General features: G+C 35.2%; 5 protein-coding genes and 2 pseudogenes across 5 annotated transcripts; 6 read left to right on the top strand and 1 right to left on the bottom strand.

The window, feature by feature from the left end:
- Positions 1-19,575: 19,575 nt before the first annotated feature.
- Positions 19,576-26,971, top strand: LOC132180761 (G-type lectin S-receptor-like serine/threonine-protein kinase At4g03230). Its single transcript, XM_059593695.2, has 8 exons — positions 19,576-20,902; positions 21,148-21,630; positions 24,452-24,568; positions 24,831-25,030; positions 25,117-25,327; positions 25,433-25,670; positions 25,796-25,946; positions 26,505-26,971. Exons 1-8 carry the CDS (start codon positions 19,678-19,680, stop codon positions 26,805-26,807), a joined length of 2,928 nt encoding a protein of 975 aa, XP_059449678.2. The 5' UTR covers positions 19,576-19,677; the 3' UTR covers positions 26,808-26,971.
- Positions 26,972-31,742: 4,771 nt separating this feature from the next.
- Positions 31,743-53,378, top strand: LOC148585274 (G-type lectin S-receptor-like serine/threonine-protein kinase At4g03230; annotated as a pseudogene).
- A 9,574-nt stretch (positions 53,379-62,952) lies between these two features.
- On the top strand, positions 62,953-70,594 carry LOC148585273 (G-type lectin S-receptor-like serine/threonine-protein kinase At4g03230; annotated as a pseudogene).
- A 5,384-nt stretch (positions 70,595-75,978) lies between these two features.
- LOC132181041 (G-type lectin S-receptor-like serine/threonine-protein kinase At4g03230) lies at positions 75,979-81,177 on the top strand. Its single transcript, XM_059594087.2, has 8 exons — positions 75,979-77,409; positions 77,836-78,336; positions 78,745-78,903; positions 78,987-79,186; positions 79,273-79,483; positions 79,589-79,826; positions 79,952-80,102; positions 80,716-81,177. The coding sequence occupies exons 1-8, from the start codon at positions 76,131-76,133 to the stop codon at positions 81,013-81,015; spliced, it is 3,039 nt and encodes a 1,012-aa protein (XP_059450070.2). The 5' UTR covers positions 75,979-76,130; the 3' UTR covers positions 81,016-81,177.
- Positions 81,178-82,337: 1,160 nt separating this feature from the next.
- On the bottom strand, positions 82,338-82,925 carry LOC148585272 (reticulon-like protein B21). Its single transcript, XM_088516692.1, has 3 exons — positions 82,834-82,925; positions 82,672-82,746; positions 82,338-82,581 (listed from the first exon to the last, which is right to left on the bottom strand). The coding sequence occupies exons 1-3, from the start codon at positions 82,923-82,925 to the stop codon at positions 82,338-82,340; spliced, it is 411 nt and encodes a 136-aa protein (XP_088372818.1).
- Positions 82,926-90,228: 7,303 nt separating this feature from the next.
- On the top strand, positions 90,229-94,344 carry LOC132181691 (G-type lectin S-receptor-like serine/threonine-protein kinase At4g03230). Its single transcript, XM_088516538.1, has 8 exons — positions 90,229-91,551; positions 91,672-92,158; positions 92,403-92,560; positions 92,683-92,894; positions 92,984-93,194; positions 93,320-93,557; positions 93,664-93,814; positions 93,903-94,344. The coding sequence occupies exons 1-8, from the start codon at positions 90,261-90,263 to the stop codon at positions 94,200-94,202; spliced, it is 3,048 nt and encodes a 1,015-aa protein (XP_088372664.1). The 5' UTR covers positions 90,229-90,260; the 3' UTR covers positions 94,203-94,344.
- A 19,426-nt stretch (positions 94,345-113,770) lies between these two features.
- On the top strand, positions 113,771-118,193 carry LOC132180758 (G-type lectin S-receptor-like serine/threonine-protein kinase At4g03230). The gene is given in 9 exon segments (XM_088516635.1): positions 113,771-114,642; positions 114,644-115,125; positions 115,243-115,728; positions 116,157-116,306; positions 116,483-116,682; positions 116,768-116,978; positions 117,108-117,345; positions 117,450-117,600; positions 117,684-118,193. Coding segments are annotated over 9 exon segments (3,078 nt in total). The 3' UTR covers positions 117,972-118,193.
- Positions 118,194-134,158: the final 15,965 nt, after the last annotated feature.

Below are 134,158 nucleotides of genomic sequence, written 5' to 3'. Positions count from 1 at the left end.
AATAACCTCATTATCAAAATAATCTATTTAAATAGCTTTGAAAATTCTGGGACACTACAATCTTCCCTCCTTATTAGAATTTCGTCCTCGAAATTAAAACCTATAATATTATCGTCCAATCTTCAAGTTGAGGGATTCAGATAATATTCCTTTCAATCCTTCATCAAAGCTTACTCTCTTTTATTATATTGAAATTCCATCTCCTTCTTCTATGAGTAAATCTTATTCACAGTCTAAAGTCTCAATTTCTGCAATCATTCATCAATTCACACTAAAATCTTACCTCAAAATCTTTTCCATTGTTTCTTTCCAACCTCAATAACAACAATCGAGTTATTCATCAACAGTCTACAATCAAGGTTTAAACATCAAATTAATAAATCATGTGATCAATAGTTCATACCTCCAATCATCATAGTCCTCATTTCAAGCCTGCAATAATTCTCTCGATCTAATTTAATCAATCTTATCAAAAAGGTGTAAAAATCATCCCCGCCTATATTCTCTTTAGTATCTCAGTATTCCAAATCATGCACACGAAATTTTAATATGATGCTCTAATAATTATTAACTTCTCACCATCATAAACCTGTAAAAGTAAATAGCACCAACATTCAAACATCATTACATGAATATACCTCAGAAGTGACATCATAATTCGATTCATTCTAAATACACAACCGTTTCTATTTTCTCATCCCAACTTTTGTGTTGATGCTACAATATCAGCGAAAATCTTTCAGTACTACATCTTTACTTGATAAATCATAACTCAACAATAGAAACTCGTAATTATGATTTCAACTCAAACGAAATACACGATTACATCAAATGTAAGATTCTCATCCATTCTTGACTAATACATATTGTGCTTGCTGCGTTCTAGAGATGAAATTGATAAGCAAGCAAAGTAGGATATGGGTAAGTTTCCAGGCTGGAAGTTCCAAAGTACACATGCTATAATTTCTCTCCCTTGGGTCTTGCAAGGTCAAGAAGAGAAAGAGAGAAAGATAGTCCTGTTGCTTTCTAGAAATGAAGATTTGAAAAGCATTTCAGGACATGGCATGTATGTGAGACTTTCAAAATACCCACATCGGATGCTCTCTCTCTTCTGTCATTTATGGAGACTGAGAAGAAAAGAGAGATATTTAGCCTGAGAAGCATGATCAAGGATAATCTTGCTTCCTCAGGACATGATCAACGATAATCTTGCTTCAATGGTTTACTACTGAGAGTATAAGGAGTTGGGTTTGTGAATCAAGTCGTGAGGCTGCATTTTTCTCTCTCTTGAGGATATGCTCAACTGGGAGAAAAGTCGAGCTTTCATTGTATGGAAGGCTATTAACAGAAGATTTCAGGCGAAGGGGTATGATCAGAAGGCATGTGTTGCAATGGAGAAAGAGGTGTGAATTTATAGGAAGGGTTTCTGGATAATGAACGAGCGCGTGGTGCGCGTTGGCATGACAATTCATTCAGTTGCCCACGCATGGTATTTGAAGTCGTTGATTGAACAGTGGGTTTGAAAAATGAGCTCAGTCGAATTTATGACAGGAGACAAGATCCTACTTCCACGGGATCTTTTGACAAAATTTCTATCGTGGCCCGAGGTCGCCTAACGCTTTGTTGTTTACTGTTTATTTCACCTGAAGTGAAAAATTCCTTTAAAGCCACTCGTCTGCTACTTCCAGAAACTTCAAAAAAATCTCTTCAGTTCCTAACGCTTAGTCTCTTCTCAGTACTTCATCTCTCCCAATTTCTTCGTATTCTCAACTATTTTTCCTTACTCTCCTAAATATGGGAGCATCATCATCATCCGTTAACGACTTCGATTTGAATGTTGCTCCTGCAGCACAACCCATTGTTATGCCTGACGTGCAACCGGATGTGCCTGTTGTTCCCCCTGAAGTGTCTGCTATTCATCCCGTCATACCTGTTACACACCCTAATGAACCTGCTGCATATCCTAACGTATGGCAGCCAACTTTTGTCTTTGACAATCGTCCTATCACTATTCACGATTCTGTCATGCTCCATGATTCTACTGCTGTAGCAGTGGCCAAAGGTTTCATAATTCCACGGGATCAAACGTTCTTAGCTGATAGGTCGGATACTGATGCTATTAATAACTCATTGGCATTCAGTATCCAAGGTGCTGCTTCAGTTTCTGACATGGCACAACGTTTGAGTGCCAGAAATGTTGAGCTGAAAGTCTCAAGAAACCAAATCGGGGTCTTACAGCGAATGCTCAAATACTACAAACGAAAACACGTGGATTTGAAGCAGGAGAATACTCAGCTGAAAAAGATGGTGTTATCTTACGCAGAATACTTGGGACCAAAGATGCTAGAAATGGAGAAGAATACCGAACGTCTCCAGCGACAGCACGAAAAACTCCGGGTCGATGTTCAGGGGTGTTGCAAGTCTCTCCGCACACGCTCTAGTCAGGTACCTCATTAGAAATAAATATTCTCTTTGATAATTTAATTATATAAATATATACGATTCTGCTCATACTAGGTTTTCTCTGTGAAGAAATAATCTTCCTGGAGCAGCTCTGAGGAATCATCTGCTCATCATTACCACGTATCTCTTTATGCAACAAATTCCCTTCTCTTTTTTTTTTTTTTTTTTTTTTTTTTTTTTTTTTATGGACACTGGTATGTAATATTATAAGGAGCTTGTTCTCCAAACATTTCTTTTCGTAATCATTCAGTGCTCATTCAATATTCATTATGAAATCATTCTGTCATTGTAATAACTTCCTTTAAACAAACAATCTGTTTAAAAAGTTAATCACTCAATAAAACATCTAAGTATGCACCATCACATGTTATCAACCTCTAAAATACTTTAATATCATTGAACATATATCTTATAAGAGAAATTTAGATCATGTCACTATATTATATCACTGTATCATATTGTCTTTCAACTCTTACCTTTATGCTTCAATTTACCTCAAGAATAATAATCCATTATCTTTACTTAGTAAAAGAAAATTATATCAAAAGCTTTGGCATGTAACTAAAATTTCTCATAATTTCATATCCACTAATGCCTCAAAATTTAAATATTATCCACAACCTAGGAGCACTAATTCATCCTCAAAACTTTAAGCATCACTTCAATATAATTTACCTCAATTACAGAAAACCTAGCACCTCAAATTCTAAGAATCACCTCAAAGATTTCATGAATTGTACCTTAAAGTCATCACAATCATTTGAAAATATCAAAATCCTTAAACCACAACTTTATATATCAAAATATCTTATAGATTCTAGGGTATACCTTATTTGCATTTATCCCTGCAATACTTAGGCATTCACTTCATGCCACTACGTAATTCTTATTCATCAATCCATATATTATAACATCAATCATAGTATCATTATTGTCATCGACCAAACCTTAGCCATTACCAAAAACTCATATAAACTCTTATATCATTAGTTCCGTTCAAGAATCATTTCACAATCGACATCCATAAGACCATTCGTTACTAAGTCACTTACACCATTTGTCTCACAACCTAAATCAATAAAACCATTTTGTCACCAAATTAATTTCACAAATTAGCTCGCAACCCAAATCTATAAAATCATCATACGATTTTTAAATCATGATCAATAATCTTTTCTAAATCCTCGAGACACCTTAAAATATACCCTTATCAATCGATACTCTAGAAAACTGCCGCAAATCCAAATAGGCAGATACTATAGATCACAACCTATCTATAAATAAAAATTCATCTTCTTCATTAACATGATCACAATAATAAAATCCTCCAAATTAATCACACTAAGATGATTTTTTTTTTTTTTTTTTTTTTTTAACAAAAAAATTAACCATTAGAAAAATGCTCATGCATCATTTATTAGAGACCACACAACAATGCACACTCTACTTGGCCGGAATGAGGCTTCTCATTAACTCCCCAATTTTTTTTTTTTTTTTTTTTTTTTGAAAAGTCTGCCAGAACCTTATAACCTTTGCTCTGATACCAAAATTGTAACATCCCCAGCCCGTTAAGGCTGAGTTTGCCACTTTTCTTCTTTTACAACAAAAGTTCTTGCAAAGATCTATAAGGTCTATCAGAATACTTGATTTTAAAGGATACGAAAAATGTATAAAACATTATTCAAGAGATATTATTTCAAGCGAAATTAGAAAACATTAAACTTTAGTTGCGGAATATCATATCATTACAATAACTTATATGAAAAGACTTTGAAAATTAATAATTATTCCCACCCCATTCCGGCCTCCTATTCCAGCATCCTTTCTACCTGAAAACAAGAAATAAAACTGAATGAGCCCAAAGGGGGCCCAGCAAGTAAAATTCACAACCATAAATAGTTTTACTCCTTGTTCTCAGTTTTGAAAATCGTTTTCGCAAATAAATATAATTCTAGCCATAATAATATCTGTATGTACGGTTGCATCTCCCGTAACATATACATACTATTACATCTAGTAATAGATCATCGTTGTAAATCATCTTTATAAATCATCATCATAATGCATCATTATAAATAATCTTTGTAAATCATCATAGCATATCATCGTTGAAAATATAGTATCATTTTCTCATATAGGGCCCATGTACACTATTACCCCTGTGCACGAGGGTTGCGGGTCCTTGTGACCATGGCACTGAACTGTGGCCACAGCCATACCCGACCGTCAATTAACTCTTTCTTGGTGCACTCAACGGTCTAGTTGATGGAATACCACCTTCTGGCATAGCCTCCTTCAGTGGTTTCGCCTCCATCCGAGTATCGGTACCGAACTCTCATCTTATCTTATCTTGGGGCCAAAAATACTCTCCTCCATACATGTGCCCTCATTTCATAAACATTTATCTCATCTCTTGTACTTTTCTTTGTACTTCTTTTGATGCATCTTAGGGCAACATGTAGGAGGGTTTATCATCTTTTTTTCTTTCTTATAATCATCATCATTTCTCAACTTTCTTTTCTTAAAATGGAAACTTTTCCAAATATAAACTTGTTGTGCTTAAAAAGCATTTAAAGAAATAAAACTTTCTAAATAATTCTTTTAGAAATCCTTCATGCATGCAACATATCTCCATGACAGGTAAATAAAATAATCATTTACAGTTTGATACAAGAATATATAAATAGCATGACATGAAGTAATTTTAGAAGGGGTAGTGAATTTACTTACCTCTAGACTGAAGCTAAAAGTGGTATGAAGGAATCCAGTTGCTCCAATATGACTAACACCACTAGTATATCTTTTGAAACTAATTTCTAAAGTCCGCTATCTCTTGTGTTCTTTCTTTCTTGTAGCGCTTGGTCTCGCCCTTTCTCTCTCTGTTCTGAGTAAACACTCTTAGAAAGAAGAAAGACCGAGTAAAAAGCGGAAGAAGGAAGAATATATGCAAGAGATGGGAGAGGAGATGAGTGGTGAAAATTCTGAAGGAGAAGAGCTCTATTTATAGGAGAAAATCAAACACTATTCTACCGTCAATTTACAATTATACCCTCATTTTACTATTTCACCAACCCTATACTATTTCACCAATCCTATACTATTCTACCTTCAATTTACAATTATACCCTCATTCTATCTTCAATTTACAATTATACCCTCATTTTACTATTTCACCAACCCTATACTATTTCACCAACCCTATACTATTCTACCTTCAATTTACAATTATACCCTCATTCTATCTTCAATTTATAATTATACCCTCATTTTACTATTTCACCAACCCTATACTATTTCACCAATTACCATTCTCTAATTACCACTCTCATAAATTTCCCAAGAATTAAAATCCTTAGCTACAATGGATATTAAAATAACCTCATTATCAAAATAATCTATTTAAATAGCTTTAAAAATTCTGGGACACTACACAAGCGCCCTTAATTCGGGACACCTGCTATCTAGGCGTCCTTAATTAGGGGCGCCTACCAGCTAGGCGCCCTTAATTAAGTGCGTTTGGCGGCAAGCGCCCCTAATTAAGGGCGCCTAGCTGGCAAGCGCCCTTAATTCGGGACGCCTGCTATCTAGGTGGTCTTAAGTGCCCCTAATTAAGGGCGCTTGGCTAGCAAGCGCCCTTAATTAAGGGTGCGCTTGCCAGCCAGGCACCGTTAATTAAAGGCGCCTAGATGGCAGGCGCCCCTAATTAAGGGTGCTTGCCATCCAGGCGCCCTTAATTAAGGGCACATGGATGGCAGACGCCCCTAATTAGGCCCTTAATTAAGGGCGCCTGGATGGCAAGCACCCTTAATTAGAGGCGCCTGCCAGTTAGGCACCCTTAAATAAGGGCGCCTGGGTAGCAGGCGCATCGAAATTATTTTTTGTTACATAGGGGAACTAGTTGTTCAAACATTAAGTTATATAAAAATAACTTAAACACAATAAAGGATAAAAGATAAAGGAAGAACAACATCAAATTTGAAATTCTAATGTTGGCTTATCTTTTACCCTTTAATGTTGGCTTATATAACTTAAACACAATAAAAATTATTTTATGTTGTTCTTCCTTTATCTTTTATCATTTTATAAGGGAACTAGCAGCTCAAACACAATTCATTACTGTTGACTTACGAACATATATATGATTGCATAAGATACATTTGCATTTATTTATATATAGGTGAGAATGGATTAACAAATGAAGATGAGCATGCAGCTGATGCAAAAGGCGGCCATCGTGGATCATCAAAAAGTATGTGTAGATCTTCATATCTTAGTCACTTGTATATAATCTAATTATACATAGGTTTGCACTTTCAAAATAGTTAGATATAAGTTTGTAATTTAATATTTTTTTTTGGTTTTATCATTTGCAGGTAATCTTTAAGTGACGTACGTATACTTGACCTGTTAGGTTAGGTACATATTTGACGCCAAATGCTAAGCGAACCCGTTGATATATTTTATTTCATATGCAATATACAATTTTTGTAAACTCATTTAAGAGGTGGTACACTTTGTGTTTATGATATCGTTTTGGATATTTTATTTCATATGTATGGTACAATTTTTGTTAACTCTTTAAGATGTGGCACACTTTATGTTTATGATATAATCATTTTGGATTTAGATGTCTTATGAGATATGAGATTGTATATATGGATTATGTATTGTGAGATATGTATAAGATTGTATGAGATTGATGAATGGAGAAAATATTTATGGATTAATCCAATATTTATGGAGAAAATAAAAAATATATATAGATTGCATGGGGAAAACATTTTCTCCATATATTAATTATTGGAGGCGCTTCGCAGTGTGAAAGCGCTCCCATATATTAATTATGGAGGCGCTTTACACGTAAGCGCCCCCTTTTATGAAAGGGGGTGCTTGCCCACCTGAGCGCCCCTCTTTTAGAATGAGGGCGCTTCCAAGGCAAGCGCCCCCTTTTAAAAAGGGGACGCTTGCCTAGAAAGTGCCCTCATTCTAAAAAGAGGCAATTGCCTTGGAAGCGACTCATTTTTTACAAGGGGGCATTTTTCACCACTAAGGGCCCCTTTTTTAAAAGGAAGTGCTTTGTTCCAAACGTCCCATTTTCGAGGTGCTTTTTAGTAAAAAACGTCTTAAACTTAAATTCTAGTCGCCATAAAAACCGACGTGTCTCAAGTGTACCTAATCAAGCGTTGCCGAAATCAATAGAGACATTTTTTTGGCTAAAAATGCCCCAAATAACCATGTCATTAAACCTTATTTTTTTTTTTTTGGTGAGAAAACCAAATCCAAGTGAAAAACCCAAAAGCAAAAAGTAAAGTAGAAGTACAGTGAGGCTACAAAGTAAAGTAGCATCACGTTTTCCATGCAAGGTTCTGCTTTATATCAATTATTCAAAAGGAATCTCACTTTACAAAGTTCTTCGAGTATGTTCAGTGGAATGCTGAGTAAGACCCGTTCCTATTATAGTGTTGAATGAATTTTGAACTGTATGATATTTCCTTTTCAGAATTTTAGTGCAACTTACGTTAAATATCACTAATTAGTAATTAGTGCGGTAATTAAGTTGAATTGACGCAAGTATAAAAGGTTTTAAGATTGGTTCATTTGATTTTGTTTTAAACACGAGCGAATCTTTAGTTTGTCTCTGAGATTGATTATATGTTAAGTTTGGTTCTTTTTTCTTTGAAACAAGCTATAGCTTCTGTAGGAACTGCTTGATTAATTTTTTTTTTCTTATATAAAGTAAATATCATCTTAAAAAAGGATCTTAAAAATTTATCTGTAAACGATCCGTACTAATTAGTAGTCAATTATCATTTGAGTTAATTAAGTTATACAACATTTTCTATTTATGAATTTATAAAAATTAAGTTCACCAACCTCGTATTTATAACAAGTCATATATATATACAACACTATAAAATTAATAAAAATGAAGTTTTACAAATTTATAAAAGCTTATATGTATAAATCAAATCTAGTTATACTATATATACTATTCTTTTCTTTTAATTTAAAAGAACATTGACACAACTTCATCCTTACCCCAGTTCACAAAAAAAGAAAAAAAAAAAAAATTACAAAAAAAGAATGAAAAAAGAAGAAAGCGTGCTTGAGCCTCTCACAAAAATTTAAAGTAAAAGAAAAAGTGTAGGGGCATAAATCAATTTGCTCAAAACTTTCATTAGAAATTAAATTTTTTATACCCAAAAAAATAAAAAAATTTAAACAGCTTGTAGGGACCACACCCCCTACAGGCCAACATGTGGCTGTGGAATCATTTGTTATATTTCTTCTTAGAAAAAGATAGAATTAAAGAGGGAGACTACCTTGACGTTTACTTGCCAATTTGTCATTTCAATTAAAACTATATATTTATTGGAAAACTTCAAGTACTCTTCTCAAACTATCATTTAAATAAACGTATTCCTAAAGCAGCAAAAAGAAAAAAAAAAAAAAATCGCAGATTTAAAAACGTCATGTTTATCTATTCACTCGAATGTAGAGTGTAGGTAGATGTACATCTCATGTGGGTCTAGCAATTACGGTTGGCATGCAAATTTTGGAAGAGGCCATCTTTTAGTCTTCAAAGACCATTAACTCTTTTAAGTCGTTGGGATGGAAAATAAGATTATTGGAAGAGGCCACGGAATCATAATAACATGTTCCTTCTTGGAAGGAGATGATGATGAGGACAAGAATTAAAGTTGAAAGACCTTGACCATTGTCTATTCCGCCAGCCACATACTCCCTCACCAAGTGGATACAAATTAATTGCTGCGCTTTGGAGGTGCTGGATCCAAGAGTCCCAGAAAGATTCGATGCATTAACAAGCTTAGAAATATGTCAACCCATGCATTGTAAATTGCATCAAATTCGATCATAAAAATTAGTCAGAACAAAACAGAGGTCACTTTACAAAATTCCACATAATCTTATTTATATGTTCTAAGAAGTACTAGAGGGGATGGAAGTCTAGCTGGTTATCCCTTGGACCATTTAAAAAGGTGCAGTGGACAATCTTGGATGACTTCACAAGCATTCAGCTTACTCTAAGAAATTGGTTTTTTTTTTAAGCAAGAAATTACCAAAAAGTGCTTAATCTTCTAGAATTACATGCCAGCTAGAAATTAAAAAGAGAAGTGCTATACATCATCATCTCATTCTTCTACCGTCTTTTAACTTTTTAAAATTATCATTGGATATGTGGGATCCATGTATAAGACCCATATAACAAATTCAATGGTAATGTTCAAAAGTGGGAGAATGAGAAAAAAATCAGAAGATAAAATAAAGTATTTTTCAAATTGAGAAGTTTACTGTGTTAATCCCAAGGTAAATTATTACTATAGCAAAATATGTATTTTGCATATGTAGAAGATGAACACTTAGATGTGATGTTTATCTCATATTAGTTAAATTTACAGAATTTGGGGGTTGTGGAGCATTTAATGGAGATGCTCTTAGATTAAAGTTAGTTTCAACCTTAGCACTCTGGTTCCAATCTTTAAAATTTAGTCAAATTTTAGCTAGAAAATTTATTTATTCTATTTTAACTAGAAAATTATTATTATTATTATTATTATTATTATTATTATTATTATTATTTTAACAAAACCACTTCAAATCCATTTGAGAGGAGAGAATGGAGAACCAAAAAAATAAAAAATAAAAAAATTTGTTTAGTATTACATAACTCAACATAAAGTTTCTCCAAATTAAAAGCAGGACGTAGTATTCTCTTTTATGAGTTTTCACTACAATGGTAACTAAATTAGTCAATTTGGCTAGCCAAACGTGAATGTTGTATAAGCTGTGACGAAAAAAATTCACATGGTCAGACATTGCCTAACCTTCACCTTGTTCTCAGAGGCGAAACCACCTTATGCTTTGGGGGGGCCCAAGACATAAGGTGGTCATCCAAAAAATAAATTTTTTAAAAATATATATGTATTTGTTATAAAATAAATCTTCAAAATTTGAATTTTACCCCCCAGAATTTTTTTTTGTAAATTTCACACCCTCAAATTAAAAGTTATAATTCCGCCCATGCAGTTATTCTAGTATATAAATTATTCAAATGGGATCTCACTTTACCAAGTTCTTCAAGAATATATATATTGAGTTGAATGCTGATTAAGACTGGTTCCTATTACAATATTGAGTTGAATCAACTTTCAACTTTATTTTGATTTTATAGCTTATATCTTTCAGGATTTAGAGTAGCTGTAAGGAGGCTGGAGGCCTTAAAAGTAAAATACATCAATCTTTCTAGTTCTAGGGATTTTGATTAAGTTGGAAAATCTTCATCAGCTGCGACTTAATGAACCAACTTAACCCACACTCAACAAGGAAATACAATCAACGTAACACCAACGGCTCCTTTGCAATACCTGATTGGACCGTTCTTATATCTTTCTCAAAAGAGAGGCAAAGGACAACCCACATTTCAAATCCTGGTGGAAAGCAAAGCCATCGGGGGCCATTGGAAAAGAAAAAAATGGACCTCCCTTTGTTTTTTCTCTGGCTAAGAAGATAAATTCGAAGACCTTGACCTGGTCACAAATTTACCTTAAAATGGCAGAGTTTTATATATATATATATATCACTGTCCTTTTAACTATGAGGAAAATATTTGATATTATACAAGAGGTTTTACTATATTTCTTTACAAATTAGTAATAGTTCACATATTATGAAAGAGTAATTTTAATGTTAGAAATTATATTTTATCTTGCAACAATCACATCAATATTATTGATATAGTTGTTAAAAAATAAATAAAAAAAGTAAAGATTAGTTGAAACTATCACATCAATATTATTATGAAAAACTAAGTTATATAATATTATATTTGAGTTGATTAAGTTATATAATATTTTCTATTTATGAATTTATAAAAATTATGTTCACCAATTTCGTATTTATAACAAATCATATATACAACACTATAAAATTAATAAAAATGAAGTTTTACAAATTTATAAAAGCTTAGATGTATAAATCAAATCTAGTTATATATATAAATCTCCATCTCTTTTTAGCACTAACTTAGTAAACACGGTAAGCATTTATTCTTTCATACAATGACGTTTGTATTAATTTTATTGTTAAAAAGCTTTCTTACTTAGTGAGCAGTTTTAGGTCAAACCGTCAGAGAAGAACGGCGCAGAGGTCGTTTTTGAAAAAAGATTGCCGTGTATTCCTTCTTAGAAAGAGAGAGAATTAAAGAGGGGGAGACGACCTTGACTTTTACTTGCCAGCTTGTCATTTTAATTAAAATTATATATTTATTGGAAAACTTCACATATTATGCTCAAACTATTATTTAAATTACTAAAAAATTGTCAATATCCTTCCAAAGTCAGCAAAAAATATCGCAATTTTTTTTACGTTTGATTAATAGATTTCTTTTTGTTGTCTCTGCTTGTAGACATACTTCACATAGAATAAATTATTTAGCGTTAATTATTTAATGATATATTGCAAACACATGCAGATTTAGAAACGTCATATTTATTCATTCAGTCGAATGTAGAGTGTAGGTAGATGTACATCTCATGTGGGGCTAGCAAGTACGGTTGGCATGCAGATTTTGAAAGAGGCCATCTTTAGCCTTCGAAGGCCAATAACTTAAGTATGTGGCGATTGAGATTTTTTAGATTTTATTTTTATTTTTTTAATTTGAGATTCTCAAATTTATAAATCTCAATCATTTATTTTATTTAAGCACGCGTCTAAAATAAGTCATGTTTCAGCATTTAATGAGGGTAGCTTCCTCATTAAATTTACTTCTTGAATGCTGAAATATGGCTTATTTTAGATCCTTAAATGAGATGAACAGCTGAGATTTATGATTTTGAGAATTTCAAATCTAAAGAGAATTCTAAGAAATCTCAATCCGAAAAACAAAATGCAATTGCCGCTCTTCATGTGGATTTTGGAAAGCCACGGAATCACAATAATATGTTCCTTCTTGGAAGGAGATGAGGACAAGTATTAAAGTTGAAAGACATTGACCATTCCCTATATCTAGGGGTGTCAAAAATTACCGGAAAACCGAAACCGAGAATCGGGGACCCAGTTTCGGTTTGGAAAAACCAAAAACTGGGTACCCTAGTTCAATTCTGGTATTCGGTTTTTGAGACCCGATTTTTATTGGGTTACCGGAACCGTAAGTATATATATATATATATAGGGGTGTCAAAAATTACCGGGAAACTGGAACCGAGAATTGGGGACCCAGTTTTGGTTTGGAAAAACCAAAAACTGGGTACCCCGGTTCCGGTATCCTGTTTTTGAGACCCGATTTTTATTGGGTTACCGGAACCGAGTGCATATATTTAATATTTTTATATATATGAAAGTAATATATATAGAGGTGTCAAAAATTACCGGGAAACCGTAACTGAGAATCGGGACCCAGTTTCGGTTTGGAAAAACCAAAAACTGGGTACCCCGGTTCCGGTATCCGGTTTTTGAGACCTGGTTTTTACTGGGTTATCGGAACCGAGTGCATATATTTAATATATATATATATGATTTGGTCAAAAACCGAGAAATTGGACTGGGTTGACACCCCTACTTATACCGCCAGCCACATACTCCCTCACAATTGGACACAAATTTCCTTTAAATTGGTTTGAAGGAAATTTCCTTCAACATACTCTAATAAGTAACAAGTGTCATTCAACATTTTTGAATTTCTAAAAAATTAATGTTTTGGTTCCTGGATTAGTGGAATGACAATAAATGACTATTAAAATATTAAAGAAAACATGTAAAAGATAACACTTGTCACTTATTAAAGTATGTTGAAGAAAATTTTCGTCCCTCACAATTAGGGGTGTTAAACGAGCAAACCGTTCGTGAGCGAGCTTAGGATCGGCTTGTATAAGCTCGGCATGTGCATGACTCGATTATTAAATGAGGCGTTTCATGAACATAAATACTAGCTCGAATATTAAACGAAGCAAGTTCGGCTCGACTCAGGTAGGCTCGTGACCAGCTCGTATAAGGCTCGAATTGGTAGTTGTTCACCTAGTTGCTCATTTTAATATTAAAAATTGATAATTTTTTTTTTCCTAATAGCATCCTTTTATTATAAAATGATGCATATCCTCTCTCTTCGAAACCAAGTATCTTGCTGTCTTGACTCAGGCTTCATACTCGGCTAACTAGCCTAAGCAAATACTCATGTGCACGCTGGCTTCTTGAGCCGTTTAAGAGTACTTGAAGCTTAAATTTATAACAAAAAAAATAAATTAAATATAAGAGCTAGCTCGCGAGCTGGCTCGGCTCGACTTATTATGAACTCGAGCTCTAGCTTGATTTTTTTAAAATTTTTTCATTTTTAGCTTATCCTTAAGGTCGGCTCGAGCTCGAGTAAAATTTAAACGAGCCAAGGCCAAACAAGGGAACCTTGCTCAAGCTTGACTCGTTTACATCCCTACTCACAATTTAGTCGAACCAGCTAGTTAAGCCTCAAAATGCAAGGACAATTCCATTAAAATATATAGGAAAAAGTATAGATATTTTCACAAATTACTACTCAATTTATAATGTTCCTCTCAAACTATAAACAAATTGTCAATATCTCTCCAAGTCCATAAAAAGACAAAAATGACCATAAATATTTGTCCATAAGACAAAAATATGCCGAGAATTTTTTTTTTTTTTTTTGAAAAAACAAGAAATTTAGTTTTTTTCTTTTAAAAAAAATTTCACTCACTCAATTTTTTCAATTTTAATTTTTTTTTTTTGTTTGTTTAAATATATATATTTTTAAGGGTATTTTGATAGATAATTTTTGGTAATTTGGGATGACATTGTCAATTGGGTGGTAGTTTGAGGGGAGTAGGTTGACTTTCTCCAAATTCGCAATCCAAAAAAAAAAAAAGTTGAGTTGAATAAAAAAAAAATCCCACTCTCAAACGAATCCTAAATGATTTGTATGAACACTAAATGATTTGTTTTACGAGGTATTTTGGTTGCACACTCATTTTATTCATCCGTAGTCGATTTATACAAGATGCTTGGTAGTTTACAAGGGAAATAAAATACATAATTAATTTTGATTTCCTTATCAAATACTAGCCACTGGTGTTGATTGCATTTCCCTGTTTAGTGTGTTTGTTCATTCGCCCCTACAAGCGAGACATGAGGCATATAGAAACTGATAATGCAATAAGCCGGAGGTAAAAGAAATAGAATAAACATAGAGGTTGAGGTGGTTCGGTATATAACCCATGTCCATACATACACCATTTCAAAAACTAAAAAAAGATAAAAATAAAAATAAAAATTTGACAACTTTAGTATCGTGTCAAAGTTTACACGTTACCAAAGACTTTGGTAACGTGTATTTGGTGACGTCTGAAAAAATCTTGCATTGTAGACACGTCACTAATAACGTTTTTTTTTTTTTTTGTAGTGTAGAGTCTGTTTAGAATTGCATTAAGAAAGGTAAAAAATACTTTTAATACCTAAAAAACTGTGTCAAACAAAAATCTAGGACATATTTGGTAAAAGATTTAAAAAGGTACTTCTTTGACATTTTTACTCTAAAAAATAGTCAAAACCACTTTTAGAAAAAACTTAAAATTAAATTTCTTTTTTTAAAAAGCTTTTTTGACTTTAAAAACTCTATTTCTCAACGCAATCTCAAACATGTTCTAAGTCCTTGATAGCAAAGTCAATTGTAAGTGAATGCAGGAAAGTGGTAAGTAGTCCCTTATCAACTATTAGGATAGTATCATAGTAGTAGAGTAAAAAATCCAAATGGTGGATTTACAATGCTACGTTACCAGGGAAGGATGAGAAAATGACAAGGTCATACGAAATAACATTTCTCATGATGTAATTATAAGTTTTGAGGGTTTCTGAACCTTATTAGGATAGTAATAGTACTAGTAGTAGAATAAAAAGGCCCTCTAAGTGGGAGATTGAGTAAAAGTTTAATCCAATAAAGTACTCTCATGTTGAGAGTCAATATATACCAGTCTAGTAGTAGTATCTGGCTATGACACTTATCTACTTGAGCAGAGCTTTTTGGTAATATTTAAACCCATGCTTGGTGAATAAAAGGGAAGCAAAAAATGGTATTCAAACTTGTTTTGTCGAAAGGTCTAAGTTTCCTCTATGAATCCAAAAGTTTAGGTTCTTTTTACAAATTTAAAAATCTAAGAGCTTGTTTGAAATTATGTTAGCACTACAAAAAATTAATTTATTTTGACGGCCCGTTAGTGACATGTCAGTAGCAACGTGTGTGGGGGGTCAACAAATTGAAAGTCACTAATAGGACTTTAGTAATATGTCAATTTCTGACACGTCACCAAAGTGTGCGTTACTAAAGCTTAAACAATTATTAAAAAAATAATAATTTTTTTTTTAAAGTTTTTTTTTGAATTTTTTTTTTCCAAATAATATCATGGAATCTGATATTCAAAAATCCAAACCCAGAAGCAAATCAAAATTTAATTGAAAAAAAAAAAATTAATTGAACTTGGAGTAGATTAATAGATTCAAACCTAGTAGAAAAAATTAATTTAAGGAAAATTTTTCAAAAAATTCAATAGATCAATCAAAAGTTTTGAACTTGGAATCTAATTTTATTACTCACTCATTGTGTGGAGTTGGAGAGTACCCAAAATAAAAAACCTACAACACCAAAGAACCAAAAAAATCAATACGTTTAAAAGCTAAGACAAATGACAGAAAATTCAACCAGAAAAATCAGAAAAATTTATCCATTAGAGTATACGATGTCCGTTCCCCAAGTAGATTCAACCTGAAAAATCAAACCAAACCAACCAGAAAAATCAGACCCAGAAAAATTTCAAATACCCAAACCCAGCAGCAAAAAAAATTTCAAAATCCCAAACCCAGCAGAAAAAAAACAAAAAAAAAAATCAGATATTCTCTACTCTTTTTCATTTTCTTCTTATCTTATCTTCTCCTTGTCTTTTTCTTCTTCCCATATGAGAAAGGAGGGAGCTGGCATGGGGGGTATACATACTGGGTGTGAGAGCGCAGAGAGAAAAAGAGAAGAAGAAAGAAGAAGGTAGCATGCGGCTGGGAGGAAGAAAAAAGACGGAAGAAGAAAGAAAAAGAGAAAAAGAGGGAAGCAGCTGGCGCATGTTCCCAATGCCCATTGGTGACGTGTGTCCAGTTGGCACGTCACCAATGGGGTGACGTGGCCACGCCACTAGTATCTTAATTTCCGGAAAAAATAAAAAAAATAACACTTTGGCAACTTTAGTAATGTGTCAAAGTCCAAATGGTGACGTGCCAACTTTGACGCGTTACCAATTCGAAAATTGAAAAAAAAATAATAATAAAAATTTGACAACTTTACCAAATGGTGATGTGTAAACTTTTTACACGTTACCAATTCGAAAACTGAAAAAATAAATAAATAAAAATTTAACAACTTTAGTAACGTGTCAAAGTTTACACCTCACCAAATGGTGATGTGCCAAATTTGACACGTTACCAAATCAAAAACTGAATAAATAAATAAATAAATAAAAATTTGACAATTTTAGTAATGTGTCAAAGTTAACACGTTACTAAATGGTAAAGTGTCAAATTTGACTCGTCACCAAATGGTGACGTGTGAAAAAATCTTGCACTATAGACACGTCACTAAAAACACCTTTTTTTTTTTGGTAGTTTAGTGAGCTTAAAAAGTATTTTTAGTATCTAAATAGCTATGCTAAATAAAAGGTTGGCCAGTTTAGTAAAAAACTCAAACAATATTTATTTGACCTTTTTTTTTTTTTTTTTTTTTTTTTTTAAGGTTTAAAAATGAAATTATTTTTAAAAAGCTATTTTTGACTTTAAAAGATATATTTCTTAACGCAATTCCAAACACTCTCTCAATGTTCTCTACTAACTTACTCAATTTATCTTTATGTGTGTGAGCAAATTAAGGATATGATGATCCAAATCGCGTAAGAGTTTGTTTGAAATTGTGTTAGGAGGCTTAAAAAATTCTTTGAATATCTAAAAAAATTGTGCCAAACAAAAAGTTGGTATGTTTGGTAAAAACTCCAAAAGTATTTCAATTCTTTGGTTTTTATTTTTTTTTTAATTTTTTTTAAAGTAATTTTTAAGTAACTAAAATAATTTTAAAACATAAAGGAAAAAAAAAAAAATTAAAAAATACAAATAATAGAAAAGCCTATATACCGTGAAAAAAAGAATATAAAATAGATTAACAAGGCTGGAAGTTTGCTACTTTTAGTTATGGAAAATGTTAAAAGGCACAACACAAACCCAACTTAGGACCAACTTCTCTCCTACGTGGCATTATTTTTTTAAAAAATAAAAGTTTGAATTTAAACCATAGAGAGAGGATTTTTGGATCTGAAAGGGGAAAAGACGATCTGAATGGTTTAAAATTCAAATTTTTATTTTTTATTTTTAAAAAATTGCCACGTAAGAGAGAAGCTGATTTTGAGTTAGGTTTGTGTTGTGCCTTTATCAAACCTCTTTAGTTATTGATCGTATTTAAGACTTTGGATACCGTATCCAAAGTGTTAAATACGTTGCAAACGTCCAACATATTCGGATCACATTGTTTGCTCTATCGTAACTTACGGTACTATTTGGAGGCTGATAGTACTATTCTATATCTTTTTTTTTTTTTTTTTTTTTTTGTCAAATCTAAAAGAACATTGACACAACTTCTTCTTTTTGTTTTTTTTTTTTTTTGTTTTTTTGACAAAAACATAACATTTCATTCAATAATACCACGAGCATAAAGCTCTTATATCACAGAGTAAAGCTCTGAAACAACCATAGCATAAAGCTACAAGATTACCAAGTTTAGTACAAGATTCGAGATCAATCCACTAACCCATGACTAAAATCAGATTTAATACTAGATTTATGACAAACAGTCTCAACCAAATGCATGGATAGCAATTATTCCTCGACCCTGAGAGCGGAAAGACTTTCATGCCGAAATTCTTCCTCCTCGACCCGAAGGTCAGGATAATGATCACATCCACAATCCAAAGGTCTGGACCAAAACTAATTAACATTGACACAACTTCATCCTTACCCCTGTTTAAAAAAAATAAAAAAAATTCAAAAAAAGAATGAAAAAGAAGAGTGCTTGTGCCTCTAACAAAAATTAAAAGCGAAAGAAAAAGTGTAGGAGCGTAAACCAATTTGCTCAAAACTTTCATTGGAAATTAAATTTTTTTATACCCAAAAAAAATAAATAAAATAAAATCTAAACAGCTTAATTGTAGGGGTCACACCCCGTACATGCCTACATGTGGCTCCGCCACCCCGTCAAAGAAGAAGGGCGCGGAGGTCTTTTTTTAAAAAGATGGCCATGGAATCATTTGTTATATTCCTTCTTAGAAAAAGATAGAATTAAAGATGGAGACCACCTTGAGGTTTACTTGCCAACTTGTCATTTCAATTAAAATTATATATTTATTGGAAAACTTCATGTGCTTTTCTCAAACTATCATTCAAATAAACGTACTCCTCAGGCCACCCAAAAAAAAAGAAAAAAAAAAAATGCACATTTAGAAACGTCATGTTTATCCATTCACTCGAATGTAGAGTGTTGGTAGATGTACATCTCATGTGGGTCTAGCAATTACGGTTGGCATGCACATTTTGGAAGTGGCCATCTTTTAGTCTTCGAAGACCATTAACTCTGTGGGGTGGAAAAACAGAGTGCAGTTTTCGCTCTTCACGTGGATTTTGGAAAGCCACGGAATCATAAAAATATGTTCCTTCTTGGAAGGAGGTGATGATGAGGACAAGAATTAAAGTTGAAAGACCTTGACCATTGCCTATTCCGCCAACCACATACTCCCTCACCAAGTGGACACAAATTAATTGCTGTGCTGTAGAGAATTAGAGGTGCTGGATCCAAGAGTCCCAGAAAGATTCGATGCATTAACAATTAAGCTTAGAAACTAGCTTTTTTTTTTCTTTTTTTCTTTGCAAGAAATTACCAAAAAGTGCTTAGTCTTCTAGAATTGCATGCCAAATTTATCTAGGTCGAGATACGATGCTTCTTTCGTAACTATAAGAGTTGCATTCACTTCATTGACTGTAGGATGCTTTTGAAGTTTTTTTTTTTTTTTGGTTCGAGCAAAGAGACCCTTCCATTCGAGCCTCTGTGTGATAAGCATCTTCAGTGTGCTTGAATTGAAATGATAGAAAATTTCAATTAAATTAGTTACCTGCATGCATGCTTTATTCGAAATGGATTGCTATGCAAGTTGGTTGCTGTCTTCCATCTTCTTCTTGTTGTGTTCCTGTGGTGTGGATTATTGCTATGCCAGAGATACTTTGAAGCAGGGCGAGTGGATTACTGACAATGGAACAACCCTTGTCTCCGGTGGAGGAACGTTTGAACTGGGATTCTTTACTCCTTTCAACAGCTCTACCCACAAAAGGTTCGTTGGGATTTGGTACAAACAGGATCAACAAACAGTTGTATGGGTTGCCAACAGAGACTACCCAGTACTTAACGGTTCCACTGGAACTTTTGGAATTGCAGATGATGGAAACCTCCAGGTATCGAATACGATTGAAGGTGGATATTATTGGTCTACGTATCTTGATTTCTCGTCTACAAATCGGACTGTGAAGCTCTTGGATTCTGGAAACTTGGTCTTAAGCGATGATGATCCGTTGGTGATGGTTCAGTGGGAGAGCTTTAAAGATCCGACTGATACATTTCTTCGAGGTATGAACATAGATCAAATCCGGTTGATTTCATGGAAACCCGATGATGACCCGGAATGGGAGAGTTTCTGGTTTAGGGAAGATCAAGATGATTACAACTACGTTATCAAAAAAGAGCGAAGACAAGATTATTGGAGAAGTAGTTGGATAAGAAAGAGCTCAGATGAAATGCCCTATGACATATTATACTTGTTATCAAATACGAGCAATAGCGGGACTTTTAGTTACGAAAGGTTAGTGATGAATAATACGGGGGAATTACAATACTATCAGAGCTCGGGTGTGGACGTGGGAAATTGGTCTTTGATTTGGAGAAAGCCGGAAGACAAATATTGTAGCATTTACAATTTTTGTGGGAATTTCGGCAGCTGCAATATTAACAATAAGGTGGTGTGCAAATGTTTGCCCGGATTCCAGCCTAATTTCCCGATGGAATGGAAATCTGGACATTTTTCGAAGGGGTGCAGAAGAAGTTGGAATTCATCTGACGAGAGAGACACGTTCTTGAGCTTAAAGATGATGAAAGTGAGCATCCAAGACAATTTTTTAGTGGTTGACAACGATACAACATGCAGAAGGGAGTGCCTTAAAAACAACCAGTGCCAGGCTTATTCAAGACCGTACGGATTATGCAGAATTTGGACTTCGGATCTAAGTGATCTTCAAGAGGAGTACACAAACGGTGTTGACCTCTTTGTCCGCGTTGGGAAATCTGAAATAGGTACTCCTTTTACACATTGGAATACTTTTACATTAATTTAGTAAAAGTATTTTTCTGGTAATTAAAAAAAAAATCATCATTCGTGTTAAAAACAAAGTGAGAAACCACCTCTGCTGGTATGGACTTTAAAATCACCTTCACCCAGCTTGGGCTGTAAGGGTTCAACTAGAGTAGTATTTTGCATGTCAAGCAGCTTGCTACAATGTTATAATGCTAGACAGGTTCATAACATTATATCTTTGCAGGATCAACTTCAAGGAATTGTGAGCCTTGCGGCACAAACTTGATCCCCTATCCGCTCAGTACTAAAACAAATTGTGGTGATCCCAAGTACTTCAATTTCTACTGCAACAACACTGGCCAGGTTATCTTCAAGACACCCAATGCCACCTACCGAGTCACAAGTATCGATCCAGGTACACGAAAATTTGTCATCCAAATCAAACATGCTGGAAATGATAGAAATTCAATAGGAATTCTGCAGCTCAAAAAGTCGTTAGGCTCATTACCGTTTAATGCGACTATTGATTCTGGCAACCATAGTTCTAAAGTTAAAGATGAAATAGAGATTAGTTGGAAGCCCCCGCTGGAGCCAAGCTGTAATTCATCCAACGACTGTAAGGATTGGCCAAATTCAATTTGCAAAGTAGCAAGAGATCATGGAGAGAAGAGATGTCATTGCACTCGAAACTTCCAATGGGATGGCTTAAATTTAAATTGTACTAAAGGTCAGAATGCTATATATTTCTTGTGCCTCCACAGAATTAGACCACTATTTTATATATATGTTAGAATGCTTTGATAGCGTGTTGGAATAATGGAGAGATATAGAAGAGTGTGCTTATGTTGGAATAATGGAGAGATATAGAAGAGCGGAAGCACATAATTGACTATATCGTATTGATATTCTATATTATGATAATGAATATAGAAGCCTCTATTTATAGAGAGGCAAGTAATCCAATAGACTTAAGGTTTGGGAAAAAGAAAGGGATTTTTTTTTTTTTTTTTTGAGGTCCGCCGGAAAACTCATCGGAGGTGGCCGGAGTTGGGAGGCCGGAGGCGGTGCATGGCGGCTAGCAGCGTCAGCTTGTGGCTGATGGTGGCTGCTGGATGGGCTAAAGCCTTGGATCCAATCCAAAATTTGGGCTTAAAGCCTTGAAAAAATTGGGCCGGTTAAATGGGCCAATATTTTGGCAAGAAAACCCATAAACCACTAAAATGGTTTACCCGAAAATTATGTGAACCGGGTCTAACCCGATGGATCGGGTTGACAAATTTGGACCGGTTTGGAGAGCTTGACTTGGCAAAACCTAGTTTAGGAACTGGTATTAGACTGGGTTGGGGAGATCCGATTTGAGCCCGATGACCCGGTTGGAACCGGTTTTGGGTCGGGTCGAAAATGGTTGGATCTGGACCATATTGATTTTTTTTTTTTCTCGAAGCTAACAGATGGCAGAGGAATAGGGGCTGACGTGGTGGCACCTCTGGAGGACACGTGGTTGCTGAGGAGAAGTGCTGGCGTGTGTGATGCACGCCCTAGGGCTAGTGGTTGTGTGAGGCGTGTACCGCACGCACCAGAAGGGTTGCTAGCGTGTGCTGCACGTAGACGTGTGAAGCCCACGCGCAGATCCTTTGGATGGAGCATGGCAGCGCGTTGGAGCTCTAATGGTGGTGATCTGGACGAATTTGAGACCATTGGCGACGGATCTACCGAACGGAGCAAAAACCACGATGATCCGACAAAGGTTGCAGCGTGTGGAGGAAAGGCAGCCGCAAGTGGAAGCGCGTTTGAGAGATGGCAGTTTTTGAGGGCGGAGCATGGAGGCGCATGCAATGCCGAAATAGGCTGAGATTGCACAGATCCACAGTTTTGGGGCTCAGACACCACTTTTGGTGGTTATTTGGCCGAGAGGAGTCACGGTGGCGACGCGATTGGCTCGGGCAGAAACTGCCGGAGGAGCTTGGAGGGCCGATGGCGGCGGATCTTCCACAGATCTATAGATCTAAAGGAGTGGAAGCGATTTTGAGCGAAAAAAAAACCCGCTTGGCGGCATGCCGATGATTGGATTTGGGAGGTCGCTGGAAGAAGCGTCGGATTGTTAGCGGAAAACTGCTTGGCGGCGCACCGATGACTGAAATTAGGAGGTTGCTGGAGGGAGCGTCGGAAAACGTCAAAGACATTCATTGAAGGCCACAGAAGGTGGCTTTGATACCATGTTAGAATGCTTTGATAGCATGTTGGAATAATGGAGAGATATAAAAGAGCGAAAGAATAATAGGAAGAGCGGAAGCACACAATAGACTACATTGTATTGATATTCTATATTATGATAATGAATACAGAGGCCTCTATTTATAGAGAGGCAAATAACCTAATAGACTAAGGAAAGGTAAACCTAGTAGACTAATAATACCTAAGGAAATAAATAACAAGTAAATAACCCTATAAGTTACTCTTAACAATATATATAAGTTTGATAATCAAACCTAGGCCTCTTTCTCCACTGCATTTCATAAGCATTCTAAAAGTTTTCTTTTTCCGTTATGTATAAATTATAATCACTTCCAACAGTACGTTAGAAATTGGGAGGTTTTTGGTAGAACTTTAAAATCCGCTTTAGCAATATCAAGCTTACCTTGCAGTAATAGTATGTTGAGTATATGTGTGAGTGAAAAAAAAATAATAGAATTCCACATTGGAAATATATAAGAAGTGTGAATAGTTAATATAGCATTGTTGGGGCCAAACCCATGAACTTAAGCTTTTGGGTTGTGTGGTGTCTCAACATGCTATATTGTGGGCTTACAAAATAACTATCCAAAGGTATTAATCTCCCAACAATTGGCATCAAAGCTAGGTTTAGTTTCTGGGATGGCTCTCACAACTTATGTAAAAAGACTCATAAGCGAGGTAGATAATGGACTCACACATAAGGAGGAGATTCTTGAGTATAAGTGTGAGTGAAAAAATTATAGCATCCCATATTGGAAATATATAAGAAATGTGAGTAGTTAATATAGCATTATTGGGCCCAAACCCATGAGCTTTAGCTTTTGGGTTGTGTGGTGTTCTCAACATGCTATATTATGGGCTTACAAAAGGACTCCCCAAAGATATTAATCTCCGAACACAGTAGACCTTATAATTGCAACAATTAATGAATCTAAACAGTATAATTGTGGAATTTGAGTTATCATTTTGAATCTAAGTAGAGATTGTTCACAGTCGAAAAAAATACGATGGAGAGTCCTTTCATATTTTAAATATTAATGTGAGAGTAGCCCTCTTTGTATAATCACTAGCTACTAAAAGTACGTTAGAAATTGGGAGGTTTTTGGTAGAACTTTCAAATCCTCTTTAGTAATATCATGTTTACCTTATACTAATAATAGAAATTATAATTACGACAATTAATCAAAACAATATATCTGCTGAATTTGACTTTATTATCATTTTGATTTTTCTATATGCCAAAAAAATTATGATGGGAGTCGTTTTTATATTTCAAATGTTTATGTAAGAGTAATTCTCTTTCTTTCTTGTAGAAGGTGCTCGAAAGATGTCATTGACTCTGATTGTCATGATACCTTTGATAGTTGTGTTTATCACAAGTGCAATTGTTTGTACATATATGCGGAGAAGAAAGATGGCCAATAGACAAGGTAAATGCTTTGCCAAAATGCACTATACCTTACACAATCTGTTGTATTTCCATTTTAATCAAAATAAAAGCCCCTTTTTAACTATTTAATGTAATTAATTATCATGTAAGTATAATTGATTTTATGTGTAACTTGTTTTGTATTCTATCCAAAAACAAGATGAGTGGCCAATAGACAAGGTTACTAGCAGGCACAACAATTTGTACATATTGTCAAAACAAGAATGTATTTTTGGTGATTTTGATTTCTCTTTTGAAATCAGATAACAGAGGAAGTATCGCATTGCATTTGTACGACACTGAGAAACGTGTCAAAGATTTGATAGATTCAGCAGAGTTCAAAGAAGATAATAAGAAAGGCATAGATGTACCATTTTTTGATTTGGCAAGCATACTGGTTGCTACTGATAACTTCTCAGAGGCAAATAAGCTTGGACAAGGGGGGTTTGGGCCTGTTTACAAGGTAAAAAACTCTTTCCTTAATAATCATGAAATTCATATTAAACAACTTTTATGGTTAAACAAGGATGATCTTGATGGATCTCTCAGGGTAAGTTTCTAGGAGGACAACTGATTGCTATAAAGAGGTTGTCAAGAGGTTCAGGACAAGGCTTAGAAGAATTTAAGAATGAAGTTTTGTTGATTGCCAAACTTCAGCATAGGAATCTTGTTAGACTTTTGGGCTATTGCATTGATAGAGATGAAAAGATGTTACTCTATGAATATATGCCCAACAAAAGCTTAGACTCTTTCTTATTTGGTTAGCCTCAAAACTTTAATCTTTTAAATTTTTCATTGCATAAATATATGAACCAAAGATGGTCACTAACTTTTTCCTGCTCTGAAATTGAAAATGATATATAAGATCGAACACAATGTGTGTTATTGAACTGGGAGATACGCTTTAACATCATTTTGGGAATTGCTCGAGGGCTGCTTTATCTTCACCAAGATTCTAGGCTGAGAATCATTCATAGAGATCTGAAAACAAGTAACGTTCTGCTGGATGAGGAGATGAATCCTAAGATTTCTGACTTCGGGTTGGCAAGGATCTTTGGAGGCAAACAAACTGAGGGAACCACTACCAGGGTAGTTGGGACTTAGTAAGTTTCAATGTGGATGGTTAATCTCTAAAGCAAGCTAATTGTTTAGACATTGGATGACATTTTTCACTTTCCCACCTTCATTCACTAATCCACTAACTATTTGAAAAATTGTGGTCATGCAGCGGCTACATGTCTCCAGAATATGCATTGGATGGGTTTTTCTCATTTAAGTCTGATGTCTTTAGCTTTGGTGTTGTTGTACTTGAGGTTATCAGTGGAAAAAGAAACACAGGATTTTTCCAGTCAGAAAAGACTTTGAGTCTTCTAGGCTATGTAAGTGCATTGAATTGTTTTATATGTTAAAGAGTTTTCAAAATCAATATATATATATGGTTTGGGAATGTTCTAAGTAGAAGGTATTAAGTAGTCTTGGAAAAAGAGTCTTATAATACCTAATTCACACCAAGTTATTGCTTTAAAGCAAGCAATGCTTGGGTGTATGCACTTGCATCTATACTTTATTACAGTGCAAACCACCAGAAGCATGTCTCTGCGTGCCAGTGGCTGTAAGGCGCTAGTAGCACACTCAGCAGTTAGCACAGTTAACATACATAATACCTCTCTTCTTTTGTCTCTCTTAAGATTCAAGTTTCTTTCTCTTGTTAGAATAGAAATACTTGGGGTGTATCCTTGACAAGTATTTGTTGTAACCCAGTGCATACCAATTCAATTAGAATGCATGGGGTCAATAATTTCTTAAGGAAAGCGCCTCAGTAATGCAGCATAGAAGCCATTTAATTTCCTGTTTCCTATTTCTGTTCTTACGTTATAGATAGTTATTCTTCCATCATTCTTTGCTTCATACCAATTTCGATTTTGAAACTGCCCCAGGCATGGAAATTGTGGAAGGAAAACAGAGCATTGGATTTAATGGACCAGACATTACGTGAAAGTTGCAACACAAGTGAATTTTTGAGGTGTATTAATGCTGGGCTCTTATGTGTACAAGAAGACCCCAATGATCGTCCCACTATGTCGAATGTTGTTTTCATGCTTGGGAGTGAAACTGCGACTCTCCCAACTCCTAAACAACCAGCCTTTGTTGTAAGGAGATCTCTTTCTAGCACAGCTTCTTCTTCTAGCAAAGCAGAAAGAATTAATGAATTAACAGCTACCATTGAAGAAGCTCGATGATGATTGAGATTCTCATCACGAGTCTTGTTTTCTCTTTACCAGTTTCTACTACTTCATATTGTGGTTCCCATGAACAAGGAAGCCCATTTTTTTTGGGTCTATTTCAGTGTAACTTATTTTGCTAATGGCAATCAATGCAATGTAATTTTAATTCCTTCCCATCAGTTTGAACCTCCGAATAGTTTTTCTCAGAAGTTTTCTGATTGTCTGTGAATCCGGCCGCATTGTGTCTGTTATTTAATCCTTTCATTAGTATATGCATTAACTGCAGTTCTGCATCAAGAGGAGGAAAATTAGCCATAGACTTTAGCTTAATTCCAAACATTAAAAGGATCCAAGCTAGATTCCCAGAAAGATTCGATGCATTAACAAGCTTAGAAATATGTCAACCCATGCATTGTAAATTGCATCAAATTCGATCATAAAAACTAGTCAGAACAAAACAGAGGTCACTTTACAAAATTCCACATAATCTTTTTTATATGTTCTAAGAAGTACTAGAAGGGATGGAAGTCTAGCTGGTTATCCCTTGGACCATTTAAAAAGGTGCAGTGGACAATCTTGGATGACCTTCACAAGCATTCAGCTTAATCTAAGAAATTGGTTTTTTTTTTAAGCAAGAAATTACCAAAAAGTGCTTAATCTTCTAGAATTACATGCCAACTAGAAATTTAAAAGAGAAGTGCTACACATCATTGTCTCATTCTTCTCCCATATTTCAACGTTTTAAAATTATCATTGGATATGTGGAATCCATGTGTAAGATCCATATAACAAATTCATTGGTGATGTTCAAAAGTGGGAGAATGAGAAAAAAATCAGAAGATAAAATAAAGTATTTTTCAAGTTGAGAAGTTTACTGTGTTAATCCCAAGGTAAATTATTACTATAGCAAAATATGTATTTCGGATACGTAGAAGATGAACAGTTAGATGTGATGTTTATCTCATATTAGTTAAATTTACAGAATTTGGAGGCTGTGGAGCATTTAATGGAGATGCCCTTAGATTAGAGTTAGTTTCAACCTTAGCATTCTGGTCCCAATCTCTAAAATTTAGTCAAATTTTAGCTAGAAAATTTATTTATTCCATTTTAACTAGAAAATTTACCTTTTGAAAACACCCCTTTATCTAAATCTCTCTCTCTCTACTTCATTTCATTTCATTATTATTATTATTATTATTATTTTAACAAAACCACTTCAAATCCATTTGAGAGGAGAGAATGGAGAAACAACAAAAAAAAAAAATTGTTGAGTATTACAGAACTCAACATAAAGTTTCTCCAAATTAAAAGTCGGATGTAATGTTCTCTTTTATGAGTTTTCACTACAATGGTAGCTAAATTAGTTAATTTAGCTAGCCAAACGTGAATGTTGCATAAGCTGTGACGAAAAGTATTCACACAGTCAGACATTGCCTAACCTTCACCTTGTTCTCAGGAGTGAAACCACCTTATGCTTTGGGGGGAGGGCTAGGGCCCCCTAAGGCAGAAGGTGGTCGCCCAAAAAATAAATTTTTTAAAACATATATGTATTTGTTATAAAATAAACCTTCCAAATTTGTTATAAATCTTTCAGGATTTTGACAGCTGTAAGGAGGCTGGAGGCCTTAAAAGTTAAATACATCAATCTTTCTAGTTCTAGGGATTTTGATTAAGTTGGAAAATCTTCATCAGCTGCGACTTAATGAACCAACTTAACCCGCACTCAACAAGAAAATACAATCAACGTAACACCAACGGCTCCTTTGCAATACCTGATTGGACCGTTCTTACATTAGTGTAGAAAAGGGTGCGAAGTCGTTTCAACGAAACCCGTCTTATTTTGTTTTTTTGCTTCTTTTTTTTTTTTTTTTTTCCTGGGAATAAATGGAAACCCTTCTATCTTACGTGATTATCTTTCTCAAAAGAGAGGCAAAGGTCAACCCACATTTCAAATCCTGGTGGAAAGCAAAGCCATTGGAAAAGAAAAAAATGGACATATATGTTTTCTATCCCCCACCCGCCTTTGTTTTTTCTCTGGCTAAGAAGATAAATCCGAAGACCTTGACCTGGTCACAAATTTACCTTAAAATGGCAGAGTTTTATACATATATCACTGTCCTTTTAACTATGAGGAAAATATTTGATATTATACAAGAGGTTTTACTATAATTTTTTACAAATTAGTAATAGTTCACATATTATGAAAGAGTAATGTTAGAAATTATATTTTATCTCACAACTATCTCACAATACTGATATAATTGTTAAAAATAATAATAATAAAAAAAAATCTAAGGGATAGTTGAAAAAATCACATCAATGTTATTGTGCGGAGGATAATTATGGAATAAAAATATAATAAATAACATTACTTTTTAGGAAAATGATTGAGTATCATGTAAACTGCTATGTAACAATCTATATTTTAATAGTTGATATAGTAAGTGACATGCGGATTGTCACGTTAGTTTGTAGGAAAATGTTTGGATACACCAATTTATAAAAACATTTATAGTAAAAGTTGTAGTACAAAAGTTTGACATCACTGAACTAATTCACACAATCCAAGAGAGAGAGAAAAGTAGGAATGTCTCAAGTGGTGAGATTGGAGGCAGTAAACTCCCTTTTAATAGGTAACGCTCAATATGTATAATATATAACTGAAATTGGAGGTGAATAATGAAGTCGAAGTTCGAATTTAAGACTTCGAATTCTGATATTATGTTAACTCACTACCTATTTTAAAAGGTTAAACTAATAGAAATAAGTAAATTTAATCATTTAATAAATAATTCAACAATTTTATCTAGCTGGAGATCCGATGCTTCTTTCATAAACTATAAGAGTTGCTTTCACTTCGTTCACTGTAGGTCGCTTTTGAAGGTTTTTTGTTTTTTTTGTTTGTTGGGCCTTTCCATTCGAGCAAAGAGGCTCTGCCACCGGGTCAAAGAAGAAAGGCGCGGAGGTCTTTTTCTAAAAAGATGGCCATGGAATCATTTGTTATATTCCTTCTTAGAAAAAAGTAGACCACCTTACTTGCCAACTTGCCATTTCAATTAAAATTATATATTTATTAGAAAACTTCAAGTACTCTTCTCAAACTTCCATTCAAATAAACGTATTCCTAAAGCCAGAAAAAGGAAAAAAAAAAACAAATAAAATCGTAGATTTAAAAACGTCATGTTTATTCATTCACTCGAATGTAGAGTGTAGGTGGATGTACATCTCATGTGAGTCTAGCAATTACGGTTGGCATGCAAATTTTGGAAGTGGCCATCTTTTAGTCTTCGAGGACCATTAACTGGTGGAAAAACAGAGTGCAGTTGTCGGTCGCTCTTCACGTGGATTTTTGGAAAGCCACGGAATCATATAATAATATGTTCCTTCTTGGAAGGAGATGATGATGAGGACAAGAATTAAAGTTGAAAGACCTTGACCATTGCCTATTCCGCCAGCCACATACTCCCTCACCAAGTGGACACAAATTAATTGCTGTGCTTTAGAGGTGCTGGATCCAAGAGTCCCAGAAAGATTCGATGCATTAACAAGCTCAATTACAGTTTAATTGCATCAAATTCGATGATCCTAAAAGTTAGTCAGTTTACCAAACAAAAATGAGCAGAACAAAACAGAGGTCACTTTACAAAATTCCACATAATCTTGTTTTATGTTCTAAGAAGTACTAGAGGGATGGAAGTCTTAAGACTGGTTATCCCTTGGACCATTTAAAAAGGTGAAGCGGTGCTTAATCTTCTAGAATTGCATGCCAACTAGAAATTTAAAAGAGAATTGCTACACATCATCGTCTCATTTTTTTTCTTGTATAGCCCCATAAATTCAATAGTAATGTTGAAAAGATCAGAAGAGAAAATAAAACATTTTCAAATTGAGAAGTTTACTGTGATAATCCCAAAGTAAATTATTACTATAGCAAAATATGTACTTTGGATACGCAGGAGATGAACACTTGGATGTGAATTATCCAAAGATCTTGACCTGGTCACAAATTTACCTTAAATAGATCTGCATTACACACAACCACTATGGCAGAGTTTTATATCACTGTCCTTTTAACTATGAGGAAAATATTTGGTATCAATCAGGTTTTACTATAATTATTTTACAAATCAGTGATAATTCACATTTTGTGAAAGAGTAATGTTAGAAACTATATATATTTTATCTCGCAACTATCTTACAATGCTGATATAGTTGTTAAAAAAGAAAATCTAAGGGTTGGTTGAGACGATCACATCAACATTATTATGAGATAATTGTAGAATAAAAATGTAATAAATAACATTACTCTTTATGAAAATTATCGAGTATCATGTAATCTACCATGTAACAATCTATATTTTAATAGCTAATATGGTAGGTGACATACAAATTGCCACGTTAGTTTGTAGGAAAATGTTTGGATACACCAATTTATAAAGAAATTTATAGTAAAAATGGTAACACAAAAGTTTGACATCACTTAGCAAACCCACAATCTAAGAGAGAGAAAAAGGAAGTAGGAATGTCTCAAGTGGTGAGATTGGCCGGAGGCGGCAAACTCTCTTTTAATAGATGATGCCCAACACGTATAATATATAATTGAAATGGGAAGTAAATGATAAAGTCAAAGTTCGAATTCAAAATCTCTGGTTCTGATACCATGTTAAATCACCACTTATTCCCAAAGTTTCAACTAATAAAAATAAGTAAATTTAATCATTTAATAAACAATTCAACAATTTTATCTAGGTCGTGATCCGATGCTTCTTTCATAACTATAAGAGTTGCTTTCACTTCATTGACTGTAGGATGCTTTTGAAGGTTTTTTTTGGTTGGAGCAAAGAGGACCTTTCCATTCGAGCCTCTGTGTGATAAGCATCTTCAGTGTGCTTGAAATGATAGAAAATTGCAATTAAATTAGCAATTACCTGCATGCATGCTTTATTCGAAATGGATTGCTATGCAAGTTGGTTGCTGTCTTCCATCTTCTTCTTGTTGTGTTCCTGTGGTGTGGATTATTGCTATGCCAGAGATACTTTGAAGAAGGGCGAGTGGATTACTGACAATGGAACAACCCTTGTCTCCAGTGGAGGAATGTTTGAACTGGGATTCTTTACCCCTATCAGAAGCTCTAGCCATGAAAGGTTTGTTGGGATATGGTACAAACAGGATCAACAAACAGTTGTATGGGTTGCTGATGCAGCGTAGGATTGTAGTGAACAAGAAAACATCAAGTTGAAGGAGACTATCACAAAAATCTAAGAAATCTTCTTAAAAACTATAGATTCTATCTATGGTTTAAGGAAAAATATAAAGAAACTCAACTCTGAGTAATTCTTATTAAACAAACTCAATAATAATCATAAACTAAATTGTTAAAGGCTATAATCATATATTTATAGCCCAAGACTCCTAATCCTAAGATAACAATGAAATAAAGTTAATTTAGAAGTCTACAAAAGACAACTAAATCAAATAAAAGACTAACAAAAAAACCTAATTCAAATAAAGACTGAAAGATAAGATATAATAAACGACTAATAAAGAAACCTAATAAAAGACTAAAAGATAAGATAAGATAAGCCTTGAATTCCAATCTACATCAGTTGCCAACAGAGACAGCCCTGTACTCTATGGTTCCACTGGAACTTTTGGAATCGCAGAAGATGGCATATTCCTCAAGATATCGGATACCACTGGAAAACAAGATTATTGGTCTGTTTTCATTGATACCTCGTCTACAAATTGGACTGTGAAGCTCATCGATTCTGGAAACCTGGTCTTAAGCGATGATGATGATCAGTCGGCACTGTCGGCGGAGAGTCTATGGGAGAGCTTCCAATATCCAACTCATACATTTCTTCCAGGTATGAACATGGATCAATTCCGGTGGTCATTGACTTCATGGATACGTGCTGGTGACCTGGGATTGGGGCAGTTCACGTTTAGGCAAGATGACGTAGTTGCAGAGGGCAACTACGTTATCTCAAAATATCCAGGAGTCGATTATTGGAGAAGTAGTTGGTTAGATGAAATGCCTGATTACATAAAAGACTTGTTATCAAATAGGAGCAATATCGGGAATTATACTGACGAAAGGTTAGTGATGAATTATACGGGGGAATTACAGCACTACTATCGTTATCGGAGATCGGTTGAGTTCCGTGTGGACCAGGGAAATTGGTCTTTGATTTGGAGAAAGCCGGAAGATGAATATTGTAGCCTTTACAATTTTTGTGGGCATTTCGGCAGCTGCAATATTAACAATAGGCCACTCGTATGCAAATGTTTGCCCGGGTTCCATCATACTAACCCAGGGAATTGGAATTCTAGAGAATTTTCGGATGGGTGCACCAGAAATTCAACATCATTCGACAAGAGCGACACGTTTTTGAGTTTAAAGATGATGAAAGTGAGCAAACCGCCCTATTATTCAACATCATCATTCAATGAATCAGAATGCAGAAAGGAATGCCTTAACAACAGCCAATGCCAGGCTTATTCATATGATGAGTACTACTACTGCAGAATTTGGAATGGGGATGTAAGTGATCTTCAAGAGGAGTACACTGTAGGGGTGCAAAGGCGGGCGGTTAAAAACCGCCCGCTAACCGCTAACCGTTATAACCGCTAACCGCTTAACCGCCTAACCGCTTAACCGCATTAACCGCTAACCGCCTAACCGCTATAACCACCTAGCGGTTAGCGGTTAGCGGTTATTGGGTCTACTAACCGTAACCGCTAACCGCTAACCGCCTTTTTATATAATATATTTTTATAATTATAATTATAAAAATATTTATACATATAACATAATCACTTGATCATTAAATCACAATTTTTTTAAAAAATAATTAAATCACAATTTGAGTATTAATATATTATCACTATAATTTATATGATTATATCACATGATCAATTGATCATTAAATCATTTGATTATATAATAATAAATTATACATATATAATATGACATAACTCATAAGCATACCAATTCATACTAATACAACAATTAAATATCTAGAGACTTATTTCCAATGTATGTTATAAACTTATAAGTCTATATATGTTATAAGTCTATATAAGTCTATATATGCATATGAATAATATCAATGTATAATATCAATATTTAATCATATGATTCAATGACAATTCAAATACTTTATTAAAGACTTCAAGTGAATCATATTATTAATGTACAATGATGATATGATTCATATAATATCAAATTAAGTAATTGACATTGGATTAAACAATGACCAATGTGTTACTTATAAACACAATTTAAGTATTAATGTATTATCATTATAATTTTAGTAATTTATATATTATCACTATAATTGATATGATTATATCACATGATGACTTGATCATTAAATCATATGATTATATAACAATAAATAATACATATATAATATGACATAACTCATAAGTCATAAGTCTACAAGTTAATTATATGATTCATGTACAATGATAATCACAATTGATTCAATTGAATTAAACAATATATTACTTATAAGTACAAATCTACAATTTAATTAAAGCATTATTAGATACTTTAGGAATTTAGGATTTAGGAGTTTGAACATTACCATTTACCATTAGATATTAAGTTCAATTCAAAGAAAAAAGATTATAAGTAAATATGATAAGAATTTAAATAATTAATCATATGAATCATATCATATAATTTAATGAGACTATATGATTATATAATATCAAATTAAGTAATTGACATTAGATTCAACAATGTGTTACTTATAATCACAATTGAAGTATTAATATATTTTTTGAACATTTTTTAGAAAAAGAAATTTAACCATTTTTTGACCCAAAAAAAGAAGAAAAGAAAGTTAACCATTTTTTGAACAATTTTGAATTTTTTGAACCATTTGTAACAATTTTTTTAAAATTGTTACAAATTAACCATTGATGAAGTTTTAATGTTTTATTTGTATCATTTAATGTTTTATTTGAACTTATTTTATATGCTTTGTGTGAACTTTTTTTATATATTTTTTTATATGTTGTGACAGTTGTCTGAATTCTGAATTTTTTTTTTGTATGTTGTGTTGAATTTTTTTATTTTTTAAAAAATTTAACCGGTTATGATTTAATATTTAAGGAAATTTTTTTAAAGTACAAGTAAATGTAAATTTTGGGTAAAATATTTTTGATTTTTCAATATGGGCTCTTTTTATAGCAATTGGGCCCAAGAAGATGTTAAAAATATAAGAAGAAAAAATGAGAGTAAAAAAAAGCCCAAAAAAAAAAGCCCAAAAAGCCCTAAAGAAAGTCCAAAAAGCCCAAAAAAAGAAGCCCAATTTTAAAAAAGCGGTTAGCGGGCGGTTATCTATTTCACTAACCGCTAACCGGCGGTTAACCGCTAACCGCTAACCGTTAGGCGGTTAGCGGTTGCGGTTAGTGAAATCTACTAACCGCTAAGGCGGTTATGGTTAGCGGTTATTGCCACTAACCGCTAACCGTAACCGCCTTTGCACCCCTAGTACACTGGCGGTGTTAACCTCTCTGTCCGCGTTGCGAAATCTGATATAGGTACTCCTTTTACACATTGGAATATGCTGGGATTAATTTTGTAAAATTATTTTTCTGGTAATTAAAAAAAATCATCATTCGTGTTAAAAACAAAGTGAGAAACCACCTATATATGCAAGTATGGATTTCTAAAGTCACCTTCACAGGCCAGCTTGGGCTTTCAGGGTTCATTTAGAATAGTATTTTACATGTCAAGCAGCTCGCTACACTGTTATAATTTTACATTACAAGGCCTAAAGCTCATTTTCAATTTTTAATTATTGTTCCATATTTTGTACCTTTGCAGAATCAACTTCAAGGAATTGTGAGCCATGTGGCACAAACCTCATACCCTATCCACTAAGCACTAGACCAGATTGTGGTGACACTACAAAAAAACGTCAATTTCTTCACGTGGTAAACAGTAATTTTTTTTGGCACGTCAGTAAATGCTGACGTGTCAAGTAGTGGAACGTCAACAAATTATTTCCTGACGTGTAAAAACCTACGCGTCAATAATTCCTGACGTGTTGAAATAAACACGTCAGTAAATGCTGACGTGTTATTTTCAACACGTCAGTAAATTTGAGCCAAATATTATTTTAAAATTAATAAATAATTGATTTATTATTTACTGACGTGTCATTATTTGACACGTCAATAATTATTGACGTGTTACTTTGACACGTCAATAATTGTTGACGTGTTAAAATGACACGTCAATACTTGTTGACGTGTCATTTTGACACGTCAAGAATTATACTATATAAATATAAAGAAATACACACATATATATATATATATATATATATATATATATATTCCCAAGGTAATTTAATATTGTACAATATGATCGAATCCCAATTAACATTCAATAAAATTAATTTTATGAAAACAAGCACCGACCAGTACTTTAATATATACTTTTCTTCACGTACCATGTACCGTAACCCATTCCATTTGAACATTCAAAACTTAAAAAAAAAAAAAAAAAATTTTCCAACGGTCAGCTATGTTTTACTTGAGATACCATATATATATATATATATATATAGCAAATCCATGCAAAAGGATAATTATATAACATGAATTTAACGTGCATGCATGGTTCAAATTATACTAAAGGATATATATATATATGTACGTATAACATGCATTTTTCTCGATCTCGTTCATTTAATTATGAGATACGACCAAATTTAGTATTTCATTAATTAAAATAATTAAAGTAACAATATTGGTGATCGATGATATTAACGTTCTGACAAACACACACACACATATATATATGCTATTTAAAAGAATATGTATAAATATATTATAACATATTATATATATATATATATATACATATATATTTCCTGACGCGCCACATAGGCACGTCAGGAGTTCCTGACGTGCCACATGTGGCGCGTCAGGAGTTCCTCACGTGCCACATGTGGCGCGTCAGGAGTTCCTCACGTGCCACATAGGCACGTCAGGAACTCCTGACGCGCCACATGTGGCACGTCAGGAACTCCTGACGTGCCTATGTGGCGCGTCAGGAGCGTGCCTTGGGAAGGCCAGCGCCTGCTGGCCGTCCCATCGCACCACCTACCACACTGATATTTTGTTTTTCTTTTCTTTTCTTTTTTTGTTTTTGATTTTCCCTCCCCTGCAACTTTCATCCCCCACGCACCCAGCTCGTCTCTCTTCTCTCCCGCCAGGCGCCATTCCAGCTGTTTTTTGCTTTTTTTTGATCTTCTGCATATCTCCTCTCTCACTCTTCCTCATTTTCTTCTACCTTCTCCTACTATACATTTTCTCCGGCCGTGATCAGCTCTATCACTCTGCCGGAGCGCCGTACGTAGCACGTACTCTCTCTTGCTAGCTCACTCCCCGTCGCCGGCCGCCGCCTCGACATCGCCGTTGCCGTCTCCGGCGATTCTCCGGCCGAATCTGCTCCGCCAATCTCCTCCATCTCACCGGCCTGCAGGTATATATATATATTGTGTTGTTTTATGTTGTTTTATTTGATATATACTATTGTTTTATTATTGCAAAATATATATATGCATATATTGTGTTGTTCTATATTGTTTTATTTTATATAGTTTTTAGGTAATGTATATATATTGCTGTATATATAAAATATATACATTATGTTGTATATTGCAGAATTTTATGGTTCATTTTGTCATATATTCGCATGATGTTTCAATAATGTATGGGATTGAGTATTTGTGAGCTTGTAATTGATGTTAAATTTTTTCTTTTTTTAGGAGTATCTATTAATTAATTACTTATTGTAAGTTGAAAATATAGATGCATGCAAAATGATGTTTTTTATGGTAGGTAGGTTTTTCTTTGTAAATATAATTGCTTTTTAAATGTGGCTATGTTTTTTTTTTTTTTTTTTTTTGGTAGGTTTGTTTAAATGAAAAGGTTGGCTTATTAGTAAGGAATTTATAACACATTACGTCAACACACTTAATTAATCTGTGCATATGCTAAAATATGATATATATCTTATGTACCATTATGAGTCATGCATACTTAAGGTAGTGAATATTTCGTACATTTTATATCAAATTAATTGGGTTTGTGGTGTTTTTTCACAGGGTACCATGAGTACAAGGGGGAAGAAGAGAGCACGCAGGGGCTCGGCCGTATTGCGGCAGTCGATGTCGCCTGGGTCTCCGGCAGCCCAACTTGATGACAGCGAGCAACAAGACGTTGCTCAGCTTCTAGGGGTACAGGAAGGATATAGACCAGTCCTTCCAGGTACTATGGGAGGGGAGACCCCTGTATATGCTCCATACAGTCGGATAGGCATGGCGCAGATGGGGTATCGGATTGGGTCGTACCGGGACAGCGAGTTACGACAGTGTGCTGATGTAGTGCCCCAGAATTTTCAAAGCTATTTAAATAGATTATTCTGATGTTATTTTAATATCCATTGTAGCTAAGGATTTTAATTCTTGGGAAATTTATGAGAGTGGTAATTAGAGAATGGTAATTGGTGAAATAATAGAATAGTAAATATGTAGCACCTCAGATTTTGAAAGTCTTATTTTAGAGATATTAATTTGATGCTATGATTATATTCATATTAGGCAATGATGTTAATTCTTGAGAAATTTATGATATTGTATGAATGGTAATTGGAAATTGGTAGGTAGAATAGTAAGTGGTAGGTGGAATAGTAAGTGGTAGGTGAAATAGTAAGTGGTAGGTGGTAGGTGGAATAGTAGGTGGTAGGTGAAATAGTAAGTGGTAGGTAGAATAGTAAGTGGTAGGTGGAATAGTAGGTGGTAGGTGAAATAGTAAAATGAGGGTATAATTGTAAATTGAAGGTAGAATAGTGTTTGATTTTCTCCTATAAATAGAGCTCTTCTCCTTCACAATTTTCACAACTCATCTCCTCTTCCATCTCTTGCATATATTCTTCCTTCTTCCGCTTTTTACTCGGTCTTTCTTCTTTCTAAGAGTATTTACTCAGAACAGAGAGAGAAAGGGCGAGACCAAGCGCTACAAGAAAGAAAGAACACAAGAGATAGCGGACTTTAGAAATTAGTTTCAAAAGATATACTAGTGGTGTTAGTCATATTGGAGCAACTGGATTCCTTCATACCACTTCTAGCTTCAATCTAGAGGTAAGTAAATTCACTACCCCTTCTAAAGTTACTTCATGTCATGCTATTTATTCATTCTTGTATCAAACTGTAAATGATTATTTTATTTACGTATTATGAAGTTATGTTGCATGCATGAAGGATTTCTAAATGAATTATGTAGAAAGTTTCTATTTCTTTAAACGCTTTCTATGTACAACAAGTTTATATTTGGAAAAGTTTCCATTTTAAGAAAAGAAAGTTGAGAAATGATGATGATTATAAGAAAGAAAAATGATGATAAACCCTCATACATGTTGCCCTAAGATGCATCAAAAGAAGTACAAAGAAAAGTACAAGAGATGAGATAAATGTTTATGAAATGAGGGCACATGTATGGAGGAGAGTATTTTTGGCCCCAAGATAAGATAAGATGAGAGTTCGGTACCGATACTCGGATGGAGGCGAAACCACTGAAGGAGGCTATGCCAGAAGGTGGTATTCCATCAACAGACCGTTGAGTGCACCAAGAAAAAGAGTTAATTGACGGTCGGGCATGGCTGAGGCCACAGTTCAGTGCCATGGTCACAAGGACCCGCAACCCTCGTGCACAGGGGTAATAGTGTACATGGGCCTTATTATGAGAAAATGATACTATATTTTCAACGATGATATGCTATGATGATTTACAGAGATGATTTATAAAGATTATTTATAATGATGCATTATGATGATGATTTATAAAGATGATTTACAACGATGATCTATTACTAGATGTAATAGTATGTATATGTTACGGGAGATGCAACCGTACATACAGATATTATTATGGCTAGAATTATATTTATTTGCGAAAACGATTTTCAAAACTGAGAACAAGGAGTAAAACTATTTATGGTTATGGATTTTACTTGCTGGGCCCCCTTTGGGCTCATTCAGTTTTATTTCTTGTTTTCAGGTAGAAAGGATGCTGGAATAGGAGGCCGGAATGGGGTGGGAATAATTATTAATTTTCAAAGTCTTTTCATATAAGTTATTGTAACGATATGATATTCCGCAACTAAAGTTTAATGTTTTCTAATTTCGCTTGTAATAAAATCTCTTGAATAATGTTTTATACATTTTTCGTATCCTTTAAAATCAAGTACTCTGATAGACCTTATAGATCTTTGCAAGAACTTTTGTTGTAAAAGAAGAAAAGTGGCAAACTCAGCCTTAACGGGCTGGGGATGTTACAATTTTGGTATCAGAGCAAAGGTTATAAGGTTCTGGCAGACTTTTCAAAAAAAAAAAAAAAAAAAAAAAAATTGGGGTTAATGGGAAGCCACATTCCGGCCAAATAGAGTATGTGTTTTTGAGTGGTCTCTAATATATGATGCATGAGCATTTTCTAATGGTTAATTTTTGTTTTTTTGTTAAAAATCATCTTAGTGTGATTAATCTGAAGGATTTTATTATTGTGATCAATGACGAAGATGAATTTTTATTTTTATAGATAGGTTGTGATCTATAGTATCTGCCTATTTGGATTTGCGGCAGTTTTCTAGAGTATCGATTGATAAGGGTATATTTTAAGGTGTCTCGAGGATTTAGAAAAGATTATTGATCATGATTTAAAAATCGTATGATGATTTTATAGATTTAGGTTGCGAGCTAATTTGTGAAATAAATTTGGTGACAAAATGATTTTATTGATTTAGGTTGTGAGACAAATGGTGTAAGTGACTTAGTAACGAATGGTCTTATGGATGTCGGTTGTGAAATGATTCTTGAACTGGATTAATGATATAAGAGTTTATATGAGTTTTTGGTAATGGCTAAGGTTTGGTCGATGACAATAATGATACTATGATTGATGTTATAATATATAGATTGATGAATAAGGATTACGTAGTGGCATGAAGTGAATGCCTGAGTATTGCAGGGATAAATGCAAATAAGGTATACCCTAGAATCTATAAGATATTTTGAGATATAAGTTGTGGTTTAAGGATTTTGATATTTTCAAATGATTGTGATGACTTTAAGGTACAATTCACGAAATCTTTGAGGTGATTCTTAGAATTTGAGGTGCTAGGTTTTCTGTAATTGAGGTAAATTATATTGAAGTGATGCTTAAAGTTTTGAGGATGAATTAGTGCTCCTAGGTTGTGGATAATATTTAAATTTTGAGGCATTAGTGGATATGAAATTATGAGAAATTTTAGTTACATGCCAAAGCTTTTGATATAATTTTCTTTTACTAAGTAAAGATAATGGATTATTATTCTTGAGGTAAATTGAAGCATAAAGGTAAGAGTTGAAAGACAATATAATACAGTGATATAATATAGTGACATGATCTAAATTTCTCTTATAAGATATATGTTCAATGATATTAAGGTATTTTAGAGGTTGATAACATGTGATGGTGCATACTTAGATGTTTTATTGAGTGATTAACTTTTTAAATAGATTGTTTGTTTAAAGGAAGTTATTACAATGACAGAATGATTTCATAATGAATATTGAATGAGCACTGAATGATTACGAAAAGAAATGTTTGGAGAACAAGCTCCTTATAATATTACATACCAGTGTCCATAAAAAAAAAAAAAAAAAAAAAAAAAGAAAAAAAAAAGAGGGAATTTGTTGCATAAAGAGACACGTGATAATGAGATGAGCAGATGATTCCTCAGAGCTGCTCCAGGAAAATTATTTCTGCATAGAGAAAACCTAGTATGAGCAGAATCGTATATATTTATTTAATTGAATTATCAAAGGGAATATTTATTTCTAATGAGGTACCTGACTAGAGCGTGTGAGGAGAGACTTGCAACACCCCTGAACATCGACCCGGAGTTTTTCATGCTGTCGCTGGAGACGTTCGGTATTCTTCTCCATTTCTAGCACCTTTGGTCCCAAGTATTCTGCGTAGGATAACATCATCTTTTTCAGCTGAGTATTCTCCTGCTTCAAATCCACGTGTTTTCGTTTGTAGTATTTGAGCAGTCGCTGTAAGACCCCGATTTGGTCTCTTGAGACTTTCAGCTCAACATTTCTGGCACTCAAACGTTGTGCCATGTCAGAAACTGAAGCAGCACCTTGGATACTGAATGCCAATGAGTTATTAATAGCATCAGTATCCGACCTATCAGCTAAGAACGTTTGATCCCGTGGAATTACGAGACCTTTGGCCACTGCTACAGCAGTAGAATCATGGAGCATGATAGAATCGTGAATAGTGATAAGACGATTGTCAAAGACAAAAGTTGGCTGCCATACGTTAGGATATGCAGCAGGTTCATTAGGGTGTGCAACAGGTACAACGGGAGGTATAGCAGGCACTTCAGGGGAAATAGCAGACACCTCCGGTTGCACGTCAGGCATAACAATGGGTTGTGCTGCAGGAGCAACATTCAAATCGAGGTTGTTAACGGATGATGATGATACTCCCATATTTAGGAGAGTAAGGAAAAATAGTTGAGAATACGAAGAAATTGGGAGAGATGAAGTACTGAGAAGAGAATAAGCGTTAGGAACTGAAGGAATTTTTGTGAAGTTTCTGGAAGCAGCAGACGAGTAGCCTTAAAGAAAAAAAAAAAAAAATTTCACTTCAAGCGAAATGAACAGTAAACGACAAAGCGTTAGGCGACCTCGGGCCGCGATGGAAACTTTGTCAAAAGATCCCGTGAAAGTAGGATCTTGTCTCCTGTCATAATTCGACTGAGCTCATTTTTCAAACCCACTGTTCAATCAACGACTTCGGATACCATGCGTGGGCAACTGAATGAAATGTCATGCCAACGCGCACCACGCGCTCGTTCGTTATCCAGAAACCCTTCATATAAATTCACACCTCTTTCTCCATTGCAACGCATGCCTTCTGATCATACCCCTTCACCTGAAATCTTCTGCTAATAGCCTTCCATACAATGAACGCTCGACTGTTCTCCTAGTTGAGCGTATCCTCAAGAGAAAAATGCAGCATCACAACATGATTCACAAACCCAACACCTTATACTCTCAGTGGTAAACCATTGAAGCAAGATTATCCTTGATCATGCTCCTCAGGATAAGCATCTCTCTTTTCTTCAAGTCTTCATACATGACAGAAGAGAGAGAGCTTCCGATGTGGGTATTTTGATAGTCTCAGAAGGAGTCACATGCACATCAGGTCCTGAAATGCTTATCAAATCTTCTTTTCTGGAAAACAACAGGACTATCAGTCTCTCTTTTTCTCTTCTTGACCTTGCAAGACCCAAGAGAGAGAGATTTTAGCATGTGTACTTTGGAACTTCCAGCTTGAAAACTTACCCATATCTTGCTTTGCTTGCTGATCAATTTAATTTCTAGAGCGTAGCAAGGCACCACATGTATTAGTCAAGAATGGATGAGAATCTTGCATTTCGAATTGAGTTGGACTAATAATTTCAAGTTTCTTTTGCTGAGTTACGAGTTATCAAGTAAAGATGTAGTACAGAGAGATTTTGCTGATATTGTAACATCAACGCAAGATTTGGGATGAGAAAATAGAAACGGTTGTGTATTTAGAATGAATTGAATTATGATGTCACTTCTGAGGTATATTCATGTAATGATGTTTGAATGTTGGTGCTATTTACTTTTACAGGTTTATGATGGTGAGAAGTTAATAATTATTAGAGCATCATATTAAAATTTCGTATGCATGATTTGGAATACTGAGATACTAAAGAGAATATAGGCAGGAATGATTTTTACACCTTTTTGATAAAATTGATTAAATTAGATCGAGAAAATTATTGCAGGCTTGAAATGAGGACTATGATGTTTGGAGGTATAAACTATTGATCACATGATTTATTAATTTGATGTTTAAACCTTGATTGTAGACTGTTGATGAATAACTCGATTGTTGTTATTGAGGTTGGAAAGAAACAATGGAAAAGATGTTGAGGTATGATTTTAGTGTGAACTGATGAATGATTGCAGAAATCATGACTTTAGACTGTGAATAAGATTTACTCCTAGTAGAAGGAGATAAAATTTCAATATGATAAAAGAGAGTAGGCTTTGATGAAGGATTGAAAGGATTATTTAAATCTGAATCCCTCAACTTAAAGATTGGACGATAATATTATAGGTTTTAATTTCGAGGACGAAATTCTAATAAGGAGGGAAGATTGTAGTGCCCCAGAATTTTCAAAGCTATTTAAATAGATTATTCTGATGTTATTTTAATATCCATTGTAGCTAAGGATTTTAATTCTTGGGAAATTTATGAGAGTGGTAATTAGAGAATGGTAATTGGTGAAATAATAGGATAGTAAATATGTAGCACCTCAGATTTTGAAAGTCTTATTTTAGAGATATTAATTTGATGCTATGATTATATTCATATTAGGCAATGATGTTAATTCTTGAGAAATTTATGATATTGTATGAATGGTAATTGGAAATTGGTAGGTAGAATAGTAAGTGGTAGGTGGAATAGTAAGTGGTAGGTGAAATAGTAAGTGGTAGGTGGTAGGTGGAATAGTAGGTGGTAGGTGAAATAGTAAGTGGTAGGTAGAATAGTAAGTGGTAGGTGGAATAGTAGGTGGTAGGTGAAATAGTAAAATGAGGGTATAATTGTAAATTGAAGGTAGAATAGTGTTTGATTTTCTCCTATAAATAGAGCTCTTCTCCTTCACAATTTTCACAACTCATCTCCTCTTCCATCTCTTGCATATATTCTTCCTTCTTCCGCTTTTTACTCGGTCTTTCTTCTTTCTAAGAGTATTTACTCAGAACAGAGAGAGAAAGGGCGAGACCAAGCGCTACAAGAAAGAAAGAACACAAGAGATAGCGGACTTTAGAAATTAGTTTCAAAAGATATACTAGTGGTGTTAGTCATATTGGAGCAACTGGATTCCTTCATACCACTTCTAGCTTCAGTCTAGAGGTAAGTAAATTCACTACCCCTTCTAAAGTTACTTCATGTCATGCTATTTATTCATTCTTGTATCAAACTGTAAATGATTATTTTATTTACGTATTATGAAGTTATGTTGCATGCATGAAGGATTTCTAAATGAATTATGTAGAAAGTTTCTATTTCTTTAAACGCTTTCTATGTACAACAAGTTTATATTTGGAAAAGTTTCCATTTTAAGAAAAGAAAGTTGAGAAATGATGATGATTATAAGAAAGAAAAATGATGATAAACCCTCCTACATGTTGCCCTAAGATGCATCAAAAGAAGTACAAAGAAAAGTACAAGAGATGAGATAAATGTTTATGAAATGAGGGCACATGTATGGAGGAGAGTATTTTTGGCCCCAAGATAAGATAAGATGAGAGTTCGGTACCGATACTCGGATGGAGGCGAAACCACTGAAGGAGGCTATGCCAGAAGGTGGTATTCCATCAACAGACCGTTGAGTGCACCAAGAAAAAGAGTTAATTGACGGTCGGGCATGGCTGAGGCCACAGTTCAGTGCCATGGTCACAAGGACCCGCAACCCTCGTGCACAGGGGTAATAGTGTACATGGGCCTTATTATGAGAAAATGATACTATATTTTCAACGATGATATGCTATGATGATTTACAGAGATGATTTATAAAGATTATTTATAATGATGCATTATGATGATGATTTATAAAGATGATTTACAACGATGATCTATTACTAGATGTAATAGTATGTATATGTTACGGGAGATGCAACCGTACATACAGATATTATTATGGCTAGAATTATATTTATTTGCGAAAACGATTTTCAAAACTGAGAACAAGGAGTAAAACTATTTATGGTTATGGATTTTACTTGCTGGGCCCCCTTTGGGCTCATTCAGTTTTATTTCTTGTTTTCAGGTAGAAAGGATGCTGGAATAGGAGGCCGGAATGGGGTGGGAATAATTATTAATTTTCAAAGTCTTTTCATATAAGTTATTGTAACGATATGATATTCCGCAACTAAAGTTTAATGTTTTCTAATTTCGCTTGTAATAAAATCTCTTGAATAATGTTTTATACATTTTTCGTATCCTTTAAAATCAAGTACTCTGATAGACCTTATAGATCTTTGCAAGAACTTTTGTTGTAAAAGAAGAAAAGTGGCAAACTCAGCCTTAACGGGCTGGGGATGTTACAGCTGAGGGTGACGTCGAGCGGCTAGACACCCAGCATAGCGCAGGTACGCCCGCCTGTTTTTTTTAAAGATTCATAAGTTTGAAAATTTTTAACTATACTGGTGCAATATTAATTATATTCAACTACAACTACAACTTCAGAGAATTCTAAATATTCTAAAAACATGCAAAGCAGGTATGGAGGATACAGAGACACAGGCCCAAGAAGACATGGTTGGTGGGGCACAGGCCACTGATGACCCGCAGCCCACCGACCCTGCTCCCAGCGACCGATTAGGCCCGCGGCAGGTCCGGACCATAAGTAAGTGTATATGCTCTAATGTCGTACATATTATGTTTTAATTAATATGTTAGTTAATATTGAATTCGAAATAACTTACCTTTCTAATTTTAAATTTGTTAGGTACCGATTCTGAAGGAAACACCATCATCGAGGTGTGCACCATCCTAGACTCGCATAGGCGGCCAGGAGTCCCCCCTGGCAAACGGATCATACTGGAGTACAATGCATCATTCCAGCCAGTTGGATTTAGCGCCGTGAGGTTTAGGCGGATAACCGGAGACATAATTAGGAGCGGCAATTTTGTCCGAATACCGGACGATTGGTCGAAGGTACCAGACTGTACCAAGGAGGACATTTGGGACGCATTGATGGTATGTTTTTTAATAATATGATGACATTTAGAGCATATATATGTACATATACGCTCTAAGTTGCAAATATATATGCGCGTTTATATCTATATGTATATACACATATTTTAAGTTTGGAAAAATTACAGTTTACCCCCCCAAAGTTGTCAGCGATTTGCAATTCCGCCTCCAAAGTTTCAATTTTTGCAATCCACCCCCCTAAAGTTTCAATTTTTTGCAATTCAGGCAATCCGTCAGTCAAAGCCGCTTTGACTGATGGAACAGTGATCATGTGCGCCACACGTGATTACTGTTGGCCTTTTTGTACCCAAAATACCCCCATGCTTTTCCATCACGCACGCACGCCCAACCCATGTGACCCATGCCCAACCCAACTCACGCCCAAAATACCCCTATGCTGGAGTTCGTTGAATCCCTAAAACCTGGCTTCGAACTTGGTTGGCTTTGCTTAGATCTGGCTTGTCTGTGGGAGGAGAACAAGGTGTGGGGCAAGCACATGGAAGAGGACAAGGCGTGGGGCAACGCGTTAGCTTTCTGGGATGCTCTCATCTCCCAACATCTTTCTTTGAGCTTAGACTTAATTAACCAATCCAAATGCAGCACATGGTTTTCCTGAAGATCTGTATGCCACCAACAAACAAAACATACAAGCAACAAATTGACTTGTGCGATCCCTTTAGGAAGACTGTCAACAAAATGAATAATTAAAATTTGAATTAATTTTGTAGAAAATGACATTCAAAGTTTGAATTAATTTAGTGTTAAAGGGGACTTTGTCTTTGAACGCCAAAGGGGGCAGAGGAGGAGATTTCGATCTGTTGCAGGAGATTCCGTCATTTGGGCTCTCCATCTTGTTGCAGGTAAAGGCAAATTTTCGAGCAATGACCCATCAACGAACTCTGGCGAAGGAGCAGCATCAAACGAACGCCGTTTGCTGTGGGTAAGGTGTGGGTGAGGGCATTTTGGGTACAAAAAGGCCAACAGTGATCACGTGTGGCGCACATGATCACTGTTCCGTCAGTCAAAGCGGCTTTGACTGACGGATTGCCTGAATTGCAAAAAATTGAAACTTTAGGAGGGTGGATTGCAAAAATTGAAACTTTGGAGGCGGAATTGCAAATCGCTGACAACTTTAGGGGGGTAAAGTGTAATTTTCCTTTTAAGTTTTTTTAATTTGTCAATGTTGATCTTGTGCAGGCATACTTTTTCGTCCCGCCCGAGTACAACTTGGAAGCTGTGAAGGATGAAGTATTTAAGGATATGGGCTCTAAGCTGCGGACATGAAGGCATGATCTTAAAAAAATTTGTGCCATTACCGAGGAAGATACTCCGGACACTATACGGGCAAGACTGGGGGGACAGAGACTGGGAGAGTACAATGCTGTCGACTTGGATATATTATTAGAGAGGTGGTGTACCCAGGAGAATAGGGTAGGTCATGAGTTAAACTATTTGGTTAAAGTAGTGACCCTAATTGTATTAGTATTAACATATTAAAAGTGTTAAATGTGTAGGAGTATGCGGCGAAAATGAAGACATTGCGAGCATTAAATGATTCACCGCATTGCACCGGATCAAAGAGTTATGCCAGGTTGACACAGGAGGAGGTAAGTGTGTAATTTATCCTATACTTATAGATGTGAATGTACATGTCATCATTTTATATGTTAATATGGTATATGTATGTCCTATGTTATTTGCAGGCCAAACGTTTGGGCCATCAACCTACTCGGGCAGAAAATTACGTCCGTTCACACAAAAAGAAGAACGGTTCATATCCGAATGATATTGTGAAGGAGAGATGTGTATGCTACTACTCACCTTTCATATATTGTCTTGCTTGTATATTTGATAAATTATTTTTGATTAACGGTTGTGCGCCCCACTGACTCAATATTTAATGTGACAAACAGGAACGGATGAAGGAGCTTATACCCACCGACCCTGCAGCATCGTCTAGCATCACAGAGGGAACGGTAAGGTGGGCGCCAAACGACGCATTTGACCAGGCAATTGGAAATAAGCCTGAATATGCCGGTCGCGTTCGGATGGCTGGACCAAATATTCTGCCTGTGCGGGGGACCATTCGCTCATACTATACACCGTCCCAGGCAAGGTCAGAAAATGCCAGGTACTCTACGATATCACAAGGCACACTTGATAGAGCGCTTGAGGCGGAGAGGGCGAAGCACAAGGAAGAGATAGATGCGTTGTTGGCTGAGAACAATGCGCGGGTAGCTCAGCAAGTGGCGGAGCAGATGGCTGAGAACAATGCGCGGATAGCTCGACAGGTAGCTGAACAGGAGGCTGAACGTCAAGCAAGGTTTGATGCCCGTTTCCGCCAACTCGAGGAGCTGATGCGGTTGTACACTCCACCAGACAGTGCTTCCCCACCCGTTGCGATGGTGCGATCGTCGGTCGACAGTGGATCAGGTATGACCTTTGTTAGTAGTCAATTTAATTTTAGAACTGTCTATATATATATATATATATATATATATATATATATATATGAACTTCTAAATTAAGAGTTTGGATATGTTGTAGTCATTCTAAATAATTAATGATGTTGTAACTCTTGGTTAAATTTGGTTTATATATCATGGTTGGGTTGGTGAACTTCTAAATTGTTGGCTTCAATTTGGTATACTATGAAATAGTGTTGGTTGAGATAATTATTTAGAGCTATTCATGCACGTATAAATGGATATAACTGCATGGAACAAAGCAACACATGCAGATCGAATTCATCAAGAACAATTATTCACAAACTTAATTTGGTAACTCTAAATATAAATAGATATAAATGCACTTAATGCTAGAGAGGATGCTTTTCCTTTGTGTTTATCATCTCTTCCATTGAATTCCCGACATTAATAACCTATATGGAAGTTCTATAATTGCAATGGAAAAATAAAAACGAAGTTCATTCTCTCATGTCTATATATTATTGATTGCTATGTGACCATGCATATATATTGACTTAATGTTTTTCTATTGTTTTTTATATGAATTTTCTGCTACCTTCAAAGTTTTATATATTATTTGTTTGGTGGTTGTTTTATTGGTGAATATTGTTTGTTTTATCATTTGCAGGTAATGGACATCGTCGAGAGGATGCTATGGATGTCAATGATCGATAGTCTGGTTGAGAACTTTAGGCCATTCACACTTGTGTATAAGTTGATGTAATTATATTTGTGATTGGTGTATATTACGTTAGTATGTGTCATTTTTGATGTGTTGAAGTTTGTTTTGGTGGATAGTTTGTAATTGGTGTATATATAGTTAGTATGTGCCATTTTTGGTGTGTTGAAGATCGCTTTCGTTGATAGTTTGTGTGATTGGTGTATATTATGTTATTTGTGTCATTTTGGTGTGTTGAAGTTAGTCTTGGTGTATAGTTTGTGATTTGTGTCATTTTGGCATGTTGAAGTTAGTTTTGATGTATAGTTTGTGATTGGTGTATATATATTATTTTAGTTGTGATATTATGATGTGTTGAAGTTAGTTTTCTTGGATAATTTGTGATTGCTATTAATGGATATGATGTATGTTATTTGATGGGAAAATTGTATATTATTTGCATGGATTTGATGGATAGATTGAATATCAGGTATTACGTAACACAAAATTCGGGTATAGTCCTAAAATTAATCACAAAAAATATAGGGGGGAGGGAAAAAAAATTTCAAAACGAACCAAATTTATTGACGTGTGAATTCTTGACACGTCAGGAATTATTGACGTGTCAAAAATTGACACGTCAGTAATTATTGACGTGTCAATTTTTGACACATCAATAATTCTTGACGTGTCAATTTTTCACACGTCAGGAATTCTCTTGACGTGTTGAAATTCACACGTCAGAAGAATTCCTGACGTGTCAATTTTTGACACGTCAGGAATTCCTGACGTGCCATTCTTGGCACGTCAGGAATTCTCATTTCCTGACACCCACATTCTTCACGCCTTACACGCGTCAGGAAATCCCCGTCAGGAGTGTTTACTGACGTGTCAGGTGACCTGACACGTCAGTAAACCTCCGTCAATAAACAGTAATTTTTTTGTAGTGTGACCCCATGTACTTCAGTTTCTACTGCAACTATTCCACAGGCCAAGTTAGCTTCAACACGGCCACTAGCACCTATCGAGTTGTGAGTATCGATCCAAGTACACGAAAATTTGTCATCCAAGTCAAACACGCAGGAAATGATACAAATTCAACTGGAATTCTGCAGCTCAATAAGTTATTCTCGTTTAATGCGACCATTGATTCTAGCAACTATAGTTCTGAAGTTAAAGATGAAATAGAGATTAGTTGGAAGCCCCCGCTGGAGCCGAGCTGTAATTCATCCAACGACTGCAAGGACTGGCCCAATTCAACTTGCAGTGTAGCAAGAGATGGAAATAGGAGGTGCCTTTGCACTAAAAACTTCCAATGGAATGGCTTAAATTTAAAGTGTACTAAAGGTCAGAATGCTATTTCATATGCCTCTCCCAGATTAAGATATATTGTTCTTTTAGTGAAGAATGAATTAGACCACTAAGAAAGAGGATCTTGTCCTATTGATACTTTTTTCTTTCTTGTTTAAATTAGTTGTGATAATCAAAACCCATACCCCTTTCTCCATTGCATTTCATCAGCTTTCTAAAAGTTTTCTTTTCCTTTATGTATAATCACTAGCTACTAAAAGCACGTTAGAAATTGGGAGGTTTTTGGTAGAACTTTCAAATCCGCTTTAGTAATATCATGCTTACCTTGTACTAATTAAAAATTGAAATTATAATTACGACAATTAATCTAAACAGTATATATGTTGAATTTGACTTATTATCATTTTGATTTTTCTATGAGAACTTGTTCACTGCCAAAAAAAATTATGATGGGAGTCATTTTCTTATTTCAAATGTTTATGTAAGAGTAGTTCTCTTTGTATCTTCAGAAGAAAAGATGTCATTGGCTCTGATTGTCATGATACCTCTCATAGTAGTGTTTCTCCTCACATGTGCAATTGTTTGTATATATATGCGGAGAAGAAAGATGGCCAAGAAACAAGGTAACTGCTTTGCTAAAATGCACTTTACCTTTCATAATCTGTCGTATTTCCATTCCAATCAAAATAAAAGCTAATTTTTAGCTATTTCATTTAATTAATTTTCATGTAAGTGTAATTGATTATATATATAAATGGTTTTCTTTTGAACTCAGAAAATCACAGAAAGCGAGCACTTCGTGCATTAGACAATGAAAAACGTGTCAAAGACTTGATAGACTCAGGTGAATTCACAGAAGAAGATAAGAAAGATATAGATGTACCATTTTTTGATTTGGAAAGCATTCTCGCAGCTACAAATAGTTTCTCAAATGCAAACAAGCTTGGAGAGGGGGGTTATGGGCCAGTTTACAAGGTGATTTCAACAACATTGGTTGGAATTTAATCTTAATGTAAACTAGTTTCTGGTTAGTGGTAATATTGTGAGTATGGTGTCTCAGGGAACATTTTCAGGAGGCCAACAAATTGCTTTAAAGAGGCTCTCATGTGTCTCACGACAAGGCTTACAAGAATTTAAAAATGAGGTGGTGTTGATTGCAAAACTTCAACATAGAAATCTTGTTAGGCTTCAGGGATATTGCGTAAAAGGATATGAAAAGATTTTACTCTATGAGTACATGCCCAACAAAAGCTTAGACTCATTTATATTTGGTTCGCCTCTAAACTGAATTCCTAATCTCTTGCAGTGCTTCATAAACTATATATATCATGTTTGAGTAAAAGCTCATTTATTACTATTGCTAAGAATATTGTTCTCTTGAATGGCAAATGGAAACCTTTGAAGATCAAAAGCTAAGCGTGTCTTTGGACTGGGAGATGCGCTTCAACATTATTTTAGGAATAGCTCGTGGGCTTGTTTATCTTCATCATGACTACAGATTAAGGATCATCCATAGAGATCTGAAAACCAGCAACATTCTTTTAGACGAGGAGATGAACCCCAAAATATCCGACTTTGGCTTGACAAGGATGATTGAAGGCAAAGAGACCGAGGCTAACACAACTAGAGTAGTTGGAACTTAGTAAGTTTACATTACAATGTAGCACAATTTTCAATTCCCCAACTTTGTTTACAAATAGAGTACACAAGTGCCTACCTTATCCACTGATAAATATTATTTTGCAGTGGCTATATGTCTCCGGAGTATGTCCTACATGGACTTTTTTCAGTTAAATCCGATGTTTTTAGTTTTGGTGTAGTTCTACTAAAGATAATAAGTGGAAGAAAGAATACTGGATTTTATCCATCAAAACTTGCTACGAGCCTTATAGCTTATGTAAGTGTGTCTCATTTTTTATAATCACTATTATTTCAGCCATTTTATGCTTCATTCCAATTCTGATTTTAAAATTGTCCCAGACGTGGAGATTGTGGGTAGAAAACCATGTGTTGGATTTAATGGACTCAGCTCTACATGAAGTTTGCAATGCAAATCAGTTTGTGAAGTGTGTAAATGTTGGACTCTTATGCGTACAAGAAGACCCAAATGATCGTCCCATGATGTCAAATGTTTTTACCATGCTCGATAGCGAAGTTGCAACAATTCCAACTCCAAAACAGCCAGCATTTGTTCCATGGAGAGGCCATCCAATCAAAGCTAGTTCTTCTTGTGAACTGGAATTAACCAGCAGTTTAGGAGGAAGATGAGAGAAATATTGTGTTAAAATAATGGAATGTATACATTGGATAGTACCGTCAGAAGTTTCTACAAGTGGGGTTTTTTTTTTTTTTTTTTTTTTTTTTGTGATTTTTTGAGATTTTTTCTATATTTAGGAAATGAAAACAGGTATAGGGTAAGTGTTGTGAATGGATGAACATTCATTAAAAAAAAAAAAAAAGCAATTATGGACGGATAGGCTTTACCACATAAAGAATGAAATGAGAATTGAATATTTAGAATTTCTGGTTCAATAAAGGTTAAAATTGTCAATTTTATATTAGACATAAATTTATTATAATTGAGTTATAGAAACTCTTACCATCCGACCTCTAAAAAATCACATATGCTTTTTATTAATACTATAAAAAGGTATATGAAAAAAAAAAAAAAATGCTATTAAAAAATTATATTTTAGATGCTAAAAACACATAATTTATAAATTGAATTATTAGAGACTATAGAGTTCCAACAATTCAGTCTGTTACTTGCCAAGGGCACAGCACTTTAATATTAGGTGTGCTAATTTCCTGTTGCCGTGTGGTGGGTTTTTAGCCTTAGCCCGTAGGTGTCATTAGCATACGAGCCCCTTTTGTGGCCCATTCTTGTCTTTGCATCTCAGCCCGTTGCCAGACCATTTTAATACTTAAGTTCATGAAGCCCATAAGTCCAATTACTGCACCATCTTCAGTTTTAGCTTCCCAAAATAATGGGCTCTTCGTACTAAGAATTAAGAAATATCCTTAACTGTGACAATCTCAGCAGTGTAATCCTACAAGATTTCTGCCTGAGTCCTGCACATGCACATGTATTTAATTTACCGTTAATACAAGCGGGACGATTATTTACCATTAATAATCGATAATCATATAACTTCGCTTAAATCGGTTGTGGTCAATGGTTTTTGGAGCAGGCGAAAAGGGTTAATATACTGCTAATCGGTTTATAATACAATTATATAATAAAATAGCGAAACAACTTCGTTCTTGTATTGATTTATTTGAATTGAAGTTAGGCATGCATGTGAAGCCAACTATTTCAATTTTAATGGATCATTGCACGCAGCAATGTATTGCATTCAAACAATTCCCACGGTTCATCTGATTCTTGTGATGCATGATCATCTTTCATTCTGATTATGTAGTGCTTTATATATGTATTTTGATGACTGCCAGCGAATATGCTTGTTTCAAGTTATGTTTGGTTTTCTAAAATGGGCTGCAAGTTGTTTCAAGTTGCAGCTGTCGAATCTTCGACGCTCAACATTCAGATGTGTGTTTTGTTTACTAACAACTCTATTGTATTTTAGAAACTATGACAAGTCTGAAAGAGGCTCAAAATAGTTTAAAATTGGCCCTAAAAAGAAGTCCAAAGAAGGTCAATTACTTGGCAGTCAGTTAGCGGTTAATAACCAGCTTTCAACAACCACATAAATGGACGGGAGAGTATCTATTTTATGGCCACAAATGGAACATATGTCCCACTAATATAAAATAATAATAAAATATTATTTAACATTAAAAACAGTAAAAATAAATAAAAATAAAGGGTGGCTGGCCACCCCGTCTTGGCCATAGGGGGTGGCAGGACCACCCCCAAGGGCACACCCATTATTATTATTATTATTATTATTATTATTATTATTATTATTATTATTCGTTTTGCCCTTGAGGGTGGCCAGACCTTCGGGTGGGTCCAGACCACCCCTAAGGGCCATGGGGTGGCCGAAGCCACCCCCATGCCCAACGGAGGTGGTCCGGCCATCCCTTAATTTTTATTATTATTATTTTTTTAAGTTAAATATATTTTATTATTATTTTTTAATAATGGGACACATGTCCTATTTATGGCTCTAAGATTTTTGAAAGGAAATCTTAGCCATAAACTGGATACTCTTGTAATGACTCCGATGGGCAAGTCAATTAACTAGTAATTGATCCCATGGTTCATCTCTCAGCCCTATTGCTCACAGGATAAGACTTGGGATTTCAACCTCTCATAGACGAGAGATTTCAACGGAAGATTTTCTAAACTATATAAATAAAGAACATTATACACACAACCATACATTCATACACCAGAGTAAACAAAATACCTCATAGCATAAAGATAACCATCAAGGTACCGGTCATCAGACCATCATCAAATAAGGTTACAACCCATCATATAATTGTCTTAACAAAAGATTAACAGATCAAATCCTAAGTTTAAGAAACACTAAGGAAATAACAATCTTGATCATATTAACTCGGGTGGTTCCTCCATCAGTCCACATAGAGTGTAACCAAACTGGGTCCAAGTCCTCAAACATTACTCGAATTAGGTCCTGTGCAATCACCCACGTCTGCTCCAAAGGCATCTTCTTCTAAGCTAGTTAAACCGCGCAATTATTCGTAATGGAGGAGGATTAACATAAAATAAAGGTATAAGTCTAAAGACTTAGTGAATGTTAACGCAAATAATGCTCATGCCAATTTTTGTAATGAATTTTGGTTTTTGTAAAGTATGCAACAATTCCATCATGACGGTTTATCATAAGTATGATATAGATATATGATATATACATATGATATAAAGTAACAGTCATAATTTAACAATATGGTCTATTTGAGATAGTACCCATTCTTAGCAGGGTTAGCGCTGTTCCGAGGGACCTGTAATACAATGCCAGTGCCCCAGTCATTGTACGCTACCGTACATCCCATTAGTGGCACGATCAAGTCCGACCTTGGGTGGCCCGCACCATTAATGATGTCCATCCTGTAGTGACCAGCTATTCGGGAATGGCTGCGCCTGGCCACAAAACCATTGGATCCAAAGCCCATATAACGATATACACACTTGACTATAAAGTTAACATGTATAGTAAGCCCATGGCCATTATACCGCACGTATCGGTGTACCATGTTATACGATGCAATTTATCTTGTCTATATTTTACATGCATGCTTTTACAAGTCTCACTTTGTTAATATATTCAGCACTACGTTTTTTTCAAAAATGCTAGAGTTCATGTGCAACAAGTATAAATCGTGAGAGTTATAAATATGCATGTTTTGGTACACAAAATAGATGTGCAGTCATAGAAAATAACAACGTAAGCATTATGTGAGTTAAAACTCACTTGAGTCGATTAAATCCTCCAAGTATTCCTTCCACAAGTTTGGGTCCTCCAAATATGTGAAAAACCTTCTATTAGTTCTAGGTCAGATTAAAACAACCTTAGAGCATGAAAACAGAAGCTATCGGACGGCTGACCAAAATAGCATTCCTTGTAACGCTTCTGACCATACGTCTGGGCTCGATGTCGTACGTTCGCCCAGAACGTTTCAAGTAGAACCTTATTTTGTCCATTTGTCCTCCTATCCTCCCTAATCGATTTCTAAGGCTACCAAAAGGCTTTCTAAGACCATCTATCTCAAAACAATGTCTCTATGGAATAGAAAACATAATGGATTGCTAAACCCAAATCTAAACAACATCAAAGGTATAATATGTCTAAATCTCAAACCAACGTCTAAGCTACTCTAGAAAGCATTAAAAGAGCATAACGACTTAGAAAGAAAAGGTTAGGTGCAGAGGGTTACCTTCAAGAAAACACCTCTCCTTCTCCACAAATTACACAATCTCACAAGAACACACTCACAAAAGGTTTTTTGGAGCCTGGGGGTGAGTTTGAACGAGAAAAGGGCGAGGGTAGGGTTAGTATTTGTAGAGGAGAAAAGTTGGAGATGTTCACTAACTCCTCTGAAAAGTAGCTGATGTCCAGTACTATTGAGGCGTACGTTTGGTACTGTTTACACAGCGGTCCAAAGATTGTAGCGTAAATCCAGGTATTAACAAAGGAGTATTCCAAAAAGTAGCGTACGTCCGGTGGTCCCCTATCGTACGTCCTTGTATTATTGATAGAGTACGGCGGACTATTGATAGCGTACGTACAATGGTCCCCATGTATACGTCCTCTACTAAAACCAGGAGCGTATGTTCGCCAACCCTAGCGTTCGTCCAGTCAGAAAGTCCAATTTTTCAAAATGCCCCTCTAGTGATCCTTAGTGACCCAAAACCCAAATTAACTCTCTAACTAAGCGACTTAAGCTTAATTAATTATCTGGGTCACTACAACTCTCCAGTCCAAAATGGACTGGAGAGGATTTTGTTCATACATAACTGTTGGTTAGCGATTAACTACTAGTAATGGCCCTAATAGGATAATTAGGACTACTTAAAAAAATAACCACTTAAAGCGATTGTGGTTGCGGTTCTTTCCACCCCTACTTGTACTTGTCCAACTATTAGAACTTCCGCTCACTATTAGAATGGCCATGCTTTAAAAAAAATACTAATAAAATAAAATTAATGTTGGCAACTCTTATGGCCATTTTCTCAACATTCCCTTAACAAATAACAATATCTTATCAAAATTTCAGCAACTCTATTGATAAATTTTTTTAGTACCTCAACATTCTTTCCAAAATTTCGAATAGGGACATTTAATTCCATTTTTTTAGGCCATTTGCCCATACTTTAGAAAATGAACGTTAAAATTTCTAACGTTCAATTATGGAAGTACTCGTGAGTCTGTCCTTTACTATACTCGCAAAAATTCTAGTGGACCAAACATTTGATATCAATTATGGTAGAGTAGCAAAGCTGCTCGTAGCTATGGTTATCTTTCATTTTCTGAGAGTTACTTTGTTATTGGCCAATATGTGTGCAGCCATTGACATTAGTCCATATAGAACCACTTCATGCTTTTCCAGTCACCGAAAGACACTCAAATTCTACCTGCAGGTACGTCAAACATTCTCCAACTCATGCCAATTTTCAATCGGACAGTTTTCATGAATAGGAGTACTTTTAACCCAAATTTGTGCTGCTTCAAATCAAACTAGGAAAGATTGGAATGTGTTACACAAGAAATTTAACAATGTAATTAAATCTAAAAATTAAGAATTAATGCGTCTTCACCATAAACCTCGAGCTGTCAAGGCATCTGGAGCACAATCTTGGACGACCTAATTGACATCGTTCGAAAGGTTACCATTTCAAGCATTCAACTCACTCTAAGAAATTACCTTAATTTTTTTTATTTATTTTATTTTATTTTATTATTTTTTTTTTTTCAAGTAGAAAATTACCAAAAAGTGCAATTATCTATTTAGTTACTACTTTTTCGATACATATTACAACAGTTATATTTTTCACCAATCATTTTAATTTTATTTTATTTCTAATTTTTATTCTTCAAACGAAAATACTAACAAACAATACAAACACAAGCTTCCTTTTTTTTTTTTTTTTTTTTTTTCACTTATATGTTAATTAGAATATTTTTTTTTAAAAAAAAATACTGCCAAAATTCATTAACAGTACCACAACCGTTAGTTTGCTTTTATAAAAGCCTATGTCATCCAAAATCCAACTCCATAATTATATATAGTTCTTGCACTATTTTTTTTTTTTTTAAAAAAAAAAATAGAGAAACCATGCCAACTAGAAATTTAAAGGTAGCTGTGTAAGAATAGTTTTTATTTTATTTTTTTTATTTTATTTTTAATTTTATTTTTTTATATTTTTTATTAAGATTGGAGTTTCAACCTTAGCATTCCCGTCCCACTCTCAAAATTTTAGTCAAAATTTTGCTAGAAATTTGAGCTTGTAAAAACACTCCTCATCGCGCTATCTAAGTCTCTCTCTACTTCATTTAATTTATTCTTTTTTTCAGAAAACCACTTCAAATAATCCATTTGTGAAGAGAGATAATGGAGAATAAAAAAAACAAAAAAAAAAGGGAAATGCAATATTTCCATCTCATATATATATATATATATATATATATATATATATATATATTCACAATTAGATTTGTAAGATCTAGATGTGAGTCATTGAGATCCAATTGTAGATTTAAAAAAGCAATAAATGGGAGATGGAAGAATAGTGGGTCCATCTCTAAAAAAAAAAAAAAAAATACTGTTTTTTGTGTACTATAAAACTCAAGAAAAAGTTTTTCCAGATTGAAAAGCTAGATGTAGTAGTCTCTTTTATGTTTTTGCTATATTAATGCTAACCAAATTAGCTGAAAACTTAATTTGGCATGCCGGGTGTGACTGCGGCCTATTAATATATTGAAGGTGCGATTGTAAGTACTATTCACACTCTTAGAAATTGCCTAAACTCATTCTAACAAAAAGTATGGCTGAAAACGCGGGCAATTATATAACGGCCATAAACCACAAGTTGTCTAACTGCCTTTAAAAGTAGTTGAAAAAAATCGCTAAGCGCCTATCACTAGACGGATAGTGTAGGCAACCACCCATATATATAATATATGACATTAACACGGGAAAAATATAAAAAAGTCCCTCAAACTATCAGCCGTTTGCAATATAGCCCCCAAACTAACAAAATGTATCAAAAATGCCATTTTTTTTTTATATTCCTATAATACCCCTATTCTTTTAACAAATAAAAAAATAAAAAAATTGTAAAAAAAACTAAACAATTTTTTAAAAATACAAAAAAAAAACCAATGGGCGAATAAATAAAAAAAAAAAAGAAAAGAAAAAGTTTTTTGGAATAAATAACTAATTAGTCATTGTAGTTGGTTTAAATTACAAATTGATTCATGTCGTATTAAAGTAAAATCAATGGGCGAATCAAAACAATTTTTTAACAGAATTTGACTCCAAGGACAAATTTTTTTCTTTTTTTTTTGAATATCTCAAGAACCATACCTTTGATTTTACTTTAATACGACATAAATAGTCACTGTAATTGGCCTAAATTAGTCACTGTAGTTGGCCTAAATTATTTATTTATTCCAAAAAAACATTGTTTTTGTATTTATTCGCCCATTGTTTTTTTTTTTTTTGTATTTTTAAAAAATTGTTTTGTTTTTTTACAATTATTTTATTTGTTAAAAGAATAAAGATATTATAAGAATATAAAAAAATAAGTGGTCTTTTTAATACATTTTGGTAGTTTGTGGGCTATTTTAGTAGCTTTTGAACATTAAAAAGCTATATTGCAAACCGCTTATAATTTGGTGGACTTTTTTTATATTTTTCTCTATTAACACCAAAACCAAGTTGTTTTACTTCGGAAGTTTAAACTTAAACACCATTTAACATTTTCACTTTTCAGCCCTATTTCCTACTACTAGTGCGGCACACACTCAAACTTTCTCCTTCTCCTCTCTCTGTCTCTCATTCCCCCTCGCCACCGCACTCCCTCCCTGAGCTAGTGAGCTACCTCTCTCTCTCTCCCCCCCGCAAAGCGGCTGAATTCTGCTCAGAAACCCACTCTCCTCTTTGGTTCGTCTAATCGTCTTTCACAAATTCGATTCGTATGTTTTTTTTTTTTTTTCAATTCATCTCTGTTCCGGCACTGTTAATTCTATAGCATGAATGTCGTGCTTCTTTAACCAGACTTTCTTTTGTATATTTTTTTTCGCTGGATCTTTATCTTCGTTTCAATAGTGGAGAGATCCTCCTGTAAGCCCCTTTTTCTCTTCTCATCTATAAAAAAGAAAGAAAGAAAATCCTTCTGTATGTCCTATTACGAAGCAAGAGATTGGTTGTAATTGTCTTGCTTTGTTAAAATATATTGTGATATTATGGGAATTATTAGCATCGATTGTAATTGATAAAATCAAATCAGAATTAAATATACTTGATTTGATTTTATTATACCATTTTGTATTATCTCTCATCCCTATAAATAGACAGCATTTGTATTGTAAAATAATTTATTACATAAAATATAATGTAGCCCTTAGCACTTTATTTGTGGATGTAAGTCATAGACCGAACCACGTAAAAATCTTGTGTCTTATTTTATTTTTCTGCAATTTGTTATTTTATTATGAACTTTTTCATGGTACTAGAGCCACCGGCTTACGCCAGTGTTGATCCAAATGGTTTCCTGTGAATTTTATTTTGGTTTATTATATTATCTTGTTCTTGATAGTCAATATTTTGCAAATCTCTTCGCCATAGATCTTGCATCATATTTGACAAAAAAAAGAGGTTTCCCAGTGTGTTTTCACAGCGTTGGTTGTTTTATCCTCATCTACAAGAGGAGTACACTGGCGGTCTTGACCTCTATGTCCGCGTGGCAAAATCTGTAATAGGTACTTCTTTTACACAATGGAATATACCGGGATTAATTCAGTAGCTGAATTGCATCCATACATAGATACAGATCTGGCTAAGTTTTTTTTTAAATTTTTTATCTGGCCAAGTATAGTAAATGTCTTTTTTTGAAAATTAAAAAATCGTCATTGATGTGAAAAAGGAAGTGAGAAACCACCTCTGCTGGTATGGATTTTTAAAATCATAGCATTAATCTTTCTTTTTTATGCTTTACTAGCTATCACATTTCGTTACCCTCAAAATCCATTGTTCTACCTAAATTTTGTCAGCAAATTGAAAAATTAACCTTCCCTATAGGGCTGTAAACGAACAAAGCTACCCATGAGCTCGCTCGGGATCGGCATGATAAAGCTCGGCTCGTGCCTGACTCGATTATTAAATGAGCCGTTCGTGGACACGAAACTATACTCGATTATTAGACAATACATATATACTCGTATAAAACCCGACTCGCTCGTTTAAAGATCGTGAACATACTCGTATAGAGGCTCGACTCGCTTATTAGTGCAACTTGTATATATATATATATAACTTATTAAATAGTTTATATATTATAAATAGTATTTATGCTTATATAGTATGTAGCATAAATACTAAATATATATAGTTAAAATATTAATAATGTAGTCATATAATTTATAACTATTTATAGTTAACTAGTGTATTGTGTGTATTAAGCTAAGTTAACTAATTAGTTAATTGGTTTAGTTATATATAGAGAGAGCTAATTGGTCAATATAAAAAATAAAAAAAAAATAAAAATGTTAGATAATTTGTATATATAATAAACGGTTTTTTTTTTTTTATCAAAGTTGCCTTCAATTTTTTGGTTGGGAAGTAAAACGTTTTTACTAATATAATTTATCTCATTGGGAAGATGAGTCATTTAAGTTAATTTTTTTTTTTTTTTTTTTTAAAAAAGTTTGTATTAGTTGAGCCAACTCGGCTCAGCTTGCCCGGCTCGACTCGGCTACTAGGCGAGCTTGAGCTCGGCTCGCACAAGGAATTTTCCTTAGTGAGCCGAGCCAAGCTTAAATTTTGGAGCTCGGCATGAGTTCAGCTCGAGCTTGAGCTCGTGAAATTTTTAAATGAGCTGAGCTTGGACAGCCCTGGCTTGCTCAAGCTCAGCTCGTTTACAGCCCTACTTTCCTGTATATACTCACCTTCACCCTTGGGCTGTCAGGGACCAGGGTGTATTTACACAAGTATTTAACATGTCAAGCAGCTCGCTACCATGTTATAAGGCTAGACAGGTTCATATTACTACAAGGCCAATAGCTCATTTTCAATGTTTAGTTCATGTTTCATACTTTATATCGTTGCAGGATCAACTCCAAGGAATTGTCAGCCTTGTGGCACAAACCCGATCCCCTATCCGCTGAGCACTAGACCAAATTGTGGTGACCCCATGTACTTCAGTTTCTACTGTAGCAATTTCACAGGCCAGGTTAGTTTCAAGACGCCCAATGGCATGTATCTGCAAGTCACAAGTATAGATCCAGTTACACGGAAATTTTTCATCCAAGTCGAACACGCAGGAAATGATACAAATTCATTAGGAATTTTGCAACTCAATAAGCCATTCCCGTTTAATGCAATCGTTGATTCTAGCAACTATAGTTCTGAAGTTAAAGATGAAATAGAGATTAGTTGGGAGCCCCCACTAGAGCCAAGCTGTAATTCATCCAACGACTGCAAGGACTGGCCCAATTCAACTTGCAATTTAACAGGAGATGGAAAAAGGAGGCGCCTTTGCACTAGAAACTTCCAATGAGATGCCTCAAATTTAAATTGTACTGAAGGTTAGAATGCCATTTCGTGTGCCTCTGGCAGATTAACATTGTTTTATTAGTGAAGAATGAATTAGACCACTAAAAAGGAGGATCTTGTCCTACCTCTTGTTTAAATTAGCTGTGATAATCAAACCCCATACCTCTTTCTCCATTGCATTTCATCAGGTTTCTAAAAGTCTTCTTTTCCTTTATGTATAATCACTTCTAACGTTAGAAGTTGGGAAGTTTTTGGTAGAAATTTCAAATCCTCTTTAGCAATATCACGCTTACCTTGTACTAACAGTAGACCTTATAATTGCAACAATGAATCTAAACAGTATAACTGTGAAATTTGGCTTATCATTTTGATTTTTCCATAAGAGCATGTTCTATGTTGAAAAAATTACGATGGAGAGTCCTTTTATATTTTAAATATTAATGTGAGAGTAGTCCTCTTTCCTTTTTGTAGAAGGTGGTTTTGTTCAGCCTTTAAAAGAGCCTTCAAAAGGAAAGATGTCGTTGACTCTGATTGTTATGATACCTCTAATTGTAGTGTTTGTTCTCGCAAACGCAATTGTTTGTATATATTTGTGCAAAAGAAAGATGGCCAAGAGACAAGGTAATTGTTTTGCCAAAATGCACTCTACCTTGCACAATCTGTCGTGAAAATTCTAAAACGACTCCAAACGACACCTATTCAAATGTCTAGGTGATTCACAAATATTAAGCGGAATAAGATCTGACCTAACAATCAATAATCAACCAAATACAGATATGTAATGAAAATCAAGAACACAGATATTTGGTTACGAAGAGGAAACCATTTAGAGAACTCTCTAAATGTAAAACCTCTCCGGGGCAGCCAAACCCAGGAAATCAATCCACTATAAGAAGAATAAGGAATACAAGAAGAATTACAAAACCTTTGCAATCTACTCTTCCTTGTACACGACAAGCGACCCACTTGACTTCTACCGCAGTAGCCCTTTCCAGAACATCTGGCACAATTCTTCTATAAGATTTCCTTTCATCGGAACTCCGATTGGCTTCACGTATTTAATCCCTTCTCAAATAAGCTAGAACAATATCTCTCTCTAAGCTCTCTGATTTTGCTCTCCAAAAATACGTACGTCTAAATGTAGCAAAATCGTGTTTAAATAGAAAATAAACCTAATAAGTCAGCCAGGTCCGGACCCTGCAGATCTGAGGTCCGGACATGCCTCATAAAATGCACTTTCGGGAACTGGGGTCCGGACCCGGGGAATTGAGGTCCGGACCCTGCTTGAAAAATCAAGTTTCTGGAAATGGGGTCCGGACCCGGCTTCTGGAGGTCCGGACCCAGACTGTCCAGTCTTCATCAACAACTCCGATCGATAGGCGTTTGTGGTCCGATTGAGCTGAAATTTTGCAGGGACGTTCATAACACATGAATCTACATTATGAACGGTGGAGATTGGATTCTGAGTATTCTATATCAGTGTTTGAGCCGTGAACAATAGCATCTGCATTTTGGAACTGAATTAAGCCAACACAAGAACTAACAAACTCCCCCTTTGGCAATTCAGTGACAAAACCAAAATGTCGAGCCAATCCCATCATCTCCCCATATTTACTCCCCCTTTTTGTCACAGAATGACAAAAGGTCTTCATGTTTCCTGAAACACTTCACAAAATACATCAAGGCATATGTGGAACAAGAAGACATAAATAAAACTCATGAAAAAAAATGATGCGTGATTATAAAGAAACATCAGCAAAACTCCCCCTCAATGTATGACTCAATTAACAACAGGAAACTGGAAATGCAAAGCATATTTCTCCCCCTTTAAAAGTTAAATGAACACACATGATAACACATCAATGACTCATGTATTGCACAATGAATATCCAAAAGCTTTCCTTTTTTTTTTTTTTGTTAAAACAAAACACCAAAAAAAACTTGTATAGATAAGCAATAGATCATGCATGCTTGTATGAATATCTGAACAATTCGGAGTGATCAACAAGCTACACTTACACCGTAAATGTACCATATGCATGACACAACCTTGGTCTGTGAATGCAGTCAAGTAGGCAATAATCAGAAATCTCATGTGATGGTGTAGTGTGTGAGTACTCCCATTAACTAAGATTTCATCAATGAAAGGTAAATCTAGGCAGACATTTTGTAAAGGAAGACCAGCAGTCTGATTCAAACCACAGTAAAACCTTATAATGTTAGGACCTAGATTCCCTCATCCGATACACTCCCCCTGAGACTGATCATTTTCTTTTACCATGTCCTTTAGTAATCATCTATTTTCGCAATGATTTGATCACTGATTCTTTCTTTAGGGACAGACAGAAGCAAAATGAAATCATCTGAGCTTATTTTATGCCCCTTTTTTTTTTTTTTTTTTTTTTTTTTTTTTGGAAAATGGTGGAATTTTTTAGGAGCTAGGTTCAACTAACGAGTTGGTCAAGTGGATAGAACTGACACTACTTATCTTCCAAGCAAAATGTTTGCTCCAAATTCCCAAACATATAACAAAAATCTAAACCTAATGGGGGCAAAAAGTGCACAAATTCGAACATGAGAAAAACTGACTCTTACTCCTTTAACAATCTTCAGAAAAACAAGGTATATCAGAAACATATGGAGCAATAGATGTAAATTGCAGAAATATTGACCCCACTCATATGTAAAATATTCATTTGAGCACAAGACATGAGAAACTGAGTATCTAACAATTAAAACAATCTAAAAGAATAAAAAATAATCAAAGAAAATAAAAACAAAGCAAACAAAAATTAAGAAAAAAATGCCCTAGAACAGCTATAGACAAATATCAATATGCTCAATTTCTAGGCATGGTCTATGTGCCCACCTAATCTAGGTGAGTCCATTACCACTCCCCCTCAATGGGTGAATAGTATTAATCTTCTTGACCCAAACTTTCTTCACATCAGGGACAACTGTGTGACTCTTATCCAAGACATCTAACCGTGTTACTACGTCTCTCATCATGTTGAATAATTTCTCATAACTATTTCTAGAATGGAAATATTCTCTTTTAGGCTCATGACTGTTAAGCTGAAAACACTTAGGACGAATATGTCCAATCTTACCACAGTTATGACACGTAGGAATAAACCTTTGAGAAGGTTGGTTCCTTAACATGTGCATACTTCTCGACTTAGAACTAGACATATAGGAATCAGTTAGAGTTCCCTTACCTTTTCCACCTTTGGAAATTTGAGGAGAAATTACCTTCTTTTCAGCCAAGCTATCTTCTTTGTTCACTGGTTTCACAAAAATCATCTTTGAAGAAGAAGCAACATTAGTAGATAAAATAGTAGATTTATCAAAACCCAATCCAGTTCTATCAAACGAATGTTTCTGATTATGTAGCATTTGATTTAGCTTTTCACTAGAGAATTTTGTTAAATGATTCTTTGATTCATTCAGTTCATTCTCTAAGGATTTCACTTTGGCAATTAGCATTTGATTTTCAGACATCAAAGTATTATGAGTAGCAAGAGAATCAGTTAAGGTGACAGAAAGTTGATCATTTTCAAGATTAACCTCATTGAGTTTCTTCAATTGCTGCTTATTCAGCTTTTTCAGTTTAGTGTATTCTACAAAGAGATTATTATAAGCATTTTGCAAATCATCTTCTTCTTCCGAATCATTATCGGACACACCTTGTTTGTCTTGAGAATTACACTCACTATTCTCATGCTCACTCTCATAACTAACTCCAAGTGCTAAGTAATTAACTCCCTGTTCAGCATCGTCCTTGTCTGACTCATCACTTTGAGTCACATTAAATGCCTTGCCATTTGACTTTCTCAAGTTAGCACAGTCAACACGAATATGCCCATGTCCACCACATTCGTGACACTTGATACCTCTAGATGACTTTCCTTTCTCAACATTCTCATTTCTAGATTTCTCAGAAAATTGTGAATTGCTATTTCTAAAATTTTCTTTCTTGGCTCTAAAGAATTTCCTAAACTTCTTAGCAAATATAGCAATTTCTTCCTCATTTCCAGAATCCTCATCAGATGAACCACAAGAGTCAACCTTAACATTTTTTGCCTTAAGAGCAATATTTTTGGTATTCTTGTGTTTAGGAAGAATTAGCTCAAAGGTCTGAAGGGAACCTACAAGTTCTTCTACTCTCATAGTATCTAAGTCCTTGCTCTGTTGTATAGCAGCAATTTGGGGAATAAACCTCTCAGGCAAAGATCTTAAGATTTTTTTCACCACTTTAGCATCATCCATTTTCTTTCCCAAATTAATGGTAGAGTTTCTAATGGCACTAAGCTTTGAATAAAATTCATCAAAAGTTTCATCTTCCTGCATTCTAATCTCCTCAAACTGAGAAACCAACATTTGAATTTTTGAAGTTCTAACAACCTTAGTTCTAACAACCTTAGTTCCTTCATGTGTGATTTCTAAAGTTTCCCAGGCTTCCTTAGCTATTTCACATCTAGAAATTCTAGAAAATTCTTCATTTGAAACAGAGATGTAAATAGCATTTATAGCTTTGTCATTCGCAGTAGCATTATTCTTTTCCTCCGTTGTCCATTCAGCAATTGCTTTGTCTGGACGTGTCCATCCAGATTCAACAATATGCCAAACATTAATGGATTTAAAATAAGCTCTCATACGAATTTTCCAAAGCGTATAATTTGTTCCGTCAAAGACGGGAAGAGAATTAGGAGCAACCGTAAGAGACATTTGATATGGAGTCTCGGATCACACTCAGGAAATAAATCCTTCACAGAGTGAACCCGCTCTGATACCAATTGAAAATTCTAAAACGACTCCAAACGACACCTATTCAAATGTCTAGGTGATTCACAAATATTAAGCGGAATAAGATCTGACCTAACAATCAATAATCAACCAAATACAGATATGTAATGAAAATCAAGAACACAGATATTTGGTTACGAAGAGGAAACCATTTAGAGAACTCTCTAAATGTAAAACCTCTCCGGGGCAGCCAAACCCAGGAAATCAATCCACTATAAGAAGAATAAGGAATACAAGAAGAATTACAAAACCTTTGCAATCTACTCTTCCTTGTACACGACAAGCGACCCACTTGACTTCTACCGCAGTAGCCCTTTCCAGAACATCTGGCACAATTCTTCTATAAGATTTCCTTTCATCGGAACTCCGATTGGCTTCACGTATTTAATCCCTTCTCAAATAAGCTAGAACAATATCTCTCTCTAAGCTCTCTGATTTTGCTCTCCAAAAATACGTACGTCTAAATGTAGCAAAATCGTGTTTAAATAGAAAATAAACCTAATAAGTCAGCTAGGTCCGGACCCTGCAGATCTGAGGTCCGGACATGCCTCATAAAATGCACTTTCGGGAACTGGGGTCCGGACCCGGGGAATTGAGGTCCGGACCCTGCTTGAAAAATCAAGTTTCTGGAAATGGGGTCCGGACCCGGCTTCTGGAGGTCCGGACCCAGACTGTCCAGTCTTCATCAACAACTCCGATCGATAGGCGTTTGTGGTCCGATTGAGCTGAAATTTTGCAGGGACGTTCATAACACATGAATCTACATTATGAACGGTGGAGATTGGATTCTGAGTATTCTATATCAGTGTTTGAGCCGTGAACAATAGCATCTGCATTTTGGAACTGAATTAAGCCAACACAAGAACTAACATGTCGTATTTCAATTTCAATCAAAATAAAAGTCAGTTTTTAGCTATTTCATGTAATTAATTATCATGTAAGTGTAATGTTTATGTATATATTGTTTTCTTATGAATTCAGAAAATCAAGGAAAGCGAGCACTTCGTCCATTAGACAGTGAAAAACATGTCAAAGACTCGATAGACTCGGGTGAATTCACAGAAGAAGAAAAGAAAGACATCGATGTACCATTTTTTGATTTGGAAAGCATTCTCGCATCTACAAATAGTTTCTCAGATGCAAACAAGCTTGGAGAGGGGGGCTATGGGCCGGTTTACAAGGTGATTTCAACAACATTAGCTGGTATTTAATCTTCATATAAACTAATTTCTAGTTAGTGGTAATATTGTGAGTATGGTGTCTCAGGGCACATTTTCAGGAGGTCAACAAATTGCTTTAAAGAGGCTGTCATGTGTCTAACGACAAGACTTGTAAGAATTTAAAAATGAGGTGGTGTTGATTACAAAACTTCAACATAGAAATTTTATTAGGCTTCGGGGGTATTGCGTAAAAGGATATGAAAAAATTTTACTCTATGAGTACATGCCCAACAAACGCTTAGACTCAATTATATTTGGTTAGCCTCTAAACTGAATTCCTAATCTCTTGTAGTGCTTCATAGACTACATATATCTTGTTTGAGTAAAAGCTCATTTATTACTATTGCTAAAAATATTGTTCTCTTGAATGGCAAATGGAAACCATTCAAGATCAAAGTTAAGCGTGTCTTTCGATTGAGAGATGCACTTCAAAATTATTTTAGGAATAGCTCGTAGGTTAGTTTATCTTCACCATGACTCCAGATTAAGGATTATCCATAGAGATATGAAAACCAGCAACATTTTTTTAGACGAGGAGATGAACCCCAAAATATTCGACTTTGGCTTGGCAAGGATGGTTGAAGGCAAAGAAACCGAGGCTAACACAACTAAAGTAGTTGGAACTCTGTAAGTTTACAATACAGTACTGTAACATAATTTTCAATTCACCAACTCCGTTTACAAAAAGAATATACAAGTGCCTACCTTATCCACCGATAAATATTATTATGCAGTGGCTATATGTCTCTAGAGTATGTATTACATGGACTTTTCTCAGTTAAATCCGATGTTTTTATTTTTGGTGTAGTTCTACTTGAGATAATAAGTGGAACAAAGAATACTGGATTCTATCAATCAGAACTTGCTATGAGCCTTATAGCTTAGGTAAGTGTCTAATTTTTTATAATCACTATTATTTCACCCATTTTATGCTTCATTCCAATGTTGATTTTAAAATTGTCCCAGGCGTGGAGATTGTGGGTAGAAAACAACGTTTTGGATTTAATGGACTCAACTCTACATGAAGTTTGCAATGCGGATCAGTTTGTGAAGTGTGTAAATGTTGGACTCTTATGCGTATAAGAAGACCCAAATGATCGCACCACCATATCAAATGTTGTTACCATGCTTGATAGTGAAGCTGCAGCAGTTTCAACTCCAAAACAGTCAGCATTTGTTCCATGGAGAGGCCATCCTATCAAAGCTAGTTCTTCTAGTGAACCGGAATTAACCACCAGTTTTGGAGGAAGATGATCAATATATAATGTATGATACCAATGCAAGTTCTCGTGAGTTTGTCCTTTACTACACTTGCAAAAGTTCTATTAATGGACCAAACATTTGATATCAATTCTGGTAGAGAAACCAAGCTGATATGGTGCTTACCGGAAAAATCTCATGTAGTATTTTGGACCGTGGGTTTAATTATCATTCCTTTGCTTACAATTACACTGGGAATAAGATGAGCAGCTTTTTATATCAACCATGTCACTTTACAACTTCTGAAAAAAAAAAAAAAAAAATACAGAAACCAGACAACCTCTCCAAGCATGTCCCTTTCCACCTATGTAGAATAAGCTCCGGTCCTGTGCACCACATTTTCGGAAGCTTCCCTACATAGAACTGGTTAAATTGATGGCTTTTCAACAGGGAGTGTGCCCCAATAGATTGTTTGAACCCATGAAGTGTTGAACCTTGGACCTTAAAGGGATGATACCTCAAGGCAAGGCCTCCACCACTTGGGCCAACGCCAAAGACTCACTCAAACAACCACTCAGCTACTAAACAAATTAACCAGCCATAAACAAATACATGCAAAAGAACTATACATACTAAAATCTTTGGATCAATCCCCTATTTACAGCAAATGCTCTCACTACCCCCTTGTCCTTTTGAATCTTCCCTTTCCCATGAGATGGGCTCTAACCTCTCTGAGAATTTAGCCCAACCGTCCAAAAAGGAATTACCCAACTCACAATTCATCAATCAGAGCCCCTGATATTCGGCCAACCCCGAGAGGAAAAAAAAAAAAAAAAAAACCCATCAGAAATTTTATCAAATACTACCCAATGCCCCATCAAGAGCAAATTTGCTCCAATTTCGTCCAATATAGAGAATAACAAGACCCAACTCCTCCCCCACCCATAATCGATCAGGCCACCCAACTAAACACCCTTTCATAAATCTCCCAACATCCAGAAAATTAAACAATAAAACCACTTCAACTAAAACGAACACCCCAATCGGTTATATAAAACAAAGACTCAGCATAAATCAATCATAAATGATTCAATATCTACGAATTTAACCAATGGGCATGCCAAAAAGGGAGCTGTAATCTCATGGGTATTATTGAAAACCGAATTTGAAGCAACTCAAATACTGTGGAGAAAACTTTTCGGTTTACAACCTCAGCTCTCAAAGTTTTTAGGGATTTTGGCTAAATCATTAAGTGGGAATAACCGAAAATCATCCATACATACTAACCCATAAATTTTCTTCAACAATCAGTCAATATAACAGAGAAAAAGAAAGAAAACATGAAAGGGGTTTTCCAGTAAGGGGAAAATCCACAAGAAGAGAATCTAGAGAGGGAATTTAGGCTTATACCTTGTTAATTTGTTGAAAGATTCATATATCATGATTGTAGATTATTCTGTAGGTTAAAGCTTAGTTTGTCAAGCGGGATTCAATGAAGAACCGGGTATATCACCCCCAGATATTTGATAGAAGAACTGGGTATATCACTCTCGGATATTTCAAAAAAGAACCGAGAATATTACCCTCGGATATTTCAAAGAAGAACCGGGTATATCACCCCCAGATATGTTAAAGAAGAAATGGATATGTCACCACCGGAGATAAGGAGAAAACTTTGGATAAAAACAAGAATAGAGAGACAACCCTCTAAAACAAGGATAAGGAGAAAACCTTGGGTAAAAACAAGAATAGGGAGACAACCCTCTAAAACAAGGACAAGGACAAAACCTTGGGCAAAAACAAGGACAGGAGAAAACTTTGGGCAAAAACAAGAATATGGAGATAACCCTCTAGAACAAGGACAAGGAGACAACCCGGTCAAAAAACAAGAAGACTCATTCTCGGCAACAAGGAGAAAACCTTGGGTAAAAACAATTAACGGAAGACAACCCGGTAAAAAATAAGGACAAGGAGAAAACCTTGGGCAAAAACAAGAATATGGAGATAACCCTATAAAACAAGGATAATGAGAAAACCTTGGGCAAAAACAAGAATAGGGAGACAACCCTCTAAAACAGGGACAAGGAAAAAACCTTGGGCAAAAACGAGGACAAAGAGAAAACCTTGGGCAAAAACAAGAATACGGAGATAACCTTCTAAAACAAGGACAAGGAGATAACCTTGGGCAAAAACAATTAACGGGAGACAACCCGGTGAAAAAAACAAAAAGACTCATTCTCGGCAACAAGGAGAAAACCTTGGGTGAAAACAATTAATGGAAGACAATCAGGTAAAAAATAAGGACAAGGAGAAAACTTTAGGCAAAAACAAGAATAGAGAGATAACCCTCTAAAACAAGGACAATGAGAAAACCTTGGGCAAAAACAATTAACGGGAAACAACCCGGTCAAAAAACAAGAAGACTCACTCCTGGCAACAAGGAGACAAGAAAAAAAACCTTGTTTAAAAACAAGAAATCACCCCAAGGTGAATGGGGAACAAAGATTAGTCTGTCGAAAAACTTATAAATTACTGCTTAAATTAAAGGTTATTGTGTAGGTTTGGATTATCTTTATGACTTGGAGAGGGACTCGGGCATGATCCCCGGGTATCTCAAAACTAGGACGGGTTTAACCCCTGGGCAAAGGATAGAGCTGGGGGTGCTCCCGGGAACTCAGGCGATACCAAAAACAGAGCTAAAGAGCTCCAACTAACGAGCTAAAAGCACACTCATTAGGGAGACATGAGTCTCGGATAAGGTCAAACAACAAGCTGTCAGAGGGCTTTGACTAAATTCCCATTAGTACCTTGGCTAAGGGAATTGGGGGGTAACGGTTGAAAATAAATTCACACTACAAGCCCACCAAATTAGGGACCCAATGGCCAATGATAGGCTCATGAAGATATTAATTAAATAGCAAATGCTATTTAATTAATTAACAGTCTTATATTCCAATCAGGATAATATTGAATAAAGATGCCCTACTTATCTCTACAAGATGACTACTCAAGATTATCTTTACATGATATCTGTTGAAGGTTTATCTCTACATGATAGCTGTTGAGTTCTATCTCAACTATGGACTCCCAATATAACTCAAATAAGAAGAGCTAGTTCAAGCATACTTCTACAGCCCAAGCTTATAAATAGGCCCCTACACAAGGTACTAAATCATCTTGAATCCTAAAATATCCACACACATATTATTGAACGTATTGAATTATTGTGCGCTAAAGCACAATATTTCTCTTAGAAGCTTTCTGACTTTGGCATCGGAGTGTCCCCAGTTCTCCGGGGAACCCTTGACAATATTGCATTTTTTGTGCACAACGACGTATTAAAGATTCTGAAGAAAGCACATGCACCGTGTTGAAAACTGTTCTAACATTGATAATTGAATTTTTTTTATGAACAATAAATGACTCTTGCATCTTGCCAAACGGAGCGTTAAGGCTAGAAAAAAAGGTCACAGAGGTCATTTTTCAAGAAGGTAGCCGTGGAATCATTTGGTGTATTCCTTCGTAGAAAGTGATAAAAGAAAAAGGTCACAGAGGTCATTTTTCAAGAAGATAGCCGTGGAATCATTTGGTGTATTCCTTCGTAGAAAGTGATAAAAGAGGGAGACGACCTTGACGTTGACTTGCCAACTTGTCATTTCAATTAAAATTATATATATATATATATATAGAATACTAGAATTTTCCTAAAGTCAATTAATCTAGGGGTGATCTAGAATACTAGAATTTTCCTAAAGTGATCATTTTCAACTCTTTCTCACCCATGTCACGCCACAAGTGATACTATATAATATATATGCACGCTGACTTGGTCAACTTGGGGCATGCGTAAATATAAATTATATATTTGTATGCAAGGTTTTTAAAAACTTATGCACAAAGACAACTAAGGTGATCGGGAGTTTTGAATTATATTTTGATCTCGACCTAAAATCTTTAGGGGAAAATTATTTTTTGTTAAAAATATTTTTCAGTATTTTGGTGCGTACAAAAAATTACATATATATATATATATATATATATATATATATATTCAATCAAATTAACCTATATATAAAAATCAATTTTTATTTCCAACATAAAAATATTAAAATAATAATAATTTTTTTTTTTTTTTAAAATATTAACCTAAAAATTTGAGTTCCAATGGGGTTTCGGAGAAGTCCAACATAGGCCCAACAGGGTGCCGGCAACGGTTCAACAAGGTTTCGAAAATTTGAGAATGAGAAGCTGATTAAACTCAAAAAATGGTTTTCCTTTCTTAAAAAGGGAACTATTTTACGAAAAGTAATGAAAGTTTTTCAATCAAATTGAAAATGTATTTTGTTGATTATCACTTTTCATCACACCAAAACACTTAAAATATAAAAAATATTTTGTAAAATTTATTTTAAGTCGAAACAAACGGGCAATGTGTAAATATAAACCATGTGCTTCACACTCTTAAACTAGCACATGTTCGGAAGAGTTTATTTTCTCAAGCTATATATGTTTTGTGTTATAGGTAGTGAATATATATGTAAAAAATAAAAATAAAAAAATAAAAAAAAGGTTCCCTATCTTTTATGAAAGTAGATTATTTCTCCATGCTCGATATTTCTTCTAAGTCTTCTTTGCTTTTAGATATATATACTTCACATAGAATAAATTATCTGTGTTAATTATTTAATGATTTATTGCACAAAACATGCAGATTTAGAAACATACGTCATCTTTACTCTTGAGCCATTAAATTGTGTGTTTCATTGATGTGGGGCTGGCAATGAGTTTGGCAGATTTTGGGCGGCCATCTTTAGTCTTCGACGACCATTAACTCTCAACTCTCCGAGAGTAGTTGTCGCTCTTCACGTGGATTGTGGAAAGCCAAATCATGTCCTTCTCAGAAGGAGATGAAGAAGACTGACGCGGCTACGACCTTGACTATTAGCCTGCCACATATACTCCCTCACAATTTATTTAGTCCAATAAACTAAATTCATATTTTGACCAATTCTTGATGAAGAATTAATAGAATTGATCAGAATGGTCACAACCACTAAATCTTAATCGTCGAGAGTGATTACGACCACTCTTAAAGTTTTGGTGAGAGCAATCGGGTATCACAAGGTTATCTGCCACTCAAAAAAGGCGTGAGCGACCGTCAATAATAACAAAAAGAGGAAGAGGGGATGCTAAATTGTATTTTAGCTTACCCGATAATGTGATAGCTGTACCCAAATTGTACGTTGTAACGTTTATAAAAATGATATGGGCCTCTAGGTGGTTTGCGTTATGGAAGAAGGGCGTCATGGTCCAAACCGCGTAAATGTGTGTAATTATGCTGTGAGCCTCTCACTCTATTTTGTTTTTGCTTCGACGACCTTGACCTTGGCCTAACTATTCTGCCGTGACATTTCAATAATTCACATTATTGGCCATTTGCCATTTCTGAAATGTGCTCGCCCTCTGTTTTCTTGTGCTAACAATGTTTAATGGCCCTGCACATTGAAATACGAGCAGGTCAACTGGCAGGGGTTGTTGGCCATTGAAAGAACTTCTGCAGTCCGCAACCTTAAGAAGTAGTGGCAACCAAATGGTGGTTACTGTGAACGACATGCTCACTACAATCCTCTGCTTGCTCTTGTTCTGTTTTCCGTTTGTCTGCTCTGGAAGAGATAGCATAACATGGAACAGCTCCATTAGTGACTCCCTAGGAGAAAACCTTGTTTCTGCCGGAGGAAGATTCGAGCTTGGATTCTTTACTCCGAAAGGAGGCTTACCTAGCAGAAGATACGTTGGGATATGGTACTACAGTTCGAATCCAAGAACTGTTGTATGGGTTGCTAATCGCGACAAGCCACTCGGCAATTCCAATGGAGTTGTTGCCATTGCAGAAGATGGCAAAGCCAGGGTCTTAGATAGAAATAACAAGAGTTACTGGTCGACAGATCGATTAAGAAATTCGTCATATACCAACAGGATATTGAAGCTCCAGGATTCTGGGAACCTCGTTCTAACGGAAGTAGATGGAAGTAACAATACAGTGATCTGGCAAAGCTTTGATAACCCAACTGACACATTTCTTCCCGGAATGAAGATGGATACAAACATGGAGTTGACTTCATGGAAAAGTAGTGACGATCCGGGACTGGGGCATTTCACGTTCCAGCAAGATCAAGATGGACCAAACCAATATATAATCCGGAAAGAAGAGTCAACCATATACTGGCAAAGCAGGGTCTCGGGCGATTTCATTTACTCCAGTGATTATGAAATGCTTCCCGCGATATTTTCAGAAGTTTTCACTTCTGCAAATCGGGATATGAGGCTGGTTATGGATTACTTGGGGAAGATAAAGTATTATCTGTCGGTAAACCGCACGAGAGACTGGTCGCTTTCAGTGAAGGATCCGTGGGAATTGAATTGGTGGGAGCCAAGAAACAGATGCAGTGTGTACAATGCTTGTGGAAATTTTGGTAGCTGCAATAGTAGGACTAGGAAGCTGTGCAAGTGTCTTCCTGGGTTTGAGCCAAAATCTCCAAACAAATGGAATTCAGGGGATTTTTCTGATGGGTGCAAAAGGGTTTCAATTTCAACCATATGTGGTGAGAATGGTAGAAGAGACAGATTCCTGAGCCTGAAGATGATGAAAGTGGGAAAGGCGAAGGATTTTTTTCGCGTTCGTAGTGAAACAGATTGTGCAAATGGCTGCCTTCGCGACTGCAACTGCCAAGCTTATTCATATGATGAAAACGTACAACGGAGATTTGATAAACAAGGTAAATGCCGCACTTGGGGGGATCTTGATAATCTCTCGGAGAATTTCACCGCTGGCCGTGAGCTCTCTGTCCGGGTGCCAGCTGCTGATATAGGTACTTACTTCTCCATGTCTTTGATAAATTATCATTTGTTTCAAAAATTTATGTTTATAAAAAGTTGCTTATCCTAAAAGCTTAATTCAATAAGAACTGATAAATTTAATAATTTAATTTATATTCTATCATTTTTTTTTTCCCTCATTTGCACCCTCAAACTTTCGGTAACAAGTAAGGACCAATAAATAAAATATTTATTTGAAACAAGAAGTAAACCTTTACTTTGATATCATTTTAAACTCTCACTAGTTTAAAAAACTTAAAATTATAAGAAATCATTTAATTAACATTCTCAATTTTGTTATGGTAAAGAGGAATTAGTTAAGCTTTGACATGTTTTTCTGAACAATCTCCAATGAGGTGGTGATGTCTGCCAGACACATGATGATTAATGTTAACATCAAAGACATTATACACTTGCAGGATCCAAAAAAAGAACTTGCGAGACATGTGGGGTTAACACCGTTCCCTATCCACTAAGCACCGGAGGAAACTGTGGTGATCCCCTGTACAACAGATTTGACTGCAACAAGGAAAACGGCACCCTAAGCTTTATGACACCCAAGGCCAACTACAGTGTCACCAGGATCAACCCAGAAACGCGTACATTTGCCATCCAAGTCCAAGATGCATTTAACTGTTCAGCCGGCAAAATTCTGCAGTTCAACCAGTCCTCGCCGTTTGAAGTGAGCAATGGGTCGTGCAATGAGTCAAGTAACTCCACTTCAGATCCTGTTTTTGAAGATATCCTGATAAAAGAAATAGAAATTAGATGGGAACCACCATTAGAGCCAATATGCAGTTCGCCGGAAGACTGCACCGATTGGGAATATTCGACTTGCAATGTCAGGGAAGATGGACATAGTAGGTGCCATTGCAATGGACCCTACAGGTGGAATCCTGTTAATGTCAACTGCACTTCAGGTGAGGATGCTATACCTTCCCTAAAGGTACCTTGTTACCAGTTTTTGGTGGCTTCTGATCCAAGGTGGCACAACAAATTGGTATTGTTGTCAAAATTTGATTGTCAAAATAGTTCTATTGTCTTCTTTTCTGTTTCTTTTGGATCCTAAAATTATTCTGCTACAATACAATGGACAAATTTACGGATGGCCACCCACTTTTAACATTTTCCATTGATTTCAAACATGGATTCTTGTTCAACTAGAAAAAGGTATTGGTTGTTGTACATGTTTTGGAGTACCACCTTGAATTTACAGAGCTCTCAATAAAATTATCATTACCCTTCTTGGCCATATCTATCAATCACTGTGTTTTTTGCGTGTGTATGAAATGAAGTGTTACCTTACATATTGTTCTGCTTCACTGCAGTCTTTGGTCCCTTTGGGCCTGGTGAAGGGTCTTCACAGGAGAAGGATAAGAAGCCATCATATCTTATTTTCGTGGGAATTTTTGCAACTATAATTGCCATCTTATGTATAACTTGTTTTGTATTCTATCTGAAAACAAGACGAGTGGCCAATAGACAAGGTAACTAGCAGGCACAGCAATTTGTACATACTGTCAAAATAAGAATGCATTTTTGGTGATTTTGAATTGTCTTTTGAAATCAGATAACAGGAGAAGTATCGCATTGTATCAGTATGACACTGAGAAACGTGTCAAAGATTTGATAGATTCAGCAGAGTTCAAAGAAGATGATAAGAAAGGCATAGATGTACCATTTTTTGATTTGGCAAGCATACTAGCTGCTACTGATAACTTCTCAGAGGCAAACAAGCTTGGACAAGGGGGGTTTGGGCCTGTTTACAAGGTAAAAAACTCTTTCCTCAATAATCATGAAATTCAATTTAAACAACTTTAATGGTTAAACAAGGATGATGTTGATGGATCTCTCAGGGTAAGTTTCTAGGAGGACAACTGATTGCTATAAAGAGGCTGTCAAGAGGTTCAGGACAAGGCTTAGAAGAATTTAAGAATGAGGTTTTGTTGATTGCCAAACTTCAGCATAGGAATCTTGTTAGACTTTTGGGCTATTGCATTGATCGAGATGAAAAGATGTTACTCTATGAATATATGCCAAACAAAAGCTTAGACTCTTTCTTATTTGGTTAGCCTCAAAACTTGAATCTTTTAAATTTTTCATTGCATAAATATATGAACCAAAGATGGTCACTAACTTTTTCGTGCTCCAAAATTGAAAATGATATATAAGATCGAACACAATGTGTGTTATTGAACTGGGAGATACGCTTTAACATCATTTTGGGAATTGCTCGAGGGCTGCTTTATCTTCACCAAGATTCTAGGCTGAGAATCATTCATAGAGATCTGAAAACAAGTAATGTTCTGTTGGATGAGGAGATGAATCCTAAGATTTCTGACTTCGGCTTGGCAAGGATCTTTGGAGGCAAACAAACTGAGGGAACCACTACCAGGGTAGTTGGGACTTAGTAAGTTTCAATGTAGATGGTTAATCTCTAAAGCATGCTAATTGTTTAGACATTGTATGACATTTTTCACTTTCCCACCTACATTCACTAATCCACTAACTATTTGAAAAATTGCGGTCATGCAGCGGCTACATGTCTCCAGAATATGCATTGGATGGGTTTTTCTCATTTAAGTCTGATGCCTTCAGCTTTGGTGTTGTTGTACTTGAGGTTATCAGTGGAAAAAGAAATACAGGATTTTTCCAGTCAGAAAAGACTTTGAGTCTTCTAGGCTATGTAAGTGCATTGAATTGTTTTATATGTTAAAGAGTTTTCAAAATCACTTTATATATATATATATGGTTTGGGAATGTTCTAAATGGAAGGTTTTAAATAGTCTTGGAAAAAGAGTCTTATAATGCCTAATTCACACCAAGCTATTGCTTTAAAGCAAGCAATGCTTGGGTGTATGCACTTGCAACTATACTTTATTACAGTGCAAACCACCAGAAGCATGTCTCTGCGTGTCAGTGGCTGTAAGGCGCTAGTAGCACACTCGGCACTTAGCACAATTAACATACAAAATACCTCTCTTCTTTTGTCTCTCTTAAGATAAATTTCTTTCTCTTGTTAGAATAGAAATACTTAGGGTGTATCCTTGACAAGTATTTGTTGTAATCCAGTGCATACCAATTCAATCAGAATGCATGAGATCAATAATTTCTTAAGGAAAGTGCATACCAATTCAATCAGCATGCATGAGGTCAATAATTTCTTAGGGAAAGCGCCTCAGTAATGCAGCATAGAAGCCATTTAATTTCCTGTTTCCTATTTCTGTTCTTACATTATAGATAGTTATTCTTCCATCATTCTTTGCTTCATACCAATTTTGATTTTGAAACTGCCCCAGGCATGGAAATTGTGGAAGGAAAACAGAGCATTGGATTTAATGGACCAGACATTACGTGAAAGTTGCAACACAAGTGAATTTTTGAGGTGTGTTAATGTTGGGCTCCTATGTGTACAAGAAGACCCCAGTGATCGTCCCACTATGTCAAATGTTGTTTTCATGCTCGGGAGTGAAGCTGCGACTCTCCCAACTCCTAAACAACCAGCCTTTGTTGTAAGGAGATCACTTTCGAGCACAACTTCTTCTAGTAAAGGAAAAAGCATTAATGAATTAACAGCTACCATTGAAGAAGGTCGATGATGATGGAGGTTCTCATCATGAGTCTTGTTTTCTCTTTACCAGTTTCTACTACTTCATATTGTGGTTCCCATGAACAAGGAAGCCCATTTTTTGTCTATTTCAGTGTAACTTCTTTTGCCAATGGCAATCTATTCAATCTAGTTGTTTTTCTCCCAAGTTTTAAGATTAGATTGTCTGTGAATCCGGCCCCATTGTGTCTGTTTTTTAATCCTTTCATTAGTATATATGCATTATCTGCACTTCTGCATCAAGAGGAGGGAAATTAGACAAAAATGAGCAGAACAAAACAGAGGTCACTTTACAAAATTCTACATAATCGTGTGTTATGTTCTAAGAAATACTAGAGGGATGCAACTTGCAAGTCCAGCTGGTTATGCCTTGGACCATTTAAAAAGGTGATGTGGACAATCTTGGATGACCTTCAAACATATCAATTTTTTCTTAGCACGACTTGTTATGTACTAAACACATTTTTTATGTTCCTTAACGCAATTCTAAACAAAATCTAAGGAATAAAGTAAAGAGTAAAAGTTTACACCAAAGAAAAGCAAAGGATTAAGAAAAAAAAATTAAGAGCATGATGAATTAGAATATCCAAATAGGTATGTTAAGCATCAAGTAAAGCAAATTCAGCCATGGGACGATGGCTTAATGGTCGAAGCAGCTCAAAATCATCACCTTGCGAGTTTGAGGTTGTGGGTTCAAGTCCATACATGTTTCATTAGTGTCCAAGTGTATCCCACGCCATGTACGTCAGTGTTTCAGTGGGTCCGGCAGTGATCAACATCCGTGAGCCCTTTTTTTAATTAGAAAAGAAAAGACAAAAAAAAAAAAAAAAAAAAGTAAAGCAAATTCAAATATATGACCAAGAAAAATATTAAATAAAGCACTTGCTAAAATTATTAAACTTCAAACAAATTTCCTATACTTAATTTAATTCTGTTGCTTTTTCCAGTTGAGCTCTGGCCAATGGATTGGTGTCAGTGGAATTTTTCCACATGACAAAGACGTCAAATTTATTTGATTTCTATTTGCTTTTTTTTGTTTTTTTTTTTTGAGAATGAAGAGAAAGTTACACTTATCCCCAAAGTTTGAAGTAATTTTTAATTCGACTTTCAATATTTTAATTTTTACAATGAACCCTCCAAATTTTTAAGTTTTTACAATTTAACCATTTCATCAGTCAAAGCCGTTTCGACTGATGGGACGTGTCGTATGATCACTGTTTATCTTTAGTTTTTTTTTTTTTCAAAAATGCCCTCATCCCTTCCAAACGCACGCACGCTTGTCAATGAAGGGAAAAAGCTTCATCATCGTCAAGTTCATAGGAAACCAACGGCCACTGTGAAACAACCACCTCCAGTTGAAAAACCAATGGCCACTGTGAAACGCCCAACCAACCCAACCCAAGATCTGAACCGAGAATATTGAGAAGAAGGATCTCCAGAAAAAAGGGCTCTGAGTTTTAGCAGCAGCTCATTTACGTAAGGAAGAAACAATCTCAGTAACCATATAGCTTCTTGTTCCCCCAGCACATAGCTTGAATCATCTATATTTACCTCTCCCCTAATTCATTCATTCAGAAAAAGAAGAATCAGAAAGAGACCAAATTGGTAATATCTTTCTCTCTTAATTAAGAAGTGTTTGAGGAATTACCTGCAAATGAGGGTCCTATAGATGAAAATGGCAGCAAGATAAACAAGACCCAGGTACGAAATCACAGAAATAAAGCTGCAGATACAACAATTAAAAAGATTTAACCAGAGAAATTGCAAATCAAAGCCGACATAAAATTTTCTTGACTGTGGATTTTCTAACCTCAAATTTATATCCTTTGTATAGGAAGAAGAGAGTATTACAAATGATCCAATTAGCAAGACAACTGCCGATCTTGGAACTTCTTTCCACATTACTAAGTCCACTGCAAAATCAAACATAGAGAGAGAGAAAAAAAATGAATCATAAAATTGCAAGAACCTTCCTTTAAGAATTTGCAATTGTTTACCAAAACTTTGCAATTTGCTGTGGGTTTCTGGAAAAGTTTGGAACTCATAAGAACCTACATCACAAAACCGTCAGACTCAAACCAAATTCCGATAGATTCATAAAGTGAATTGCAAATGCAGATAAATTAAAGACACTAACTTGAAGTGGTTTTTGAGAGATTCTGGTGTCTTGGAGTAGGTTTTGATAAATTCTGGTACATAGTACGACGTTTTTCAACTGGTGGAGGGGGCTGTTTTACAGCGGCCGTTGGTTTCCTATGAACTTGACGATGTTGAAGCTTTTTCTCTTCATTGACAAGTTTGGAAGGGATGGGGGCATTTTGAGAGAAAAAAAAAAAAACAAAAAAAACAAAAAACCAATAGTAATCACGTGACTCGCACGTGATAGTGTTCCGTCAATCAAAACCGTTTTGATTGACGGAATGGTCGAATTGTAAAAATTTGAAAGTTTGAAAGGTATATTGCAATACTTGAAACATTATAGGTTGAATTAAAAATCGTCCAAAACTTTAGAGAGTAAAGTATAATTTTTTCAAAAAAAAAAAAAGTTTACAAGTTTGGGACTAAAATGAAACTGCATCAAAAGATTTATTGATTCATGTTCCTTTCTACATTGACTATTCATTCAAGCTTTTGCTAATTGGAGACTTCGGGGTTGACAAATCATTTCTTTTTTAGATTTGTTGTAAGCTTTTTATCAACTGCATTAATTAATTTTTTTTATTCATATCTAATTTGTAAATTATCTATTACACATATGCGCTTTTGTGTGGATATCAAATACATGGATAATAGCACCCTAGATGTTAATAATAATAATAATAATAATAATAATAATAATAATACAATGAAAAAGTATATATAAAAACAGAAGTATATATAAAAACAGAAACCTTGAGAAAGAAAATATATGGCGTTTTAGGAGTGTTCAAATTGTGACTAATGAAACTGTTATTTTTTGATTGAATGTTTCTTTAAGTCACCCACCAGGGATTAAAAAATCTATACATGACATATTAGAATGAACATTTTTTAAATTGTAGAATAAAAGAAGAAATAGATAAATTAAAATAATTTGTTCGTCAGTAATATGTAGGATAAGCTTTAAATATGGGTAAAAACCATTAATTCTGTATCTAGTCATTAAAAAGAAGCGTGGAAGATGAATAATTAAGCTGGAAGCTACATAAAGTTTCTTAAACCTAAATATTGCAATGACAATAGAAATTGTCAGCACTAATGAAACAATTATTAAATAGTGCACTAAGAATTATAATATTACCTCTCCGGCTCTCCGGTAATCAAAATTTAATATTTTAAATGATTATTTTAACGGGCCTTATTAATTATAAATAGACCTTTTTTGTCCACATTTAATATATTTAATTAAACTATCGTAATCAAGTCGATTTTATTATTTTTCTAGGCACATAATGATGCAATTATTCTTTGTCACAGCGAGAACGAGAAAAGTAAAGCACCAAGACAATAATGTAGATGGAAATTGAGTATGGACGACTTGGAGACCAAAATAATGAAAATTGCTCATCAGGAAGTTTCTTGGTTACAACGCATGCAAGAACATCGTGGGATTTTCGTACCAGCAAATCACGAGGGGAATAGAACCAGAATCTATTGTAACGAGATGATAAGCACCCTGAGTATGACGATGTGGTGAGCTCAGAAGATCAAATTTTGAAGAGAACAGATTGGGAGATTCGTAATCGTGTTATGGTAGCTGGGAAGTTCAAAAATTCTGCTGTTAACAAGGCTATTTGCTGCTGATGGGGTTTACAGGATAGAATACTCTGTAAATAATTTGTGTTCGCAAGTTTCTGTAGTGAGGAAAGGATGGATGTCTGTCTTGAAATTTCAATGTAGTTTCTGCAGTAAGTTCCATAATCTTTGTTTTACTTTTGTTTTAAATTAAAGGGTAGTTTTTTTTGTTAATTTTTTTTTTTTTTTTTTTTTTTTCTGAATGATTTCTGCAGTGTTTGTTTTTGTTTGTGTTAGTTCTTGTGTTGGCTTAATTCAGTTCCAAAATGCAGATGCTATTGTTCACGGCTCAAACACTGATATAGAATACTCAGAATCCAATCTCCACCGTTCATAATGTAGATTCATGTGTTATGAACGTCCCTGCAAAATTTCAGCTCAATCGGACCACAAACGCCCATCGATCGGAGTTGTTGATGAAGACTGGACAGTCCGGGTCCGGACCTCCAGAAGCCGGGTCCGGACCCCATTTCCAGAAACTTGATTTTTCAAGCAGGGTCCGGACCTCAATTCCCCGGGTCCGGACCCCAGTTCCCGAAAGTGCATTTTATGAGGCATGTCCGGACCTCAGATCTGCAGGGTCCGGACCTGGCTGACTTATTAGGTTTATTTTCTATTTAAACACGATTTTGCTACATTTAGACGTACGTATTTTTGGAGAGCAAAATCAGAGAGCTTAGAGAGAGATATTGTTCTAGATTATTTGAGAAGGGATTAAATACGTGAAGCCAATCGAAGTTCCGGTGAAAGGAAATCTTATAGAAGAATTGTGCCAGATGTTCTGGAAAGGGCTACTGCGGTAGAAGTCAAGTGGGTCGCTTGTCGTGTACAAGGAAGAGTAAATTGCAAAGGTTTTGTAATTCTTCTTGTATTCCTTATTCTTCTTATAGTGGATTGATTTCCTGGGTTTGGCTGCCCCGGAGAGGTTTTACATTTAGAGAGTTCTCTAAATGGTTTCCTCTTCGTAACCAAATATCTGTGTTCTTGATTTTCATTACATATCTGTATTTGGTTGATTATTTACTATTAGGTTAGATCTTATTCCGCATAATATTTGTGAATCACCTAGACGTGTGAGTAGGTGATAATTGGAGTCGATTTAGAATTTTCAATTGGTATCAGAGCGGGTTCACTCTGTGAAGGATTTATTTCCTGAGTGTGATCCGAGACTCCATATCAAATGTCTCTTACGGTTGCTCCTAATTCTCTTCCCGTCTTTGACGGAACAAATTATACGCTTTGGAAAATTCGTATGAGAGCTTATTTTAAATCCATTAATGTTTGGCATATTGTTGAATCTGGATGGACACGTCCAGACAAAGCAATTGCTGAATGGACAACGGAGGAAAAGAATAATGCTACTGCGAATGACAAAGCTATAAATGCTATTTACATCTCTGTTTCAAATGAGGAATTTTCTAGAATTTCTAGATGTGAAATAGCTAAGGAAGCCTGGGAAACTTTAGAAATCACACATGAAGGAACTAAGGTTGTTAGAACTTCAAAAATTCAAATGTTGGTTTCTCAGTTTGAGGAGATTAGAATGCAGGAAGATGAAACTTTTGATGAATTTTATTCAAAGCTTAGTGCCATTAGAAACTCTACCATTAATTTGGGAAAGAAAATGGATGATGCTAAAGTGGTGAAAAAAAATCTTAAGATCTTTGCCTGAGAGGTTTATTCCCCAAATTGCTGCTATACAACAGAGCAAGGACTTAGATACTATGAGAGTAGAAGAACTTGTAGGTTCCCTTCAGACCTTTGAGCTAATTCTTCCTAAACACAAGAATACCAAAAATATTGCTCTTAAGGCAAAAAATGTTAAGGTTGACTCTTGTGGTTCATCTGATGAGGATTCTGGAAATGAGGAAGAAATTGCTATATTTGCTAAGAAGTTTAGGAAATTCTTTAGAGCCAAGAAAGAAAATTTTAGAAATAGCAATTCACAATTTTCTGAGAAATCTAGAAATGAGAATGTTGAGAAAGGAAAGTCATCTAGAGGTATCAAGTGTCACGAATGTGGTGGACATGGGCATATTCGTGTTGACTGTGCTAACTTGAGAAAGTCAAATGGCAAGGCATTTAATGTGACTCAAAGTGATGAGTCAGACAAGGACGATGCTGAACAGGGAGTTAATTACTTAGCACTTGGAGTTAGTTATGAGAGTGAGCATGAGAATAGTGAGTGTAATTCTCAAGACAAACAAGGTGTGTCCGATAATGATTCGGAAGAAGAAGATGATTTGCAAAATGCTTATAATAATCTCTTTGTAGAATACACTAAACTGAAAAAGCTGAATAAGCAGCAATTGAAGAAACTCAATGAGGTTAATCTTGAAAATGATCAACTTTCTGTCACCTTAACTGATTCTCTTGCTACTCATAATACTTTGATGTCTGAAAATCAAATGCTAATTGCCAAAGTGAAATCCTTAGAGAATGAACTGAATGAATCAAAGAATCATTTAACAAAATTCTCTAGTGAAAAGCTAAATCAAATGCTACATAATCAGAAACATTCGTTTGATAGAACTGGATTGGGTTTTGATAAATCTACTATTTTATCTACTAATGTTGCTTCTTCTTCAAAGATGATTTTTGTGAAACCAGTGAACAAAGAAGATAGCTTGGCTGAAAAGAAGGTAATTTCTCCTCAAATTTCCAAAGGTGGAAAAGGTAAGGGAACTCTAACTGATTCCTATATGTCTAGTTCTAAGTCGAGAAGTATGCACATGTTAAGGAACCAACCTTCTCAAAGGTTTATTCCTACGTGTCATAACTGTGGTAAGATTGGACATATTCGTCCTAAGTGTTTTCAGCTTAACAGTCATGAGCCTAAAAGAGAATATTTCCATTCTAGAAATAGTTATGAGAAATTATTCAACATGATGAGAGACGTAGTAACACGGTTAGATGTCTTGGATAAGAGTCACACAGTTGTCCTTGATGTGAAGAAAGTTTGGGTCAAGAAGATTAATACCATTCACCCATTGAGGGGGAGTGGTAATGGACTCACCTAGATTAGGTGGGCACATAGACCATGCCTAGAAATTGAGCATATTGATATTTGTCTATAGCTGTTCTAGGGCATTTTTTTCTTAATTTTTGTTTGCTTTGTTTTTATTTTCTTTGATTATTTTTTATTCTTTTAGATTGTTTTAATTGTTAGATACTCAGTTTCTCATGTCTTGTGCTCAAATGAATATTTTACATATGAGTGGGGTCAATATTTCTGCAATTTACATCTATTGCTCCATATGTTTCTGATATACCTTGTTTTTCTGAAGACTGTTAAAGGAGTAAGAGTCAGTTTTTCTCATGTTCGAATTTGTGCACTTTTTGCCCCCATTAGGTTTAGATTTTTGTTATATGTTTGGGAATTTGGAGCAAACATTTTGCTTGGAAGATAAGTAGTGTCAGTTCTATCCACTTGACCAACTCGTTAGTTGAACCTAGCTCCTAAAAAATTCCACCATTTTCCAAAAAAAAAAAAAAAAAAAAAAAAAGGGCATAAAATAAGCTCAGATGATTTCATTTTGCTTCTGTCTGTCCCTAAAGAAAGAATCAGTGATCAAATCATTGCGGAAATAGATGATTACTAAAGGACACGGTAAAAGAAAATGATCAGTCTCAGGGGGAGTGTATCGGATGAGGGAATCTAGGTCCTAACATTATAAGGTTTTACTGTGGTTTGAATCAGACTGCTGGTCTTCCTTTACAAAATGTCTGCCTAGATTTACCTTTCATTGATGAAATCTTAGTTAATGGGAGTACTCACACACTACACCATCACATGAGATTTCTGATTATTGCCTACTTGACTGCATTCACAGACCAAGGTTGTGTCATGCATATGGTACATTTACGGTGTAAGTGTAGCTTGTTGATCACTCCGAATTGTTCAGATATTCATACGAGCATGCATGATCTATTGCTTATCTATACAAGTTTTTTTTTGGTGTTTTGTTTTAACAAAAAAAAAAAAAAGGAAAGCTTTTGGATATTCATTGTGCAATACATGAGTCATTGATGTGTTATCATGTGTGTTCATTTAACTTTTAAAGGGGGAGAAATATGCTTTGCATTTCCAGTTTCCTGTTGTTAATTGAGTCATACATTGAGGGGGAGTTTTGCTGATGTTTCTTTATAATCACGCATCATTTTTTTTCATGAGTTTTATTTATGTCTTCTTGTTCCACATATGCCTTGATGTATTTTGTGAAGTGTTTCAGGAAACATGAAGACCTTTTGTCATTCTGTGACAAAAAGGGGGAGTAAATATGGGGAGATGATGGGATTGGCTCGACATTTTGGTTTTGTCACTGAATTGCCAAAGGGGGAGTTTGTTAGTTCTTGTGTTGGCTTAATTCAGTTCCAAAATGCAGATGCTATTGTTCACGGCTCAAACACTGATATAGAATACTCAGAATCCAATCTCCACCGTTCATAATGTAGATTCATGTGTTATGAACGTCCCTGCAAAATTTCAGCTCAATCGGACCACAAACGCCCATCGATCGGAGTTGTTGATGAAGACTGGACAGTCCGGGTCCGGACCTCCAGAAGCCGGGTCCGGACCCCATTTCCAGAAACTTGATTTTTCAAGCAGGGTCCGGACCTCAATTCCCCGGGTCCGGACCCCAGTTCCCGAAAGTGCATTTTATGAGGCATGTCCGGACCTCAGATCTGCAGGGTCCGGACCTGGCTGACTTATTAGGTTTATTTTCTATTTAAACACGATTTTGCTACATTTAGACGTACGTATTTTTGGAGAGCAAAATCAGAGAGCTTAGAGAGAGATATTGTTCTAGATTATTTGAGAAGGGATTAAATACGTGAAGCCAATCGGAGTTCCGGTGAAAGGAAATCTTATAGAAGAATTGTGCCAGATGTTCTGGAAAGGGCTACTGCGGTAGAAGTCAAGTGGGTCGCTTGTCGTGTACAAGGAAGAGTAAATTGCAAAGGTTTTGTAATTCTTCTTGTATTCCTTATTCTTCTTATAGTGGATTGATTTCCTGGGTTTGGCTGCCCCGGAGAGGTTTTACATTTAGAGAGTTCTCTAAATGGTTTCCTCTTCGTAACCAAATATCTGTGTTCTTGATTTTCATTACATATCTGTATTTGGTTGATTATTTACTATTAGGTTAGATCTTATTCCGCATAATATTTGTGAATCACCTAGACGTGTGAGTAGGTGATAATTGGAGTCGATTTAGAATTTTCAGTTTGTAAAGGGTAGTTGTTCTTGAGCAGAGGATGGTTAGAGACTTAGAGTAGTGGGGCAGCTGGTTGTAGCCTGAATGGTTGGAGTGTGTGTTGAGCTACTGTTTTGCGGCTGAGATCCAGGTTTTCTGGAGTTTGATTTTACTCTGCTTTGTTGATTAGTAAAATGAAGCTTATTCATAGAAATTTAAAAAAAAAAAAAAGCATCCCCAGAATGCTTGAAATGATGCTTTATTCGTGATGGTAAGCCAAAGAAGTAAAATCAACAGTATATTGTCTGCAAGTTGGTTGCTGTCTTCCTTCTTGTTCTTGTACATACTCTTGTTGTGTTCCTGCCGTGTGGATTGCTATGCCAGAGATACTCTGAAGAATGGCGAGTGGATTACTGACAATGGAGAAAGTCTCATCTCCAGTGGAGGAAAGTTTGAACTGGGATTCTTTAACGCTACGGGAAGCTCTAGCCCCGGAAGTTTTGTTGGGATTTGGTACAAACAGGATAAACAAACAGTCGTATGGGTCGCCAATCGAGACAGCCCTGTACTTAACAACGCCACTGGAACTTTTGGAATTGAAGGTGGCAACCTCAAGATAATGGATACAACGGGAAAAGGGTATTGGTCTACAGGTATTGATGAATCCTCCTCTACAAATCGAACTCTGAAGCTTATGGATTCTGGAAACCTTGTCTTAACCGATGATGATGATCAGTTGGCGATGAGTCGGTGGGATAGCTTTAAGCATCCAACAGATACATTTCTTCCAGGTATGAAGATGGATGAAAACCTGACATTGACTTCATGGATACGCGATGGTGACCCTGGAAATGGGAGATTCTCTTTAAATCTAAGTATAAATGGATATGTTATCTCACAAAAGGCGGTTTTCAACGGGAGAAAACGGATTCCAGGTGACTTCTACAGGATCAATGAAATGCCTCAAGTCGTAGCCTACATACTGTCAAATTTCAACAGAAGCGCCATCAAGCCTACAAAATTGAGCCCTCATCTCAAAAATCCAACACACCGACTGTCTGATTATAATTCCACAAGGTTGATTATGAATTACACTGGGCAGTTAGAGTATCTGAACTGGGACAAGGATCATTGGTCTTTGATATGGTGGGGGCCAGAAGACAAATGTAACATTTCAAATGCTTGTGGGAACTTTGGCAGCTGCAATAATAACGATAGGATAGCATGCAAGTGTTTGCCGGGGTTCAATCCTAGTAACCCGGAGAATTGGAATTCTGGTGACTTTTTTGGTGGGTGCACCAGAAAATCGGCACCATGTGGCAAGAGCGACACATTCTTGAGCTTAAAGATGATGAAAGTGAGCGACCCAGACCCAGACCCACTGTTCGTGGAAAAAAATGAAACAGAGTGCAGAAAGTATTGCATTAACAACTGCCAGTGCCAAGCTTATAGTATTAGTAACGACTTGTGCTCGATTTGGACTGAGGATTTAAGCGATCTGCAGGAGTATGCAAACAATGGTCGTAACCTCTCTGTCCGCGTAGCAAAATCTGACATAGGTACTCCTTTTACATATTTCAATGTCTATGCTGGAATTCACTCATTACCAATGACTCATTACTAGGCCTAATGCTCCTTTTCAATGTTTAATTACTAATCAAGACTTCGAACATTTGCAGAATCAATTGTAAGGAATTGTGAGCCTTGTGGCACAAACATGATTCCCTATCCGTTGAGCACTGGACCAAATTGCGGTGACCCCATGTACTTCAGTTTCAACTGCAACACTTCCTCGGGCCAGCTTAGCTTCAAGGCACTCAGTGGCACTTATCGTGTTGCTAGTATCAATACAAGTACACAAACATTTGTCATCCAAGTCAAATATGGAAGATATGATAGAAATTTAAGAGGAATGCTGAAGCTCAATGAGTCATTGCCATTTAATCGAACCAAGTGGTCTGCTGTTGATTCTGGCAACTATAGTTTTGAAGTTAAAGATGAAGTAGAGATTAGTTGGATTCCCCCACAGCAGCCAACCTGTACTTCATTCAAAGACTGCAAGGACTGGCCAAATTCAAATTGCATTGTAGCAAGAGATGGAAAGCGGATGTGCCTTTGCAACCGAAACTTCCGATGGAATGGCTCCACTTTAAATTGTACTCAAGGTTAGGATGCTAATCATATATATACCTTTGAAAGATTATGATTGCTCTGTTATTGAAGAAAGACCAGTGCTATGGTTTGCTAAGGAGGATTCTGTGCTAGTGAAATTATTTTCTTGTTTAAATCAACTGTCATATTCAATTTTTCCCTGATCAACTGAGCACATGTTTTGATTTTTTTATTATTATTTTGATTTGGCCATTGGAGCTTGTTCAGTTTCACAAACATAATGGGTGCCCTGTTTCTTTTTTGTGGCAAGTGATCTTCCTCAGGGGTTACAAGAGCTTCCAAAAAGAAAGAAGCGGTTTCCTTTGAGTGTTGTGGTACCTCTTATAAGTGTGTTTGCTATCACATGTACCATTACTTGTGTATATGTATGGAGAAGAAAGATGGCCCAGGAAGAAGGTAATAGCGTGGATTTTCACAATGCACACCATGCATAATCTAAGGTTTTGTCCCTTTGAATTAAAATAAAACTATTTATCCTTTCTATGTAGCTAATATATACATTTGTCTTTTAAACTCAGAAAACAGAAGAAGTGATCAAAGAAATCGAGTACTTCGCACATTAGACACTGAAAAACATGTCAAAGACATGATAGACTCAAGTGAGTTCAGAGAAGAAGGTGAGAAAGGCATAGATATACCTTTCTTTGATTTGGAAAGCATTCTAGCAGCTACAGATAGCTTCTCAGATGCAAAGAAGCTTGGAGAGGGGGGTTATGGGCCTGTTTACAAGGTGATTTCAACAGCATTAATTGGTTAATCTTCATGTAAACTAGTTTATGGTTAGTTGTAATATTGTGAGTATGGTGACTTTGGTCCCAGGGCACATTTGCAGAAGGTCAAGAAATAGCTGTAAAAAGACTCTCAAGTGTCTCAAGACAAGGCTTACATGAATTTAAAAATGAGGTGGTGTTGATTGCAAAACTTCAACACAGGAATCTTGTTAGACTTCGGGGATATTGTATAAACGGAGATGAAAAGATTTTACTCTATGAGTACATGCCGAACAAAAGCTTAGACTCATTTGTATTTGGTTGGTTTCTAACCGAATTCCTAATATCTTGCAACGCTTGACAAACGATTTCTTATTTGAGTAAAACCTAATTTATTACTATTGCTAATATTGTTCTTTTGATTGACAAATGGAAACCTTGCAAGATCAAAAGCTAAGTATGTCTTTGGATTGGGAGATCCGCCTCAAAATCATTTTGGGAATAGCTCGTGGACTTGTTTATCTTCATCATGACTCTAGATTGAGGATTATCCATAGAGATCTCAAAACCAGTAACATTCTTTTAGATGAGGAGATGAACCCCAAGATATCTGATTTTGGCTTGGCAAGGATGGTTGAAGGCAAAGAAATCGGGGCAAACACAACGAGAGTGGTTGGAACTTAGTAAGTTTATGGTACACTGTAGCACAATTTTCCATCTCCCAACTCTGTTTACACAAAGCATTACAAGTGATATATGTCTCCACTAATGAAATATGTTGGCATGCAGTGGCTATATGTCTCCGGAATATACATTAAATGGAGCTTTCTCGGTAAAATCCGATGTTTTTAGTTTTGGTGTTGTTTTACTTGAAATTATAAGTGGAAAAAAGAATACAGGATTTTTTCAGTCAGAACTTGCCATGAGCCTTTTAGGTTATGTAAGTATGTTAAATTTTTTTTTTCAGTCATTAACTTTTTTAGTCATTTTATACTCCATAAATAATTTTGATTTTTAAATTGACTCAGGCTTGGAAATTGTGGGTAGAAAACAAGGTGTTGGATTTAATGGACCAGACTTTACATGAAGTTTGCAATGCAGATCAATTCGTGAAGTGCGTAAATATTGGACTCTTATGCGTACAAGACGATCCAAATGACCGCCCCACCATGTCTAACGTTTTTACCATGCTTGATAGTGAAGCTACAACAATTCCCACTCCAAAACGACCAGCCTTTGTTCCAGGGACAGGCCTTTCAAGCACAACAAGTTCTTCTACTAGACCGGACACATATACAGAATCAACAAGTAGTTTAGGAAGAACATGATAATGCATGATACCAATGCAAGTTCTTATGAGTTTGTCCTTTACTAGACTTGCAAGGGTTATGTATAAAAGTTTCTATATTTAAGAAGGTTGTATTAGTCCTTCACCCTAATGAGACTTCTCTTCCCATACATATTTCTTTACTTGAAAGTTTTCTAAGGAAACTGTATTTGGGGATGGTTGTAATTTCTTTTTCTATTCTGCCCTAAGATAGCTCATAACCTATATCCGTGTTTTAATAAATTAAACGCGGATCATTAAACATTTATCGACATTATGTGTAGACCCCAGTAAACACTGATTTTTTAGTAGTGGTGGTAGAAAGGGTTCTTTTATCCAAGTGATGAAAAAAGAAGTAGACGTGGGCTAAAGCTAAAGAAAACATATCCTAATGAAAAACCAAAAGCAAAAGTAGCTGGCCCCATGTAGCAGTCAAGTGATCAGGCTAGAAAGTAGCACCACGTTTACCATGCCACCTCCTTGTACGTATATCAATTATTCAAATGGGATCTCACTTTTCCAAGTCCTCCGATTATATATTGATCAGTTGAATGCAATTACAATATTGTTGAATCAACTTTGAACTTTGTCTAAATTTAATACCTCAAATGAGCAATTGATAATTAGCTTCAATTCTGTTTGTTTCTTTCAGGATTTAGACGAATCTGAAAGGAGGCTGGAAGCCTTAAAGTAATATATATCAATCATTAGAATTCAAGGAATTTTGATTAGTTGGAAAATCTTCATCAGCTGTAACTAATAACATTAAACACACTTTTCACCCATTCCCACCACGACCACCAGGAATTTTAATTAAAGAAATTCTCTCAAAGTGGTAATTAGCGAAATGAAGAATCAGCCGTAATCACTTACACATACCATACTTGTGATACCATTCCTACAAACGTAGAAATTGTCTGTCTTGGATTCTCTCCCTCTGTAGACGTGTAGTGATTTATCAGACCAGATTGTCTGTTTTGGACTGTTCTTACATTATTGCAGAAGAGCGTCAGATGTCATTTCAGCGAAACCTGTCCCTTTTTTTTTTTATTTTTTTATATTTTTTTTATTGTGGTTGTGTTTTTTCCAGAATACAAGGAAACCCGTCTCAGTTAATCGTACATAATCATCTTTTTCAAAAGAGAGGATAAGGTAAAGCCCGGTGGCAGTCACTACCAATTGCCCTCAAATGACAAATTTTTTTTTTTTTTTTTTTTTTTTTTTGGCTAATAGCCCTTACCAGCTAAAATTTTTAGCCATGAGTCCTGCCCATTTTCAGAACTGGCTCGTCCCTGCCTGGTGGAAAAGCAAAGCCATTGGGGCCATTGGGAAAGACGGAATGGACATATATGTTTTCTGTCCCCACTTCCCTTTGTTTTTTTAAGAAGACAAATCCGAAGACCTTGACCTGGTAACAAATTTACCTTAAATAGATCTGCATTACAAACCATTGATTCTTAAAACCCTTTCACGCTCATGTCACGTCAAGGCACTGTAGAAGAAAAAACTGCAAAATTCGATCCAATTTATTGTAATCTATTAGTTAACATTTTGGTTAACACTATTTTGAAACACCCAAAAAAAAAAATCATTGGGTTATCAAATTATCTATCAAGCTATGAAAAAGATTCAACAAAAGACAAAAACGAATCCGTCATCTATTTTACGTCAAGCAATACATGGAGTAACTCCCGACATAGTAGTAAAAGCAAGACATGTAGGCGCACTACAAAAGAAATGGCATGGTATTTTTTGACGCGTCTACAATAACTCATTTTTTGTCACGTCAATATTTATTGACGTGTCAAAAAGTGCCACATTGATAAAAACTTTATTGATGTGTGGAATGTGCCACGTCACTAATTACTATCGTATCACATTCCACACGTCAATAAATAGCAACATGTCAACGATTGCCACGTTGCTAAATTTAAATTCAAATTAATTTTAAAAAATATATTTAAATTATATATATTAGTGACATGGCACATTATTACAGGTCAAAAATTATTGATGTGACATTTTGACATGTAAAAAATTATTGACGTAACATTTTGACACGTCAATTATTATTGACGTGGCATTTTGACATGTCAATAATTATTGACGTGGCAAAATGGCATGTCAATAACGGGTTGACGTGCCATTTTAGCACATCAATACTTATTGACGTTTCAAAATGCCACATTTTAAAAATTAATTAATTAATAATATTAATTATGTGTTTTAAAAAAATATTATGTAACAAAATTTAATTGGTATAACCTATTGGTATACCATGGCAGGAATATTGAAGCACCTATAAACATAAACATGAACAGAAAAATCTGGCATTTACTCTTAGAAAATAACTAAAATGCATATACAACTAACATTCTATTAATCAAGGCAACCTTTCACCGATGCACAATATAAGACCCAATTTTAACAATCTTATAAGTACCTAAATGAGTCTAGCTAATATCCCTAATGATCAAAATGTTAGCATATCTTAGGGGATTTGAATACAATCAAATTTAAGATGCAGTGTGACTTAGCAGGCTGCTGCGAAGATCATCAATAAGTAGCGAATATGTATTTCTAGATCTTGATTCTATCAATGATCTAAGAAATCTTCTTGACAAAAGTTAGATACTCTCTAGGTTTTTAAGGAAAATAAAGAAGAACACTCAACTCTAAGGTTTCTTATTCAACAAAATCAATAATAAACAATAACTCCCTTTCTCTAGAGGCTATAAGCATATATTTATAACCCAAAACCCTAAATCTAATAAAATATGACATAAATACTCTCAAAACCCTAAACCTAATAAAATAACGAAATAAATACTCTCAAAACCCCAACCCTAATAAAATAACAACATAAAGTCGAGTAAAAAATAAAATAAACTGACGGCGCCCGTCTGGACGGCCATAACACTTAAACGAAAAAAACATGAAATAACATATGGGTTCGGAATACACTCCGATCTACATCAATTTATGAGATTCCCCTAATATATGCTAGCATCCCTTCTCAAACTTAAGGTGGAAGAATTTAGAAGTTTGAGTTTGCATTTGACGAATACAAGAAACTTGTTGGAGTTGATGGTGGCTAGCGGCGATAACTGGACCCGGTTGGCAATGACAGTGATCTAAGATGGGCCCTTAATAACATTAGGCAAAAGAGGCTTAACTACGGGCCAAAATACGAGCCAACTATGGATCATAAATGAGACTAACCAATGGCCTTAAATGGGTATGATTTTTCAAACAATACCACAAAATTAAAGCCTGCCTAGTCATTAGACAATTCCACAAATACCCTAAGATGGGTCTGGGTCAATAATTAGACCAACAATGACCAAAATAATGGTCAACAAAAGCCAAAATAATATGAACAACTGCGCTTTTTTTCTTTCTCAATAAAGTTAGCACCACGTGTTCTATGCCACCTTCTTGTACGTATATCAATTATTCAAAATGGGATCTCACTTTACCAAGTCCTCCGACTATATATTGAGTTGAATGCTGATTAAGACTGGTTCTTCTTACAGTGTTGAATTAACCTTGAACTTTGTCTACATTTAATACCTCAAATGAGCAATTGATAATTAGCTTCTGCTTGTTTCTTTCAGGAGGCTGGAGGCCTTAAAGTAAAATACATCACTCTTTACAATTCTAGGAATTTTGATCAGTTGGAAAATCTTCATCAGCTGCAACTACTAAAATGAAGCACACTTTTCACCCAAACGAAATATATATACGGTCTGGCCCGAACAGCATTCATACAAACACACAAAACAGCAGGGTAATTGTAGAATACTGTTTTTTCAGATCAGATCGTCTGTCTTGGACCGTTCTTACATTAGTGCGGAAGAGGGTGAGAGGTCTTTTCAACGAAACCTGTCTTATTTTGTTTTATTCTTCTCTTGGGAATACAGGGGAACCTGTCTCAGTGGATCTTGCATAATTATCTTTCTCAAAAGGGGCGAAAAGGTAAAGCCACATTTCAAATCCTGGTGGAAAGCAAAGCCATTGGGGGCCATTCGAAAAGACAAAATGCACATCTTTTCTCTCCCCATCTCCCCTTTCTTGCTAAGAACCTGGTCATAAATTTAGCTTAAATATATATGCATTACAAACAACCACTGACTTTTATATCACTGTCCTTTTTTTTTTTTTTTTTTTTGAAATTGGATTCCATAATCATATAATAATAACTTCTTGCTCAGCAAGAACTGTTTCAATAATACAGACTGGAAAATCTGTAAACCAGATCTGTAAATCATTTTGATGCAAACCCATTTTTGCGAGTTGGTGTGCAGCCTCATTGGCTTCACGACGCACATGTTGGACTTTCCACATAATTCCACACTTCATCAATTCTTTTGCATCTTCGATTATCTGTCCTTGAGGTCCCATACTGATTTCTTCTTTCGTCAGTGCTTTCACTACTTCTATGGCATCCCCCTCTAAAATGATCTTCTGCCATCCCATATCTTTGCCCAATTCAATTGCTTTTCTTGCCGCTAGTGTCTCTGCCATCGCTGGATCAGAAATGTGGTAACGTGATCCACATGCCATTGCTACAACTGATCCCCCACAATCTCTGGCTATAATTCCCAAACCTATCTTTCCATTGGTTTTATCCACCGCCGCATCCCAGTTAAGCTTCATTGTGTCTTTCGGAGGTTTCTGCCATCTTTCTACAATGTGTTGCCTACCATTAGTCCTGGGAACATTGTTTCTCCTCTCTGCATCATCACATGCTTCCACTTGCTCTCTTGCCAACCGCACTAACGCTGATGGTGATAGAAATTCCCCTCCGAACACCACCTTATTCCTACGTAGCCATAATTGCCTAGCTACCGTCACCATGAGATGCAGTTCATCCTCATCCAACCTCTGCAAAAGATTGTTTAAAAGGTCCAAAAATCCTACTTCTCCAATATTACACTTCTGTAGCTTACCCTTACATTCAGCCCAAACATCCTGGGCAGAGGGACAACTCCATAAAATGTGCCCTGGTGTTTCCGTTTCCCTTCCACAGATGATGCAAAGAGGATCTGGTACTATTTTTTTCCGATACAACTTATCTCTAGTCGGCAGTATGTCACTACACGCTTTCCACAGAAAAAATTTGACGACCCTGGAACCTTTTATTCCCCAAATTTGTTTCCATAGAGCTTTTTTCTGGTGTATCAACGAACAGCTACCATCGTCTCTCCCAAATCTCTCTGAAGCCAAATGATATGCACTGCGTACAGTGAATAACCCATTCTTCGTATGCTCCCAAGCCAATCTATCTGTCCCCCTTCGAGGACTTACCCCCATACTACAAATCATAGCAGCTTCCTCTACATTGAAAACCTCCTTCACTAAATCAGTTTTCCACCAATTTGTGTTTTCATCCAACAACGCACTGACCTTAGCATCTCTACTAATAATACTCACTGAAGACCGAGCTGCATGTGCTGTTGGATATGGCAACCATGGATCATCCCATATTCGGATACTTGAGCCGTCCCCCACCCTCCATATAAGTCCTTCCTTCAACAGTTTTTTAGAGTTCCAAATGCTCCTCCAGGCATAAGAAGGCTTGCGCCCTATATTTGCATTCATAAATGTGCCATTCCGATAATATTTGTCTCTCATTACTTGGCCAACCAGAGATTCAGGGTGTTGAATTAGCCTCCAACCTTGCTTTGCGAGTAAGGCCATATTAAACCATTCCAAATCACGAAATCCCAACCCCCCTTCTGCTTTCGCCTTCCCCATCTTTTTCCAGCTCATCCATGCTATACCCCTCTGTCTCTCCTTGTTTCCCCACCAAAAATTTGACATCATACTTGTAATATCCTGACATAAAATTTTAGGTAGCTGAAACACACTCATTGTGTACGTGGGAATTGCTTGTATGACCGCCTTTAATAGTACCTCCTTGCCGGCTTGTGACAAAAACTTTTCCTTCCACCCATTAATCCGCTCCCATATTTTCCCTTTTAAACCTGTGAAGGAACTAACTCGTGATCTGCCAACAAGAGGGGGAAGCCCCAGATATTTCTCATAGCTATCATTGGACCTGACTCCTGCAATTGATAGAATATGATCCTTGGCTTCTTGCTTTGTATTCCGGCTAAAGAAAATAGAAGTTTTTTCTCTATTTATTTTTTGTCCTGATGCCTTCTCATAGACTTTTAAAACCTCTTGTATTTGAACCCATTCAAGCATATTGGCTTTACAAAACAGCAAGCTATCATCTGCAAAGAGCAGATGATTTATCCTCATACCACCTCTAGACACTGAAAGACCTGTAATTCGTCGCTCATACTCCGCCTTGTATAAAAGAGAGCTCAATCCTTCTGCGCAAAGGATAAAAAAATATGGTGACAGAGGGTCGCCTTGCCTAATACCCCGAGTTGGTTTTATATGCCCATGAGGTTGTCCATTGATTAGAATCGAATAGGAAACCGTACGGATGCATGTCATAAGCAACTGAACCCATCTCTCCGCAAACCCCAATCTCAACATTATTGTCTCCAAAAAATCCCATTCCACCCTGTCATACGCCTTGCTCATGTCTATTTTCATAGCCATATATCCTTGTCTTCCTGACATTCTAGCATCCATTGTGTGAAGTGCCTCAAAAGCCACAAGGACATTGTCGGTGATGAGTCTTCCGGGAAGAAAAGCACTCTGCGTAGGAGAAATAATTTGTGCTAGAATATGCTTCATTCTACTAGCTAACATTTTAGCACTCAATTTATAAATTACATTACAGAGACTTATAGGGCGATATTCAGTTATCCTAGTTGGAACCTTCTTTTTTGGAATTAAAACAATATATGTAGCATTTAAGGAGCTATCAAAAATACCATTATTGAGGAATTCCAGCACTGCTCGGCACACATCCACGCGAACTGTCTCCCAGGAACGCTGATAAAAACAAGCTGCAAATCCATCCGGTCCCGGAGACTTTAGCGGATGCATTTGGGCCAATGCACTCTCCACCTCAATTTCTGTGAACTCCTTAAGCAAGGTCCGATTCATCTCCACTGTCACTCTAGGTTCCATACCATCCAGACATTGCTCCATTCCATCTACACCTCCCGTAGTAAAAAGATTTTTATAAAACTGGATAAAAGCTTCACTGATCTCCTTGGGCTTACTCCATTCACACCCCTCTTCATCTTCTATTTTTTTAATGGTGTTTATTTTCCGCCTATGAGCTGCCCAAGCATGAAAAAATGGAGTATTTCGATCTCCATTTTTGTACCAATTTTGTTTCACACGTTGCTTCCACCTCACATCTTCCTGCTCCAACATATAATCAATATCTCCCTGTAATTTTTTAATTGCTGCTATGTTATTGGGCCCTTCATTTCTTTGGAGTACTTCCAGTTCTTTGGTTTTCTCTTTCAATTGTTTTCCAACTGCACCGAATTTTCTATTGCTCCAACGTGTGAGATCTGATTGACACTGAAGTAGCTTTTTCTTTGCTGTTTTTTGAGCATTTAAACTCCCCACATCAGCCACCCATGCCTCCTTGACCACCTCCTGATATTCCTCATCAAGCTGCCAGCTTGCTTCAAATTTAAACCCCTTCTTGTAGTTCACTCTCTCCTCTTTTTCCTTTGAGTACGTCACTAGTAGAGGCTTATGATCTGATGCTAATGTATCCAATACTTGAACCGAGATCTCTTGAAATAAACCAATCCATTCATTGTTGGCCACCACCCGATCCAATCTTTCTTTGGTAAACTGATTTCCCCCTCTCCCATTGTTCCATGTGTATTTCGGCCCTTTAAACCCCATATCACTCAGATTACATACTTCAAGAGCTGAACGGAACTGTTCCATTTGTGTTTCCTTTCGGTTGGCAGCCCCTAGTTTTTCATGTTGAGCAATTATTTCATTGAAGTCACCACAACACATCCACGCACCTGGCTGGAAAGATTTTAAATGTTTTAAAAGAGCCCATGACTCCTTTCTTTTATTCCAATTTGGCTCCCCATAAAACCCAGAAAATTTCCATTTAGCACCTCCCTCTTTATTGGACATCACTGCATTTATATGCCATTTGGAATAATTTTGGATTTCCAAAGCATTCTTCTCCTTCCACATCAATACTAACCCGCCACTCCTTCCAATCGGGTCCACCACAAACAGCCCGTCAAAGCCTAACTTCACTCTTAAATTTTCCATCTTTGCGCTCCTACATATGGTTTCTATGAGGAACACAACATCGGGTTTCTTATCCTTCACCATTCGACAAAGGTCACGAACTGTCCGAGGGTTCCCAAGCCCTCGACAGTTCCATCTTAAAAGAATCATTGGGATTGGCGGGGCTGCATACCAGCCGCCGCCAATTCAATGAGAGAACATCCCATCTCATTCTCTGCTTTCTTTGTTTTTTTCTCTCTCGTGCATTCTCCTATTTCACCTTCAGAAAATAATTTCTTTCTCTTCCTCACTGTCTTAATCACCTTTCCTCCCATCTGACCTGCTCCCTTTCCGATACGAGCCCTACGTTTCCACACTTTGAGATTGGATTCTCCCTTACCCTTCTCTGTTTTGCCCTCCTTTACTTCCTCTTTTGATAATTCAAACCCATCTCCAAAAAACAGCCCAGTCAGCCGAGTATCTACATCTATATTCTCCCCCAAAGGCTCATCAACTACCTCCACCTGGATATTCTCATCACAGCACATGTTACTACCCATTGTCGGTTTGTCATTTTTTGAACCATGTTTTTCCCTTATCACATGGGCCCCTTCCTTTCCTCCACCTGGCTGCTCAATTCTTGACTCCTTTATTGCTGGTATAACACATGCACCATACACATCTGAAGCTGTAAACCCAGCCGTGATCTTCTCCTTCCCTTTAATCATGCTTGGAACTTCCATACTAGATTCACCGTCAGTTTCCACAATTCTCTCCTTCCCCATAACCGTTGGGGATGGTGAGTGCTCATCACGGCGCAGCAACAACCCACCGTCACAGCTTGCCGTTTTAGAGGCACTACGTGGGATATTATTTCCTTGTTCCCCGCTATAACCTCTGCTAAAGCTAGAATGACTTTGATCTCCACCTCCGTTAGGTTCTTTGCCGGTATAACTACTTCGCCGGCCACCACCATCATTTCCCCTCGTCTCACTTCCCCCCATCATTCTCCTTTTTGGATCTTCCGCCCTTAGACTTACACCCCATTTGGGAGGCTCCTCTGCTGTACTCCATCGAGTTGATCTATGAACTGGGCATCCTTTTTCACCATGCACTATACATCCACAATTGAAGCAAAACATAGGTAATTTTTCATAGCGAAAATTGACCCATGTTGATTTGCCCGCCATATCTAAAGCTCTTCCTCTTTCCAATGCCTTTGTTACATCGATGGTGACCCTTATGCGTAGACACCGACCCCATCCCGCGTCGTTACCTGCAACATCTACTTCCTCCAGTTTTCCGATCGTCTCCCCTATCCTTGCACCAATACCTTTGGTCATAAACAACAATGGCATGTCGTGAACCTGAATCCAGAAAGGCGAGTGCGAGAACATCATCTGTAAAGGAGGAATTCTTCCATCAAACTCGTTGAGGATTAAGATTTGACGGTCGAAAGACCATGGACGACCCTCCAACACCCGCCACTTATCATTATCTTCCTCAAACTCAAAAATCCATAAATTCTCTTGGATTTCCTTAAATATTACTCCACCTCTCGTACGCCATATTCGTGACAACACTGCCGTGAATGCCTCCTTATTGGCCCTTTTCCCTGACCAGAGCTTGCCAATCAAACACTTCTTTCCTTTCTCCCTTGTACTTACTATTTCTCCTTCTGTTATTTTTAGACCATGCTTTTCCCCTTCGGATAGGGAAATCTTCCCACAAAGACCTTCTATTTCATCAGCCATTCTTTACTCTTCCTTGTTATCACCACACTTCGTCTCACCTACCTACCAATCTCCACCTCCGGTACACCGGTTGGAGACTTCTCCTCACACCTAGCAGTTTCTCAAAGAGAACACTCAGAGAGAAAAACTAGAGAGAGACACCGATTAATAGTGATGAAAATGTTAATCAACTGAAAAATCACTAATATATCACTGTCCTTTTAACTGTAAAGAAAACGTACATGTTTTACTATAATTTTTTTGCAAATTCATATGAACGTTCAATTTTTATGAAAGGCTAAAAGAAACTATATTTTATTATGCAATTATCTTATAATGTTGCCATATCACTCCTAACCAATTATTTGATAAATTTTTGTTGAAAAAAGTAGTTTGTTGAGACTGCCATGTGAGCGATATTGTGGGAGAACATGCATGTGATATATATATATATATATATATATATCCCACAACTATCAGCTTAAGCTTAAGCTTATATCAAATTCTGATAGGGAATCTTAGATGCAAAGCACACTGTACAAATTAAGTAACCAATTATAACATATAAATAGCATTATATGTTATAATTGGATTCAGGGCCGGCTCAACATATTTTGGGGCCTTAGGCAAAACTTTGAAATTGAGCCTAAATTTTTTTTTTTTTTTAATTCAATTTTTTCTTTTTTAAAGTAACATATATATATATATATATATATATATATATAGCAGTAGATTTAGATACATCAATAACATTTAGATTGTTTTTAAAATTTATAGTGAGCTTATTAATTGGGGTCTTATTAAATTGAGGCATTAAATTTGGATAAAAAAAATTTTTAGGCCCTATTAAATAACATTTGGGCCTTCAATTTTTTTTTTGGTCAAAAAAAATTTTTTTTAACTCAAAAAAATTTTTTTAGGCCTTATTAAATTGGGGGCCCTAGGCGAGGGCCTGAGCCGGCCCTGATTGGATTCTCTAATCATCATCATTATTTGTCATCAAATACATTGGAAAACGAGAAAAATAATCGATATAAAGTCTTTTGGTATAATAATTGCGAGTTGATGCCTGGGTAATGCCGCATGTTACCTCTTTAGTTGCATTTGGATTGAGCAGTTTAATCCGATTATTTTTATTTTTTATTTTAACAAATTTCTTTTTCATTGATGATTTGTAGATTAAACAACCAAACGGAAGCAGTTTGCTTCCTTATTATAATACCATAAATACAATTTGGATTAAACCTCGATTAATTAATTAAAAAGAAATGCTAAATTGGTTATTATGAGTTGTGGTTTTAACAAATAGCTTCATAAAATTTAAAAAGCGACTAAACAGTACTCTCTATAATAAGCCAAAAAAGAAAAAAAATAAAAAAAGTTTGTCATTAGAAAAGTTAACATAATTCATGAATGTGTAAGATCCGCACCAATCAAATTGAGACATGTGTCATTTACAATAACAAAAATAAAAAATAAAAAGCCATATATAAAAGAAAAGAAAAAAAAAAATCAGGAGGTGGTTGAGCCTTTTGGCCAAATGGATGGTGGTTGCTCACCCTCTTTAGCCAAATTGGGGGAGTCACATTCTTTGGTCAAATGGGTATGGCCGAACCACCCCAGCCCCAAGGTCATGCATGGGGTGGCCACCCCCTTGGGCGAAATGGGAGGCGGACCAACAACCCTTAAAATGGCCAAAAAAAAAAAAAAAAACTTGAGAAGGTGGTCGAACTAGTACTCTAGCGTAGCTAGATTGGGGGTGCACGTGGTTCAGCCACTCCCCATTTGGCCAAAGGGGTCGCTCCACAAACCTTCACATTTTTTCGTTTTGTTTTGTTATATATTATATATTTGATTTTTTAGGGAAAATTATACTTTACATTTTCAAAGTTTGGGGCCATTTTCAATTCGACCTCTAATGTTTCAATTTTTGCAATCTACCCCCCAAATTTGCCAAACGGTTGCGATTCGACCATTCCGTCAGTCAAAGCCGCTTTGATTGACGGAACAGTGATCACGTGCGAGGCACGTGATCACTTTTGTTTTTTTTTTGTTTTTTTTTTTTTTCTTTCTTTCTAAAATGCCCCCAAAACCCAGAAAAGTTCTGCAGAATAATCTAAAAGGTATATATATATTTTCGCTTGATTTCTCTGTTTTGTGGTAATCGTGTACGTTCATGTCCGTTCTGGTTCTAGTGTTTCTGGGTTGCTTTCATAAAGTTAGTTTATTTTTCTGCTTTTCAAATTGAGTTATACGAGTGTGTTTATGCTTATTTCAATTGATGATGGAAAGCCTTGCAATATGTCATATGCTTTTGAAGCTTCGTGAGCATAATAGTTCTTTAATAAGATGAATGGAAAAAAAAAATAAAATAAAATAAAAAACCCAAATAATAATATCTTTGTCTACCTTGCACCATACCAGAAGAGTGATTCTGTTGTCAAGGCACAAATACAGATATTCGTATTTTGTTTCATATGATATGTTGAATTTGTAAATTATTTTGGGAATATAATCGCTTTGCTCTAAAATTCAACCAACTTTACCCGTAGGGAACATTGAGGATTTTTTTATCTTTATATTTGATAATTATAGCCCTTTGATATTTGTATGAGGATGAGTAATGGAGTGCGTTTTTTTTTTTTTTTTGGCCAGTTGGAAATTGGGAAATGGCTAAAGAAGCTAATACCCTTTTCCTTGAAGAATGGTTGATAAGCGTTAGTGCCAGTAGCAGCAACATCAGCTCCACTAACTCCTCTTCCTCATCGGCCCAAGCTATTATTCAAGCTTGGGTGAAGCTCAGGGACTCCCTTCAACACCAATCATTTCGTCCCCATCACCTCCAGTCTTTGAAAACCCTCCTTAACTCTCAAACGTCTCTTCATGTTGCCGACCCACAAGCAAAGATTGTCCTTTCTATTATTTCCTCTCCAAACCTCTCTCTTCCACATGAATCATATCCTCTCTTTCTCAAGCTTCTTTATATCTGGGTCAGGAAATCCTTCAAACCCTCTTCGCTTCTCGTTGATTCTGCCGTACGTGCATGTCCTCTCTCACCTTTATAATGCTCAATTTGGTCTTAGGAAGAGTCCTCTCTTTTTCTCTGAAGGTGTTCTCCTTCTTGGTGTTCTCTTCAAAGGGATGGGGGCATTTTAAGAAAAAAACAAAACAAACGTGATCACGTGCGTAGCATGTGATCACTGTTCCGTTAGACAAAGCGGCTTTGACTGACGGAATGGTCGAATTACAAATGTTTGACAAATTTGAAAGGGTCGATTGCAAAAATTAAAACTTTCGAGGTCGAATTGAAAATTACCTAAACTTTAGGGGGTAAAGTGTAATTTTCTCGATTTTTTTATATATATCTTTTAAGTTTTTATTTATTTATTATTATTATTATTATTTTTATTTTTTATTACAAGTGAGATATGTCACAATATGATTGGTATCGCAATATGCATATTAACGCATTCTGTCAACTTTTCTAAGGGCATTTTTTTTTTTTTTTCGTTGGGCCTAGCTATAAGAGTATTTAGTCATTTTTATAAGTGTTCAGATTCTAATAAAATTGGTCGTGGCATCTATTTGTTAAAATCTAAAGCCACTTAGACCAATTTAGCATATTTATCACTTAAATAATCTGCGTTCAGATCTACCCACAAATTCGTATACCCAAAAGTGAGAGGAATCCAATTATTGCACCCGAATTGCCCCCAGTATATTCCAACAAATGGACGATCCAAAGTTAGGCATGATTGACAAGGAGCGTCCCACTTCGATTCAATATTGGCCGCTTTTTTAAAAAAGAAAAAGAAAAACACACATACATATATATCTTAAACCTAAAGCTATAAACAAGTGTTGATGCCGCGGGAATAGTGAAAACTTTGTTTGGCCACAAGCCAATAATGTAGATGGAATGGACGAATTGCATTACCAAAATAATGAAAATTGCTGATCAGGAAGCTCTTCTTGGTTAAAAAGCATGCAACAACATCGTGGCATTTTTGTACCAGGCAATCGATCGTGAGGGCTATAGAACCAGAATCTTTAGTGTGCTTGAAATGATAGAAAATTTCAATTAAATTAGTAAGTACGTCATGTTTGCTTTATTCGTAATGCACTGCTATGCAAGTTGGTTGCTGTCTTCCATCTTCTTCTTGTTGTGTTCCTGTCGTGTGGATAATTGCTATGCCAGAGATACTTTGAAGAAGGTCGAGTGGATTACTGACGATGAAGAAACGACCCTTGTCTTCAGTGAAGGAACGTTTGAACTTGGATTCTTTACCCCTATCAACAGCTCTAGCCACGAAAGGTATGTCGGGATTTGGTACAAACAGGATCAACAAACAGTTGTATGGGTTGCCAACCGATACAGCCCTGTACTTAAAGGTTCCACTGGAACTTTTGGAATTGCAGATGATGGAAACCTCAAGGTATCGAATACGACTGGAGGTGAAGATTATCGGTCTACGTATCTTGATTCCTCGTCTACAAATCGGAATGTGAAGCTCATGGATTCGGAAACCTGGTCTTAAACGATGATGATCAGTTGGCGAAGGTAGCTCATAATCTGCAACACCATTTTGGTCACTCTTCTATTTCTAGCTGAAGTCCAAATATATTCTCTTCTAATTCAAGCGTAATATTTTTCTTTTCTTACCTTCTTTCTTTATTTTTATTTTTTATTATTATTATTTTATTTTTTATTTTTTCGTGTGGGATGAGGATTTGAGCAAGTTATGAACATGCAAGAATCAATTCAAGTGGAGTTGGCTGCTTAGGTTTTTTACTAAATCAAGTTCCACATTTCTCAATTAGACCCTAAAGTATGTATTTACACTTTCACCCTCTATTATTTCGGTTTATCATTACAATTAATGCCAATCAATAGTTACTTGTTTTTGATTCCTTTTGCTTGAGTCCGTGGAAAAATGCCATGTCCAAAAATTAAGAACAACCAAATTTTTTTTTTTTTTTAGAAAGGAACCGATTTTCAAGTAGTGCAACAAAATTATACTAGTCTAAGGACTCACAACCAAAAGTAGAAGAGAGATCAAAACTAAATACACTTCTTATTTATGAAATATTACAACAATGAAAAAACTTGGGTTGCACCACACTTGCCCAAAATAGGAGAAGGTTTTGGTGAGATATGATGTAATGAAAGACTTGGAAACATGCCGTGTGTATGTGTCTATATATATATACTTTGAGCATCTCATTCTAGAATTGGTGGATCATGCCAAGACCCGCCCGAAAATTGACTGGGACCAGCCTGGGACCCGCTTGGGATATCGTCGGGACCTGACTAGGACTCGCCTAGGACTTAGACAGGACTTGCCCGGGACCCGCCTGGAACCTAACCAAGACCCGCCCGGGACCTCGTCGGGACTCACTCGGGACCTGACTAGGACTCGCCTGTGACTTGACCGAGACTTGCCCGAGACCTCGCCAGGACTTGACCAAGACCCTCACAGGACCTGACTAGGACCTGCCGAGACTTGATCAAGGCCAGCCTAGGACATGACCGGGACCCGCCCGGGACCTCGCAGGGACCCACCTAGGACCTAACCGGGACCCACACGGGACTTGACCGAGATCTACTCGGGACCTCCCTGGGACCTGACCGGGACCCTCTCGGGACTTGACCGGGACCCTTCCGAGACCTTGCTGGGACTCGCCTGGGACTTGATCGAGACCCACCCGAGACCTCCCCTTGGCTGACCTAGACCCTTCCGGGACTTGATTGGGACCTAATCGGGACCTGCCCAAGACCTAATCGGGATCCGCGCCGAGACCTCGTGCGGGACCCGTCCGAAACTTGACCGGGACCTACTCGAGACTTGACCAGGACCTATTTTGGACTTGATCGGGATCACACTGGGACTTGACTGGGACTTCACCGGGACCCGATCGGACCTGCATGGGACCCGCATAGGTCCTGCCCGTGACCCGCCTGAGACTTGTCCTGAACCTACCCGAGACCCGCCCGGGACTTGTTCAGAACCAGCCCTGAAGCCGATCGGACCTGCCTGGAACCCGCCCAGGACCCTGCCAGGACATGTCCGGGACTTGGTCGGGACCTACCCAGGACCCGCCCAAGACTTGACTGGAACTCTCCTGGGAGTTGACCGAACCTACCTGGAACCTGCCCGGGACTTGACTGGGACCCTGCCGAAACTAGGTCGGGACCCACTTGGGACCTGCTCGGTCAGGTCCCAGTCACCCGGTCAGATCTCGGCGAGGTCCTAGGTAGGTCCTAGTGGGTGCCGAGCAGGTCTAGGGTGGGTCCTAGTCAACTCCCAGGCAAGTCCTGGTCAAGTCCGGGGTGGGTCCTGAGTAGATGTGGTTGGGTCCTAGTCAAGTCCCGGACGAGTCCTGGTCAAGTCTCGAGTAGCTCCCGGCGAGGTCCTGGGCAGGTCCCGGTCAAGTCTCGGGCGGGTTCCTAGTCAAGTTCGGGCAGGTATTTTTATATTTTATTTTTTAAATTATTGTATATTAGTATTTTTTATGTTGTAAGTATAACAAATATTTTTGATTTTCCATGCCCACGCCAAACGCCGAAAAATGTTTTCATCATAAAATATTTTACGTCGAAACAAATGGAGTCTTAATTAACAAGATATGTGTGATTTTTCATGTGACCAAGGAAGAGCAACGAATTTGTCCAAGAAATGGTAATAATGTCTCATGGGAATGTGTAAGGTTGTATTGAAGTATTGGGTTGAATGAGGATAGTGAGAGTTGGATGACCAAGATAGAAAGGTGGTAAGGTGGAAAGGCTAAACAAAGAGAGAATGGCATGTGTCATATCCATCATGTGCAAATAAGTCCCCCCACGTTTAAACTTACATAAATTCCTCACTATATGCATCACTCAAAAAATAATAATAATAATAATAATTAATAACTACATCATTCTAGAAAATACACTTTAAAATTTAACAGAGTCTCATGTTGAGTTTTGCAAGACTTAGACAAGAGTGTATCCTATTTGTAGACACTCGACATACAGAAGGGTGAGAAACCATTTTCAGGTATCTTCACATAACTATATGTTATGGAGTAATGCTAGGTACCATCTTTTTATCCTCCTAAAGCTGATGCGGTTTTCAAAATCTCTATTGGATCAAAATTCAAGCATAATTCATCTAAAATTTAATGGTGATTTTAAAAGTCATATCAGCTTTAGGAGGATTTTAGGAGGATAAAAAGATGGTACATAGCATTAGTCATATGTTATAAGTGCACTTGTGAGTGTTGAGCCTCACATTGAGAAAATATAAAAGAAAAGAGTAGTTAATGTACCTAAGTGGACCTAAGACCATTAGCTTAGGCTTTTGGGTTAGAGTTCTGTTCAACTATGTATATTAATATATTCTTGGTAAAAACTCAATAACAGTTTTATCTCCCAACAAGTGCTATCAAAGTCATGGTTAGCATCCTGGGATGGAAGTTTGGACGCGTCGGGTTTGAAGTTGTGTCTACATCTGCAACTCTTGATGTGAAACACTCTTGGAAATGTAAAAAAACTCACAAGTGAATGGAGTTGGGTCAATGTGACGAGACAATAAGTGAGGGGGGGATTGTTGTAAGTGTTAAATCCCACATTGAGAACATAAAAAAGAAAAGAGTACCTAATATACTTAAGTTGACCTTAGCCTATTAGTTTATGCTTTTGGGCTAGAATCGTGTTCAACTATGTATATTAATATACTCTTAGTAAAAACTCGATAACCGCTTTCCCAACACTATAAAGTTGATGATTTCCTTACCTCTAGCTCTCCCTTAGAAAAACTTACCCTTTACCCTTGCTAACTTAGGAGTTTGAGATTTTTCCCACCATCTCTAATTATCCTTACTCCTCCTTTCAGGCATTTGCCAATAATTTCAGCGTTATCATAAATAAATAAACGAGTAATGTTAGAAGAAGAACTAGAATCATTTTTATGTTCTCTCAAATATGATGTGATTCTTAAAATTATTATTAAATTTGAAATGATTATTATTAAATTTTGATAAATTATTAATTTTAAAAGTCACATCACTTCTGAGGTAACACAAGAATGATTCTAGTCCTCTTTCAAACATTACTCTAAATAAACACAGACATATTATCCATGTTTTAATAAAACGCGGATAATTATAACATTTACCGGCGTTTTGGAGATATATATATATATATATATATATATATAGACAAAACCGGTGAACACCGAATTTTTAACAGATGTAGAAAGACTTACTATCCCAGTGGGGAAACAAGTCTATGTCGGCTAAAGCTAAAGCTAATGAAAAGTGAAAAAGAAAAAGAAAAAGTAGTATCTTCACTGCCCCACGTAGAAGTCTTTAAAGTAGTGTTACAGTGTTACGTTTTCAATACCAAGCCACCTTTTTCTCAACATATCAATTATTACTTAAAAAAAAAAAAAAAAAAAAAAAAACATGTCAATTATTTCAATGGAATCTCACTTTACCAAATTCTTCGAGTATATTCAGTGGAATGGTGATTAACACTAGGGTTGAATTTGGCAAAGTTGCAAACCATTTTCATCCCCTCAATATTATTTATGCACCATTTTTTCAAAAAAATAATATCAAAATATTCTTTTTTTTTTTTTCACTTTTTATATTACATTATTCACATTTTATTATTATTTAAATAAAAAAAGTGAGAATATTTTGATGTTATTTTTTTGAGAAAATGGTGCAAAAATAGTATTGAGGGGATGAAAATGGTTTGCGAAATTCAACCCTAGTGTTAATCACCATTCAAAAGGTGAGAAAATGGTGCATAAATAGTTAAACTAATTTTTTTGCTACAATACCTTCTCTTAATTTTTTCTTATATCATTAAAATATTTATTTTTTACTTGTTTTTTATTCATTTCATTAATTTTTCTCTGTCTTCATTGTCACCTTCCTAGTAGTGTTAAAGTATTAATGATTCAGTGATTTAATTTATCAATTTTTATAAGTTTAAATTTTGGGGGGAAAAATGATGATTTAACATTTTTTTTTTTGGTTTGCGCTGGATGATTTAACATGTTATGTATGCCAAAGGTCATGAATTCGGATATTGATTCCGTCAATTTACCCTAATTTTAATTAAATATTTCATGTATTGGTCGTTACCTATTGAAATAAAGTTTAATCACAGGTAAGAGAAAGTGTTAAAATATTGATTAAATAATTAAATTTACTTCTTCTTTTTTTGTTGGACCTCACATATTATAGAGAAGTTTGAGCGCGAGAATTTTAAAGTTTTTTTTTTTTTTTTTTTTAAATAAAGAATGTGTTTGAATATGCATTACAAAATTAATAATTAAAATAAAAATTTATATTTTGTTAATAACTATTTTAGCTATTACAGCTAGAGATACTATTCGTAGTATCCATGGCCGCTTTTTGAAAAGGAAAACAAAAGGCACATCTAAATAATTCACTATGGCAGAAAGGCCGTCGACAAACCAAGAAAGGCAGGAGGTACATCCAATTTATTGAAACCCATGTAATCATGTCGATTATTCTTTCTCACAAAGAGAACAAGAAAAGTAAAGCCACCAAGACCATAATATAGATGGAGTGGACAGATTGGACACCATAATAGTGAAAAATGCTGATCAGGATGCTCATTTTTGTACAAGGCAATCGTGAGGAGATGATAAGCATTCTAAGTGTGCTTGAAATGATAGAAAATTTCAATTAAAGTGGTTACCTGGATGCTTTATTCGTAATGGTAAGCCAAAGAAGAAAATTCCACAGTATATTATCTGCAAGTTGGTCGCTGTCTTCCATCTTGCTCTGGTACATACTCTTGTTGTGTTCCTGTCTTGTGGATTATTGCTATGCCACAGATACTTTGAGGCAGGGCGAGTGGATTAATGACAATGGAGATACCCTTGTCTCCAGTGGAAAAACGTTTGAACTGGGATTCTTCACCCCTATCAACAGCTCTAGCAGGTTCGTTGGGATTTGGTATCACAAATGGGATGAACAAACAGTTGTATGGGTTGCCAACAGAGACAATCCAGTACATAACGGTTCCATTGGAACTTTTGGAATTGCAGAAAATGGCAGCCTTCAGGTATTGGATCGTACTACCAGATACGTTTATTGGTCTACTACAAGTGTTGAGATTTCTTCGTCTACAAATCGAACTGTGAAGCTCATGGATTCAGGAAACCTGGTCTTATGGGATGATCAATTGGGGAGGAGTCCGTGGGAGAGCTTCCAAAATCCAACTGATACGTTTCTTCCAGGTATGAAGATGGATGAAAGCCTGACGTTGACTTCATGGATAGGTGATGGTGACCCGAGAAGTGGGAATTTCACGCTTCGCAAAGATCAAGAAGGAGAGGGCTACTACGTTATCTTTAAAAACAAAGCGATCCAATATTGGAGAAATCGGAAGTCAGGCAACTTCTTGAGCTCAGATGAAATGTCCATTACCATAGCTAACTTGTTATCAAATCTCACCAGCCATGTCCATGTGTGCGTGCCGGGTAACATCTATAGACGGTGTGCGCAGGAAATAACTAGTAACAAAAGGCTAGTGATGACAGTACTGGGGTGAGGACAATGGAAATTGGTCATTGACATGGAGTGAGCCGGAAAACAATTGTAGCATTTACAATTTTTGTGGGAAATTCGGCAGCTGCAATATTAACAATAGACCATTCGTATGCAAATGTTTGCCCGGGTTCCACCCTACTAAACCAAAGAATTGGGATTCTGAAGTTTTTTTGGATGGGTGCACCAGCACTTCGACATCTGACGAGAGCGACAAGTTCTTGAGCTTAAAGATGATGAAAGTGAGCAACCCAGACGCTGATTTCAACGTGGAAAACGAAGATGAATGCAAACAGAAATGCCTTGACAACAACCCGTGTCAGGCTTATTCATATGCAGCTCAAGAAAGCAAGCAACGAATTGCTGGAACCGACAGATGCTGGATTTGGACTTCGGAACTAAATAATCTTCAAGAGGAGTACACAAACGGTGGTCGTAACCTCTCTGTCCGCGTGGCAAAATCCGTTATAGGTACTCCTTTTTACATTTTTTTTTTTTTTTTCTAATCAATACGGGGCCGGGGAAAGACTGGGATAAACTGCTGGTATGAATTAATTTTAAAATCATAGCACTGATCTTTCTTTTTAGGATCAACTGCGCGGATTTGTAAGCCTTGTGGCACATACATAATTCCTTATCCGCTGCGCACTGAACCAAACTGTGGTGATCCCATGTACTCTAGTTTCTACTGCAATGATTCCACAGGCCAGGTTAGCTTTAAGACGTCCAATGGCACCTATCGAGTCGTGAGTCTCGATCCAACTAAACGGAAATTCGTCATCCTACTCAAACACGCACGATATGATAAAAATTCAACAGGAATTGATCCGAAGCTCAATAATTCATTGCCAATTAATGCAACCAGGTGGTTTACCGTTGATTCTGGCAACAATAGTTCTGAAATTAAAGATGGAGTAGAGATTAGTTGGAAAGACCCGCTGGAGCCAAGTTGTAATTCATCCAACGACTGCAGGGACTGGCCAAATTCAATTTGCAATGTAACAAGAGATCATGGAGAGAAGAGGTGCCTTTGCACTGAAAACTTCCAATGGGCTGACTCACATTGTACTGAAGGTCAGGATTCTATATATTTCTTGTGCCTCCACAGAATTAGACCACTAAGAAGGACCTAGGATTATGTCCCACTGAATATCTATATATATACACTATTGTTGTTGTTAGATCAATTTGATAATCAAACCTAGGCCTCTTTCTCCATTGCCGTTATGTATAAATTATAATCACTTCTAACAGTACGTTAGAAATTGGGAGGTTTTTGGTAGAACTTTCAAATTCTCTTTAGCAATATCATGCTTACCTTGTAGTAACAGTAGACCTTATAATTGCAACAATTAATGAATCTAAACAGTATAATTGTGGAATTTGACTTATCATTTTGAATCAATGTAGAGATTGTTCAGAGTCAAAAAAATTACAACGGAAAGTTCTTTCATATTTTAAGTATTAATTAATGTGAGAGTAGTCCTCTTTCTTTTTTGTAGAAGATAATTTTACTCAGGGTTTAGAAGAGCCTTTAAAAGGAAAGATATCGCTCAATTTGATAGTTATGATACCTCTGATAGTAGTGTTTGTTCTCGCAAGCGCAATTGTTTGTATATATTTGTGGAGAAGAAAGATGGCCCGGAGACAAGGTAATTACTTTGCCAAAATACACTCTACCTTGCACAATCTATCATATTTCCATTTCAATGAAAATAAAAGCCACTTTCTAGCTATTTCATGTGATTAATTATCCTGTAAATGTAATTGAATATATATATGGTTTTCTTTTGAACTCAAAAAATATATGGTTTTCTTTTGAACTCAGAAAATCAAAGAAAGCGAGCACTTCGTGCATTAGACAGTGAAAAACATGTCAAAGACTTGATAGACTCGGGTGAATTCACGGAAGAAGATAAGAAAGACATAGATGTACCTTTTTTTGATTTGGAAAGCATTCTCGCAGCTACAAACAATTTCTCAGATGCAAACAAGCTTGGAGAGGGGGGCTATGGGCCAGTTTACAAGGTGATTTCAACAACATTAGTTGGTACTTAATCTTCATGTAAACTAGTTTCTGATTAATGGTAATATTTTGAGTATGGTGTCTCAGGGCACATTTTCAGGAGGTCAACAAATTGCTTTAAAAAGGCTCTCATGTGTCTCACAACAAGGTTTACAAGAATTTAAAAATGAGGTGGTGTTGATTGCAAAACTTCAACATAGAAATCTTGTTAGGCTTTAGGGATATTGCCTAAGAGGAGACGAAAAGATTTTACTCTATGAGTACATGCCCAACAAAAGCTTAGACTCATTTATATTTGGTTGGCCTCTAAACTAAATTCATGATCTCTTGTAGTGCTTGATAGACTATATATTTCTTGTTTGAGTAATAGTTGATTTGTTACTGTTGCGGAAATTGTTCTTTAACTTGAAAATGGAAAACATGCAAGATCAAAAGGAGAGCATGCGTTTGGATTGGGAAATGCGTGTCAAAATCATTTTGGGAATAGCTCGTGGGCTTATTTATCTTCATCATGACTCCAGATTGAGGATTATCCATAGAGATCTGAAAACCAGTAACATTCTTTTAGACGAGGAGATGAACCCCAAAATATCCGACTTTGGCTTGGCAAGGATGATTGAAGGCAAAGAAACCAAGGCTAACACAACTAAAGTAGTTGGAACTCAGTAAGTTTACACTACACTGTAACACAATTTTCAATTCCCCAACTCTATTTATAAAAATAATATACAAGTGCCTACCTCATCCACTGATGAATGTTGAAATGCAGTGGCTATATGTCTCCGGAGTATGTATTACATGGACTTTTCTCAATTAAATCCGATGTTTTTAGTTTTGGTGTAGTTCTACTTGAAATAATAAGTGGAAAAAAGAATACAGGATTTTATCAGTCAGAACTTGCTATGAGCCTTATAGCTTATGTAAGTGTATCTAATTTTTTATAATCACTATTATTGCAGCCATTTTATCCTTCATTCTAATTCTGATTTTATAATTGTCCCAGGCGTGGAGATTGTGGGTAGAAAACCACGTGTTGGATTTAATGGATTTGGCTCTACATGAAGTTTGCAATGCAGATCAATTTGTGAAGTGTGTAAATGTTGGACTCTTATGCGTACAAGAAGACCCAAATGATCGCCCCACCATGTCAAATGTTGTTGCCATGCTTGATAGTGAAGCTACAACAGTTCCAACTCCAAAACAGCCAGCATTTGTTCCATGGAGAGGCCAACCTATCAGAGCTAGTTCTTCTAGTAAACCAGAATTAACCAATAGTTTAGGAGGAAGATGATCGATAATGTATGATACCAATGCAGGTTCTCGTGAGTTTGTCCTTTACTACACATGCAAAGGTTCTATTATATGGACCAAACATTTGATATCAATTCTGGTAGAGAAACCAAGCTGCTCGTAGATATGGCGCTCACCAAAAAAATCTCATGTAGTATTTTGGACTGTGGGACCGTGGGTTATCATTCCTTTGCTTACAGTTACCATGGGAATAATTATTATTATTTTTTTAATGAGCAGCTTTTTATATTAATCATATAACTTTACAACTTCCCAAAAACAAAAATGCAGAAACCAGACATTGAAACAAGTTTCAAAGACTCACTCAAACTACCACTCAGCTACTAAACAAATTAACCAACCATAAACAAATACACGCAAAAGAACTATATATACTAAAATCTTCGAATCAATCCCCTATTTACACATGCAAAAGAACTATATATACTAAAATGTTCGAATCAATCCCCTATTTACAGCAAATGCTCTCACTACCCCTTGTCCATTTGAATCTTCTCTTTCCCATGAGACGAGCTCTAACCTCTCTGAAAATTTGGCCCAACTGTCCAAAAACGAATTACCCAACTCACAAATCACAATTCATTAATCATAGCCCCTGATATTCAGCCAACCCCTGGAGATAAAAGCAAAGAAGAAGCCAAACCAAGAACATTTTAGCAAATGCTACCCATCAAGAGCAAATTATTGAAATTTAAAACAAAAGACCCCAAATTTGCTCCAATTTCGGCCAATACAGAGAATACCAAGACCCAACTCCTCCTCCTCCCAAAATCGATCAGGCCACCCAACTAAACACCCAAAATTTTCCTTTCATAAATCTACCAACATCCAGAAAATTAAACAATAAAACTACTTCAACTAAAAAGAACACCCCTATCGGCTATATAAAACAAAGACCCCGCATAAATCAAATCAAACAAAAATAATTCAATATCAACCAATTTAACAAATGGGTATGCCATAAAGGGAGCTGTAATCTCATGGGTATCATTGAAAACCAAATTTAAAGCAACCTAAAAAACTGTGGAGAAAATGTTTCTGTTTACAACCTAAGCTTTCAAAGTTTTTAGGGATTTTGGCTAAATCATTAAGTGGGTATAACCGAAAATCATCCCTACATACTAACCCATAAATTTTCCTCAACAATCAGTGAAAATAACAGAGAAAAAGAAAGAAAGCATTAAAGGTGCTTTCGGGTAAGAGGAAAATCCACGAGAAGAGAAACCAGATAGAGGGAATTTGGGCTTATACCTTGCGTTGCAACTTGCAAGGATGAACAATCTTCCTCCAAGCCCTCTGTGGCCTGTTCTCTCTATCTTTCTCTCTCTTTCTCCCTCTCTCGTTTTCTCCTACGCTCCCCCTTTCACAGCTCTCTCTGGTTTTCGGTTTTTTGGAAGGAGAAGCACAACTGTTTTCGAGTGAAGCAGAGGGTGCGCTGATAACTCTAGTTCCCGCTTCCTTCTTTCTTCTAATGGAGAAATCCACTTTACCCCCTCCCTAAAGTTTTAGGAATTTTTTAATTTGAACTCTAAAGTTTAAAAAGTAGCAATATATCCTTTTAATATTTTAAAAATTTTCAATTTAAACCTTTCGTTACAATTTTCGTTAAATTTGACAGAAATTTCTTTTAAAAAAGCCTGAGGGTAATTATGTAATTATAGAAATTTCCGTCTAATTTAACAGAAATTATTAACGGGAAGTTTAAATTGAAAATTTTTAAAACATTAGGAGGGTATATTGCTACTTTTTAAACTTTGGAGTTCAAATTGAAAAACTTTTAAAATTTCAGGGGGTAAAGTAGATTTTTCCCTTCTTATTAATCAAAGTGAGGTTAAAGTTGTCAATTGCATATAGGACAGAAAGTTTTAAGAAGTTATATGTGTCCCATATAAGAGGTCATATTTTCGTATTATTATTATTATTATTTTTATTTTTATTTATTTTTTAAAATGCATTTGAGAATATGCTATTAAAAAATGACAAAAATTTAGAACATTCCCAATAGAAGAGTCAAATGTTACTTTTATCTAAAATAAGTTAAATAACTCTTCAAATGTTTAAAAAACTCATACATTGGATTAGCAAAAAAAAAATATATATATATATATATATATATATATATATATATATATATATATATTTGATTGAAAGAGTTAAAAGAAAGTTAAATGTAGCAGCACTTTTCAATTGAGCTATTTTATTTTTTATTGTTTCTCTCACCTGTTTTCTCTTTTTCCCAAATCTTTTCCTACTTTTTCTCTGCATATTTTCTTTTTCCTAAGATCTTTTCCATTTTTCATCTTACATGTTCTCTTTTTCCCAAAATATTTTTTACTTTTAATAATATTTAAATAGAATAGATAGAAATATAGTTAATCGGATGTAAAGACATTTAAAAATGGCTTAGCTAAATTAGATAAAAGTGAGTTTTGAAAAGCCATTTTGCATAAAAATATAACTATTCAATTGGGAATGCTCTTAGAGCATTCCTAATGGAAAAGCCAAATAGTACTTTTATCTAAAATGACTAATCATATTTGTAAAAAATTCCTAAGAGCATTCTCAATGGAGGAGCAAATTGTACTTTTATCTAAAATGGATAATCAAATTTGTAAAAAACCCTTCTCATTGGATTAGCCAAAAAAAATGCAAAATAGATATTTTATTAGATTAGCCAAAAAAAAAAATGCTACATGTAGTGGCACTTTTCTCAGGAGCCATTTCATTTTTTTATTGTTTGTCTCACATATTTTCTCTTTTCCCAAAATTTTCTCCTACTATTTCTCTTCCGCATCTCTCTTTTTCTAAAATTTTCTCATACTATTTCTCTCTCCACATCTCTTTTTTCTCAAACCTTGAAAAATAGAATATTTAGGAAAAATACAATCCTTATAAAAATAAAAAAATAAAAAAATAATTATATTTAAATAATATAGATAAAAATATTGCCAATCGAATGTATGGGATATTTAAAAATTCATTATCTAAACTAGATAAAGTGAGTTTTAAGGAGTCATTTTGCATAAAAATTTGGCTTCTCCATGGGAATGCTCTAACATTGGATTACCCAAAAAAAAAAAAAAAAGGATATTTGATTAGATTAGCAAAAAAAAAAAAAAAAGCTACATGCACCAGCACTTTTCAAGGAAGCCATTTTATTTTTTATTGTTTATCTCACCTGTTTTTTTTTTTTTCCAAAACTTTTCCCACTTTCCAAGGAATCATTATAAGAATTTTTTTTTTCACAATTTTTAATAAAAAGATATTAAAAATATATTTAAATAATATAAAAAAAATATAGCTAATTGGATGAACGAGGCCTTTAAAAATTCATTAGCTAAACTAGAAAATGGAATTTTGATGAGCTATTTTGCATAAAAATTTGACTTTTCTACTGGGAATGCTCAAACTAGGTTATAAAAATTTTTCTACAACTTTACTCTAAAATTATCATGAATTAATTCCTTAGCATGCTAAAAAAGACTTTTTTTTTTTTTCTGCATTCTCCCAACACTTTCTCAGCAATTCTCAGTTGATGTAGTATGCGCAATTCACACTTAAATCAATCTTAATTATAAAAAATAAATTGAGCATGCCATGTCAATTGAGAATTTTGATAAAATGCAAAATAGTATTTTCTCTTTTTTTTTTTAATAATATTAATCAAAAAAATAGATATGCTTCTCACATGAAGAACATATAATACTTCTAGGAATTGGGCTGGAAGAATTTCTGTAACTCAATTTATAAGAAATTCATACCATTAAAATATAGAGAAATGCTATATATAGTGTAATAAAAAGATTATTTTTTGTTCATAAAAGTCCTTGGTGGCAAGAGGCTATAGGCTTCATCTGTAGTTGTTGTTGCCCCACCCACTGATAAGCCTGGTAACCTCTTGCCATCTAAAACTTTTATGGACCAAAAATAATTTTTTTATTACACTATATATATATATATATATATATATATATATATATATATATATAACACACACACACATAGAGACGGTTATTACCTTCGTGGAAGCTAAATTGTATGAGTTCCTAATAAGAAATTTCTGTCTTTTTATATAGTTGCCAGAATTTTTAACATTTTCCAGCTGGTCGATCTGTTTTGCTCTCATTCTCAATGCTTGCTAGGTTGGCTAATTTTCTGTTGCCGTGTGGTGTTTCTTTTAGCCTTTTAAGTGTCATTAGTAAACAAGCCCCTTTTAATTTGTTGCAAGTCAGCCCATTGCCATCCCATTTCATACTTAACGTTCATGCAGCCCATAACTCCAATTAGTACAGTTGAGCCTGCTTCAGCTTTAGCCTCCCAAAATAATGGGCTGATTTGTAGTAAGAAAAATCGCATGGTTAATTGTGACAATATCAGCAGTGAAATCCTACAAGATTTCTGCTTAGCTGACCCATTTAATTCCATATTTTTTTTAAGCAATTTGCCCCTACATTAGAAATTCAACCTTAAATGGGTCAAAAAATCCGTTTTACTAAGTTTATTTACAAATCTCTACCTGATTGTAGGCCTTGACCCAAAGATTTGATGGTTAACAAGCAAAATTCTTTTATCAGCCCGTTACCGGCCAGTTGGAATATTATATTCTCTCCTCCTTATAAAAATTCCATCATCTAAATTAAAATTTTACGAAGTATAATTTTCTTATTTGAGAATGCATCATTCGTAAGATTATTGGCTAACAATACTTTCATAACATGTTTCCAACTATATATACGCAGCCAATAATTTTACCATTACGGGGGTTCGGCGTACATAAATAAATTGTTTTTTTTAAAAAAAAAAAAAAAAAATTTATAGAACACCAATAATTAAAAATTTATTGGTGCTCTTTTTAGACGTGGGCAAACACTCCTTTTTTTTTTTTTTTTTTTTTAGTAACGCGTTGAAAAAATTTCTTATCCAAGTGGGAAAAGAAGTTGAACGTCCGCTATAAAGCTAAAGAAAATCAATCCCAATGAGAAACCAAAAGAAAAAAGTGACGCAGGAGAATAAATTAAAGTATATTTGTTATACTTTAGTTTTTATTTTCTTAATAAGGATTGAGTTTTATCTTTTCCATTAGGATTATATTTTTTCATTTATATTAGGATTATGTCTTCCTTTTCTTATTAGGATTTGTTTTCCTTTTCCTTGTAATTTTGGAGATACCTAGCACTAGTTTATATAAATTACCCAATCTTTGTTATTTTTTTAATTCAGTTTCAACTTTCACTTAAATTTAAGTTTTTCAAAATTATTTTTCTGTCTAATTATTTGGGACAATTAGGGTCTTTCCAACAATCTTAATTAATTAACGCTAGACAGAATTAAAATTGTTCTAATATACAAATGCTATATCAGGACATACATGGAATATACGAGTGCTATTTGTCTATTGTAGAATATAAAAGTGCTATATGTCTACTGTAGAAAAGTGCTATATATATGTTTCTGCTGATGAAATATGTTCGCATGGTGCGCCTATATGTCTCCGAAGTATGCATGGAATTTGCTCAATTAAATCCAATGTTTGTAGTTTTGGTATATTTCTACTTGAGAGTATAAGTTGGAAAAAAAAAAAAAATGCCTATTTTTTTTTTTTTTTTAAAAAAATTTTTATTTTATTTTTATTTGGGTCAGAACTATCCATGAGCGGGTTATGTAAGTGGGTTTTTTTTTTTTGTCATTAACTAATTTATTTGGTCATTTTAAACTTCATGAAATTTTGATTTTAAAATTGTCTCATGCGTGCATATTGAGAATAAAAAAACATGGTGTTGGATTTAATAGACGAGACTCTACGTACGTGAAGTTTGCAATGCATATCAGTTTGTGAGGTGCATAGATATTAGACTCTAATGCATACAAGATGACCCAAATGACTGCCGCACCGTGTCAAATGTTTGTTACCATGTTTGACAGTGAAGTTGCATCAGTTCCAACGTACTCCGAAAAAAGCCTTTTTTTTTTTTTTCTCAGGGACAGTCCTTTCCAGCACAACTAGTTCTTCTACTAGTCCGGACACATATACAAAATCAACTAATAGTTTAGGAGGAACATGATAATGCATAATACCAATGCAAGTTCTCGTGAGTTTGTCCTTGGCTAGACCTGCAAAGTTTCTAGAAACAATATATTCAATGTTTAAGATTACAAGATTTAAAGACAAAATCCTTGTGTGATAACCCTCTTACTTGCACCATTAACTATATTTAATGTAATCTCAGGACTTATTACATTTACAAACATATATAATTATAATAATTAAGCATGTAAAAATACTATATGTTATATACTTAAAATAATTTAATCATTGAATAACAACGTATATTCATTACAAACTTTTGAATTTCAATATAAATCATTGATATAAACTTTTTTTTTTAAAGTGAGATGAGGATTTGAGCAGTGTTATTAACAAGCAAAAATCACGTCTGTAATCACTGATTGCTTAGTGGTGGTTGTAGAAAGACTTCTTATCCAAGTGGGAAAAGAAGTAGACGTGGGCTAAAGCTAAAGAAAACCAAATCCAAGTGAAAAACCGAAAGCAAAAAGTAAAGTAGAAGTAAAATGAGGCTACAAAGTAAAGTAGCATCACGTTTTCCATGCAAGGTTCTGCTTTATATCAATTATTCGAAAGGGATCTCACTTTACAAAGTTCTTCGAGTATGTTCAATGGAATGCTGAGTAAGACCTGTTCCTATTACAGTGTTGAATGAGTTTTGAACTTTGTCTACATTTAATACCTCAAATGAGCAATTGATAATTAGCTTCTGCAGCTCTGCTTGTTTCTTTCAGGAGGCTGGAGGCTGGAGGCCTTAAAGTAAAATACATCAATCTTTGCAATTCTAGGAATTTTGATCAGTTGGAAAATCTTCTTCAGCTGCTACTACTAAAATGAAGCACACTTTTCACCCAAATTAAGGACATATATATACGGTCTGGGCCGAACAACGTTCATACAAACATACAAAACAGAAGGGTAACTGTAGTATACTGTTTTTTCAGATCAGATTGTTTGTCTTGGACCGTTCTTAAATTAGAGCAGAAGAGGCTGAGATGTCGTTTCAACGAAACCTGTCTTATTTTTCTTTTCGGAATACAGGGAAACCTGTCTCAGTCGATCTTGCATAATTATCTTCTCAAAAGGGACGAAAAAGTAAAGCCACATTTCAAATCCTGGTGGAAAGCAAACCCATTGGGGCCATTCGAAAAGACAAAATGTTTATATGTTTTCTCTCCCCTTTCCCTTTCTGGCTAAGAAGATAAGTCCGAAGACCTTGACCTAGTCACAGATTTACGTTAAATATATCTGCATTACAAACAACCAGTACTATAGTAGAGTTTAATATCACTGTCCTTTTAACTATATATAAGGAAAATGTACAGGTTTTATGCTATATTTTTTTACAAATTCATATGAAAGTTCAACTTTTATGAAAGAGGAAATGAAACTATATTTTATTAGTCGATTATCTTATAAGGAAAATGATAAAGGCACAACTTAAACCCAACTTTAACCCAACCTTTCTTTCAAGTTAAAAAAAAAAAAAAAAAAAAAAAAAAAAAAAACTACTTGTAAAAGAGAGAGAGAGAGAGAAATTTGGTTTAGAAGTTAAACCAAAGTTGGGTTTAAGTTGTAGCTATATCACACCTTTCCTAATTTTATTGAAGGCGCATCTCATGTCACCCTCGTTTACCGCCTCCGGCCATAGTTGAAGAAAATCAAACTCAAGGTTTCAGCATCTTCCACCTTGAGTTTGAGGGGAAATGTTAGAATATATTGTGTGAGATTTGATATTATGAGAATATATTTGTATTGATTGTAATTGATAAAATCAAATCAGAAATATTCAATAGTGATTTGATTTTATTAATCATATCTTTTTGTATTATCTCCACATCCCTATAAATATGGATACTCTGTACGTAAACAGTCAAGCAATAAGAGCCTAATATAGCCATTTGGGTTTTATATGTGGATGTAGGATGTTGACCGAACCATCTAAAAATCCTTTTGTCTATTTTATTTTATTTCCGCATTTATTTATGAATTTCTGCATATCACTCCTAACCAATTATGTGATAAATTTTTGTTGGAAAAAGTAGTTGGTTGAGACTATCATATGAGGGATATTCTGGGATAAAGATGTGATATATAACATTTTTATTCCATAGCTATATGGTTAAGCTTATGTCCTTGTAGCCTTTTTCCCTTATTCAATTAAAAAAAAAAAAAAGGCTTATGTCAAATTTTGACAATGAATCTTAGAAGTAGAGCACACGGTACAAATTAAGTAATTGAATTCATTTTATCCATTTGAGTCTTTGTTAAAATATGGGTAAAGTCGAAATCCAATCAAGCTACTACCCAATTCACCATGTCCCTCCCAAATTTTCAATTGTGACAATGTTCCTCAAGGTTAACAAAAAGATAAAAAAAAAAAATACCCTTATAGATTCTCAATAAGATAAAAATATCCTTATAAATTCGAAAAAAAAAAAAATTAAAAAAAAAAAAACAAATTTTTTTGAAAAACAAATTTTTTTTTTTTTTTTTTTTTTTTTTTTTTAAGTTTTCAAAAACAGAATTTTTTTGAACCCTAAAAGGCTTAAGATCACGTTTTAACTTTTTATTCATCTCGCGCCACTTCTCATACCATATATAGTGTTTACACCTTTAAGTAATGACGTTTTTATGACCTAATTAAAATACCATACATAGCATTTTTTTTTTTGGGGTTATGCTTTGTTGTCAACTAGACAGAGATCGAATATGTTTTAGTTTACAGAAATGTTAGACATCAATATTTTTTTATATTTTGCTCATATCATCTTTCAAATTAACCATTAAATTTGTGAACTTATGTGGACCCTATATAAGTCAATGGTAAATCTAACAAATTTAATAGTTAATCTATTGAATTTATAAGAGAATATAAACAAAATATAAAAAACTTATTAACTCCTAGCATTTCTCTTTAATTTATAATTATAGGTGATCAAATTGTTCTGTTATGACTTATCTGTGGATTCTCCTTGGATTTGCGGAAAACACCTGTTAAATTCAATACATGAAATATGTGTGTTATGATATGTTTTTTAGCCGATCGTGCTTCCAATTATCTGGGTTACTTTACTTTACTTGGAATTTGGTGCTTGTTTTAACATGTTATAATTTGATTCCCTAATGATTCCTCATTATTTGTCATAAAATATATTGGAAAACGATAAACTTGAGAAGGAGGTCCAATTAACCACCCTGGCTGGCTGGCGGCTCAGTCAAATTGGGGTGGTTCAGTCACCCTCCATTTGGCCAAAGGGGTCACTCGACAAACCCTTATAATTTTTTATTTTTTATGTATATTATATATTTGATTTTTTATATATATCTTTAATTTTTTTTTTTTTTAATTATAAATGAGATGTGTCACAATATGATTGGTATTAATGATGATATTAATACATTCCGTCAAGTGGTCTACGTAGCTTAATACTTCAGAAAAGGGAAATGCTAGGTGTTCTCCTAGTATTCTCTTAATCCTATGTAAATATTATTTTTCAAAATTTAAGTGAGAAATAAAGACCACTTTTTTTTTTTTTTTTAATTAGAAAATAATATCCATCTAGAACTAGGAGGGACATCAGGAGAACACTAAAACAACATCTAACATTTTCTGTTTATGTTCAGATCTACCCAAACGGGGAAGAGCATCAAGCCACGTAGACCAATTTAGCATTAATCACTTAAATAATCTGTGTTCAGGTCTACCCACAAATTCGTACACCCAAAAGTGACACTTGAATCCAATTCGTAAACCGAAATTGCCTCCCACACCCCACACCACCCCTCCCCCCACCCCCCCCCAAGTATATTGCAACAAATGGATGATCTAAAGTTAGGCATGATTGACAAGCTAGGAGCGTCCCACTTTGATTCAATATTGGCAGCTTTTTAAAAAAATAAAAAGAAAAACACACATGCAGAGTTGATAAGGATCCAACAAACCAAAAGAAAGGCAGACGTGGTTAATATCTAAAGTGCACTATTTGATTAACGGAAAATTTCAAGAATAATCCAATTGCTCAAGCGTCTATATAATGAGAAAACTTCACTACAATTGAGTCCCTTCCCGTAACTCGATATAATCACTCAAAATATATAATATCTCAAGGAAAAATTGCACACGAACTAAGCGGAGTCCATATAAGAATTATGCGAAACACACACGAACTATAAACCCCGGAGGGTCCGGATATCAACGGACCTTGGAAAAGTTTTCTGACAAGCTCAAAGCACCTATTTTCAATTTCGATAGATTGATTGGCACACTAATCATCCTAAGAAATTAGGGGCTATTGGAAGGCCTAGATATTCAATATATTAAAACCCATGTAATCATTTCGATTTTAATATTTTTTTAGGCACATAGTCATCTCAATTATTCTTTCTCACATTAATGTAGATGAAATGGACGAATTGCATACCAAAATAATGAAAATTGCTGATCAGGAAGCTTTTCTTGGTTAAAAAGCATGCAAGAACATCGTGGCATTTTTGTACCAGGAAATCTTGAGGGGTGTAGTATAGAACCAGAATGTTTTGCAATGAGATAACAAGCACCTTTCAGTGTGCTTGAAATGATAAAAAATTAGTTACCTGCATGCATGCTTTATTCCAAAGGAATTGCTATGCAAGTTGGCTGCTGTCTTCCTTCTTGTTCTTTTACTAAATCAAGTTCCTCATTCCTCAAGTAAATCCTAAATCCTATATTTACACTTCCACCGTCTATTATTCTGGTGTATCATTACAATGCCAATCAATAGTTGGTTATTTGATTCTTTTTGCTTTGATTGTGTCCTATTAGTAGACACTCAAACATAAGGAAGGTTTGACAAACCATTTTCTAGTATCTAAAAATAAGTATCAAGTTTATGATTATCTAAGCTCTCTCCCTTAGAGAAATTTTACCTTTTTTCCTGGTCAACTTTATAGTCAGGCATTTTTTTTTTTTTTTTCTCTGCCTCCTTTTTTATTTTTTATTTTTTATCTTTTCTGCTGACGCTCTCAACAAGTCTTTCATTATTCTTACTCCTTATAGACATCCACTGTCAGAATTTGTTAGTGTGATTAACTACATCATCAATTTATCGGCATTAGTATAAAACCGTAAATTAATTAGTTGTGTTTCAAAGTATACGCTGCTGATGATTTTAGTATTACCAGCATATATAAATAAATGCTCACATATTATCGGTGCTTTAATAAAATGCTAATAATTAAAAAATAATTTATTATTGTTTTGTGTAGACATATGTAAACACCGATCTTTTATAGCATATTTGGGAATCCATTAAGTAGTTTAAAAAGTTATGCAAAACAAAAATATTGGGTATGTTCGTTAAAAAACTCAAAAAAATACGTCTTTGAATTTTTTGCAAAAATTAAAAAAAAATATATAAAAAATAAAGGTCTAAAACACACTTTTGAAAAAAGTTTTAGAATGAAACCTTTTCAAAAAAGTTATTTCTGAATATAAAAGCTATGTTTCCCAACATAATCCCAAATACAATTCAACCGAGGCTCTTTAATTAAAACCTATTTGTGATTGCTCTATAGAACTTAAAAAGTATTTTTAATACATAAAAATTTGTGCCAAATAGAAAGCTTGCATGATTGCTAAAAATAATTTACTTTTTTACTCTACAATTAATTGACTAAAACACACTTAAAAAAAAAAAAAAACTTAAAAATCAATTTTCTTTTTAAAATCTCTTTTTAACTTAAAAAAAAACTCTATTTTCTCACACAGCATGCTATTAGAAAGACTTCATATACAGGTGGGAAAAGAAGTATACGTCGGCTAAAGGCTAAAGCTAAAGAAAACCAATCCAATCCAAGTGAAAAACCAAAAGCAAATAGCCACGTAGAAGTCAAGTGACGTCATGAGGCTACAAAGTAGCATTACGTTGTCCATACCTATTACCATGCACCTTGTTCACTATATCAATTATTGAAATGTGATCTCACTTTTATTTAATTTTATTAATTATAATCACTTTTAATATATTCCAATTGTTGAAGAAACTACTAATGAAATAAAAGTAAAAGCATAAATAAAATAAAAAATAGAGATAACTAATTTTTACATGATTCAGTCTATGACCTACGTAGACAGATAAAACCCTCTGAGCTATATTATGCTTTTATTAAAAATGATGATTTTACAATACAAAATGATCCCTATTTATATGAATGTGGAGATAATAAAAAATGATATGGTTGAACATGTTGATAAAATAAAATCAGAATTTAATGTATCTGATTTGATTTGATTAATTATAATCAATTTTAATAATAGCAAATCTCATGCAACATATTCTACCATTCTACCAATTGTAATATAATGTTTTCCAGATCCGATTGTCTGTCTTGGACCGTTCTTAGGTTAGTGCAGAAGAGAAATCGAGATCATTTCGACGAAAGCCGTCAAGTTTTTATTTTTTATTTTTTTATTTTTATTTTTTCGGAATACATCCCAACCGGTCAAACTCAATCTTACAATATTATCTTTCTCAAAAGAAAGGAAAAGATAAAGCAACATTTCCAATGCTAGTGGAAAGCAAAGCCATTGGAATCATTTGAAAAGAACAAATTGATGTGTTCTCTCCCCACCTCCTTTTGTTTTCTCTTTTGCTAAAAGTAGATATATCCGAAGAGGTTGACCTGATCAGAAATTAACCAAAATTACATCTGCATTACAAACCACAAATTAAGACTGGCTCATATTACAATGTTGAATCAACTTTGAACTTTGTCTACCTTTAATGGCTCAAATAAGCAAAATTGATTAGCTTTGCTTGTTTCTTTCAGGATTTAGACTTAGCTGTAAGTAGGCTGGAGGGCTTATATAAAGAAAATACATCATCCAGTTGGAGAATCTTCATCAGCTGCAGCTAATAAAATTAAGCACGCTTTTCACCCATTCCCACTACGTAGCGCCATGTGGAAACATAGTCAATGACTAACCAAAATATGCCTCTTAGAAGAAAGTTTCTAAGCAACCAAGATTCTCTCAAATGGGTAACGACATGAAGAATCAGCAGTAATTGTAGGGTAGTGATTTTTCATTTCAGATTCTTAATTTCATTAGGGGAGAAGAGGGTTAAGAGGTCATTTCAACGAAATCCGTGTTGTCTTTTTCTTTTATTTACTTTATACAGCCAAACCCGTCTAACTCAATCTTACATTACCTTTCTCAAAAGAGAGAAAAGGTAAATCCACATGCATTTCCAATGCTAGTGGAATGCAAAGCCATTGGGGTCCTTTGAAAAGAAGAAATGGACATTTGTTCTCTTCCCACCTCCCTTTGTTTTGTCTCTGGCTAAGAAGATATATCCGAAGACTTTAACCTGGTCAGTCAATTCGAGTACCTGTGAAGGATAAATCTTGAACCCGTGTAATGCACTTCTAGCACATGAATCGGTTAAATATGACTTTTGCCAAGAGTGTCGTACCAAGGAGTTTTTTTTAGTTTAGGAGATTTGAACCTTAAATTTGATTGTTATGCCAACAATGTTTATGACCTTCACTACCTAGGTCAATCCCTTGGAATTGGTATCTGTGTCCTTTTAACAATAAGGAAAATAGTTGAGATAGTACAACTTCTATTATAATATTGTATACTTTCACCTCAAAGTTTACATTTTATAATTAAAAAAGTACCTCTTTCTATTTTCCCCCATCTCATGATCATTTGTGGGTGAAGTAGTTTTACTCCAAATAATTTTCAACTGGATAATTGCATAAATTAAGTCCACAAAGCCTGCATGGGTCATGTCTTTTGGACTCCTTAAATTCTAACAATTATTCTTAAATTTTGTTCGATTTATTGCGTATCATATGTGATAACTATTAAGATGACAAAATTTAAACTTTTTAATTTGAAAAAAAAAAATCCTGCAATGTAGAGTTTCCTTAAAAAAAAAAACAGAAAAGAAAAGAAAAAAAACACAAGAAAATCCTAATCCTCTTTCTTAAAAGATCTATAGATTTGTTTGCTTGACTTAAAAAAAAAAAACAGAAGAACACTCTCTTTTCAATGGGAACAAGAGAAGTACACCGATAGTGAGCATTAACGAAAAAAGGAGTGGACGAATTGTTCACGACTTTATCCTTGTCTGCCAATTTCACTACTCATAATGTAGCCACGTACGTATCACAAACTCAAAGTATCATTCTTTTGACAAGTTAGAAAAAATAGTCATTGAAAGTTTATTCCGATGATTAAAATAAGAAAATTTTCTTCACTGAGACTGTAAGTTAGAAGGCATCTTTTCACACTTGGTGACCATGAGATTGGTCCCATCCTGACTGCTCGAATTTTAATGCTTATCAATTCTAGCACATATTTAATGCATGATTAGTTTCACGTGTAAGATTAATATTTTTAGGAAGAAATATACCTAATAATAGAGTATGTATTGCAGTAATGTGAAATTAAGATGTCTGAAATTGAGGATGAACGCTCAGGGAAAATAAATGCTTACGTACAAAGCAATTAAACTACTTTGACATGTAAATGTTATATTTTTGTTTAGAAATTGTGAAATTTTTTATTCATTTATGTAGACCCAATGATCCATAGTTAAAGTTAGAGTTTACAGTTGCCTTGGTACCAATGGTTTATAGTGGTAACTATAGACGGAAATCATTATTAGTACAATGCCAACACTACTAGAAGGGGTTAAAGGTTCAAATAGACCATATGGAGAAAAGTTATATAGATTATGTATAAGATACCTATTAGTATTATTTATGCAATAAAATAACATATATATGAATTGTCCCTAAAATTATGCTTACTTTATTTTCAAATTAAACTGATTTATCTCATTAGCATAATAATGGAGGCAACACTTGCTAATATTGCCAAACCCATGACATGCTCAATTACCAAATTTTAAAGAGTGCATTTTTGTTACTTAAGTCTCATTATATAACAAGTTCCATCATAAATTTACTTATTAAGTCATGGACAGTCGGGTCGTTAGAGCATTTTGTTGGGCTAAAGATGCAGCGAATGGGCTCACACAGTTAGGTTTACGTAGCATAGATAGATAATGTTCAATATTGTAGTTAATATTTCTTTAGAAACTTTGTGTTTGCAATATTGGTGATAGTGAGTGATATTGTTGAAGTTATTTAGTGTTTAGCTCATATTATTCTTTTTTGTTTTCTATTATATTTTATTCTGATAATTAGTGTTTAAGGTAATAACTCAAATTAATTACAAATTAATTTAGTGTGGAGACTTTCCCAGTAACACTTCAAATTAATTATTTTAATTAATTAATTTTGTGGCTTTACAATATTTCTATCCTTAGGACTCCTAAGCCAATAAAAATGTTAATCCAAATCCTAATAGGACTCCTAATAATTAATAATATTCCTAATCCTAATAACATTACAAATCATAAGTGATAATAATGAGATAATAATTATAGGTCTATCGTCATGTTGGCACCTTCTCACGCAGGCTACGCAGCTTATATTTCTCAAGTCCATGTGAGTCTGTAGCATGCAGTTTAACTTCTTAACACTAATAAATAGAAAATTTAAATGTCTGAATGTGCATATGACATGTCCATATACATAAACATACAAAGAGTTTTCATAATGCTAGTCTTCCTAACATTTAGTCAGACAGGTCGTATCCAAGAGTTCTACTCAATTAATTAAATAGGTTGTGTTGAGTTTACTAATAATAACTTAAATATATGTGCACATTTTTTTAATTAAAGAAAACATTATCATATTTTATTATTAATGTTGAATTGAGAATGATATATATATATATATATATATATATATATATATATATATATATATATATATTAATGCAAGAAATTATATTTTTGTAGGGATCTACAAAATTACAGCAAAGAGAATAAGGAAACACGTGCTGAGAATTTCATCGATCTAAGCAAGCACTGAGACGAATTTTCTCTCAAAGAACTGAACGAAAATAATGCATGCTTGTCTTTCTCGTATATATTCGGCGGCGGGTGAAGATGTACTGCAGCAATGGATTTGGAAATTTCATGACTTCACGATCACTTTTCAAACGTTGATCAGCTAATGCATGATTCCTATATTTATTAATT

This window comes from Corylus avellana, chromosome 5, assembly GCF_965113065.1.
Source record: "Corylus avellana chromosome 5, dhCorAvel1.hap1.2, whole genome shotgun sequence".
NCBI classification, from domain to species: domain Eukaryota; kingdom Viridiplantae; phylum Streptophyta; class Magnoliopsida; order Fagales; family Betulaceae; genus Corylus; species Corylus avellana.
Note: the sequence above shows the minus strand (reverse complement) of the source record. Positions and strands in the feature narration are given on the sequence as shown.

Bases quoted from the DNA above. Each gene is read 5' to 3' on its own strand.
- LOC132180761 (XM_059593695.2), top strand. From the start codon at position 19,678: ATGCATGCTTTATTCGAAATGGATTGCTATGCAAGTTGGTTGCTGTCT. The intron at 24,569-24,830 runs GTAAATGCTTTG...TTTTGAAATCAG, and splicing joins AAAGATGGCCAATAGACAAG to ATAACAGAGGAAGTATCGCA. The intron at 25,947-26,504 runs GTAAGTGCATTG...AAACTGCCCCAG, and splicing joins CTTTGAGTCTTCTAGGCTAT to GCATGGAAATTGTGGAAGGA.
- LOC132181041 (XM_059594087.2), top strand. From the start codon at position 76,131: ATGGTGGTTACTGTGAACGACATGCTCACTACAATCCTCTGCTTGCTC. The intron at 77,410-77,835 runs GTACTTACTTCT...ATACACTTGCAG, and splicing joins GGTGCCAGCTGCTGATATAG to GATCCAAAAAAAGAACTTGC. The intron at 79,484-79,588 runs GTTAGCCTCAAA...ATGATATATAAG, and splicing joins CTTAGACTCTTTCTTATTTG to ATCGAACACAATGTGTGTTA.
- LOC148585272 (XM_088516692.1), bottom strand. From the start codon at position 82,925: ATGTGGAAAGAAGTTCCAAGATCGGCAGTTGTCTTGCTAATTGGATCA. The intron at 82,747-82,833 runs GTTAGAAAATCC...TTGTATCTGCAG, and splicing joins ACAAAGGATATAAATTTGAG to CTTTATTTCTGTGATTTCGT. The intron at 82,582-82,671 runs GTAATTCCTCAA...TGAATGAATTAG, and splicing joins TATAGGACCCTCATTTGCAG to GGGAGAGGTAAATATAGATG.
- LOC132181691 (XM_088516538.1), top strand. From the start codon at position 90,261: ATGGTAAGCCAAAGAAGTAAAATCAACAGTATATTGTCTGCAAGTTGG. The intron at 92,159-92,402 runs TTAGGATGCTAA...GCCCTGTTTCTT, and splicing joins ACTTTAAATTGTACTCAAGG to TTTTGTGGCAAGTGATCTTC. The intron at 92,561-92,682 runs GTAATAGCGTGG...TTTTAAACTCAG, and splicing joins AAAGATGGCCCAGGAAGAAG to AAAACAGAAGAAGTGATCAA.